Here is a 144,179-nt window from a genome sequence, read left to right as displayed (position 1 = left end):
AGTTTCTTCCTTTTATATACCATGATTAGACAAAGGTTATGACAGGTAGCATTATGAACATATCAGAATCTAGAACAGATTTTCTCAATGGATGTCTCATTCCCCACTTGGGATGCCCTGCATATCAGATTTTTACATTACTATGCATAACATTAGCAAAATTACAGTTATGAAGTAGCAACAAAATGATTTCATGGTTGGAGTCACCACAGCATGAGGAACTGTATTAAAGGTCGCAGCATTAGGAGGGTTGAGAGCCACTGCTCTAAAGCCATTTAGGAGACAAGCCACTGGGGGTGCCTATGAAGGACCATTTGGCCTCTGGGTGTGTCTGTAAGGTAGCACGTAGATTACATGAGATGAAACGGTAGGCTCATCCTGGACGTGGGCCGCACCTGCCATAGGACAGGCAGGTTCCAGACAAAACCTAAAGAAGCAAGCCTGCTGAGCACAGCACAGCCCGCATCATTCTCCGTTTCCTGTGGGCAGATGACTTCAGCTCTGACTCTAGAGCCTCCAGCTGTGAGTGCAAAGTGAGCTCTTTCTCCCTCAGGGAGAATTTGTCATGGTCATGTATCGCAGCAACAAGAAGAGGAACCAGCATAAAGAGCACGTGGAGCCAGGCGAGATGGCGTACACCTTCCGTTGATCCCAGCACTCAGGAGGCAGAGGCGGGCGGATCGCTGTGAGTTCGAGGCCAGCTTGGTCTACAAAGTGAGTCCAGGACACCAAAGGCTACACAGAGAAACCCTGTCTCAAAAAACCAAAAAACAAAAAATAAAAAAATAAAGAGCACGTGGAAACTGTACCGTCTTTGCAACTCTTCTCTAAATATAAAACTATGTCTTGGCCAGTGGGACGGCCATCCAGTAAAGGTCCTTGCCACCAAACCTATTTTTGGAACCCATGTAGTAGGAGATTTGCATGTTCTGAACTTCATACATGCTTTGTGCCGTGCATTTGCATGCACACACACAATGTAAAAAAAAAAAAAAAGTTTTTAAACTATTTTAAAGATTTATTTTCTTCTGTTTTGGGGATCAAACCCATACTACAACCCCAGATCTAAAGGAAAGGTGATTTTTTTTTTTTTTTTTTTTTTGGTTTTTTGAGACAGAGTTTCTCTGTGTATCCCTGGCTGTCCTGGAGATGCTTTGTAGACCAGGCTGGCCTCGAACTCACAGTGATCTGCCTGCTTCTGCCTTCTGAGAACTGGGATCAAAGGCATGTACCACCACACCCGGCCTAGGTAACTTTTTTTGTTTGTTTGTTTGATTATTTTTGTTTTGTTTTGTTGAGACAGGGTTTCTCTGTGCAGTCCTGGCTGTCCTGGAGATGCTTTGTAGTGCAGGCTGGCCTACTAACTCGCAGAGATCTGCCTGCCTCTGCCTCCCAAGTGCTGGAATTAAAGGCCCATGCCACCACTGCCCAGTTCCAAGCCCTATTTATTATGTGTTGTCATTGATGAACACAGTTAACCTCTGGGAATCCTGGGTGGGAGTGGGGGGAAAAATGGGGGTGGGGTGGAGAAAATCAGTAAAGCAGAGCCCGTTAAAGCACAAGATGTTAAATCTATGCATCTGGCCAGTCTGTCATTTCCTGGTGGCTTCCTGTGAGGCTCGGGAAAATACTTTCCTACCCAAAGTTCATTTTAAAAAGTATTTGTTTCTATAGACTGTATAATTAGTTTCATGATTTTTCCTTTTGTGTTACAGGAGACATTTAGATCTTTAAAACACCAGTAGTTTGAAGAGAGCCAGTTATCTCTGAGATGTTTATCTTCTCCCACTAATTTGAAATGCCACTAGGAAAATGTATGAGATCGCTGGATAGATGGCTCAGAGGTTAAGAGCACTGATTGCTCTTCCAGAAATCCTCCAGAATTCAATTCCCAGCAACCACATGGTGGCTCACAACCATCTATAATGTGATCTGATGCCTTCTGGCATGCAGGTGTACATGCAGGCAGAGCACTGTATACAGAATAAATAAATAAAATCTTTAAGAAAAGAAGAAGAAGAAGAAGAAGAAGAAGAAGAAGAAGAAGAAGAAGAAGAAGAGCAGCAGCAGCAGCAGCAGCAGCAGCAGCAGCAGCAGCAGCAGCAGCAGCAGCCGGGTGGTGGTGACGTGTGCCTTTGATCACAGCACTCGGGAGGCAGAGGCAAGCAGATCGCTGTGAGTTCGAGGCCAGCCTGGTCTACAAAGTGAGTCCAGAACAGTCAGGGCTACACAGAGAAAACCCTGTCTCGGGGGGGGGGGGGGGGGGAAGAAAGAAGAAAATATATGAAATCTTTTATGTGTACCAGTCTTGAAATATCATCTGGACTCTGCCCAGTTCCTACTTTACAGTGTCTTATTAGCTGAGCTCTATTTCACAACAAGTTTTTTTCTTTCTTTCTTTCTTTTTTTTTTTTTTTTTTTTTTTTTTTTCTGTTTCGAAAAGCTTTATTTTTACTTGGTCCATGACTTGGGAGGGGCTTCAGGGTGGTTACAAAGCTGCCTAGTGGTTTGAGGCTTCATTTGGGTGGCGGTGGCCCTGAGGCTGCCTGGTGCAGAGCTGAGGCGCGAGCCCCTTGGAAGGCAGAAGGCCTCCTAGTCCTGCTTGAGAGTGAACCGCTCAAAGAGAAGATGCCCGTGGCACGCCGGTCTGCGCTGCTGTGGCCCGGCGGCCTACCGATGTTGGTCAGGTGGTCGCCCAACTTCTTGATGAGCTTCACCTCCTCATCCAGGCAGTGATTTTCCAAGAACTCCCAGAGGTCTGTGCGAGCAGAACCCAGGGAATGGAGGTCCAAGAGGGCCTGGCTCCTCCGGGGCCGAGGCAGCTTCCATTGCCTCCTGGGTTCTGCCCCACTCAACTTGAGATGGCTTCTGCGCATCCTGGAAGAGTGCTCCGCCACTCCCGCGCTTCTCCTCGGCCAATTCGCGGAAAAAGTGTCCTACACGCCCCAGAGCCACGTCATCTCCATCAAAATAGTAGCCCAGAGACAGGTAGGTGTAGGAGGCCCGCAAATGCAAGTTGACCAGGCGGTCCACGGCGGCTTCCACTTGGGTGGCGTAATTGTAACTGAATCTGGGAGGTCATGGCTGATCCACAATATAGAGCTAACGGCAAAGAGAAGGTGCTCGCCAGTCCTAGGAGCCAAGTACAGCAAAGAGATGGTCTCAGAGGCTGTGGCTAGAGACTATCAGGCGGCTGGAAGCTAACAAAGAGGGAGGGAGTGCCCGGGTCTGTGCCATCAAACACTCTTGAAGCATGGGACCTCCAAGGCGCTGCTCTTCCTTTATTTCTTTTCTTTCCTTCCTTTCTGCCTTTTTAAAAATAGGTTTTTCATGACAGGGGTTCTTTGTGCTGTCCTGGAACTCACTTTGTAGAACAGGCTAGCCTCAGACACACAGAGATCCACCTGCCTGTGCCTCCCAGGCTGGGATTAAAAGCATGTGCCACCACAACCCAGCTCATAACAAACTTCTTAATTGTTTGTTGTTTTAAGACAGGGTCTGACTATGCAGCCCTAGCTAGCTTGGAACTCACAGAGACCCACCTCAGCCTCCGAGTGCTCAGAGTAAAGCTGTGGGCCACCACGCTCAGCTCACAAGTTATTTTTAACAACTTTATAGACTTTCCAAACTGGCATCCTCCATATAAACTAAAACAAGCAAACAAACAAACAAAATCAACCTTTTGTTCTTTTGGTCCTTTTTATCTCCTGTGTACTGGGTTTAAAGCCATATACTGCCATGCCCAGCCTAGTAATTAATTATTTAAATGGCTTTTGACTATTTCTTTTATTAAATTTAAAAATCTTTGAAATGTATTTATTTTGGGGAGAGGTGTCACAAGTGTGTCATGGTATATGGGTGGAAGTCAGACAACTTGAACAAGTCAGTGTTTTCCTCCTACCATTGGTTCTGGGAATTGAACTTGGGTCATCTGGCTTGGCAGCAAGTGCCTTTAACCACCCGTCTCATCAGGCTCTGAACATTTCTCATCAATAATGAGGCAGGAGGATCCGAAGGCCAGCCTTGAAGACAGCGAAACCTGACTCTAAAAAACAAAACAAAACAAAAAAAACTGCCAGGCGTACTGGCGCACACCTTTAATCCCAGCACTCCGGAAGCAGAGGCAGGAAGATCACTGTGAGTTCGAGGCCAGCCTGATCTACAAAGCAACTCCAGGACAGCCAAAGATACACAAAGAAACCCTGTCCTGAAAATTAAAAAAAAAAAGAAAAAAAAAAAAAGAAAAAAAAGAAAAGAAAAGAAAAACCAAAACCCAAAACCAATGGGGCATGGTGGTGCATGCCCATAACCCCAGTGCTTGGGGAGGCTACATAGAAAAACTCTGTCTCCAAAAAACAAATAACAACAACAACAACAACAAAACCCAAAACAAAAAAAGAAGGAAGGAAAGAAAGAAAAGCAAAGCCAAAGCCTGAAACAAAACACTTCTGCTCCTGTCCTGGTTAGAGTTTGACAACGTGATACAAGCTGGAGTTATCTGGGAAGAACCTCCACTGAGAACACGCCTTGGTCAGGTGCTGCAGGCAAGTCTGTGGGGGCATTTTCCTGATTAATGATTCATGTGGGAGAGGCCAGGCCACTGCTTAAATAAACCCTTTCCTCCCGAAGTTGTTTTTGTTCAAGCTGTTTGTCAGAACAATAGAAACCTAACAAAGTTGCCCTCTACCACCACACCACTAAATAAACAGTCACAACAGAGAATTCTTTCTGAAGAAAGGAAGAAAAAATTTGAGAGATTTCCCCCATATCTTCACAAATGTTCTTGGGTTTTCTTGTAACTAGGTCTTCCTTTTCTCTATTCTAATTTATATCGACAGTAGTTTCTCATCTAAAACACTATGACCAGCCTGTTCAATAAGTGTTTACATAGAATGCCCCCTTGTCTTTAATAATGTAGCTGTTACAGTGCTAGTAAACCTTCATAGCAGCTCTGACGTACCAAGCGTGTCAAATGGTGAGGCACTATGCACATAGTCTCGCTTAGTTCCAAAGGGAACCACATTCCAATGAGATAGCCAGACATACTGCTACGCATCTATAATTTCAGCATTGAAGAAGCTGAGGCAGGGGGCTGGAGAAACAGCTCAATGGCTAAGAGCCCTGGATGCTCTTCCAGAGGACTCAGGTTCAATTCCCAGCACCCACATGGCAGCTTAAAACTGTCCGTAACTCGAGTTCCAGGGGATTGGATGCCCTCACACAGACATACTTACAGGCAAAACACCAATGCACATAAAATGAAAAATAAAAAAGCTGAGGTAGGAGGATAGGGAGTTCAGGGCTAGCCTGGCTACACACCAAGACTCTGATTTAACAAGAAGCAAAATAATCATCTAGTGAAACTTGGCTATTTGTAAGTAGACAGATTTACAGAGTTGTTTACAGATACATAGCAACAAAGAAAAGCTGTCATGTTACAAGTCAACCTTTGTTGTTGTTATTTTTCCATAGTCCAGGCTGGCTTCAAATTCTCCCAAACGCAGCTACAGCTTCTAGAGTTCTGGAAACACGGGTATATACCATCCCACGTCCCTAAGCTGACTCTGTTGGGGGTGGGGGGTGGGCGAATGTCTTTATCCTGTTAAAAAGGAAAGCTTCTGTACACATTTATTTATCTTATTTTTATTGAGACATAATATTTGTACTTTTTACAAAGTGCATTGTGGTGATTTAATACACATATATAGTATATAATTAAATCAAAGTAATAAGTATTTCTAAGTCTTTAATCACTGCACATCAGTTTATTGGGGGCTTTAAGATAAAAATGTTTTAAAATTTTTATCAAATGTTTACTTATTCATCTTTGATGAAGTATGTTATTTTATTTATATCTTTTGTGAGAATTTTATAAACCAGTACTGTGTTTACCGCACCCTCACAGGAACTTTTTCTATGCTGGCCTGCGGAGGGCTGGAAACATTGACACTCTGGCCTCTAGGGGGCACTCTTTCTCTTTTAATAGCGTGGCCTAAGTACCCAAATTCCTGGAGGAGTGATGAAACCAGAAGGAAAAACAAAAACAAAAACCTTCAAATGTTCTCACAGTGCTTCAGACAGATGACTAAAGAGTGTGGAGAAGATCATACAGCTGGATAATTTGGCTCAATGAATGCAGTGTAGGGATTTGACACTGAAAAAGAATTCTTCCCTACTTTGCTTCCCACTTCATACACAAACAGAAGTGTGCCCCTCCCCATTTTTAAAGTCCTAACCAAGCCAATTTTCTGCTTGCCTGCTCACCCACCCCCTCTCACTCACTCACTCACTCACTCACTCACTCACTCACTCACTCACTCACTCACAGGTTGGTAAGGCTAGTTCCACACAAAAGTGTCCAAGCTCTAGATTCCGTGTCACTATCTGCTTCCCACTCAGACAGTGGACACTAAACATGACAGTTTCCCTCTCTGAGAAGACTGCTATAGTCTGCCATACAGAGATTGTGGTGAAATATTGGTGGACCCTGTGTGTGTGTGTGTGTGTGTGTGTGTGTGTGTGTGTGTGAGAGAGAGAGAGAGAGAGAGAGAGAGAGAGAGAGAGAGAGGCAGAGAGAGAGAGACAGAGAGAGAAGACAGACACACACAGAGAGAGACAGAGGCAGAGACAGAGAGGCAGACAGAGAGAGAGAGACAGAGGGAGGCAGGGAGGGAGGGACGGAAGGAGGGAGGGAGAAAGGGAGAAAGATTCATGCATAAAAAAGCACACTTCCCTGGATAGAGTGAGCAATCTCTAGTGATGAGGTGACTACTTCCTCTAGGACAAAGAACAGAACTCACGGCTTTCTCATTTGCTGCAAATGCAATATATTCCCCAGGCTCTCTGTCCCCATGCTGCAAATCAAACCCACTGTCTGGTTCATGGTATATCTCCCCTGAAGTCCTGGGGGGCAACAGGAACAGACCCCAACAGACCAGTATTCCCGTTCTGTTGTTTTGCTGTGAATAATAAATTTCCTTTTCTGACCCAGACATCTCCCATTGAAATGGAAGGAATGTAAACCCTCTGGCTTCCTTGCTTTCAGATGTGTGCATCTTGTCTTGAAAGTTTGTTAATTTGGGAGGGCACATAGCTAGGCAGTAAGTTCAGCCTCCCACCAAGTAAGCACACAGTGACCTTGATTACTTCTCAGGGGCTGGAGAGCTGTTTTTGTTAAAAGCCACTTTATTTGGGCTTGACTAAGTGTCTGATACTTGCCATTTGACACCAGGAAGCCACTAACTGCATCTTTGAATCATGCCAGCATAATTTTCTGAATGTGCGTACCTGAGGAGCCAGGAAGCTTGCAAGAACACCCACAGACCACTTCCTACTTCTCTGCCAACATGCAGACACCAAGCCTTCATCATCATCCTTGTCTCATAAGTATCCCCAACCCTATCCTGGGGGACTAGGATCTACCTCTCCATGCCTGGCTGTCCGAAATAAACTTCTTTTTCTCATCAGACCTCATTGTCTCAGGGACGGGCATACCATGTGGCCTGTTTTGATGACAGTGACTACTGCTGTCATCCATGAACTAGTAGCATGCTACACTGTGGGCCTTGTAAGTAGGATATAATCAGACTGCAGACCTGATACTTGGATCCATTGGGATGATGTCACCAGAAATGTATGAGCCGGACATGGACGGGAGAGATCCACACACATATTCATTTTATCTAAGGAGCTTTACATGCCAGTTCTTTTGTTTATTTGTTTGTTTTGTTTTGTTTTTTGAGACAGGGTTTCTCTGTGCAGCCTTGCCTGTCCTGGACTCGCTTTGTAGACCAGGCTGGCCTTGAACTCATAGCGATCCACCTGTGTCTGCCTCCTGAGTGCTGGGATTAAAGGCGTGTGCCACCACACCCGGCTCATTTATTATTCTTATGTTCTTGTGTGTGTGTGTGTGTGTGTGTGTGTGTGTGTGTGTGTGTGTGTGTGTTTGAGAGAGTGGGGGGTATGGGGGAAGGAGAGAGAGACAGGCAGATAGACTCTCTCTCTCTCACTGTCTGGAACTTGGCAAGTAAGCTGACTGGTTTGAGAGTCCCAGAGATCTACTTGTCTCTGTCTAAGCCATGAAAAAATTGGGGGCAGACTATATATTCCCAAGGGAAAGTAGCTGATCTGAAAAGGCCATGTACAATATGGATCCAACTGCATAATATTTGGATCTCCAGAGACAGTAAAAAGATTGGGGGCAGCCGGGTATAAGGGTGCACAGCTGTAATCTCAGCATTCAGGATGGCAGAGGCAGGTGGATCTCTGTGAGTTCTAGGCCATCTTAGTCTACAAAGCAATTCCAGGACATCCAAGGCTACACAGAGAAACCCTGTCTCAAAAAACAAAACAAAGCTGGGCAGTGGTGGTGCATATCTTTAATCCCAGCACTTGGGAGGCAGAGGCAGGTGGATCTCTATGAGTTTGAGGCCAGTCTGGTCTACAAAGTAAGTCCAGGACAGCCAAGGATACACAGAGAAACCCTGTCTCGAAAAACCAAACCAAATAAATAAATAAATAAAATTGAGGCTTGGGCAGAGGGAAGGAAACATAGGTATAACATACAAGATGTTTAGGGAAGTACGACTATTTTGCACAATGCTATAATGGTGGGTACATGTATAAATCTGACCTAAGCCATAGACTTCATAGCATCCAGTGATCTGGACGTAAACGTGGGATCCAGGTGATAATGTTACAATGTAGATTTATCAGAGGTAACACATGCCTGTTGTGGGAGTGGGGTGGGAGGCTAGGGGCGCAAATACGTATGGGAACAAAATTTCCTTTGCCTTCATCAGTCTTTTTTTTTCCCCCTGGTTTTTCGACACAGGGTTTCTCTGTGTAGCCTTGGCTGTTCTAGACTTACTTTGTAGACCAGGCTGGCCTCGAACTCACAGCGATCCGCCTGCCTCTGCCTCCCGAGTACTGGGATTAAAGGCGAGTGCCACCGCCGCCACTGCCGCCGCCACCCGGCTATCCTTCCTTTCTTAAATTCTTTTCATCCATATTTTACCCACAGCAACACAGGGCCTGTGCACTTCCATAGCCATCATTAGCTGTGAGCTGGTGCTAGCTGTTCCCTTTAGAGAAGGTGTGAACCTTTTCCCCCCTGTAACCCCCCAACACCAAACAACAGCCATTCATTGAGACTATTTGTCTAGTTGCCATTAATCATCTCATTTTTCACCTCTCCTGACACTAGGCCTCTGTAGTACATTCCAGGCGTTTCAGTCATTTAAATTAAGTTTGTAAATGGTTCTATCTCTCCTGTTGGGAGCCTTTCATTTGGCACTGCTGATGTCATAGGAGGCTCCGGGTGCCCTGGAGAGAGCAGAGCTTCAGATAGAATGGACATGGACGTCACTGGCCCGAGTATGGCTCTTTTTACCTCTTTGATCTCCCATATCTTTATCTGTAAAATGAGGATAATGGTGGGGTAGTTAGGAGGATTAAAGGATAATAATGAATGTGGGGCTGAAGGGAGGCAGGAAGCACTAGGGCAGAGTAACAAACTCCTTTGATAAACCCTATGATCTCAGGGAAAAGGCAGGGTCCCTGCTGTTAGGCTTTGGTGTTGTCAGCTCACAATGCACTTGTATGATACTCTCAAGTGTCTGGATCCATGTAAGAAAAAGATATGGTACTAGATACTAGATACCACTTAGGTACATTTTATTTTCTTTAGTGGTTAGGTCCCAGCAGCAAGAAGCTATCCTGGATTAAACTGGTAAACCAATAGCCTTCTACTGCTTGAGTGATAATCTCATGCAACGGTAAGCCAAAATTCTTTTGTTGTTGTTGTTATTTATTTGTTTTGTTTTCGAGACAGAGTTTCTCTGTGTGTAGTCTTGGCTGTCCTGGACTCGCTTTGTAGACCAGGTTGGCCTCGAACTCACAGCAATTCGGCTGCCTCTGCCTCCCGAGTGCTGGGATTAAAGGCATGCGCCACCACGCCCGGCCCCAAATTTTTACAATAAGAAAAGTTTAAACAACAAAACATGGTGAATTGATATGTCTTCTGCTCTGGAAAATAACGCTTCAAGACAAGTCTCTAGTGCTGCAGAGATGGCTCAGTGGGTAAAGAGCTTGCAGCGGCGTGATAACTTGAATCCAAACTCCGTGCACACACATAAAAAGCCAGGCAGTGGATAGGACCTATGACCCCAGGGGAGAAAGACAGGAAGACCAGTGCAGTCCATTTGCCACTATAACAAGGGAACATAAATGCTCGGTAGCTTAGATGTCTGGCACCAGCGTCACTGAACTAAAATCCACGTGTGACAGGGCTGTACTCCTTATTGAGAGACTGTGAATTCCTTTGCCCTTTCCAGGGTTCTTGCCTTTTTTTTTTTTTTTTTTTTTTTTTTCCCCTTAAACAGGGCTTCGCCTCACTCTGTAGCCCTGCTGGCTCAGAACACTTTGCACAGTCCAAGCAGAACTTCTAGCACCATATTTTATCCCCCAATGAGTTTTTGACATCTTTGTAAAAAGAAAGAAAAATTAGGTGGCCATAGCTGTGTGGTCCATTCCTGGGTCCTCTATTCTATTTCACTGGTGTACAGATCTGCTCCTGTACCATGCTATTTCTGTTACTGTGGCTCCATAATATAATTTGAAATCTCACATTGTGGTCCTCTGAGCATGGCTCTTGCTGATAAGAATTGCCTTAGCTACTCAGAGCCCTTTGTGCTTCCATGTGAGTTTTATGATTTTTTTTCCTGAACTCATTGGAGGTTTGATGGAGATTGCCTTGAATCAGTAGATTTTTTTTTCCAGTGATATAGCCATTTCCCCAATACTAATTCTGCCAATCTATGAGCACAGGAACTTTTTTCACCTTCTAGTTCTTCTTCACTTTCTTCTTTCCAGCCTCTTAAAGTTTTCAATTACAGAGATCCTTTTCTTCCTTGGTTTTATTCCTATTTTTAAAAAAGCTATCATAAGTGGGACTCTCCAAACCCCAATTTATCTTTGCTTAGAAAATTAATAGAAGAGCCACTTATGGGCTTGCTTTGGCAGCACACATACTTAAAAATTGGAATAATACAGAGATTGGCATGGATCCTGTCCAAGAATGCAACAAAAATCCAGGAAGTGTTCCATTTCTTTTTCTTTTTCTTTTTGGTTTTTCAAGACAGGGTTTCTCTGTGTAGCCTTGGCTGTCCTGGACTCACTCTGTAGACCAGGCTGGCCTCAAACTCACAGCGATCCACCTGCCTCTGCCTCCTGAGTGCTGAGATTAAAGGCATGCGCCACCATGCCCGGCTAAGTGTTCCATTTCTTAATTTTTAAATTTGTGTTGGCTCATTTCGCTTTTTGAGACAGGGTTTCTCTGTGTAGCCCTGGCTGTCCTGGAACTCTCTCTCTCTCTGTGTAGACCATGCTGGCTTTGAACTCAGAGATTTATTTGTCTCTGCCTCCCATGTGCTAGGATTAAAGGTGTGTGCCACTACAGCCCTGCTAGTAATAGCTGGTTTTTTGTTTGTTTGTTTAAATATATTTTTAAATTTATTTACCTTTATTTTATATACATTGGGGGTTTTGTCTGTATGTATGTCTATGTGAGCGTGTCAGATCTTGGAGTTACACACAGTTGTGAGCTGCCAGGTGTGAGCTGGAATTTGAACCTAGGTCCTCAGGGAGAGCAGTCAGTGCTTTTAACCACTGAGCCATTTCTCCAGCTCCAGCTACTGGCTTTTGTATATTGCTTTCTTCTCCTTCTTCTTCTTCTTCTTCTTCTTCTTCTTCTTCTTCTTCTTCTTCTTCTTCTTCTTCTTCTTCTTCTTTGTGAGGAGATCAAACACAGAGTCTCATTCTAGGCAGCAATATCTCCTTTTTCTCACCCTTTTGTCCCCTTTCCTACTTTTTAGGGTCCTTGTTGACATTAGGTTCCCCTTCTTATTGACAGACAGTAGACAAACCTAGCTCCATATGCAACGTTAGGGCTTTGCCATATGACGTATGCATCTTTGGGAGCAGTGGCTAGAAGGCAGACAGCTTGAGCCACCAGTCACCCTTAATTTTATTTTATATATGTAATTCAGATTAGATAATTTGGCTGGGCGTGGTGAGGGGGGACAGAGGCAGGTGGATTTCTGTGAGTTCGAGGCCAGCCAGAGCTATACAGAGAAACCCTGTCTTGAAAAACAAAAACAAAAACAAAAACAAAAACAAACAAGCAAACAAAAACTGTGTCTGGAGCCAGGCTGATAAATGAGCTGTGTCCTCAATCATTGGCTATCTTAAAAAATTGGTTCAAACTGTGCTTTTCTTTTTTATTTTTAAACAAAAGATGATGATGATGATGATGATGATGATGAAGAAAACAGGCATTTTGTGGGAGGGATAGAGCAAGAAGTACCAGTTATAATTTAAATGGACAGCACACTGAGCAACAGAGTTGCCGTCACATGTACCTTGCATCATGTGCTCTCGGTAGCGGATTTTTACTTCTCACTCCACGCCTAAAGTTTCTGGACTGTAGGTCACTGTGTGATTTGAAAATGATAAACTGGCCAGGCATAGTAGTACATGCCTGTAAATCCCTCCACATTCGAGGCTAAAACAAAAGGCTCATTAATTCTAGGCTAGTCTAATTACACAGAGGGGTCCTGTTTTGAAAATAAATAAATAAAACTGGTGTAAACTCTTCTAAAGCCAAGAGCTTTGGCTTCGCTTGTTCGCAATCTAAAAGGAAACCAAACCACAGGAAGCCATGTAGTCAGTCTTTTGCCTTAAATACCCCAAACCATCACTTTTCGTTGCTATTTAGGGAGAAGTATAGGACTCACTGTAACATACTCGGCCCTGAGTTCAATCCCAGACTGGGTGGTGGGTGTGGGGCAACCTTGGATTCTGTTTGTTTGGTTGGTTGGTTTTGTTTTGTCTTGTTTTGTTTTTTTTTCTGAGACAGAGTTTCTCTATGTAGCCTTGGCTATCCTGGACTTGCTTTGTAGACCAGGCTGGCCTCAAACTCACAGAGATCCACCTGCCTCTGCCTCTCGAGTGCTGGGATTAAAGGCGACATTGGATTCTGTTTCAGACATTCTTGTCCATTTTTCCCCCCAGATCACTGCTTTTCAGTGCAAATAAGTAGAAATAACACGTAATTTGCCTCCCACAAACTGACATGACAAGTAAGGAGCCGCCAAAGAAAATGCCACAAACCTCCAAACAGTACAATACCAAACTTAAAGAGGCAGTCGTGGAATTAATACAACAGTTAGACATTCAAGGTAACAACAGGCGCTCGGAGCAGTGGGAACAATCCTCACACCATGACGGAGAAGGTAAGGTGTGTTCCCCATTCTTCCAACTGTTTCAAGTTGTGTCAAGGACATAGAATCCCCTTGAGACTAGGGATGTGGCTCAGTGATAGAGCACATGCCCAGCATATACAGAATTCTGGGTTCAATCCACTGCACACAAGGAACAAAAAACAAAAAAAAAACAACCCACTTGGTGACGCAGTGCACCCCTGTACCCAGCACCTTCTCTAGCAGTGCTCTGCAAAGGAGACATTTGCCCAAGCATTAAGACTTCTGTTCACATGATTGTCACGAACACACTTTACAGACAACCAGAAAAAGGTCACAATGCTTCATTCAGACTACGCAAAACTACGTAAGTGTTCAGACGATCAGTTTCAAATTCAAGTCCTTGAATTCAAATAGCAGGCCCTTGGTTGTTTAAAGGCCTCTGGGTAGAGCCAGAGGGAAGGTCAGAGAAGCTCGTGAGTCTGTGGAATTTGGTTGCGGGTGTAGTTCCTTCTCATTCCTCTTGTGCTTGAGGGCGAGTACGGTTTGAAGGTTATTATCATATACTTTATTTCTCTTCTCTGAGCCTAGACAACTTGGCCTACATCAAGTCTCAGCAACGGCTAGAGAACAAGGGACGTTGCATCCTCACGTGACGTGAAGTTAAAGGGAAAGGGATGCGGAAGTTAACTAACACTGTGTGTTTTTACATTGTCTTTGAGTTTATGTGTGTGGGTGTTTTGCCTGCGTGTACGTGTGCATGCCTGGTGCCCGTGCAAGCCTGAAGACGGTGTTGAATCACCTGGAACTAGAGATGGCTGTGAGCTGCCTTTTGCCCAAATCTGTTGAACCACTAAAACGCAAAGCTTACACATGCTGGCCTATCACTAGTGTTTATTCCTGTGTGGAGTGTTGGTTTCTGTCTCTGTGAACACAATGACTTGAAGATCAGGCTCTAGGTTTCGTTGCTGTGAGCTTCTCTTTAAAAGCTCCTATGGCCGAAAAGGTACTTCAAGAACATGTTTTAATTTAAATGGAGGGAGTGCCTTGCTGTTGGCCATATCTGCTAGCCAGCTCACTTTTGTTTTCAGTTCTCTCATTCAATTCTGTGAAGGCTTTGGTTGAAGTTCCACTAATAAATTTCCAGCCTCCCTGCAACAGAGCAGTAATTCTCGCCAACAAAAGACTTTACAGATGACGTTTTCAACAGCTGCAGGTGTGACTCACTCAAGTTCATTATTTGGATTGTTTTGTTTTGTTTTTGTTTTTCAATACAGGGTTTCTCTGTGTAGCCTTGGCTGTCCTGGACTTGCTTTGTAGACCAGGCTGGCCTCAAACTCACAGCGATCCGCCTGCCTCTGCCTCCCAAGTGCTGGGATTAAAGGTGTGTGCCACCACCACCACCCAGCTTAAGATTTATTTATTTATACAAAGATATATTCATATTATTTATACAGTGCTCTGCCTGCATGTACACCTGCATGCCAGAAGAGGGCATCAGATCACATTATAGATGGTTGTGAGCCACCATGTGGTTGCTGGGAATTGAACTCAGGACTTCTAGAGGAGCAGTCAGTACCCTTATCCTCTGAGCCATCTCTCCAGCCCCAGAAAAAAATGTAAATAAGCAGAAACTGTATTTCAATTTTTTTTTTTTTTTTTTTTTGGCTTTTTGTTTGTTTGTTTTTCAAGACAGGGTTTCTTTGTGGAATAGCCCTGGCTGTGCTGAAACTCATTCTGTAGATCAGGCTGGCTTTGAACTCAGAGATCTGCCTACCTCTGCCTCCTGTGCACCACCACCTCAAATTTTTAATGTATATAGAGTTTATATTTATGTATTTATTTTCGGTTTTTAGACACAGGGTTTCTCTGTGTAGCCTTGGCTGTCCTCGAACTCACAGTGATCCACTTGTCTCTGACTCCCAAGTGCTGGGATTAAAGGCATGTGCCACCACCTCCCAGTTTGTATATAGAGTTTAATCTCTCTCTCTCTCTCTCTCTCTCTCTCTCTCTCTCTCTCTCTCTCTCTCCCTCCCTCCCTCCCTCTCTCTCTCTCTCTCTCTCTCTCTCTCTCTCTCTCACACACACACACACACACACACTGAATTATTTTTCAAAGAAAATATACACTGAGCTAGGTAAGGTAGCCCCTCATCTATGATTCTATGATCCCAGCACTCTAGAGGTGGAGTCAGGAGGATTAGGGGGTTTGAAGCCAAATTAGACTACATAGCAAAATCAAAGGCTGGGGGATGTAGTTTAGGGATAGAATGTTTGCGTAGCGCATGCAAGGCTCTGGGTTTGACTTATAGCACTGTTAAGTTTTACAATGATATACTGTTGCAAATATTTCTTTTGTTTTTCACTCCCTCCCCCAAGACAGGGTTTCTGTGGGTAGCCTTGGCTGTCCTGGACTCATTTTGTAGACCAGGCTGGCCTGGAACTCACAGATCTGCCTGCCTCTGCCTCCCAAGTGCTGGGATTACAGGTGGGTGCTATTGCACCTGGCTAATCTTCCTTCCTTCCTTCCTTTTTTTTTTTTTTTTCCCCAAGACAGGGTTTCTCAATGTTATCTTGGCTGTCCTGGACTCACTTTGTAGACCAGGCTGGCCTCAAACACCTGCCTCTGCCTCCCAAATGCTGGGATTAAAGGTGTGTGCCACCACACCCGGCTCTGGCTAATATCTCTAAACCTTTTCAAAATGGTCTCTCCAAAGTACTTCCTTCAGAACATATATACACTTAAAAGTGAGTGGCAGAAGAGAATTACTCCCTAGCTCATGGCTAAAAATTTACCTTGAGAAAGTGGGAGAAAAAGAGAGGCAGGGGAGAGAGAGGCTATGCACATTTATTATCTGTTGTGTAGCATACTGTCTACTGGTTAGAAAAGGTAAAGAAATTTAGATTACTTGGGTTTTTTTTTTGTCAGAGAAAAAAATGCAAAATCCATTTTGAAACTCAAGTACTCTTTTTAGTAATAAAAGCTAGTACTTATGTAACACTTATTATACAGAGATTTTTCATATACTGCTGTCTCTCTGTATCCATGGAAGATTGGCTCTAGGGCCTCCATGGATACAAGATCTGTAGATGCTTAACTCACTTATAGAAAATGATATTTAAAATAGCACTAAAGTGGCATAGTGGTTCATTCCTGTAACTTCAGCACTCAGGAGGCTGGCACAGGAGGACCCCCAGGACCCCCCTGAAATAAACACAAGGGCTGGAGCTGATGCACAATAGTCTTTTCTGGCACACAGATTCTGGGTTCATGCCCAGCATCACAATTTTTTTTTTAATGTGTAGCATTTGTATATACTCTTAAGTGTATGTTACCATGTACTTTAAATCATCTCTAGATTGCTTGTAATGCTTAAAACAACACAGATAGTTGCTCTAGGTGATAATGAGAAGAAAAATGTCTTTATGTTTGGTACAGAAACATTTTTTTTCTTAAATATTTTCAACAGAGGGGTAGAACCTGTAGACACGGAAGACCAGCTGCATATATGAATTCCAGCTGCAGAGCACCCGTGATCACGCCATACTTTTACAGATGGCGCTCTGAAAGTGATCTTTGTACTTTTCCTAGGAATCCATAGCTGCTGATGGCAAAAATAGAGTCAAAGCCCAAACAGTGTATATGTTTTTCTTTTGTTGTTTGCTTGCCTTTTTATTTTATAGTTAAAAAAAAAAAAGATTCCTCTCTCATACAATACATCCAAGCCACAGTTTCCCCTCCCTCCATTCCTCCCACTACCCCCACACTCACCTCTCCTCTCCCCCAGATCCACTCCTCCTCCATTTCTCTTCAGAAAATAGCAGGCCTCCCAGGGCTGTGAACCGAACATAGCATAGCAAGATACAGGAAGACACAGCTGGACAGGGCAATCCAGTAGGAGGAAAGGGGTCCCAAGAAGAGACGAAAGAGACACCCCCACTTCCATTGTTAAGAGCCGCACAAGAACACCAAGCTACACAACCATAACGTATGCAAAGGGCCTATGCTTCTTTGTTTTAAGAGGGGTTCTTGCTATGTTTCCCAGGCTAGTTGCAATCCTCCTGCCTCAGCTTCACAACTGTTTGCTTGGAGTACTATGCCCAGGTAGTAGCTTTGTTTCCAATCATGACTGCCTTGAGTATTTTGCCAGAGATAGTTTTCGTGATAATTTTCAGTCTCCCCATGTATCAATGGAAAGGAGTCATTTGTATAAAATTGAGCATACTGATGCAGGCCCGGCATGGTAGCACACGCCTTTAATCCCAGCAGTCAGGGAGGCAGAGGCAGGTCCTCGGCATGGTGGACTGTATTCCTCTGAACTGTGAGCCCAGATAAGACCTTCCGTCTCCTAAGCTGCATCTTGTCCTGAGCCCAGTGACTACAAAAGTAACTATTACAGTACCTGGTTAAACCCTTCAAGTTGTGGAAGGCCCCCTCCTCAAGTGGCCTTATGATGGGCCTGATCAAGGCCTGTGGAGTATGAGCGGGCTAGTGTCCGCAAGTGTGTTTAGAGAATGAAGCAGCATTTCACTTTTATTTTTAGAAGAAAACTATACATTGCCATATGTCCTTCCTGAACTGCAATAAATTGTCTTGTGCACCTTCTGCTCTTTACCCATGCAGAATTTTGCTGAAACTCTTTAGCAGACATGAACGTGGAGTAAATTCAGGAAAAACACGGTGTTAGCAAAATAGGCGCAGAGGAATTCAACGGGTTAGTCAAAGCAAGTCTTTAAATATGATCTGAGTACTAAAGGGAGGTTATACATACTAATCTGACAATAATGAAATATGATTGCAAATGTCATAGCCCTGGACTAGGTTGCATTATCGGTATAAACTGAGCTATGAGAGAATACCTCACTGGAAATATAAGGAACAGTCCCATCATTTAACAAAGTGCCATGTCCTGTATCAGACGCTCCATCAACAGTCGAGATAGAAATGTGGAGAAAGGGGGAAAGTTATATGCGAGCCATAAAATATAAACTGGGCAAACTGTCAAAAGAACCAGTGTCCTGCTTTATCTTGGAAAGCCTAAAGAGTCTGAGAGGCTCCCGATGGATGAGGGGTTACCATCTCACAAGGCCTATCTAAGTCCTGAGGGAGGCATCTGGTTGTGACAGGCAGGCCGCTCAGAGAGGAAGCAACAGCAGCACACTTCTTCAAGCTGAGGGCCAGTAAGCCCTCAGTTTTGGAGTGGGTTCAATCATTAATTAGACACAATTCAACACAAATAACTGAGTCACTAAGTAAACAGTGTTTAAGAAAAGCTATTACTTCCCATAGATAAGCAACTAAAATAGTAGTTATCTTCAAAGTCTTCTAAGTGGGAGCCCACGGGACTAATAATTCTTTGAACACAAAAAAAAATGCTGACAGGACTTATGTAAGTAAAGTACTGCCAACTATTAGCAGAGACAAATTTTGTACACAATAGCATAGACAAACAGAACAGAGAGTAAAGGGGAAAGAGTCACTTTTTTTCTTGATACTCGGAGGAGATTAAAAGCCAAGATTTCCCAAGTAGGAAAATATAATAGTTTTACTTTAGGTAAATGTTACATTATTTTAAGTAACATCTTCTGTTCATCAAAAGCTTGATGTGAACAACTTAAGGGCTCTGATCTTGTAACATTTCCTGTGTGTGTTTCCATGTCTCTAAACAACACAGAGGGTCCTGTATACTGAAATGCTTTAAAATGCAGTTTTCCCTTAATTGTAAGACACACTTAAACTTCAGGCAGCTCACATCAGATTTTGAGTTTGAAGCTGGCTAATTTGGTGCATGAAATAAGGATGCACTGTGGGCCTCTCACCTGCATCATTCAACTCTGAAGTAGCACTGGGAACCATTTTCCAGCTACAAGAAACAAGTTAACTTTGCCCATCCCCAGGAGGCGTTTCTACCATACTAGCTCCCAGTTTCCCTGCCGGCAGGTCTACCCGCTTTTCTAGCAACTTCTTGGGTTGCTTTATGTTCTAGGAAAACAGTTTTTGTTCAGAAAGCTAGTGAAGTTCTAATTTTTTTTCCTTTTCAATATTTTAAAAAATAATTTATTTATTTTATTTGCATTGGTGTTTTGCCTGTATGTTTGTCCATGTGAGGGTGTTGGATCCCCTGGAACTGGAGTTACACACAGTTGTGAGCCGCCATGTGGGTACTGGAAATTGAACCCAGGACCTCTGGAAGAGCAGCCAGTGCTCTTAACCGCTGAGCCATCTTCCTAGCCCCCCTTTTCAATATTTACTCCATTTTTCCTCGGGCTTGTCTTCTGTCTGTATTCATAAGCAGTTCACCACAAGATGGTTTTCGTTTATGTGAGGCTGTGGGGTGCTGTCATCAGTCAGCTGGCGAGTATACTGGAAAGTAGAGCAGTACCTCATGGTGACTGGCTCACATAGGTAGTGAGTCTGTAATAGGACTTCAGCTAGGGGCTGTAAAAGCAGTGCAGCAATGGCTCCTGTAACTGTGCTTCTGGTTAGCGCTTGACTGGACAAACAGCTCTATAGAACCAATGCTGGCCTTGACTGCTTAACAGTTAACTCATTAAAAGAAGTCATTTGGGGCAGAGTGTGGTAGTATACGCTTTTAATTGCAGCACTCGGGAGGCTGTGAGTTCGAGGCCAGCCTGGTCTACAAAGTAAGTCTAGGACAGCCAAGGGTACACAGAGAAATCTTATCTCAAAAAACAAAGCAAACAAACAGAAATTTAAAAAAAAAGAAAAAAAAAAAAAAAAGAAATCATTTGGGTCCTATAAACCACTTAATTAACCATCCTCCCTAAAAGGAAGTTATTTTTCTGTTGGAGCCCTTAACCTATTCTAAGGCTACAACAAAAGGACTGCAAATAATACAGGGCTTTATTGTGGCATAAAGATTAATAACGCTTTCAGATTAGGCATCATTTTAGAGAAATGGTTTTCCACTTTGAACAGCAACGGCAAAAAAACCAAGTGATCAGCCGGGCGTGGTGGCGCATGCCTTTAATCCCAGCACTCGGGAGGCAGAGGCAGGCGGATCGCTGTGAGTTCGGGGCCAGCCTGGTCTACAAAGTGAGTCCAGGATGGCCAAGGCCACACAGAGAAACCCTGTCTCGGAAAAAAAAAAAAAAAAAAAAAAACCAAGTGATCATTTCAATGAAATATGTTATTTTAAAAATGCATTATCTGGGTAAATAGGGATTTAAAAAAAATACATAGGTCAACGATTCATATTATTGTAAGTTTAATTTTCCAACTTGTCCCAAACAAAACAAAAGGCCCCAAAACACTGACTGAGCATTTGTATTAAACAGGTTTCTACAGGGCTCAAGGTTCTGTAGCTGGCACACCTAAAAGTTTGGTGAGCATAGAGTAAAGATCTTTATGTTGTTTCATCCCTGCAGAAAGTGGAGGGGAAGAAAAGGTGCAAGTAAGAAGAGGCTCACGTGTTCATAACAAATCCACTCTCAGTAACTCTCCCTCAATAACGACTCCATTCAGTCACTCATCATTTATGAGGGTTCATCCCTGTCAGGCCAACTGAACTCTGTCAAACCATATCAATCAATTGATACTAGGTTCTAGACATTTTATTAAGTTCATTTGGTCTCTATAGCAATGTCACGATGCACTATCATATCTGTTTGAGGATGAAAAAGCACTTCTACCACCCTCTTCTTACTAATGAGACAAAGGTGAAATGGTTTGCCCAACATCCCAAGGGGAAAAGGTAGGCAATAAACCTGGGCCTGATTCCAAAGTTTGTTTTTATAATCTCTACTCTGCAGCTAGAACAGATAAGCAAAATATTTGCCTCGTGTGCATGAGCAGAGCCATACTTCCAAAGAAAATATTAACACCTACAGTTTGACCAAGAAAAAAAAAATGTTTCCCTATTTTAAAATTTGATTTTACATAAAGCCTTTTGCTTTTGGTTTTGATTTTGGTTTTTGTAGACACAGTTTCTCTGTGTAGCCTTGGCTGTCACGGAACTCACTCTGTAGACTAGGCTGGCCTCCAACGCAGAAGAGATCCGCCTGCCTCTGCCTCCGTGAGTGCTAGGATTACAAATGTGTACCACCACACCTGGTACATAAAGACTTTTAAAAAGACAGAAATATCATCTAGGTATTTAACCAAATACTCAATAACTTTTACAATTTAAACTTAAACATGGTGGGTAACGGAATCAGATCTACATCACCATAAGAGAGTACAATTAATGAAAGGGATTGTGCTCACCACTAAAATGCAGCTGAGATACATCTGAGGTGGTACCTAGTACACACACAAGGTCCTAGATTTGATCCCCAGCACCAGGTAAAAAAAGTTCATTTTAAGGGCAAGGAAGATGGCTCGATCAGTAAAGTGCTTGCTGCACTAACACGAGGACCTGAGTTTGGACGCCATGTACAAAGCCAGTAGTGATGACATGTGCCTGATGCCAGTGCTGGGGAGGCAGAGACAAGAGGATCCTCAGAGCTCACAGGACAGCCAGTCAATGATGCTAATGGTGAGCTGCTGGCAAAAGACCCCATCTCCACCAGCCACTGTAGTGGTGTACACCTTTAATCCCAGCACTCAGGAGGCAGAGGCAGGAGGATCTCTGAGTTCAAAGCCAGCCTGGTCTACAAAGAGGGTCCAGGACAGCCAGGGCTACACAGAGAAACTCTGTCTCTAAAACAAACAAACAAACAAACACCCAACCAACCAAATTAGACTCCATCTCAGAAAATAAGGCCTTCAGCCCAAAGCGCTTGTGAGCCCACATTCACACACACACATACACACACACACACACACACACACACACACACACACACACACACGACACAAGCAAAAAAAAGCCTAATTTGATTGTTTCTTTGTTTTTTCAAGACAGGGTTTCTCTGTGTAGCCTTGGCTGTCCTGGACTCATTCTGTAGACCAGGCTGGCCTCGAACTCACAGAGATCCACCTAACTGCCTCCTGAGTGCTGGGGCTACAGGCGTGCATCACCACGCCCGGCCACAAAAGGCTAATTTGAAGCGAATAATCTTAATAAGTTTGTGAATATACTTACTTATCTCTCTTATTTTTTTTTTTCTGTTGTTGTTGTTTGTTTTGGTTTTTTGAGACAAAGTTTCTCTGTGTGGTCTTGGCTGTCCTAGACCCGCTTTGTAGACCAGATTGGCCTCAAACTCACAGCAATTCACCTGCCTCTGCCTCCTGAGTGCTGGGATTAAGGGCATGTGCCACTACGCAAAGGCACTCTCCTAGTTTTTTGAGCCCATACCTAAATTCCTGTCAATCAAATGCAGCTCATCCTCTTTTTCCTGTCTTAAATGTTGGTGGGTGGGCTCTCTTTCTCTCCCCTCTCCTCTTTCTCATCTCCCTCTCTCTCTGTGTAAACAAGTTCTTTAAAGCAGGAAGACATATTTATCCTGGATATATCCTATAATGGTTTCCATATGTTTTTTTCTTTTCTAATGTCAAAATGTGGTGATAGTTAGGTATTTATCTTTTAATCGAGAATGATGTCATTTCCCTTGGTGTTTATTGACACAAAACTTCCTTTTGTCCAAGAAACTCTTTCAGTATTATGAATATGGCTTTAATTAACTGATGCACTGGCCACTTGTTGGTTTTGTCACAAGGAAGGTCTGTGCTTTACTGTGTGGACTGCTTTGTGAGGAGACCATAGTGGGACATATAAATGACCACTGGCAATGTGTTCTACATACTGTGTTTTCTTCTCCATTTTCGAATGCACTGAGATCGCTGTTCAGAAAACTGGGTGAGAATAGTAGGTCTCAAGGTATAAAGTAATTTGGATTCACAGTCGGGCGTGGTGGTGCACGCCTTACAGCACTTGGGAGGTCTACAGAATGAGCTCTAGGATAGCCAAGATTACACAGAGAAACCCTGTTTCAACAAAACAACAAAATAGTAAGAATTCGGATTCACAATCCATTTTAATGAAGAAAAGGCCATACTGCGGCAGGGACAGTACAAGTAATTTTTCTTACCTTCACTCATGAGGCTAAATCTTTGGGTATCATTTTGAAATATAAGGAATTGTTCTTTGAATTTACAGAAGTCACTCACTGGTCTCAGTTCCTCTAATTATTTGTTCGTAGATTTGTGGTACATTTTCTGAAATCATATGATTCAAAGTATAGATGAATGGCATAAAATCAGAAGCACGGCATGCAGATGGAAATCAGTTGATCTGGTCTACCTTCCCGTGGTATCAGATAAAACGTAAATTACAGTGGCGGTGTGGCTCTCTGATTCAAAACCTTTACTCTACAACACTGAATCATGCAATTCTTAGTTCCCCATTCACAGAATAGGTTTGAAAAAACAAAACAAGAACGCAACTTTTGTAGTTAACTGTACAAGCATCTGCAGTAGAGTGTATTGGTCAGTTCACAAATAACCCATAGACCTAAAATAATGCAGAGAATGGCAAGGTCTCTGTACACAGGATCTGCCGATTTGTGAGAGCTCTCGCCCAGCCTCAAACACAAGTCAAAACATCTGCTGACATGGGTAAAGTGTAGAAAACTGCCCAAATAACGCTAAAAGAAGCACAGGCGCTCTCCAGATTATTCCGAGACTTCTTTGGCTCCTGCAACTTCCAGCTTGCAGCAAGCCACAGCCCCCAGCCCTTCGGGGCTCCGGTGTGGGTCAAGGTCACCCTCGCCGCGGCCCTCACGCATCCCGTCAGCTGAGCGCAGGGGCCCGGGCGTCCCCTCCTGAACTTTGCACCCCGCGTGACGAGCGCGGACAGCCGAGCGCCTCCGGCACCCGCGCGGGTCCCAGCCGACTCCGCCGTCCCCTCGCGCGGCCCTCTCTCCCTCCCTCCTCTCCCTCCCTCCCGCCCGCCCCGCGCTCCGTGCTCCGCGGGAGGAGCCGCCGTGACGCGTCAGGGAGGAAACGCCGGCGCCTGGCCGCGCCGCCGGGAAGGAGTAGCCGCCAGAGCGCTGGGCTCCGCGCCCCGGCGCCCGGACGCCGCGCAGCCCGGTAGGTGCGGGGCGGGAGCGCGGGGCCGCGCCGCCGCGGGGTCGGGGCCGGAGCCCGCCGTGGTCGTGCGCACGCGCGCCTTTGTGTCCCCGAGACGAGCCCAGCACCGCGGCGTGGAGCTCCAGCGCGTGGGTGGACGCGGTGAACTCGTGCCGCCCCCCCAAACCCCGAGCTGGGCAGTGGGCGGGGAAGACCGGGGAGCCCACCTGAAGTGGGGTGTGGGGTACCTGCGCGAACCCGCGGGGGCGGACGGGGCCGGAGCTGGCGGGATAAGTGGCCCACGGGACTAGAACGTTCGCACCGCCACTCTTTTCGCAAGTTCTCAGACTTGAACCTTCCGGTCGGTCTGTTTTCTGTCGATTCTCACTGTTTAAAGCACCGACTAGTGCCACCTAAAAAGCGTCCTGAGATTTTCGGTTCTTGTCATTCTTAGTGATGGTTCTTTGAACCGATGGAAAAAGAGAAGGGATTCGTCTCTTGAAACAAAAGTCTTTGACTTAGTTTTGCACCGAATGCCGAACATCATGTTGAACTGTAGTTCTGCAGGTAGAGACTATGCAGGGTGCAGTTGAATTTCAGGAATAAATACAGAACACTCAAGTTTCAGAATCTTTTGTCAGGGTCAAAAAGACAAAACAAAAACCCCAAACCGCCTGTTAAGTATTTTGATTCTTTTCCTCCTCACCAGATTGAGTGTTTACCCAACAGGCCTGGAAAGTGCCTGCTTTATTGACCAAACACAGCTCTTACTATGAACTGGGTTGTTCCTAAGTGCTTTATAAATATTACCTCAAATTCTTAACGCAAAGTATTAAATTTTAGAGGTTGTAGCCGTGAAGAGGCCACACATACTCTAGTTCCCCGAATGTCAAAGATAGAACTGGAAACATTAAAGGAAGTTTCAAACATTTTAGGAACGGGTGTGACTTCTGCCCCGTAGGCTACCACTCCCTTAAAACAAGTTATTACCCCTCACTCCCTGTGGTATGCTGGGCTTGGAGAAATGGGACCTGTTGGTAGCAGGTCTCAGGCCAGATCCCTGTAGCTCAGAAAGGTGGCCTCTCTCATTCGCTGTCCTTCAGCCAAGCCTGACAACTCAGACATCACAAGTTCCTCTTCTTTAAACTGCCACTGTGCTGAGCCTAGTTTTGTTTTTAAAAGGAGCTTTGTTTCAGATCTGTTTGACAGTTCATGTGACGTGGCTCAGATGGGAGCATCAGATTAAACTGGAAATGAACGGTGAAACGGAATGCATTTTTGTTTGTACACGTTCACATAAACAGTGTTTGGTAATTTTCTGCGGTTCATCGTTGGTAACACTGAGTTGGTAGATGTCCATTTTTTGTAACTTGCTGCTTATATATAGAAAGGGCCCCCCTCCCCCCAATAAAATGATCTTTTAAAATGAGTATTTGGGCCTGGTGTTGCGATGGTAAAGACCCAGAATGGTAATTAAGTAATATCGACATAGTTTTTTGTCACTGTGGAAATTATAAATGTAATATCAAAATCTTTTTTTTTTTTTTTTTGAGACAGGGTTTCTCTGTGTAGCCTTGGCTGTCCTAGACTCCCTTTGTAGCCCAGGCTGCCCTCAAACTCACAGCCATCTCCCTGCCTCTGCCTCACGAGTGCTGGAGCTAAAGATGTGCCTCACCACCCTCAAAATCTTTTTTTTTTTTTTTTTTAAACTCACACTCCCTGTCTCTGTCTTTTCCTTCTCATATATTTTTGTATCCTGGGAGGTAACTAAGTGAGTTGATAAGCCTGACTTCTAGGACTATGACGTGTGGAAGCAGGGAACCTCCCCCTCCTCCGATATAACTTATGGAGGTACCACAGATGTTGGCGGGGCTCACGTATTAATTCAGCCTAACACCCAACAATTGCATCTGTCTTCAGAGACAAACATGAGGTGAGGAGCCATCTTAAAAACACTCCCTTTTGTATGAGGGAAGACACCAAAGCAGGAGGCTGTAGGTTTGCTTAAGCACTGTTTGCAGAGCTAATGGGAGGCCGAGCTCAAATGGGGTAGGTGTGCGTAGACGGACAGAGCGTGGCACGTGCAGGCCTGTAATAAATATTTGTGGAATGAGTGGCTTCAGAGAGGTTGCTCTTTCAAAACACGCTTCCCAAAATACCACTGTAACTGACTTGTGCTGAAGAGAGGCCTAATCCATGCCTCTCTTGCTTCAAACAGTATCGGATACAGGATCTTTACTATAAAAAGGACAAAGATGCCCTTTGGACTTTGGACTTATCACCTCTAGTTTTTAAAAAAGAAGTTAGCGTAGTGGTTGTTTTTCTTTTCCTTTCTTTTTTTTTTTTTTTTTTTTTTTTTTTTTCTTCTGGTTTTGAGGTTTAGGTTGGACAAATGGTGTTAGTGCTTGTGCTGACAGCTTTCTTACATCTGTCTCTAAACTACTTGGATTTATGAGGGAGAGTTCAAATACAATAAAAGGTATTACTCATTTTTCTTCTGAAATGTCTGACATGCCACTTTTTTTTTTTTAGCTAATTACTTTAGAATAAAGTGTGTTCTTAAAAAAGCAAATCTTTTTTTAGGTTCTAAAAAAGCAAAAAATAAAATAAAATCTTAAAAAAAAAAAAAACCCACCTCAAACTTCATTTATTTATATAATTTAAGCATGGCCCTCTGCATCCTGAAGTATGTGGTCCCCAGATGGATCACCTTCAGTTAAAGGGAAAAGAGTGGCCATTACCTGGTGGAAGACTTGAGAGGGGCCATTGAATGAAAGGCACCATGGCCTTCCCCACCCTGGACAGTAGGTAGAGAGAAAATCGTAGTGAAGCCGATCTGAGTAGGTTGCCTGTCAGGCCTCTGTGTGGGGGAGGAATAAAATGCTTTTCAAACTTGCCTTGTAGAAACCACCCTTTTCAGTCTTCATGTGTTTTTTCTTTTAAAACTTCATGCAAATTATGGACTAAACTGCTGATTCATGAAAGTCAAATTATGTAACATGTTATTCCTGACAGAAACAGCTCCTACACTCTTTGAAGTGAAGACGTTTCTCTAGTTTTCTTTACCTGCTCCATTCCTGTTGTTGGAAGCTTTGATCTTGATTCACCCTTCCCCAACATCTCATGGAGAAAAGCCGTAAGCCGAAGAGGTGCCAAGAGGCCCCAAGAGGCCCCATCTTGCAGTTGACATCAACATACTTTTAACTTAGCACCAGCTTTGAGTTAATTGCTGTTGTCAAGAAGATGTGCAGTCATATGGTGAAGGCCTACCCAAAGCATCAAGCTGTGTGAGGCCAAGGTCAAGGGCTTCAGAGAGAATTAGGCCAGTGTAGAGCAAGCCTTGCCTTCCTGCAGTCTCTCAAATTCTCCCTGTTTTCCTAGAGTCTTGTTAATGTGCCCACGTTTACCTCTGTGTATCCACAATTCTATTTAAAATCAAACCATATATAGCTCAGTTGGTAGAGTGCTTGCCTGGTATTCTGGAGGCCAGGGTATGATCTCCGTTATCATCAGTCAAACAAAAAGTAATAAGACTAGCAGGGCATGGTAGACCACCCCTACCAAGCCAGCACCCAGGAGACTGAGGCATTTGAATCCTCAATTTGAAGGCATCCTGGACTACATAGCTAGGCCCTTCTCAGAACCAAACAAAACAAACTTAGTGTTGCTCCCCTCCTGCAAGATTATGGGTGAGTTTTAAGAGGCCGTTGTAGGGCCGGGCGTGGTGGTGCACGCCTTTAATCCCAGCACTCGGGAGACAGAGGCAGGCGGATTGCTGTGAGTTCGAGGCCAGCCTGATCTACAAAGTGAGTCCAGGATGGCCAAGGCTACACAGAGAAACCCTGTCTCGAAAAACCAAAAAAAAAAAAAAAAAAAAAGAGGCCGTTGTATGAACGCAGTTGTGGCAGGCTGAGAGACCGATCTTTTGTAGGGTGGGAAATAGGTGTATGGGTGAAAGAAGAGATAGATTCCTGTGTAGTGCAGCTTGGTTTCCACCATGGGGACAAACACTGGGAAGACCTAAATAAAGGGGACTGACACCTGGGAAGGGTACCAGCACGGTAAGTTTCCATGGGAAGAGTCCCTGTAAGCTCTCATGTACAGAAGTATTCTTACAGGCAGCTCTTTCTTTGGGCCAGGAAGTGAGAGCTTTGCAGATCATTTTAAAAGTAGAGAACTGATTTAGTGGCTTGAAACATAAGAGCAAGGGTGATTCTGAGTTAAATAGTGGCCTGGATTTTGTTCCTTTTTCTTTTTCTTATTTCTTTCTTTCTTTTCTTTTCTTTCTTTTCTTTCTTTTTTTTTTTGAGAATGTCATCATACTGAGATGTTGTTCTTTGCACTTGATTTTTCTCTGTGATTTGCTAGTGTTATTTTTAGGAAATAACAGTACTTACGTAGCATGTAGTAATAAGCGTGATTCAGGATAACTGCTTCATATATACACATGTGTTGAGTATGTTTGTGTGTGCCAGTACATGTATATGTGTATATACATGTCTGTGCGGGTGTGTGTACTTGTGCATGAGGCTGGATGTCAGTCTCAGGCATTATTCCTCAGGAGATCTCCACCTTGTTTTCAAGACAGGGTCTTTCTGACTGTGAACTTGCTGGTTTGGCTCAGTCAGCCAGTCAGTGAGCCTTGTGGAACTCGCCTGTCCCTAGGGCTGAAATTGCAAATGCATGCCACCATTCCTTGCTTTTTATGTAGATTCTGTCATCAAACTCAGGTACTTTTCCTCACATGGCAAGCTCTCCCAACTGAGCTATCTCTAAGCGCCCACTCCCGCCCCCTGCCCCTCCCCCCCCCACACCAGTTTTCTGGTATGTTTGCCAAGCAAGTTAATATCAAGCCTTGTGTTCTCCAGGTAAAATGTATTTCATAATACTCATCTAATTTTAAAAATGGGGTTCTGAGGATGGGGAGATTGGTAGGTAAGAGTACTTGCTGCACTGTCCTGATTTTGAATCCCAAACACCCATGTCAAAATGCGGGCGTGGATGCACATTCCTGTCCCTCCAGCATTGAACCATGGAGGCAGCCAGATCCTGAGACTGAATGATCAGCTAACTTAGCCAGCTAGCTTCCAGGTCAGTGAGAGACTGTCTCAAGGCAATAAGGCAGAGGTGAGAGAGTAAGACAGAGCCCGGGCCCTGGCCTCTATGTGAATGTGCACAAACACATACTCACATATGTGCAACTCACACACACACACACACACAGACTCACCTTTGGGATTGGATTAGCTAGTCTTCAGACTCTAACCCCCTCCAGCTTAAGTGCATAAATAGTGCACTCATGTATGAGAGCTGAGATGTATAACCAGCTTGGGGACCTTGTGAGATGTCCCCCATCCACATAAGCATGTCCTCTGGTGTGGCCACTTTTATCATCTTATTATCCCTCTCCCATGATGTTCCCTGAGCCTTTGGTGTTGAAGTTACATCGTAGATGATGTACTGGTTAGGACTGGGCTCATGGTCATTTATTCTCTGCGTTTTGGCCAGATGAAGATCTGTGTAGTAGTCTACATTTGCTGAGGGGGAAAAGAAGCTCCCTTGGTGAAGGTGAGGGCTACATTTATCTGTAGTTATAAGTACTTAGAAAATAGACTCTATAGTGCCTTAGGAAAATAGCCACGCTAGGTTATTGAAAAGCCACAGGGAAAGACACTATTTTATAAGCTTACTTAAAAATATGTATAATATATGTGTGTTTGTGTGTGCACACACACACAGATGTACACAGCCACAGGTGGTTGTCTAGGTGTACGGTACTAGACATGAATTCTCATCTATTGGGTGAGAGCCATGAGTCCAATTAGACAGCTGTTGCTTGTCTTCAACATACAGGTCTCACTCCTGCGTCACTGGGGATGTCTTGCTGGGTAGGCCATTGTCATGGTTTGCAGGATTCACAGATGGGTAGGATTGCCTTTCTCCCTTAACAGCTTGCATGGTTCCATCTAATCGTGTAAGAGGTAGTCCTTAAGGGAGGAGGCTTTCTTCAAGTCCTGTGTCTAAAGATTGTGGTGTCTTCAGCAATGGAGACTTACCTTTAAGTTCTGGGAGGCAGCAGAGGATAATGGCAACACCCTACTTTGTTTTTTAGGGGTCTCTTAGACATGGTGACCACCAGTTTGATGGTAGGTTTCTTTTAGTTTTTTGTTTGTTTAATTATGTGTATATGTGTGGTGTGTGACCATGAGTCCTAGAGCCTGGGGAGGCTAGAAGCATCAGATCTCCCTGGGGCTGGAGTTACAAACACTTGTGAGCCATCCATCCAGTGGGAGTGCTGCAACCGAAGTCAGGTCCTTTGCAAGAACAGTACACCTGGTCTCGGGCACTAAGCCATCTCTCCAGGGCTGACACTGGAGGGTTTTTTGTTTGGTTGGTTTGTTTGGTTTTTTTCAAGACAGGGTTTCTCTGTGTAGCCTTGGTTGTCCTGGACTCACTATGTAGACCAGCCTGGCCTCGAACTCACAGAGATCTGCCTGCCTCTGCCTCCCGGAGTGTTGGGATTACAGGCGTGACACTGGAATTTTTGTTAGATAGTATATAACTTTTTGAGGGAAGGGGAATTGTTACCTGGTGTTGATAACTCCATTTAATATCTCTGTCTCTGTGTGTGTGTGTGTGTGTGTGTCTATTTTATGTATTTTTAAGTAAACTTATAAAATAGTATCTTTCCCTGTGGCATTTCAGGCATCCTTAGTGTTATTTCTCTTTTCTCTCCCTCTGTGTTAACCCCCTTCCCTGGCCCCAGCTAGGCCTCTTGCCTTCTTCCCCTTCAGAGCACCTGTGTCCTACTAAACCACTCTCTAGACTTTCTTCTCCCCACCCTGCCTCCGTCCCCAGGCTCGCGTTCTTCCTGGCTGGCTTCTGCTGCTAGTCTGGGTTCTATTCTCACACCTAAAGACTCGAGCTAGCATCCACAGATAGGAGAGAAATGCGGCATTTGTCTTTCTGGCACTGACTTGCTTCTCTCTGTGTGATTTTTTTTTTTCCTGGTTCCATCTATTTACCTGACTATCTCCTCCCTCCCTCCCTCCCTCCCTCCCTCCCCCTCTCTCTCTCTCTCTCTCTCTCTCTCTCTCTCTCTCTCTCTCTCTCACTCTCTCAAAAGAATCCCATTGTGCACATGCACCACATCCTCATTATCCACTTGTCAGTGAAGTATATCTGCTTCCATTTCCTAGCTGTTGTGAATAGAACAGCAGTGAACATGGCTGAGCAAGTGTTTCTGTAGGAGAATATAAAGTTCTCGAGAGATAATTCTTTTAGGCTTCTATATTTATGGGCATGTGTGTATATATTTTCTGAGCTGTGGCTTTGTTTTGTTGGAGAGTCTAGCTCTGCAGCCCAGGCTGTTCTGAAAAACCACTATAAAGCCAAGACTAGGCTCGAATTTCAGGCTGACCCTCTACCTCAACCTCCCCAGTGCTGGGGTTATAAGCTTGAACCACCATTCCAGGCACTCAGTGCCATTTTAGAAGCATTTAAATAGGCTTGCCTTGCTTGACAGAGAGAGAGTCCTGCTTATATAGCCAGTGGACGTCAAGGATTTCATACACCTTTATTTGCCTGTGTTTCCTGGCCAGCTGCCATGCCCCAAACCTGGCTGACATTCTTGGAAATTTATACCACCGCTAATAAAGAGAACGAATGAGAGTGTGTGGACAGATTGAGAAATCCACCCAAAGTGACATAAAACACATGTCCTCTTATTGGCCATGAGTGTGTGTTGTCAGCATGTGGAAAACACGTGATAATTAAGAAAAGCGACTGATGGAGGAATTACAGATAATTTACTGTTATCACTAAGAGATGGTGGGTTTGGACCAATGAAAAACTGGCTGCTCTGAAGTTGTTAGAAAGGAAAGTGGTTGAACTTGAGCTGTTTGAAACGTTCCCCTAAATCTAAGCACAGTACTGGTCTGACAGCATGGCCATCAGTGGTGGGAATATGTTACCCTGGCATCCTTATGATCCTGTTTTAATAAGTTGCCGTGGGGGTGGGTGACACCTAGTAAAAGTTCATGCACACATCTCTGTCTTTGCATACTGACACCCCCAGTTTTTCCAGACAGCATCTGTGTTGACATCTCTTCACTTCCTTTTCGTTTTCATTTCACCAGTTTGTGTACAGAAGTGTCCCACACCTACCCCCTCCAGCTCCACGCGTCTTCCTCTTTGCTGAGCTCCATCTCTCTGCCTTTCTGTTTCTCATTCCTTTCTCTTCTCTCTAGACTTTGCATCAATCTCTCCATTCTTCTTATTTTCCCAGTGGGTCTTCACTTTGATCCTGAGCAAAAAAGATACTAATTACGGTGGCCTGTTTGAGAGAAGGCCTTTAATAAGGAAAAGGAAAGCTTTTACTTTGCAAGGAAAAGTAGATATTATGAAGAACGAGTGGTTTCAAGCTCCAAAGCCCTATGGAATACCCAGTAATTCCTTTCAAAATACCCACAGAAGTTTCCACCTACCTCCCCATCACTAAATAAGCAGTTTTGCCGTAAGCACTGATATGAACTAAAAAATTTAAGCTATTTATACATTTTTCTTTTATTCATGTTACTGCAACAACATTGCTTTGACAAAAAACAAAACAAAACCAAAGAAAGCTGGGTGTGGTGGTGCACACCCTTAATCCCAACACTCAGGGAGGCAGAGGCAGGCAAATCAATGGGAGTTCGAGGCCAGCCTGGTCTACAAAGCGAATCCAAAGCAGTCAAAGCTACACAGAGAAACCCTGTCTCGAAAAATACAAAACAAAACAAAACTTTAGTTTGTGTGAGGTTTTTTTGTTTGTTTTTAAAAATGCCAGGCATATAAATGGGTCAAATAGGGTGTTTGGTCTAAAAGATAATTCTATGATAAGACACAGTTTCTGTTAGACAGTACATCCAAAGTTCAAGTATCTGGCTTAAAAACAACTTTTTGTTGGTGGTGGCTTTCCAATAAACTGAAGATTAAGGTTATCCCAGACCAAAGGGTATTGAGCTTTGAGACATGGTATATCAGGTTTCTGAGCTCTTACCTCCAGATTTCCATCAGTAGGTAGGTACACAGGGGTGAGATCTTGGATCCACCTGGATGCTCTGGGGTCAGAGATGCACAGTGCTGCCCGAGCATCGTCAGGGCCAGGTCTCTGCTGGACACTTGCACGAGAGTGTAGGTGGCGACTCGGGCTGCCTAGTAAGGTAGCTCCTCCCAAGGCACTCCTCCCAAGGCAAAGCCACTTCAACTGCACAAAAGCCAAAGACTTACTCTTTATAAACAGTAATAAATTTTAAAAAGATGTTTTTATTCAGCCTTTCAACATCAGGCTACTAAAATTGAAACATAAACCACTATTATTTGTTTATTTGGACTGGGATATTATTAAAAAACATTGAGAACTAAGACTACAGTATTGTGGTTAATTTATCATTATTGCCTAATAATGTTTACTATTAGGCCTACAATTATTATCATGGCAGTATTTTCCAACCTGCTAGCAATCAATCAAGACATAGACACCTGTTATATTTTCAAATAGCCGTAGTTAACCTGGGGCAGGGCAGATATTAATCCCCTAAACTTCCCATAGTGGGGCAGGTATCCCATACATGCCCCAATCCCATGCCATCTGCTTCTAATAATTTCTATTAAGCTACCTCCCATCCATAATCCCAAATACTTGCTATTGCTAATTATCATCATCTGAGCTAAATCTCCATCCACACCAGCCATGTGCTTCTCCTCCACCTATCTCATGGCGCAGCCTTCATCTTCTTCCCCTCTCCTCTGGTCTCATCTCCCAAGATTCTCCCTGTTTTTCCAAGCCCTGGAACCTTAGCCATGCCTATCCCATTTGCCCTGCCCAGGTGTGATGATCTTTTCTTGGTCAAACAGTTTAGGCTCTTAGGCAAGGTATAGGTGGGGCACAGAAACAGCAAGCAGTACTTAGCATCAAAATACATCAGACCAACCTCCAATACTACAGTAGACCAGCCTGGCCTCTAACTCACAGACATACCCCTGCCTCTGCCTCCTTGAGTGCTGGGTGTACAGGCATGCAGGTATGCACCACCACACCCAGTTTAATGGGTTCTTTCTTTTTAAAACAAAAACATTTATTTGTTTGTTTTGTGTGTGTGTGTGTGTGTGTGTGTGTGTGTGTGTGTGTGTGTGTGTGTATGTGTATTTCAGAGGACAATTAGCAGGAGCCAGCTCTTTCTTTTTACCTTGTGGGACCTGGACCCATCTCACAAGCCCTGGTGGGGTGGATGGACTGACTGCCTTCGTTCCTTTGTTTCCTTTCCTTTCTTTCTTTCTTTCCTCTGTTCTGTGTTCTATACATGTATGTAGCCTTGCACAGTGGGTAGTTTATTGCTCTCTTTTCTGATTGGTCTATTTTATCTGTTTCCCACCAGTATTTGGTTTGATTTATTGTTTAAAAGGGAATTTTTTAATTAATGAAAGATAAGATACTCCAATGTTTTATCAGAGGGCTTTTAAACTTTTTTATTTTTATTTATTGATTTATTTTTCTTGAGACAGGGTTTTTCTGTGTAGCCTTGGCTGTCCTGGACTCACTTTGTAGACCAGGCTGGCCTCGAACTTAAAAGTGATCCACCTGCCTCTGCCTCCCAAGTGTTAGGATTACAGTCATGCGCCACCACACCCAGCTTTATCAGAGAGCTTTTAGTATTTCTATGTGTGCTGCCTTTTCCTCTTCGGATTTTGTCTTAGAATTCAATTATTTCTGGCTTCTACTATTATTACCTTTGTTTCTTTGTATTCCTCCTTTTTTCTTTTTATATGTGTAGTTTTAAAATAAATATATTAGTCTTAATTGTGTCTAAAGGTGTGCGCGCGCACGCACACACACACACACACACACACACACACACACACACACACACACACACACACGCACCTGTGCACTGACATGTAACTACATAGAAAAGAAGGTATTGCATCTCCTGGAACTGAAATTACAGGTGGTCATGACCCACCTGACGTCAGCACTGGGAACCAAACTCCAGTCCTCCGCGTGGATAAAGTGCTCTTAACTACTGAACCATCTCTTCAGTTTCTTGGGGATGGTTTTTGGAGTCAGAATCTTACTATGTGTTTCCATCTGTCTGTCTGTCTGTCCATCTGTCCATCTGTCAGTCCATCTTTCCATCTTATTTCATATAGATCTTACTGAAGTCGCTATTTTTTTTTTTTTAAACACATGTACAGTCTTGTTTCAAAGGTGTAGTAGTATTTTGGCAGCACCGTGCCATGTCTGTCAGTTCCTTCTGGGGTGCTGTGACGGATACACAGCACAGAAACAATGTGAAAGAAGAAAAGGTTCTTGTGATTCCTAGTGTCAGAGATTCTGGACCACCATAGCAGAGGTGTGCTAGGAGCGTGTGTTGGACCTCTTCAGATCCTGGCAGGCCAGAGGAGGATACAGCCTTCAAAGGCCATCCCACTGTGAGCGACTTCACCAGCCAGGCCCTGTGACTCACAGGCTACACAGACTTCAGCAGAGCCCGTCAGGTTGGGGACCAGGCCTCACAGTGGCTTCGTTTCCCGTTCATGCTATCTAGTCCTACAAATGCAGTGTGTTGTGAAGTCTCCCATTCTGATGCTGCTAATCAGACCGACTGCTGAGTTTACCGTTAAAGCATCAAGAGAAATATTTACTTGGACTCTGCACTCTTCTGCTGACTGTGTACTTACTTGTTTCCTAATGTGGCTGTTAAATACACCTGCATAATTAGTGAAAGAATACCTTATCTCTCCCCATGATAGCTGATGTTACTGTCGTGTGTACAGTTTACCTACTTATTATGTAAGTTTGGTGCTTTAGGAAAATAAAGGTGCTTATTTACATAACCCTTCTTCCTTTTTGAATGGTATACACTACACCAACCTTCTTCTTTCTTTCTTGTTTTTTTTTTTTTTTCTTCAAGACAGGGTTTCTCTGTGTAGCCTTGGCTGTCCTGGACTCACTCTGAAGACCAGACTGGCCTCGAACTCACAGAGATCTGCCTGCCTCTGCCTCCCGAGTGCTGGGATTACAGGTGTGTGCTGCAGCACCCGGATGATTTTTTTTTTTTGTAGGTTTATTGCTTATGGTGTCTGTATTTCACCTTTCAGAGAGCAAAAAGGGAGGAAATTAGTGTTTGCTGGGGGCAGAGCAAGATAGCCACAATAGAGCTGGCCAGATGGCTCAGTGCCTTAAGAGCACTGGCTGATCTTTCAGAGGACTGGGGTTTGATTCCCATCACCTGTCAGCTCACACCACCCATAATGACAATTCCAGGGGATCCAACTCCCTTTGGCCTCCACTAGGCACCAGGCGTGCAAACGATGCACTGACATACATGTGACACACTGCCCCTGCACAGTTAAACAACTTAAAGTCACAGTAACTATGGGTTGGATACTTTAAAAAAAAAACTTATTTATTTATTTATTTGGTATACAGTGTTCTGCCTGCATGTACACATGCACACCCACACATCGGAAGAGGGCACCAGATCTCATTATAGATGGGTGTGAGCCACCATGTGGTTGCTGGGAATTGAACTCAGGACCTTTGGAAGAGCAGCCAGTGCTCTTAACCTTTGAGCCGTCTCTCCAGCCCTGGCTTAGATACTTTTATTTATAGATAGACACATTGAACATAGAAAGGCCTCAAAGGTTGCTGCCGGTATCAGCATGCGGCCACAACCTCTCTCTGCAGGTCCCCTTGTGCCTACTGACAAGGGCTAGAAACTGGCTCTCTCAGTTGGCACAGGCAGAATTAACCTACAAATACCCCAAGACAACCAAATGCTGATGAGGCAGTTGAATGGGTTTGAAAATGGGCTCTGTATTTTTTGCTTTATTATTCTGAGAAAGTTTTAATGTTTCAGTTTAGAAGCTGGTGCCTGGTTTCAAGAACTCTGACTGAAGATGCATTAAATAGATTATAATTTCTGTCTCATAGAAAAGGACTCAAAAGTCTATATTTAAAAGCTGGTTGACTGAAACCTTGAACCAACAGAATTTGAATGTTATTTGCCAAGCTTCCAGACCATAATTGTATCCAATGTCCATTAAACTTGAAAACAACAATGGACACTGTTGTGTTATGAAAGCACTCAGGGACCAGCATCGCTTACACTAGTCCTCACTTGGCCTCTGCACGGGCAGGGCGGGGCGGGGCGGATAGTGGCAGATACTGAGATGAGTCTCTAAGAAGGAAAATCGGCAAAAATTTTAGGCCTAAAATCTCTTGTGCTTTGATTTATTTTCTGCCTAATAAGATTGCGTTCCTGGGTAAAGAGGGTGCTGTGGTCTTAACTGTGTTTCCCATAGAAAACTCAAGGCGTGGTGGTGCATGCCTTTAGTCTCAGCACTCGGGAGGCAGATCTCTGTGAGTACAAGACCAGCCTGTCTTGAAAAACAACAACAAACCAATACCAAACAACAACAACAAAAAGTGTATGGTGTTGGGAGGTGGGATGTTTTGTTTGTTTGTTTGTTTGTTTGTTGAGACAGGGTTTCTCTGTGTAGCCTTGGCTGTCCTGGACTCACTTTGTAGACCAGGCTGGTCTCGAACTCACAGAGATCCATCAACCTCTTCTTCCTAAGTCTGGGATTGTAGGCATGTGCCACCATTGCCTTGTGAGAAGTGGGATCTCTTAAAGAGAAGTTTAGATTGAAAGGACTCTGTCCTTTTGTGTTTTATGCTGTGGGTTGGTGCTTTTCTATCCTCCTCACCCTTGGCACTCTCTGCTGTATAGTAACATAGCACAGAGCCCTTGCCAGGCCAGAAATGGGCACCTTGGTCTTAGACTTTCGCCTCCAACTGTGTTCAATTTTTATTCTTTAAGACAGGCTTGGTTTCAGATATTCTGTTACGCTGGCACACATCAGCTGGTAGAGATGAGGAGAAAGATGCAGAGAAGACGTGAACACTTGGAAAAGCTTGGGAAGAAGTTCCAGTAAGCAGAGAGGATGGCTGTGCTATGCCCATGCTGGAAAAATGGTTTCCTTTAGATATAGTTCACAATGCCACTTGAGTTTACCCTCTCAAACCACAATTCAGAGAGCCACCTGTGGTGGTGCTTGTCTGTAATCGCAACACTTGGGAAGCTGAGGCAGGAGAATCGAATCAGTAGTTGAAGGTTAGTCTCTGTCACATAAGCAAGTTAGACCTTGTGCTACCAGAGACCTTTTCTCAAACAACCAAAAATAAAACCGGAAAAAGCCCAAGCCAGTGTCCTGTTCAGCAAGCCAAGTAGTCATCACCTCTGCGCAGGTCCAGGACTTCACCCCCTGGGGGGAACCGTGGACCTACTGTTCTTAGCCCCCTTGTCCCACTTTACAGATTGGCCTGTTCTGGGCATTTCACAAAGAGTTAAACCACACAATCTGCAGTGTTCTGTTACTGACCTTCACCTAGCACAATGTGTTCAAGGTCATCCGTGTTGTATTGGAAAAATGTGGTACTTAATTTTTATTGCTAAAAAATATTCTGTTTTGTAGATGTACTAACCATGCTTGGCTTATTCTGTCATCCACTGAGGAACATTTGGGTGGTTGCCATTTTTTGACTCTTAGGAATAATGTTGCTGTGAATATTTATGAATAAGTCCTGTCTGGCCATATGTTTTCACTTGCCGCAGACGTACACCTAAGAGCAGACTTGCTGGGCCATATGTAGTTCTCATTTAACTTTCTTGAGGAATTCACAAACTGTTTTCTAGAATATCTGCTTGACTATAATTTTCTTGTTAGTGTATAATGAAGCAATTCTTTATTTAAATTTCATTTATTATCAGTGTGTGTGTGTGTGTGTGTGTGTGTGATGGTGTGCACACTGTGCATGTGAAGGTTAAAGGACAACTTTGTGGGGTCACTTCTCTTTACCTTGACGTGCATCCCAGGGATGGAACTCAGAGTGTCAGGCTTGTGTGGCAAACAGTTACCTGCTGAACTGTCTTGCAGGCCACAAGCTTCTGAATTTCATCACATACTGTCAACCACTTGTTACACAAACTCCTGTTTTAGTGGATGTGAAGTGGTTTTTTTGGTTTTGATTTTCAGGACCCTAATAACTGAATGCTGTTTTATTTATATACATAAAATATGTCAAATATGGAATTTATTTAAACTATTTATTTATTAAGTATTATAAATATATTTATAAAATATAAATACATATTACATATAAATTATTAACATTTTCATATTCTGCTTTTGCCAGCTACAAGATTTCTTTCTTTCTTTCTCTCTTTTGGTTTTTTGAGACAGTGTTTCTCTGTGTAACAGCTCTGGCTGGCCTGGAACATGATCTGTGCACCAGACTGGCCTTGAACTAACAGAGATAGATCCACCTGCCTCTGCCTCCCAAGTGCTGAGATCAAAGGCATGCGCCACCAGCACCCGGCCTGCAAGTTTTCTTTGGAGAAATAACCTATCTTTATTTGATTTGATTGCATTTGACAAAAATGCATTTGACAAAAATGCAAAACAACAAATCTTTGTTTATTTGAAAAATTGCATTATTTGTCTTTTCACTGTTCGTTTGGGCCTCACCTAATTGTTTTAAAAAGCATCAATGGAGACATTTATATCTGGACTTTTCTTTGTGTAAACTTTCCTGGTTCCCAGTTCGGTCTCTTTCCTTGCTATGTCTTCTCCTCCTCCTCCTCCTCCTCCTCCTCCTCCTCCTCCTCCTCCTCCTCCTCCTCCTCTTCTTCTTCTTCTTCTTCAAGGATTTATTTATTTATTTATTTATTTATTTATTTATTTATTATACAGTGCTCTGCCTCCATGTATACCTGCACACTAGAAGAGGACATCAGATCACATTATAGATGCTTGTGAGCCACCATATGGTTGCTGGGAATTGAACTCAGGACCTTTGGAAGAGCAGGTGGTGCTCCTAACCTCTGAGACCTCTCTACAGCCCCCATCTTCTCTCTTCTTCCTGGCTTAGTTTTGCTAGTTAGTTCTGTTGACTTGTGTGTTTCTTTCGTGTTTTCTGATTATTTGCTGTGCAGTTTGTTCATGGCAACCTCTTAAAGTTCTGGTTGCTTCTGGTAGTGATGTCCCCTTTTCCAAGCCTGCTTTAGTGATGGCTCTTTTCTTTTCTTTCTGATTAGTGTAGCCAGAGGGCACCACCAACAACAACTTTAAAAAAAATCTATTTATTACATATACAGTGTTCTGCCTATACACATGCACACCAGAAGAGGACACCAGATCTCATTATAGATGGTTGGAAGCCACCATGTGGTCGCTGGGAATTGATCTCAGGACCTTTTGAAGAATAGCCAGTGCTCTAAACCTCTAAGCCATCTCTCTAGCTGAACTTCTTTTTTTTCCGAGACAGGGTTTCTCTGTGTAGCCTTGGCTGTCCTAGACTTGCTTTGTAGACCAGGCTGGACTTGAACTGGCTGTCCTAGACTTGTTTTGTAGACCAGGCTGGCCTCAAACTTACAGCGATCCGCCTGCCTCTGTCTCCCGAGTGCTGGGATTAAAAACATGTACTACGACACCCAGCTAACAACTTTTAAATTTTTTAAAATTAATTTATTCAGATTACAACTAAATTGTTATGCCATCACTTGTATCCTCCCATTCCTCCCTCCCTCCCGCTTTCACCCTATTCCGCTCCCTTAGGTCTGTGACTGAGGGGGACCTTCTCCCCCACTATATGGTCATAGGCTGTCAAGTCTCATCTTGGTAGCCTGCTTGTTCTCAGCTTTTAGCTTAATGTTTTTACCTTGATGTTACTGACTTTTATCCTTACATCTCACTAGTTCTTTCCATTTACTTTTGGTTTAGTTTACTCTTGTGTCTCCAGGTCCTTTTTCTTTTTCCTGAGACAGAAGGAAAAGGTCTGAGGGAGGAGCTGGCTTCTGACACACATCCTCGTCAGTAGTGTGGTTACTACATTGTGACATTGTTTGATTTGCAACCGTGAGAATTCTATGAACTAGGTATCTTTGAATATCTGGTGGTAGAAAAGCTGTGTGGGACCTGGCTCTTAGAGACCGCACAAGTAATCAACACTGAGTATAGGAATTTCCTTTCCTTGGCCAAACTGCCTCAACATTTCAGTGTCACTGATCATGCACTTATAAAATATATTTTTAGCCGGGCGTGGTGGCACACGCCTTTAATCCTAGCAATCGGGAGGCAGAGGTTGGCCGATCTCTGTGAATTTGAGGCCAGCCTGGTCTGCAAAAGAGAGTCCAGGACAGCTAGGACTGTTACACAGAGAAACCCTGTCTCGAAAGACCTATATAATTTGACTTTTTCTTGTATGACACAAAACATAGCTTTTATTAAAAAAAAAATAATAAGGCGGTGTTTTGAAATGATAAAACATCCACATTTTTGTTTTTAAAGCTGTGCATGCATTTCACATGGTCTTTCAGTTACTGTGTTTTATCATGTAACGACAATCATTTAGAAGGCCATTTGTCCTGATGAAGGATGTGGAGTCACCATATAGAGAAGACTTTCTATAGCTGGAAACGTCATATTGTTACAGTGGGTGGGACAATAACTCAGGAGAAAGTATGGATAACAAACGGCATCTACAGGAAGGACTGCAGTTGTGGGGAGCAGAGTGTGGAGCATGGAGGAGGAGGAGGCTGTAGAAAGCTTGATCGGTCCTGGCAAAGAGGCTGTTACTCAAAAATGCGTTCCCAAGCAGTCCAAATCTGTTTCCATCTCTGGAAGGAAAATGTCCGAAGGAGAAGCTGGCTGTTGACACACATCCTCGTCAGTAGTGTGGTTACTACAGTAACGGAATTGCATCTCTCCACTTAAGATCGTGTGGCGATACACTTGGCAACATCGGCCGTCCAAAAGGAGTGAGTGTGATTATAACTTTTACGAACTGACCTATGAAAGAGATGATGCTGTGAAAATGCTTGGCATAGTGAAAAAGAGCACAATGGGCCCTAAATCTTGGTGGCTACAAACCTGCCTGCTCTTGCGTCACCTGGAGCGCATAGACGGCCTGGGTCCTAGTTTAAAGCTGCCACTGACTTGAGTAGCCTTTAGCAAGTGAGAATTGCTTTTCTTTGACTGGAAATAACTCAAGGTTTTTCCACCCTTCAAATTCTGTGGTTCTTCTATAAAATTCATTAAAAAAAAAACTTGAAAGATTATTTTTTTAATAAAGATGGAAGTTTTCAGTTGTTGTTTTCAGCGTTTGCAGTTCCAACTAGGCTAGGCTACATGAATAAGAATCTTGATAGCATTATTTAAAGCCAAGCACTGGTTTATTTGAAAACAAAGGCTTTCTTTGCAGTGTCATTTAGCTTGGCATGGCCATGAATCCAAGAATTATTCTACACCAACCAGAGAACAGTAATGCGGTTGTACTTAAATCCAGAGTTCCACAGAGCCATTCACCAGAAATGAATTGAGGGTAGCGGTCACTTCTAAATCTGCAAAAGTTCTGAAATGTACTCTTAGGACTTGTTGCAGAAACCGTACTAAATCGGAGTTTGAGAGTGTAGTTTGGATCGCTGAAGCCGACAGAGAAACTGCTCTTGTTGTATTTGTTTGGGGTAGGGCGGTCCATGTAATATTAAAGAGCCATGACGACCTACATTTTAGAGTTTTTACCGTTTTGAAAGATGCATTGTGACAGAGAATGTGTGTTTGATGGCCTTTACTTTTCAATGGGTGGAATCTTACATAGGTAGCACGATTTATTTAAAAATTGCTGAAGTTGTCAGAACAACCATTTCTTTTCTATTTAAGTCAGGTGTGGTGGCACATGCATGTAATCCCAGCACTTGAGAGGCTGAGGCAGGAGAATTGCCAGTTTGAAGGGCAGAATGAGTTTCTTGGTGAGTTTGAGCTGCATAGAAAGATCCTGTCTGAAAGAAAGAATAAGAACACACTTAGCACGTTGAAGATTTCCTGGGCATACCAGAAGGCAAGCCATCTAGGTGCATTTGGTCATAGTTCTACATGTGCTGCTCAAAGAGCTCAGGCTTTTCTATTTTGTAGTTGTTTTTGCAGTGGTTTTGCAATTGATTATAGAGTCTTTTTTTTTTTTTTAATCATTTTTTGAGACAGGGTCTCTCTTTGTAGCCTTGGCTGTCCTAGACCACTTTGTAGACCAGGCTGGCCTCGAACTCACAGTGAGCCACCTACCTCTGCCTCCCGAGTGCTGGGATTAAAGGTGTGTGCCACCACACTCGGCCCGATTATAGAGTCTTATTCAGACTAGTCAAGTGTCTACTGCTGCATTATCATCGTAGTCCTCCCCCCCTCTGTTTTCAGTGCTCCTCCCCCCCTCAGACAGGGTTTCCCTGTATAGCCTTGGCTCTCTTGGACTCACTTTGTAGATCAGGCTGGTCTTGAACTCACAGAAATATTTTTTTATTTTTAATTTTGAAGCAAGGTCACCTATAGCCCAAGCTGGCCTCAAACTCAGTAGTAGCTGACTATGACTCCTGAATATGAAGTCCTGATTCTCCTGCCGCCATTTGGGAAGTACTGAGATTGAGATTATCCAGCACCAGCTGGGGGTGGTGGCATACACCTGTAATCCCAGCACTCTGGGAGGCAGAGGCAGGCCAATCTCAGTGAGTTCAAAGCCAGCCTGGTCTACAGAGTCAGGACAGCCAAGGCTACACACAGAGGAACCTTGTCTTAAAAAAAGGGGGGGGGAGGTGGGGGTGGGGAGATTATGCAGCATCACATGCTGCTTCGTCTTCTGTGTTAAAAAGGACAGGAAAAATGGAAAACAGGTTGCAAAACATGAACTTAAGTAGTGAGTGGTGGTTATGAGTCATTAGCACTTATTTCACAAGCGTGCACAGACTTAAGAAGAACCTACCAGCATGCAGCTCTCTTAAAAGGCCAGCTTTCTGATCCTTAAAGAAAAAGATGGCTCAGCCAGGCGTGGTGGCGCAGGCCTGTAATCCCAGCACTTGTGAGGCAGAGGCAGGCGGATCGCTGTGAGTTCAAGGCCAGCCTGGTTCTTCAGAGCAAGTTCCAGGACAGCCAAGATAACATAGAGAAACCCTGTCTCAAAAAACAAGAAACAAACAAATAAAAAGGAAAAGAAAAGAAAAAGATGGCTCCCAGCACTTGGGAGGCAGATCTCTGTGAATTCGAGGCCAGTCTGGTCTACAAAGCAAGTCCAGGACAGCCAAGGGTACACAGAGAAACCCTGTCTTGAAAAACCACAAAAAAAAAAAAAAAAAAAAAGAAAGAAAGAAAATAAGAAAAAGATGGCACATACTGCTGTCCAAAGAAACGGTTCCCAGACTTGTTTTGTTGTTGTTGTTGTTGTTATGGTTTACTTTCTGTTTCATGTCTATTGTGTATCTGTGTCTGCATGTGAAGAGGGTGTTGGATCTTGGTAGCTGGAGTGACAGGTGGTTGTGGGTCCTCTGATCAACCAGCTGTGTACCAAACTGAAGTTCTCTGAAAAAGCAGTCAGTGCCCTTAACCACGGTGCCATCAATCCAGTCCCAAGACTTCATATGGCTACAAAAAGCTGAAGACCTCAAGTCTTATATATAAGATGACATGGCATCTCCATACATCATTTTATACACTTAATTTACTTATTTATTACTGGCCATGTCTCAGGTATTGCAGACTAGCCTAAACTGACTGTCTTGCCAAGGATCACATTGACTTTAAGCTTCTTTTATCTTTACTTTCCAAGTGCTGGGATTACATGCTTGTACTACCACACCTGGCTTTATGAAATGCCAGGGATTGAACCAGTGCCCTTGTTTTTGCTAGACAAGTGCCTTGAGAAAGACCCACAGCCCCTCTCACATACTTTAAATCAGCTCTACACTGTTTATTTATATTATCTAATGCATTCACACATGAAATAGTTAATGCTACATTACTTAGGGATTGATGACAAGTATGTAAAGTCAGTACAGGCTTAGTACAATCATTTGGTTCATCCATGATAGGTTGAATTGTAGTCTGCAAATGAGATATTAAAATGACCAAAGATACAGGCTCCAACAGGGCGCGTCTATGTGTCGCTTCGTTTGAATGGATTCAGCACAGTGCTTGGAAGTGTTTTCAGAACTTCCTCAGGTGCCTATGGAGGGAAGGGTTATGCACATGTGTGCTGGAGGCAAAGCCTCAGCCTGTATGATAAGCATGCACACTTCCTCTGACCTGGTTTTGATGCTTCTGTCTATAATCAAAGAATGCATCTTTGGGGGCTGTCTTTGAGGGCTCAGTGAGTGAAGGCACTTGGCCACCAATCCTGATAACCTGAGCTTGATCCCTGGAAGAGATAGTTGAAGGAAGGAACCAATTATTGAAAATTGTCCTCTGACCTCCACTTACACGAGGTACTCATGAGTGTACACACACACACACACACACACACACGTACACACATGCGTGCATGTACCCCAAATAAATACAATGTAATGCAGCTTTTTTTTTTAAAGAGCGAGTCTTAGGACGGTGCCACTTAAAAGAACCTTTATCTAAACATCAGTGTAGTCATATGTAAACCCAAAACATGTTCTTTTACGATGAATGAGCTGTAAGATGATGACACAGCCGCGTGAATGTCACTGGCAGGAGGTGCCATGTATGAACGTGGCAGCTTAGATCATGATTTATAATCTACTTTTAGCATTTTTGAGAGATTGTCCTTAGCGGTAATTAGGAGAGGGGGGTCTGCATTTGCCAAGGTTGTAGTTACACGATGGCCCACCCATCTCCCATTAAGTTTACGCACCTATAGAACAGAAACAGTGATATGACATGCTACACAGGGTTGTTAAGTTTAAGGTTAAGAATACCTGGAAAGCACTTGGCACAGTGCTATGACATGGTAAGTATTCAGTAAATCCCAATATCCTTGGTTTTGTGTGTGTGTGTGTTTCTTAGTGTGTATGTGGGTTTAGCTGTGTTGTGGGTACCATTTTACATGCTTGTGAAAGCCAGAAGACACCTTGGGCGTTGTTCCTCAGAACCACCCACCTTTTGTGTATGTGGGCAAGAGGTGTTTTCAGATGTGATTGTATGTATGAATGCGTATGCATGTGCAGGAACAAGTAGAAGACAGAGGCTAACCTTGGCCACTGTTCCCACAGGAGTAGTGGAATATTCCCATACCCATCTTTATTTGAGGCAAGGTCTCTCACTAGGTCTTGATGATTGGGTGAGGCTGTGTGTCCAGCTAGCCCCAGAGATCCTGTGTGTCCACTCCCAATGCTGGACTTACAAGCACATGTCACTTTGACTAGACATGAGCAAACAGGTAGCGGCCACCTTTTTATTACTTAATCTTATTTTATTTATTTAGGAAGTATCTTGGAACTCAGCAGGAAGGCTGGGATAGGCTCTACCCGTTTCCTCCCCAGTGCTGAGGTTACAAGTGTGCACCACAATGCTGACCTCTGAATTATTTTAAACTAGGTTCTAGAAATTAAACTCAGGACCCCTTGCTTTCTAGGTAAGCAACTTACTGAAAATTATCCTCCTAGACTTCTCTCTGTCTCTGTCTCTTTCTCTCTCTCTGTCTCTCTGTCTTTGTCTCTCTCTGTGTCTCTGTCTCTGTCTGTCTCTGTGTCTCTCTCTGTCTCTGTGTCTCTCTGTGTCTGTCTCTGTTTCTCTATCTCTGTCTCTGTCTGTCTGTCTCTCTCTCTCTCTCTCTCTCTCTCTCTCTCTGTGTGTGTGTGTGTGTGTGTGTGTGTGTATGTATGTTTCCATGCTGGGTATTGAATGAAGGGCCCTCTTAGTGTTCATCAAACCCTGTCTCTCTGAGCCTTATCTCCAGACTCCCATGTTCTTTGATTGTCACAGCACAGCACATGGAGTACAGTAAAGTTCCAGTGGAGACTAATCTTCTTAAAGCCCTACAGTAATTGCATGCCTACCTTTGTTCAAGTTGAAAGTCTTCACTGTACCTCACCTATTTAAGCTATTCTGAGCAGACCTTCTGCAAAGTCCATCTGTGCTATTAGGCCAGTTTACTTCATAGGTAGAATAAGCAGGGAGTGGAGGTTGTTTACAATAGGCTCTGACTTTCCACACATAGGCTGGAGGATCAAAAATGTGGACTTTAACATTGCATTTTGGTGCAATAAATGTAAGCATTGTATCTACGAGGTACTTATTGAGTGCCAACTGCAGACAGCACTACATCAGTGAATGGGGCTCTGATCACAATGAAAATCAGCCTACCTCTCTCTCACAGGACTTTTCATCTAATTGTGCGCACGCGTGTGTGCGGACTCTTGCCTATACATATTTGGTCAAATGTGTGGGACACACCTGTGTGAAGAAGCACTGTTGACATCAGTGTCTCCCCCTTGGTCAAGCTCCACCCTATTTAGACATGGCCTCTTGCTGCACCTGGAGCTCAGCAGCTGAACCCTGAGCTCACTATTTGACCCAGCAACAGCAAATGCCTTAGGCACGGAGCCATTTCCCTAGCCTGGTTTTCCCCTTATTTTGAGGGCAGATAAACAGTTATAATTCGGGATTAAAAGTGCCAGGAAGTGCCCAAGGAGCCCATAGCAAGACTACTTACCCCAAACTGTGGGACCAAGGTAGCTTCTCAGGGCTTTTTGTTTTGTTTTGTTTGGTTTTGTTTTGTTTTGATATTTAGTTTGCTACCAGTTGTCAGGAAGGAAGCACAGTTCAGGTTGAAGGACCCGCATGTGCAAAAGTCTAATGAGAGGGGAGCCTGGGATCTTCAAGAAAGCCAAAGGCAAGGCTAACACAGAGACCCTGTCTTGAAAAACAAAAACAAAAACAAAAGCCAAAGGACTGCCCTTCTCTCTCTCCCTCTCTTATTTTTAAAACAGTGTTTTCAGTTATAAGCATGTGCTGGTGGAGTCGAGGGTTATAGGCAGTTGTGAGCTGCGCCATGTGGGTGTTGGGAACCAGACTCAGGTCCTCTTCAAGAGTGCTACAAGCAACTGGCTGTTGAGCCATCTATCTATGCTAGGCGCCAGCTACAGGAAGTATCTCAGGGTATTTCTCCTGTGAGGGACACATTTGTTTTCACATCACCCACATTGGTTCATTCTTTACTTTCATGCAAAGTTTATGTGACAAAAATTCAAAAGAAGGAAATGAACTTGGGTTGGTTCATCAATTGTTCCATTTTATTTCTAGCTATGTGATGTGTTTTATATTTAAAATTTAAATGTATTCAATTTTCATGCACATAAAATTCAGGAATAAGTGATCATGGGATGATCGCTGAAGTTTGCTGGCAGCCTCCGCCTTGCGCTTCCTGGGCCTCATTGCTGATGAAGCAGACTCCTTCGTCTCTTTCCCTCACTTCATCTTTAACCCTGACTGCAGCTTGAACTTGAGCCTCCTTGCTCTACCGTTAGCATACATACCTTTTGTCTTTCTGTCTTGAGCCTTTACCCATCTACCCTTCACCTGCAATGTCTGTCTTTCCTCTCACCACCTATCAAATATGAGTGTTTGAAAGTGCTGTTCAGATACTTTCTATGATGTCTATACCTTTCTTCCCATACATTTTACTCCTCCAGTTCTCTATACTGTAGCCTTCTGATAAAATAGGATAGTCTTTGCAGTGTTTTAAAAAATACAGATCACAGCCTGGTGCATTGGTGCATGCCTGTAATCCCAGCACTCAGGAGGCAGGCAGATCTCTGTGAGTTTGAGGCCAGCCTGGTACAAAAAAACAAAACAAAACAACACAACCACCACCACAACAAAAACCAACCAACCAAAAACAAAGACATTCTTTGTATGAGCAGCTTCCATTTTTTTAGTGCATAGCAGAGCACCTGTTTTAGAAAGCCCAGGGCTAGATTTGGGAGGAACAAGAGCTGAAGTGACAACATGTTTGTTATTCAAGAATGGTGTGGTGTGTGACTGTCCTCATGTTCTTTCTCATGTCTATTTCAATATAAAGCTATAATATCCCTTCATGTTTTAAACCTTTAGCCACTTAGAAACATTTTTAATCTGTTCAGATTCTTTATTAAGTGAACATGGGGCAGGCATGGTGACATAGGCTTGAAATCTCAATATTGGAGAGACTGGGGAGGCATGGGAAGTTCTAGGCCAGTCTGGGCTGTGTAGGAAGACCCTGTCTCAGCAGAGAAACAAAGCAAGCCAGCAGTCTGCTCTCAGCACAGCACACAGATAGGACATAACAGTGTACTTGCAGCAGGTCACACAGCACATAGACAGGACACAACAGTGTTCTTGCAACACATTACACAGCACACAAACAGGACACAACAGTGTGCTTTGCAGCACAGCACACAGCACACAAACAGGACACAACAGTGTGCTTGCAGCACAGCACACAGACAGGACACAACAGTGTGCTTGCAGCACAGCACACAGCACACAGACAGGACACAAGCCTCGGTGTTGGTCAGGTCTGGCCTCTGTTCCTAAATTGGGATTTACTTATTAAGGACATGAGTTTGAGCCAATTACCTGATGTTTCACTTTCCCCATCTGTCAGAATACATGAGGCTTTCCTCAGAGAACCCAAGGGAGATATGACTCCCACAGTCCTCAGCACCTGCCTTGGCTCTTCATTATATGCAAAATATCAAATGCAGTGCCTTTTTTCTGACTTTTATTCTGCTGAGTCAAAGCTAGTACGTGTAAAGTAAGGCATGGTGGCTCACACCTGTAATCCCAGCACCTGGGAGACTAAAGCAGGAGGATTGCTGTGAGTTCAAAGCCAGCCAGAACTAAAAAGTGGGACTTTGTCTCAAAGTATAATTTTTTAAAAAAAAGAACCAACCAAACAAAATCTACCAGTAAAAAGAGTTACATGATCTTGTAAGTCTTAGAAATTTTAATTTGGAAATAGTTTTCATAAATTTGAAAAATACTGCCACTGAACTAATGTTTGCTTATGCTGAGAGATTTCTAGAGAATTGGTTCTTGTTTGTTCTGAATTAGCAACCTACAGAAAAACAATCCTGAGTTACTAAAAGGAAATTCTGAATTTCTGGATAATTTGTTTGCTAAGTTGCGGGGACTTTAGGTGTCATTAGGGGAATTTATTATGAACGTGTCGTGATTTGATGGATTCTTCCTGCTTATGGTAATGTGTTGTCGATATGCCTGTTCATACCGGGCTAATGCGTGTTCCCTACCATTACAGTAGCACCATGACAGGACCCAGGGACCTGCTGCTCACTCTCTGGCAGGAGAGGGACCCATAGGAGCAGCCCAGTGGCACTCTGACTTGTATTTACTCCCATCAGCACCAATACTGAGATCAATAAGCTCTGACATGCAGAAGGAGCGTGCTCATCAATTTTAATTTTGAAAATTGCCCATGGACTATTGTCATCAATTTGTCTGGATCGCTTTTACAAAGACAGTAGACTCATCAATTTGAAACATGTCATGTCAGTGTTGGCCATCAGGGACTTCTGAGTCTCCACTAAATTATTTCTTGAGAAACTCCCTAGGAATTCTAATTTTCTTTACTGAAGAAGATATGAGTGGCATAAGATATGGGTTCATTTTCTATTCTTCAAAAAGTAATTCTATTGTATGCCTTTGCAGAACACTACGTTTGGTCGCCATATGGCAAGATAAACAAAAATGGCCTTGTTTCATCATAGAAGAATTATGAATTTCTTGCATTTGGAACACTAATATTCTAAACTAGTGGTAAATTTTATGTAAGTCTATTGTTATGTGGCTCTTTTTTATTTTTTTATTATTATTATTATTATTATTATTATTATTATTATTATTATTATTATTATTATTATTATTTTGGTTTTTTGAGACAGGGTTTCTCTGTGTAGCCTTGGCTGCCCTAGTCTTGCTTTGTAGACCAGGCTGGCCTCGAACTCACAGTGATCTGCCTGCTACTGCCTCCTGAGTGCTAGGATTAAAGGCGTGTGCCACCATACCCGACCTTTTTTTTTTTTTTTTTTTTTTTTTTTTTAGTTTTTAATTGTGTGTGTGTGAGTGAGTGTGCATGTGTGCATGTGTACATGTGTGTATGTGCCAAAGGAGGCGGAAGAGGGAGTTGGATTCTTTGGAACCAGAATTACAGGCTATTACCAAGCAACATGACTTGGTTGCTGGGAGCTGAACTCTAGTCTTCTGGAAGAGGAGGAAGTGCTCGTAATCCAAGAGCCCTCTCTCCTGTGGCTTCTTCTATTCATACGTATTTTATGCAATTAAAGCCCCCACTTACACTTTTTAAGGGGAAAGTTTAATATATAGCAGACTTAGATTTGTATTGTTTAAAATGTGTTTTTGGTTTTTGTTTTGTTTCTAGACAGGGTCTTACCATTGTAGCTCTGACTAGCCTGGAACTCACTTTGTAGGCCAGGCTAGCCCTGAACTCAGAGATTTACTTGTCTCTGCTTCTTGAATGCTGGAGTTAAAGGGGCATACCAAAACACCCAGTTGTTTTAAAGATGTTTTCAAGTCACTTTTTAAAAACTCTTATAAACAAAATGGCAAAGGACATTCACAGCAAATATATACGGTAAAACGCTGCTCATCTACCCACAGTTTGACATAATATGACCAGTATATTAGAATCCCATGTACCTGTGTCCGGTTTAAGGTTCCAGCATAAGCAACTGGCCTAGCAGTTTTACTATTGTGTTTATCAAGGCATAAGAATCAGAAGTCAGGAGAGCTTACTGGTAAAAAAACAAAACAAACAAACAAAAAAAACCAAAACCCAGCAGTAATGCAGCTGTATATAAAGAAAAGAGCCAGGCAGTGGTGGCACACGCCTTTAATCCCAGCACTCCGGGAGGCAAAGACAGGTGGATCGCTGTGAGTTCGAGGCCAGCCTGGTCTACAAAGCGAGTCCAGGACAGCCAGAGCTATACAGAGAAACCCTGTCTCAAAGAAACAAAAAAAGAAAAGAAAAGAAAAAACGAAAAGAATGCCAAGATTGGTAGTATACAAGTTTCATATACATGTGCATGTACACACACACACACACACACACACACACACACACATACACACACACTGTCAACCTTGCAATTGCTACTTGTTTCCAGTGCTTTCTTTTGTATATGTGTGAAGATGTTTTGCAAGTAAACCTTAGGTCCATTTCTAATATAATACCATCCTTTCTGAAAAAACTAGTTTATTACAGTAGTTTGTATAATGGTTGTGCATCTGAATTTCTGCGCTCTTTTCCTGCATCATTTATTTTCTCCCCTATCTGGGCCACACATCAGTTTGTCTAAGTGTTAGTGATACAATAACATACCTGAAAGACCTTAGAGTTGAGTGCGCAGAGGACTGTGTGAACAAGCAGTTCGCAGACACTTGGCTTTGTGATACATTGTTCACAGTAACTTAGTCTTAAGAAATGAGAGAAAACACTCTGCTCCTGGTGTATTAAAAATAACACCATTCTTTTAATTTTAAAAATTACTAAATAAATTTAAGTACTTTACATGTTGACTTTCAAGAACATAATATTTTCTGTGCCTATATTTTCTGAATATAAAAGAAAAAGAAAATTTCTTGTTTGGATTTCATGGGGAAAAAAGAACTGCTTTTCTCATTACTTTAAATACTCTTTTTTTTTTTTTTCAAGACAGGGTTTCTCTGTGTAGCCTTGGCTGTCCTGGACTCACTTTGTAGACCAGGATGGCCTCAAACTCACAAAGATCCCCCTGTTTCTGCCTCCTGAGTACTGGGATTAAAGGCCTGCACCACCACTGTCCAGTGCCTTGAATACTTTTTTGTTCATTGGTTTGGTTTTTTGAGACAGGGTTTTACTATGTAGCCCTACCTGACCTCAAACTCTCTATGTAGACTAGGCTAGCTTTAAACTAACAGGAATGCCCCTGTCTCTACTTCCTGAGTGCTGAGATTAAAGGCACGCACCACTATACCTGGCTCTTAAATAATTTTTAAAAAATGTATAATGAGTTAACTGTTCTGGAAACTTCTTACTCAGAAAGTATTTAGCAGTCTTTGATCATATCATGTGATTACTTTACGAAACCATAAGTATGTCATGACATTTACAATTGCACCAAATAATGCATGAGATGTGATGGTTCCTTGAATTTATCTATATGAATACACTTAATAAAAGGATATTTGTTTGTTTGCTATAGGTGCTTGTAGTGACAATTTTGGAATTTTGATTTCTCTAAAAACATAGAAATATTATAAGAAAGTGGTTTTGTTTTAATCCTAGGTGTGGGGCTATGCAGCTGCTTCAGACTGTCCGCAGCAGCTGACTGTGATTTGCTTCGTGCTCTAGCAGAGGTGTGGTTTTGCCAGCTGCAGGTAGTTTCTGCGATTGTATGAGGTTTGGAATTCTGGGAACTCTTTGGAGGGCAAATAAATGCTAGAGCCCCAATAGTGGGGCATGGTTGTTGGCCGTTCAGGGAGGTTGGTTGCAGTTTGGTAGTAGCTGTGGTCAGAGAAGAACCAAAGGAAAGAAATTAGTTTCAGGGATTTTCCTCTTTTCTCTCTCCTCTCTATCCTTGTTTCTTCCTATCTAGTATTAGGGGGTGAAACCTGGGAGTGGGAGGAGATAAGGGGTGTGAAAAAAAAGACCCCCAAAAGTAGCCAAGGCTGCTACAGGATCTTGCTGTGTAGTACAGGTTATTGGCTCCTGCCTCTGCCTCACAGGTACGGGAATCACAAGTGTGTGCCATCAGCACTTGCCTACAGGTGGCTATTTTCAACACTGATTGGCTTCACTCTAAAATAAAAGAATATGTATACCATGAATAATCTTTGATTACTAAGTATCATTTATTGTGAGGTTCTATGAAGGACTACCAAGTGTCCAGTAGAGTTGGCCATAAGGAGAATACTACGCCATGTACCAGCAAGGTGAAGGTTGATGACGCTGGGTCAAAGAATGCGTGATGGAGATGGAAGAGAAGTCTGCTGGGTTGGACTCTGTCTTGACTGAATATATCTTGCAGAGTACACAGTATGGTGCCCACCCACCTAAGATTACAGGACATTTTCTGGAACTCGGGCCCTTGGGTGCTAGAAATTACTCAGTCTGGAGCAAGCCAGGATAATTAGTCGCATTATGCTGGAGACGCTGCAGTAGGCTCTGAGGATGCAAAGGAAATAGACGCTCAAAGGTTATTAATGACAATGTAGGTGCCCTATTTGTTTTCTGTTGCCATGAAAAACGCTCTTAACTAAAGAGCAACTTGGGGCAGGAAGGATTTATTTTGTCCTATACTTCTGGGTCACATGGAGGGAGGTCAGAATAAGAACTCAAAGCAGGAATTTGGAGGCAAGGATCGACCGTGGAAGGTTGCTGTTTATTTTTTATTTTTTAGATTTTTTTATTAATTTATTCATATTACATCTCGACTGTTAGCCCTTCCCCTGTTTCCTCCCATTCTTCCCTCCCTCCCATTTCTCCCCTTCTTCCCTCCCCTATGTCCGTGACCTAGGGAGACCTCCTCCCCCTATATATGCTCTCAGAATATCAAGTCTCTTCTTGGTAACTAGCTATCCTTCCTCTGAGTGCCACCAGGTCTCCCCATCTGGGGGACATGGTCAGAAAAGGGGCACCAGAGTTCCTGTGAGAGTCAGATCTCACTCTTCACTCAACGGTTGAGAGTATCATGTTCGTCGGCTAGGTCTTGGTAGGGGTTCGAAGCTTACTGCCTATATTCTCCTTGGCTGGTGCCTTAGTTTGAGGAGGACCCCAGGATCCAGATCTGCCTGTCATAAAGTTCTTCTTGTAGGTTTCCAGGACCCTGTGGGTCCTACAATTTCCTCTTTCTTCCATGCTACTCTTGCCTAAAGTCTCAATCGGATATCCTCTCCTCTGACCCACTTTCTTGGTAAGTAAAGATTTTCATGGTACGTATCCCTTGGACTAGTGTTTTGATATAAGTGAGTATATACCGTTTGTCTCTTTTTGCTTCTGGGTGTACTCACTCATTATTGCCTTGCTCTCTAGCTCATGTTCAGCTAGTTTTCTTACAGCGGCCAGCCCCGCCCCCCCAAGGATGACGTCACCCACAGTAGTCTGTGTCCTCCCACATCCATGACCAGTCTCTCACAGCTGTGACCACAAGTCAGTTTGATTTAGGCACTTCTTTCACTTAGGTTCCCTCTTCCCAGGGGATTCTGTATTGTGCCAAGTTGCCCATTAAAATAAATAAATAAATAACCAGCACAGCAGGGTGGAAGTAACTTAGGGACCACTGGGAACCTCTGTGTGGAAGATGGTCAGGATGAAGGCTTTGGGAGAGGGTGAGACTGGAAATGAAACGGGGTGGGGAGAGTGGTTCAGGCGGAAACGCTGGGCTTAAAGTGTCTTTTAGAGATGCCCTGTGGTCTTCTCCAGAAAGCAAAGAGGAAGTAGCTTAGGGTGCCTGCTGAGAGCAGGTGTCTATGCCACAGCCGTGTTGTTGGGGCTCAAGCATGGTGGCCTCTGTGAACCTGGGGTGTTGCTGGGGGACGGAGATAGTGGTAGAAGGGGGTGTGAAGACTGTGAAAAGCTTTTCGAGGTGATCAAATGAGATCTCATTAGGTGAAAAAGATCTGAAAATTACGAGACATTGAATGTTTAGCTGACACGTACAGGTTGCTTCCTTTGGCTTAGATGCCAATTGTATTATTGAATTGTATTTATTAATCACAACCACCACAAACATAGGTACCATCGTTCTAATTTATACCCACAATCCTGAAGCACAAATTGGTTAAAATTCACCTAAGAATACGTAGTCCCTAAGAGCTGGACGCCAGAAGTCCATGGCTCCTAGAATTCTGTAGGCTCCTTTCTTCTGTATTTATTTGTTTATTTATTTATTTTGGTTTTTCAAGGCAGTGTTTCTCTGTGTAACAGCCCTGGCTATCCTGGACTCACTCTGTAGACCAGACTGGCCTCAAACTCACCGAGATCTGCCTCCCTCTGCCTTCCGAGTGCTGGGATTAAAGGCTGGCGCCACCACACCTGCCTCTTTCCTGTGTATTTAATACATTTATTTCCATGTGACCTTATGTTGCACTCACTGTCACCTCTTATAGCATTATTATGCTCAAGTGGAAGGACGTTGACCATGAAGAACCATTATCCAAGCTCACATGGGCAGTCAGGAATATGATTAGGCAAGTGCAAAGTGAGAACTATTAGGGAGACACACTGCATAAAGCTCCAGACTTTCCTTCACAGTGCATGCTTTCTCTGCTTGCCGAGAAAGGGGGGGAGGGATGGAGGGAGCAAGGGAGGGATGGAGGGATAAGAGGGAAAAGAAAGTACAGTTTCTCCCTGTCTCTCTGTGTAGCCTTGCCTGTCCTGGACCCACTTTGTAGACCAGACTGTCCTTGAACTCACAGAGATCCGCCTGCCTCTGCCTCCCAAGTGCTGGGATTAAAGGCGTGTGCAACCACACCTGGCCAGTTTTCCTCTCTTTCTCATAAGCCAACCTTCTAGCCACCCATTTGTATTTGGAACACAAATCCACTCTCCCCCCCCCTCTAAACATGGCTATTGCTCCTAAAGTCCTAACAAGTCCCAAGGTTACTTAGTTATTTTTATAGTACTGGGACCTCACACATACTCTGTGTGTGTGCATCCGCAGCCCATTTTTCACTTGGAGAAACAGAATGCTTTGCAGATTTTCCTATCATCTTTTCACAGGGGCCGTGTGAATCCTGTCCCTATTGCCCCATTTTAGTATGTGTGCTGCTGGAGCAAGCGCTTCTTTCACTTCTGAGCACTTTACTCTCAGACTCAGAGGGAGTCTGAACTCAGGTACAAGCTAGCTGAATTCTCTCCAATAACTAGGGGATGGTACATGCCACTTTCCCCAGTGTCTAGCGTTTGTCTACCTCTGTCTTTACAGGCCTTTTCCTCTGTGTTTCTCTGTCTTCTCCTTTTCTGTCCCTTGTAAGGACACTTGTCACTATTTAGAGCTCACTTAGATCACCTGTGACAGTCTCATTTTTAGATCCTTTTGAAGGACACCGTCCATCCTGTTAAGTCACTTGTATTTTGAGTGGATTTTGATGCCTGTGTGGTCTTATAATTTCATGTTATTAGTCATTTGGAAAGTATTAGTTCATTAATGTTTTTTTCAGATCTTTTTAATGTTAATACATTTCACTGAAAAACATTTTTAAAACCACTGAGTTAATATCACTGAATGTATCAATAAACTTCACTTGGTGGGGTGTGAGGAGCATGGTGGCAGAAACAGATTTTCAAAACACTTAAGTTTTGCTTGAAAGCTTGAGTATTATATGTCATCTCCAACAAACACATTAAGTTATTTTTCTTGATGTGACAGCCTCCATTTGTTCATTTTCAAGAAAATATTTGCCCAATACTCAAGTTGGCAAAGTTGACTCATCTGCCAGTCTTCCTTTCAAGTAAATATGGGGTTTATGCTTAGATCAGTTAGTTCAGCGTGCCCACAGCCACACGTAAGGGTTTCCTATAGTCATTAGTCTTTAGCGTTTAGCAGAAGGGTTTTAAGCACAGGCCCTATTTTGTCAAACAGAAAATTAAGATCAAGGTTAAAAATTAATAATTAACACCACTCTATCAGCAACATTCTGTTTTTCTTTTTAAAGATAGTGGTGCTAAGGATTGAAATCAGGGCCTTATATACAGCAGGCAAGTGCTCAACCAGCGAGCTTTAGGCCCACAATCTACCTTCTAAAAAAGATTATTTAACTTTGTGTGTGTGTGTGTGTGTGTGTGTGTGTGTGTGCGCGCGCGCGCGCGCGTGCATGTGCATGTGCATGTGCATGCTTGCTTACGTGCATATGAGTTCAGGTGGCCCAGGAGGCCATGAGATGGAGCTGGGTCCCCTAGAGCTGGAGATGAAGTTTGTGGCAAGCTACCTGATCCAAGTGGTGGGTACTGAACTTGGCTGGTCCTCCCGAAGAGCAGACATATGTGCTCTGAGATGCTGAGCCTTCTCTCTGGCCCTAACTTCCTTCCCTTTTCCTGCAAGTGTGTGTCCAGGAGGAGTGTAGTGACTGCCAACACAGTGTACTACTGTGCACTGCCTTGACTCTGGCCAGGGAACCAGGAGTTCTTACCAGTACAATTGTAAAACATTGAAAAAGGTAAATAACATTAGAATTACTGAAAAGTAGTTTGACTTTACAGACTCCCTGAGAGGTCTTAGGGCCTTCCAGAATTATGTGATTACATTTTGAACATTGGTAATGTTATACTGTTCAGTTTAGAACTACGTCATATGCTTATTTTTTTTAACAATTTTATTTTTATTTTTTCTGTTTTTTTGAGACAGGGTTTCTCTGTGTAGCCTTAGCTGTCCTGGACTCACTTTGTAGACCAGGCTGGCCTTGAACTCACAGAGGTCCACCTGCCTCTGCCTCCCTGAGTGCTAAGATTACAGTTGTGTGCCACCACACCCGGCCAGTTATGTGTATTTTTATGTCAGTAATAGGGCTGCTTTCTTAGAAATAAAGTTCATGACTCAGATCTGGTGGCTAATGATTGCAATCCTAGCATGGGATGCTGAGGCAGGAAGATTGCTGAGAGAATGAGTCAGTCCTGTTGCAACTACAAGGTAGACCCTGGGTATTGTTTTGTTTTGCTTAAAGGAAAAATAAATAAGATATATGCATATTTCTAAAAATTAAAAAAAGATTGATACAAGTCACTTATAAAGTGCATAGCACTAGTCCCCATCTCACCGTTTTTCTGAGTGAAGTGTTTTAGTAAAACGGACTTTTCATTGTAGAAAACCTCAAACTTAGAAGTAGCCTGAAGTGTGTAATTAACCTCCATGAACTTGTCGCAGTTTCAACGTGATCTAAATATAGCTGCTTTTGATTTCAGCTAATTACCCTTCCTACTCCCTGCTCCCTGGATTAGTTTGAAACTAATCCAGACATTAGTTGTTGCTCACCCATATTTATGCAGCATTTCTATAGTCTAGACTCTTAAAGAAATAATACCACATTTAGAAAATCATTTATTCTCTATGTCACCAGATAGATATCCAGTCATGTTCAAATTTCTCCAACTGCCTCATATTTTTTCAGTTTTTTAAAAAAGATTTATTTATTCGTTATGGATACAGTGTTTTGCCTGATGTATACCTGCATGACAGAAGAGGGCACCAGGTCTCATTATAGATGGTTGTGAGCCACCATGTGGTTGCTGGGAATTGAACTCAGGACCCTTGGAAGAGCAGACATTGCTCTTAACCTCTGAGCCGTCTCTCACTTTTTTTAGGCTGATCAATATCCACATAAGACCAGACAACTCAAGCAATAGCTCATTTTAAGTCTTTTACTTATTCACTGTCTTTATTTTCTTCTTACAATTTGCATAATGAAGAAAGGAGGTCATTTGTCCTGGAGAACTTTCCACAGACTGTTTCTACTCATATCCCGATGCCATTTAGCTTTTGTTTGTGACCTTTCTTCCTATAAAGTGGAAGATAAATGTAGGGATGTAATGAGATTTGTATTTAAATATTTTTGAAAGAGTCTTTATAACTGATGTTTTATCTAATTAAGAACCAAAGATGTTCAGTCAGCTGGCTTTTTAGGATGCAAGTAGCCATTGGTAGTCACTGTGTATCACTCAGTAGTTCATAAATTAAGTCATTAGAAAAGGTTTTTGTGGGAACTGGAAAGATGGCTCAGTGGTTAAGAGCACAGCCTGCTCTTCCAAAGGACCTGCATTCAATTCCCAGAATCCATATGGCAGCTCACAACTCTCTGTAATGTAACTCTAAGATCTGACACCCTCACACCAACGCACATAAATTAAAATTAAATAAAATACTTTAAAAAGTAGAAAAAAGAAAAGGTTTTTGGTTCTGTGTCTTGTTTGTCCATTTTTTATTTTTGTCCTTTTCGGATACCTGTGATTGGGCTTAAGGGCCTCCCTTTGCTGAGTGATGCTTTACCACTGAACTCTACCCAGCCTGCCTCTCTCCTTTATTCATTAGCTGCAAATCTTTTATGAAGACAAAGTTTCTCCTGCTGTCCCTTTCTTCCTGTAGCTTCTTTGGGGTGCACCTTCTTATTGGGAAGTCAGAATGGAAGCTTGATTCTATTCTTTATTACCAATTTCCAAAATAACTGTTTAGTTCCTTAGTACCATCCAAAATTAATTTCTTAGTTATTTTCTAAATGTCTTAGCATCTTTGTAAACTTCTGCATTTATTCATTTGTTTGTCAGAAACAGGGACTTCTATGGCCTTGGAATACCTTAACTACTAACCTTCCAGTGTGTGTGTGTGTGTGTGTGTGTGTGTGTGTGTGTGTGTGTGTGTGTCTGTCCAGCTAAAATGCCTGGTTGTAAGACATCAAGGTAGTTATAGATTTTATAGGACAAATAGTTCTCAAGTATGATAACGCTACCATCACCAATGTGATTACTTAAATAGAACTTATTAAATGCACATCTTATTTTATTTTTTGACAGTCTTGCTATCTTGTCCTGGTTGCAACTCACTATGTAGACCAGCCTGGCCTTTTACATCATGGCAATCCTCCTGCCTCTGCCTCCTGAGTTTCAGAAATTATAGGCATACACTGCCATATGCAACCTATTTTTACACCATTTAAAACAACCCCCTTTTCAAGTATGTTGAAACATACTCCATGAGAATTCTGAGCACTCGTGAGAAAACTCCAGGAAAACAAAGAAAGAGTCTCATGACCTCAGGTTCTTCGAAAAACACAGAATTGTTCTTGGATCCTGCTTGCCTGCCCCTCCCAGGTGCAGCTGATAGGAGTGAGTTTATTTCAGATAATTCATTACAACTGACTAGAGCAGTGGTTCTTAGTCTTTCTAATGCTCTGACCCTTTAATACAGTTCCTCATGTTAGGTTGGCCCCAATCATAGAATTATTTTTGTTGCTACTTCATAACTGACATTTTTCTACTGTTATGAATCATAATGTAAACATCTATGTTTTCCAGTGGTTTGTAGGAACCCCTGTGAACGAGTAATTAGACCCCAAAGGGGTTGCAACCCATAGGCTGGAAACTGCTGGCCTAAAGGTATTTGTTTATATACCTCTATGGAAAACTTTTGCGGGGGGCACATGCTATTTGTCTGCTACATTTGACTTGTCCTTGTGATTGCACAATTTACTCAGGTGACTCCTCTTAACCATAAATTGTCTAATGCTCTGAATAAAGCTGGGTATTGCATGAGACTTTATTCCTTCTCATGTATCACCTCCATTCTCCCAGGTCCCTACTGCTTCTGGAGTAGTAAACAAAGTTATCTTTAAGGTTTTGTTGTTGTTGTTGTTGTTGTTTTGGTTTCTCTGTGTAGCCTTGGCTGTCCTGGACTAGCTTTGTTGCTTTGTAGACGAGGCTGGCCTCGAACTCACAGCGATCCACTTGTCTCTGCCTCCCAAGTGCTGGGATTAAAGGTGTGGGCCACCATGCCTGGAAGATTTTTTTAATATAATCATTTTTAATCCTTTCTTCTTTCAGCTCCCAGTAGATTTTCCTTATATCAAACTAGTAAATTTATATATTTATTTCAGTTTTGAACCTATCCATTTTATTTTATTTTTTTAAGATTTATTTATTTTCCTTGTCTGTGAAGGTGCAGGGATAAAGAGGGAGCAGAAAGTAAGGGAATGGTCAACCAGTGACTGGTCCAACTTGAGACCCATGCCATGAGTGAGAGCTCACTCCTGACACTACTTAGGATACTCTGCTATACTTGCACACAGGAGGTTAGCAGAACTGTCATCAGAAAGGCTTCACCCAGCAGATGATGGAAACAGATGTAGAGACCCCCAGCCAAACATTAGGTGGAGCTTGGGGAATCTTGTGGAAGAGGAAGAGGAAGGATTGAAAGATCCAAAGAGGCCAGAAGTGGTGGCACATGCCTTTAATCCCAGCACTCGGGAGGCAGAGGCAGGCGAATCATTGCGAGTTCAAGGCCAACCTGGTCTACACCAAGCAAGTCCAGAACCCTGTCTCCAAAAAAAAAAAAAAAGAACAAGAAAAAGAAAACAAACAAACAAATAAATAAAATCTGGATATATAGCACTTTAAAAGGATGAGTAATCCCTTAACCATGAATTAAGAAGTACTGGCCATATAAGATAAATCATTTTAGACAAACTGCAACCCAGGGGTCTGTCCTAGATTCTAGTGTCATCTAAAATTATTCAGATTAACAGAAAAGAACTGATTGCTGAGAGTTGGGGCGGGGGCAGATTCAGTTGGATGTCAAATTTAACGATTTGTGTTTTCTCCTAATAGGAACATCTAATTGTTTATCAAATTTTATTTTCTCTGGACCACTGCTAAATGGAGCTAGGATATAATTACAGTACTTCAATAATTCAATTTCTAGAATTCAGTGTTTTCATCACGGTAACAGTAAAATTTATGTAAATCGGCATCTCTTTAAACAAAGCAGTGTTCCTGTATTGTTCTGTAGAGAAATTTTATTGGAAGTCAAATCAGGAGAATTGTATTTTCTTTTTCTTTTTTCTTTCTTTTCTTTTCTTTTTTTTTGGCGGGGAGGGGTGCGTTTTCGAGACAGGGTTTTCTCTGTGTAGCCTTGACCATCCTAGACTTGCTTTGTAGACCAGGCTGGCTTTGAATTCACAGCGATCCACCTGCCTCTGCCTCCCAAGTGCTGGGATTAAAGGCGTGCGCCACCACTGCCCAGTGAGAATTGTATTTTCAGAACTCTTTCTTTATAATATTTTCTGTGTCTTTTTATTGAGCTACTATTACAGCCAGATTAAAAACTTGGAATCTGGAACCAGTGCCTGGGCTGGGATCCCAACCACACGAAGACATTTGGGCAAGTTACTCAATATTTTGGAGTTTCTTTGCCTGTAGAATGGGCCTAGTCATTGAACTTGGCTCATGGGGTTACTGTGTGGATCAAATTAGCATCTACAGCGTGAATGGAGGGCCTGCACATACCCACTGTGTGAATGCTTGCCACTATTTTTATTATGATGGTTATAGTTAAAACCACCAGCAATTCCTGTCAAGAATACAAATAATTACACTATTGTTTAGAAATAAATAGTATCTATTTTGCTAGGAAATTATGATGTGTCTTAACATGCTGGAGTCCCAGGAAAACATATTCAGGTGAACGCTAAGATCTATAATGGAGAAGTCACTTTATATTAATCTTATTGTCTCCAGCAAATATCTCATTGCATGCTGTCTGTAAGAGTACGTTAAGGACTGTGGGGATGGCAGGATGAATCACAGGTGGTTGTTGATGACTATGGTGGAACTTTTGGGCCCGCCAGCAGTATAAATAACGATACAGGGGCTTTTTAGTATTTTAAAGCTGAGGCCTTTTAGCTGGGGCTGCTTGCTAGCCAGCTGTCTAGCCTAATGCTTATCCTGACTGCTGCTAGCCAGGAGCTCTGCCTCTCTGCTCCACTCTCTCCAGCCTTTGCTTGCTTCTCCCGGAGTCTGATTCTCTCTGTGGGTGTCTCACTCTCTGTCTCTCTGAAATTCCACCCTCTACTTCCTGCCCAGCTATTATTCATCAGCTCTTTATTACAACCAATAGGCAAGTGAGGAAAGACAAATATTTACAAAATGTAAGACCTGTTTTGGGCCGAACAAATAACAATACCAGGTGGGCGGTGATAGTGCACACCTTTAATCCCAGTGCGCTGGAGGCAGAGGCAGGTGGATCCCTGTGAGTTCCAGGCCAGCCTGGTCTACAAAGTGAGTTCCAGGCCAGCCTGGTCTACAAAGTGAGTTCCAGGACAGGCAGGGCTACACAGAGAAACCCTGTCTCAAAACAAACAACCAACACTCCCCCTCAAAAAAAAGCAAGCAAGCAAGCAAAGAAATAACAATACCAAGATCTCCCTAGACACCTTCATACAATGTACCCCATTGGGGTGACAATTGTCTAAGAAAGGACAAATAATCACAGATCACTAAAATGGATGTAGTTGAAATGTTGCTGGGAATGAAGAAATTTCCTGAAGGCTTTGTACTTGAATTATAGCTTGAAGGTTGAGCAAGACTTATCTGCAGAGAAATGACTAACTATTTGGTATAAAAAGGAAAGGGGTGTTTGGTTTTGCTTGGAACTTGCTGTTCATGCAAGCAGAGTAGAGTTACCTCATGGTAAGAATACAGAAGGCACGAGGCTGATACTAGGTATTATTTTTTCAGCCCTCAGTGGGATGGTGTTAAGGTCTCTCTCTCTCTCTCTCTTTTTTTTTTTTTTTTTTTTTGAGATGAAGTCTTGTAGCGTTGCCATGCAATAACTGCTGGGTTAAGTAACCCTCTTACCTTTCAGCCTCCCAGATAGCTGGGACTCTAGGGACACAACTGTGTGTTGGCATGTAGGCAGCCTGGCCCCTAGGTTGCTTACCAACCTCAGACATTACCTGCCTGCCACTAGGTGTGCGCCACGGGCCCAGAACAGAAGGATAAACCAACCATCCATTGTTTCTTGCACTCTCTTACTCTTGCACTTTCTCTAAGGACCCCCCCCCACTCACACACCACCCCCCCAACCCCCCAACCCCGTCTCTGTCTCTGTCTCTACCTTCATGGCCCACTCAAGTCCCGTCACCTCTCCATTTCCCTTCTCCAAATAATTTTCTCCATATTCAGTCTGTTGCATGTCATCTCATTTGTAATATTTAGCACCCTGTTCGTGGATAACTAGGTAGATTTCAGTTCTTGCTATAGTAAATAGAGTAGTAAACACGGGGGTGCAGATAACTCTGTGGCAGAGTATGGAATTCTCTGGGCATGTGCAGGGGTGAAAGAGCTGGGTTATGCGGTAGTTCTGTTTTTAAGTTTTCGAACATCCTTCAAACTTATTTCCACAATGGCTACATAATTTTATATTCCTACCAGCATTCCTCCTCTAAATCCCAGACAATCCTTCTTCTGCATTCATGTGCTAAATCTAGATTCCACAGATAAAACATGAATTTTCTACCCCTGTTACCCTCCCTTGCTCTTCTCTATGCCCTTTCTTTAGCTCCCTAGTCCCCCTCTGCTTTTGTGTTATATGTTTATTGTAGATTCCAGGCCTGCACAGATGGCTCAGCAGGTAAAAGCATTTGCCTCCAGCCTGAGGGTCTGAGTTCTATCCCCAGGACTCATATGGTGGGAAAAGAGAACTGATTCCTGAAAGTTGTCCTCGGACCTCCACACACATGGCACATACACATACTCACGAAATTAAAAAAATAAATGTAAGAGAAATTTTGCATGTGGAAGAATTCTCTCTTATTTTCATGGCTTTTAAGGGGTTGGGATTATGTACTTTGTTTCATTGCATTCAATTCACTTGGATCACAGCACATTACTTCAGAACCATTTCTCTCCTTCCAGCCTCTGTGCCATTGAGCATACATTTTACTTAGGAATCTGCTATAAAGCCCATGATAGATTATTAGTTTTCTTGTTTGTTTGTTTGTTTTTGGGTTTTCGAGACAGGGTTTCTCTGTATATCCTTGGCTGTCTTGAGCTTACTCTGTAGACCAGGCGGGCCTCGAACTTACAGAGATCGACCTGCCTCTGCCTCCCAAGTGCTGGGATTAAAGGTGTGTGCCACCACCACCCGGCGATAGATTATTAGTTTTAAACAGTTGTTTTTTTACGGAGATTTCAATTTTGTTTTGTTTTGTTTTTGTTTTTGTATTTTTGTCCTCTGAGTCAGGGTTTCTGTGTGTAGCCTTGGCTGTCCTGGACTCACTTTGTGGACCAGGCTGGCCTCGAACTCACAGCGATCCACCTGCTTCTGCCTCCTGAGTGCTGTGATTAAAGGCATGCACCACCACACCCGGCAATATTTCAATTTATTTATTTTATTTTATTTTTTTATTTTTTTTTTTGTGAGGCAAGGTTTCTCTGTCCTGGACTAACTTTGTAGACCAGGCTCACCTCGAACTTACAATGATCCGCCTGCCTCTGCCTCCCGAGTGCTTGGATTAAAGGTGTGAGCCACCACTCTTTAATTCTCCGTTCTTAAATTTGAACTCCTTTTTTTTCGTGTATTTCATTTTAGAAACTGTCTCCTATCTTTGTGCCTGCTAATCCAAGTAGCTGCTGTTTTGTACTGTACAGAAATTTTTATCTCTTTTACTTTTATAAACTGGTTTGATGTCTTATTCCGTCGATTCTAACGTGTATGCCAGGAAGGCTCCACTTCAGGAATTGGCTTTTCTCGGCATCATAAGTTGGGCTTTTGTCTCTTTTGCATGTCTTATAATACTCAGTGGTGTGGGTTGGATGATAGATACTGTCAATTTGTTTTATTGGGTGCTGGCTATTTATATCTTCATGTAATTATGCTCGATTTAATGGGATATGGAGTCCAACAATGGAAAGCACCTTGTTCTTCCAGACCATCCTACTGTGATTTGTTTTTGAAAAACAAGAACCAAACAGCCTTTCGGTTAGGGCTAATCCCTCCCTAGAACTAAGATGAGATTGTTATGGGGGCTCTGCCCGCCTGAGCTGGGAAGTTTCAGGGTGGGCTCTCTGTGAGGGCCCAGTGTGATGTCGTCTGTAGTGCTCTGTTGCAGGTGCTTCCTTCGTTCCAGCCCTCTCAGGCTCCTCACATACTCTATCATCAATACTGTGAAGTTCTCCTGGGGTCCTCCAGGCAGTTAGCTGGCTCTCAGGCTTTGTCGTGTGGACTCTATCACATTCTCCCTGATTTATTTCTCATCTCTTGGAGAGTGCTTGAATTTCCCTCCATTTACCTTTATTGTGCTATGGCCTGCGAGGTCTCAGTGCACAGTAAGCTGGAATAAACCCTGCTTGTTTTTCTTCTCTGAAGGATTCTGTGCCTTCATGGCTTGATAATAGTATCTTGTATTTTATATATATATATATATATATATATAAAATATAACTTTTTTCATTCTGGTCATTTTCTTCTTCCTGTTGGTTCATGTGGGTGTGGCAACCTGGTCTTTGTTACCCTACATTAGCTAGACTCAGAAGCCCCTAAAGCGCTACTCTTAATGGCCACCTTGCATTTTGACAAGAGGAAGAGAATTTATGTCTGATAGCCTCTGGTACACTCACACTATAAACCGACAGTGATTATTGTTAGGTTTGCCTGATTAATATTTCTTAAATCTCCAGAACGTTATAACAGTTTGTTGTTAGTAGTGATTTGTCGATTATTTGGGCCAGGCTTGTGAGCCCATGCCAGTGACAGTTTCAAAGCACAGGGGGGCCTTGATAGGTCACGGAAGTTTTCACTCTTGCTTGCTAGTGGTTCTTCTTCTGTTGTCCCTGGGTGAGACTCTAGTTAAAGAAATGTACACCAATCATGGTAGCGTGTAGTGCTTCCTAGAACCGGTACTGTAAACTGAGGGTTCATCTCTGGAATCTGAAAACCTCCCTGGTCTAACTTTGAGACTTGTTGTGTGATTTGTATCTTAGCCTTGAGAATTTATTTGAAATTGGAAAGGGAAGCCATCAGTATTTCACTTGCAAGGAGCAATAAAAAAGGTCAGAAGTTACATGAAGGGAAAGCAAGAGCTTAAAGAATGTTGAAAATAATCATAGACCGGCCTATGCTTTTTAAGCATTTGTGATGGGTAATGGGGAGAAAGAGTAGATAATTTTTTTTTTTTCTAGTTGTCGTGGCGCATGCCTTTAATCCCAACACTTAGAAGGTAGAGGCAGGTGGATATTTCTAGACCAGCCTATTCTATGTAGTGAATTCCAGGATGGCCAGCGCTATATAGAGAGACCATGTCTCAAGAAAAGAAAAGAAAAGAAAACAAGCTATTTCTCTTTTGTGCTCTGGCTATTGAACCCAAGGCCTTGCTCTCCACCATTGAGCTACATGCTTAACTCTTGCTTTTTATTTTTATTTTAATTTTTTATGCTTTTTATTTTTTATTGTCTCCATGAATCTCAAGGATTCAGTCTTCAAAACAAGTCTGATATAATAACTACTTATTTTCCCGTTCTTATATGAACCAGGCACATGATGCTGTGTGATATGTAGTGTCTGTTAGCATATAAGCGGCTGCATGAGCCTGCCTCCAGGTTGCTTAGCAACCTCTGACATCATCACCTGCCCACCACTAGGTGTGCTAGAGGCCCAGGATATAAAAAGGACAAGCCCCGCCCCCCCAACCTCTCTCACTCTCCCACCCTCTCACCTCTCTTGCACTTTCCCTAAGGGCCCCACCCCCACCCCCACCCCTGCCCCTCTCCCTCCCTCTCCTCTCGTGGCTCACTCTGAGCCTAACTCCTCTCCCCTTCCCTTCTCCAAATAAATCTCTCCATATTCATAGCTGATGCATGCCATCACATTTTAAGTGATGACAGTGTTTCAATATCATAATACTTCAGTAATGAAAATTGGAGAATCTGTTGCTGGTTACTTGAAAATCAAAACTGTCGTTGGATATGGGATTTTAACTAGGCTTCTTGAGATGTTGAAAGTCAGATTTTCTGCCTTCATTTTCTGGTTTCTGGATAAATTTGCTAAATAGCTTATATTTTAGTTTTGGAGATAAATGTTTGAATAATAGAGAACAGTATAGCTGCTGTGGCCTACAAAGTGTGTCCAGGACAGCCAAGGCTATACAGAGAAACCCTGTCTCAAAATAAGTTATAGTGTCAGGACAAAGAAGATCCTCTGAGCTGAGAGGCAGTGGTAGGACTGTTAGCTACAATGCTGTAGGTATTGTAAAGAAACCAGTTAGACTGACGTCATACAAGAGAGAAGCTGGGGGTTTGCCAAAAAGGAGATTAGAGTCAGAATTAATATCTGGCGTCCTTTTAGTTTGTACTTTCTACAAAGAGGCAATGAAACTGTGAAAAAGCTATTGAAGAGACTGAAACAGGGAAAGTTAAGGATCTAGGGACCTCGGTGAAGAAGACAGGACAAAAGTTTGGTCTTGGGCAAGAATATCAGCCTTGGGCTGGAGAAACAGTCAGTGGTTAAGAGCACTGGTTGCTCTTCCAGAGGTCTGGAGTTCAACTCCCAGCAACCACATGGTGACTCATAACCATGTATAGTGAGATCTGGCGCCCTCTTTTGGCATACAGGTGTACATACAGGTAGAACCCTGTATAACCAACCAATCTTTAAAACCAATCTTTAAAAACCAATCAATCTTTAAAAAGAGTATCATCCTTAAGCCGGGCTTGGTGGCGCACGCCTTTAATCCCAGCACTCGGGAGGCAGAGGCAGGCGGATCGCTGTGAGTTCGAGGCTAGCCTGGGCTACAAATAGAGTCCGGGATGGTCAAGGCTACACAGAGAGACCCTGTCTCAAAAAAAAAAAAAAGAGTATCATCCTTTATTACCACACACAGGAAATTTGGGAAACTGTCTGAATGAAGTGATACCATGCCATAGATCTCAGAGGCTTTGTTTATTTCTGTTTTTGTTGTTGTTGTTTTGGTTTTTGTTTTGATTTTTCGAGACAGGGTTTCTCTGTGTAGTTTTGGCTGTTCTGCACTCACTTTGTAGACCAGTCTGGCCTCAAACTCACAGTGCTGGGATTAGAGGCGTGCACCACCATACCCAGCATTTTGTTCTGTTTTTAAACCTTGCCTATTTTTTATGAACACCACTTGGCTATCCCTTCTATTTCTTCTTCTTTGGGCTGAGCAGGAGGAACTTGGGAAGGTCATTTAGAGATTATGAGGCCACCTTCATTGGATTGATATGCAAATTGAGGACTTGTATTTTGTAACTTCCCTGCAGGATGGACACTGTGGCTGGCCTCTGGGCATTCATTTCTGAAGTTCTTGTAGTGGAGGTTACTGTGTGTCCGTGTTTCTACAATATGGTAAAGTGAGCCCTGTGTTTCCCAGCTATCAGTCAATGAGTCGATTCATGTCATTTTCAAACTTAGATGCTTTCATAGTTTAAAATATTCAACTACTCTTGCTTTCTTTTATCCACAAATCGAATCACAAACAGTGAAGTAATACATTATGGGCACCCATGCTGTCAGAAAAAGGAAAAAAAGAATGCTGGATGGATTTAGTTCAGCGTAGTTCAGTGTCAGAGCTCAAGTCTCGCTTGCATGAGGCCCTAGGTTCAGACCCCAGTACTGAAAAATAAATGGACTTACAGATCTTAATTGCTTTTACTTTGCTGTTCTAGAATTGAGAACATAAAAGTGAAGGGATGTTCGTTCCGTTCCAGTGAGACCAGCAGAAGAGACTGGTTTCATAGAGAGAAGAAGGTGGAAGAAAGAGAGGCAGAGAAGAGGGCTTATATCTGTCAAGTTGTTTTCGTATTATAGTAGGGACAGGGAAGCCAGACACAGAAAAGTTATCGTTTGGTTAACAGTAGATTACTGAGGGTTGCTTTTTTGTTTGTTTGTTTTTTTGTTTTTTAAAGTAACAACTAAAGGTTTAAATGATATAAGAATTGTTGGCCTATTCAGGACATTTCTGTGTTTTCCATTCTCCTGTCTGAAAAGGTGAGGTGATTTTAGTCCCATCAGACTTCAGTGAGTACAATTTGATTTTTAGTTCAGATTGCTGGTGCCTAGTACCAAGAAAGGCCTCCGACAGTTTTTATTTAACTCTGCCAAACTTGGCCTGGGTGTGATAGACCTGCTTTCTTAAAATGCGCCGGAGAGAGAGGGCGAATGGTTATAATTTAAGCTGAGGGTGAGTATTCTTACCTGTGGTCAGCACCCATGATTCCTTTCCCTTCCTCCCTTTCTCGCTCCTGCTTTTATGTTCTCATCCTAGCTCCCCTCTCTCCAGGGTCTCAAGTAGCTTAGGGTGACTTTGAATTGGCTGTGTATCTGAGGATAACCTTGAATCTAATCCCTTTGCCTTCACCTCCCGAATCAAGTCCACTTTATCTATCCATCTGTCTATCGGCTGTTTGGCCTTCGAACTCACGGTGAGCCAAACCTGCCTCTCAAATATTGATTGCAGACTGAGTGCTACACCATGCCCTTCTTAACAGTTTTTAAAACGAGACGCAGGGGGCCTGAGATGGAGGTTAGTAGCTGTGTTATTTTCTCTGCCCCGCTGAATAGGATCCTCAGTAACTCTTTGCACGTGGAACACCGAATTCGTGTGTAACTCCTACCCTGCCGGGATAGCAGAAGTGAGCCTTGTCAAAGATCTCACCTCAGCTGGACACGGGGAGAGAGTCCTTGACTTTCCACCCCAAGCCTCTTTCCTCCCTTCCCTCCTGTGTGCCTGCCTTCCCCACTGCCCCACATCTCCAGGTCAACCCCCACTCAAGGGGAGGGAGGGGAGGGGAAGAAGAGTCTGGCTTTATTTACTCAGGGCCTCTAGGGATGCGGTCTGCGGAAACTTTGGTCAGGCGCCAGGTGACTGGCGGGGGCAGGACACGGATGGGGTGGGGTGTCCGCCGGCAGGCGCCCTGGGGGCAGGTGGAGAGGCCCTCTCGGCTTGGATGGCGCAGCAGTGTGGCGCTGCCAGCTTTCCACGCGCCAAGAGAGCTAGGTCCCCCAAGGTAAGCGGGCAGGCCGCAGAGCGAGCGCGGTGGGAACGGAGGGCTGGGGATCACAGGTGTGCCCCGGCTGCCCAGCGGGACTTGCGCGCGCGCGAGTGGGGCGGGGCGCGGCTCGTGGGCGGGCCCTCGCGGGACTGCTCGCCGGCCACTCGCCGGCCCCTGCAGGAGCTGGGGTGCTGGCCACCGCACTTGCTCCGCAGAGGGAGGAGGCTTGAGTGGTTCCGCAAACGCACCCTGTACAAGCCCCCAGAAATCTCAGGTAGCGTACCGTTTTTATTTTCCTTAAAATACACGGGTGGTGCTCGCTTCTGGACGTTGACTAAGTGTTGTCGGCCAGAACCGAAAGGTGCGACTAGTCAGGGACTGTTAAGAGGGTTCCAGAAGGGGGTATGGCTTGGGGATTAGCGCGCAGGCTTCTGAGTTGAAATATCTGAGCTCTGGTGTACTTATTAACCAAAAAAAAAAAAAAAAAAAAAAAAAAAACATAAGCGGTTTGCTCAGCTTCTGTGTGCCACGGCTTTCACGTATATAAAGTGATGGTGATGGTACTGTAATCTTACGGGATTGTTGCAAAGATTGGGTTAATACCTAGTGCCTGGCAACGAATGTTGGTTATTTTCGCTCTGCATTCTGATGAGCATGAATCTCTAAGGTTGTCTGTTGTCTGAAATGCTCGAGGAGATTCCTGTGAGACAGTTTGTGAACTGTGTCCTAAAGGTTCTTCTCTCTAGTACTAAGGGGTACTCTGGTTGATCATCAGGTTGTTTCAAATCAGTCCCTCTCTAAACATTGCAAACACCTCCCTTTTTCTTCTGTTGGTGCTTGGGATGGAAACACCCACCCATCTCTGGCACATATGCTGCCCATGAACTAAAAGTACACTCTGTAACTCGTCAACCTTAGCTTTGGAGGCTATTCTAAAAGATGGATGAAGGAAGATACTTTTTAGGGCGAGTGTAACCCATTTGTTTAAAAGCAATTCTGATTCTTTTATCTTCTTTTAAAAAGTTATTTATTTATTATGTATACAGTGTCCTGCCTGCATGCCAGGAGAGGGCACCAGATCTCATTTTAGATGGTTGTGAGCTACCATGTGGTTGCTGGGAATTGAACTTAGGACCTTTGAAAGAGCAGCCAGTGTGCCCTTAACCTCTAAGCCATCTTTTCAGCCCCTAAAAGTAGTTCTTAAGACTTGGTGCAAAGCTCATGCTGTTTGAGGTGAGTGCTTATTTTGTTCGGTGCCATTGCAGAAGTGCATAAAGCAGAGCACCCCAGAGTAGGTAAGCAGACAGCTTCTTGAGCCGTAGCTTGCCACATGGAAACAGGAGTGTAAGAGCCCGGAAGCCAGAGGTGGTTACAGGTCTGAGCAGTTTGGAGCCATAGACAGGAGGGTTGCTGAAAGTTCAAGGCCAGGCTGTGTTTCACAAGTTACTTCAAGGCTAGACCTTGTCTGAAAAAAAAAAAAAATGGCAAAAGGGAAAAAAAATCTGAAAAGTTAGTCTTGCTGGTCTTTACAGATGATGTATTTCAAGACCCAGAAGCGATAGATGGCAGAGCTTAGAACTCGGCTCTGCTGATCAGCAAATTTTAAAACCAAAGGAAGATGGGAGTTAACTGTTGTTGTTTTGGACGGTTTTACGGTGCTGTGAGTTTTCTTCCCTCAGCAGCATCCTGGTTGGTAGTTTAATTGCATGATTCATAGTCATTCTTCACCACCTTTGATTTAAATCACAAGTCTGGAAGTTGCTGCATCAATTATTGCTTTGAGAACAAGATGATTGTCTTAAGCTTTATACAAACATGTTCCAACAGGGTTTTGCTTTTGTTTTTCCAAAATGCAGCTCGGTTCTCTGTGTAGAAGGTGGAACCAACGTAAATAAGTTGACCTCATCACCAGTTCGTTATCAGTGGTGAAGTTTTCTTGATCCGGCAGGATATGGTCAGGAAGTGAGACCCAGAAGGCCAGTCCTGAAATGCGAAGAGGGGTTATGTGGCAATGCAGCTGGCAACTTCAAAAGCCTTCCAGAGTAAAATTACTTTTGAGATACTGGTGTGTAAGTTGCTGACTTCCCGGCTCTGTGCATTGCTTACTCCCTCACCTCTGGGTATTTGCTCAGATGTTTCCTTCTTATTTAAAATTGCACACAGCCCCACACTTCCTATAATATATACTTACCTGTTTGTATAATTACTTATCTGCTGTCTGCCACTGGAGCGTAGCTTCCATGTGCCTAAGTGTGTTGTATTCCTGCTGAGTCCCAAGTGCCTGGAAACAGCACTTGGTCTGAGTAGATATTGGATGTGTCGCTTTGAACAGAAATTTCCAGCACAACTGTTAGTTACTTAAGGTAGTACAGCAGCACTTTGCCTTGCTTGCCTCTCCACTCTGCTTTCAGTGTTCTTATAGTCCAGGGATAAAACTTCAAGATAATGTTTAATTCCCCCATACCCTGTGCTCTACAGGCAAATAGCTAAGGTTGTTTTACCAGGTCCCCCCCCCCAACAAGCCACTCCCTCTGTTGTTAAGCCCTCTGCGTTCTGTTCCATCTAATAGATCTACAGCCTGCAGTTCCCTTTTTGAAGTCTCTCAGACTTCACTCAGCAGAGTGAGAAGCCATGCAGGCATTCATTTTCCTCCTACATGGTGAGCTCAGCCTGTATCTCCTACAGATAAAAAAACAGCGATCCCAACTTAGGCTTTTAAAATATAAGGTAAGGTTTTGGTGGCAGTGCTTTGTAAAATCTCAAGATGAGTAATGATTGCTTTATTATAGTTCTGTTTTCATTAATGACTTGGCTGCTTTCCTTAGTGTGAGCAGGCATTCAAGCAAACTGACCTGAAGACCTCTGCTGCCCTTTTGGCTTAAAGTGTTTATCCTCCCTCAGTGGGGGGGAGACAGACGGACAGACAGACAGAGACAGTGACAGAGACAGAGACACACACACACACACACACACACACACACACACACACACTCCCTCCCCCCACAGCACCCCAGACACTGGATGAGTTAGTTCACTTGGTTTGCCCTTTCTGAGAGTTCTGATGCCAGCTTTCTCAGAAACGGACCACAATCGTCCTTGACTCCAGATTCTCTTGAGCGCTCCTCTTTTCTTCCAGACAGGACATGAAGGATGCATACAGAGTTTCGATGGTTTTTACTTCTGTACATTTTTTCCAGTTATTTTTAAAAGACACACGAGGCCCACATACTTACTTTGTAAGTTATGTGAACTCAAGTTCTGAGAGACCTTCCAACCCTTAAAGGGGGCGCTTCACAGCTTGTTTTGAGAGTGGGGATTTAGATGGCAGGAAAATTGAGTGGGAAGTAAAAAGAGATGAAAACATTGAGTCTGTGTTTTTAAGAGAGTGGGTGTAGGTAGAGCAGTATAGTGATGCATAACACAAGGGGCGGGTTTTCCCCCCATATATCAGACAGACTGCGCAGAGCACCATCTTCAGCTTTGGATTTTCTTGTGGAGCATGGTTCCTAAGCTGTGTTTTGTTTTGCTATCTCCAGGCACTCGCAGTGCTGTTCCTCTGCTTTGTTTTCTGAGCTGGAGGGGACTGAACATTCTCTTCTGTTTGGCTCTGACTTCGCACAACATAATTTCTCTCCGTGTCTGTCTCCTCCCCACCCTCAGATATGGTCTCTCTGTAGTCTAGGCTGGCCTTGAGGTTACAGCCCTCCTGTTTCAGCCTCTCTGAGTGCTGAGATTACAGGCACACTGTGCCTGGCTTCATTATTTTTAATCTTAAAAACATGTTCCTACCTCTTAGTTTGTTTTCTTGTACGTGTGAAGAAGATACATCCCGGAAATTTTATTTCATCTGAGGAATGTGGTCACTAGGACATACTTGAGTTTGTTGGTAGTATGGTTTTTGTTTGATATCCGCATTTGGGCTAACTAAGTTTTTTTAAATTATACATTAAAATTGTGTCCATGTAATATTCCAATTGAGTCATTATTTTTATTTTACTTGTGACCCTGTCAGATATAAACTTGATTCCAAAATTTATTCAAAGGCTAAATGTGGCGGTGGTGCAGACCGCAGCACTCAGGAGGCAGAGGCAGAACTCTGTGTGTTTGAGGCCAGCCTGGTGTACAAAGTGAGTCCAGGACAGCCAAGGCTACACAGAGAAACCATGTCTGGGGGGAAAAATTATTCCAGAAGCTGAGATAGGAATATTTGGAGTTTAAGACTACCCTGGTTTTGTCTGTCATTCTTTTTAAAGAAACACTTCAAACATTTCTGCCAATTTTTATGTTTTTCTGTTGCATCCCAAACTGGGCTGGTTTTGTTTGTTTGATTTTTGTTGTTGTTATTTCTTTGTCTTTGATGGAGTATGTATTAGCCTAACTTTGTTCTTGAGTTTGAATATGTAGGCAGACATAGATCTGATTTTTTTTTCACCATTCCTAGAATGAAGCTTGCAGTTACTAATGTAAAAAGAGTTACTAGGGAAAACTATATATAAAAGTTTTTATTTTAGACATTTTTAAACTTTCAGTTAAAAGTTTATGTATTCCTTTTGGTAGTGGTATAGTTACAGGTCAGGAACTGACTCATGTAGTATAATTTCACTAAGTCACATCTGTAATCCCAGCACTTGGGAGACAGAGGCAGGCAGATTGCTGTCAGTTGGAGGCCAGCCTAGTTTACAAAGTGAGTCTAGGACAGCCAAGGCTACACAGAGAACCCTATCTAGAAAAACAAAAAACAAAAAACAAACAAACAAACAAAAAACCAAACAAACCAAACCACCCAAAGCATTATGACTTAAATATGTAACTGGCTATAATTTAGTGTACTTTGGGGAATATCTTCAAATGTGATAACCAATAAAGTTTACTTCCAGGAGAAAATTTTGAAAGCAAATACTTATTTTGGTGTAAACTTTTATTTATTGTACCACTTAAGTATCTGTGTTTACCCAAATTTCCTTTGTCTTTGAGCTGCCTTTGTTACGGGTGTTAACAAACAATAGAGTTGAGGCACAGACCAAAGTAAATCTGTATTTCAAGGCAGAGTTTATTAAGATACCTTAGCCTAGTGGTGTGCATAAGGAAGGAATGATGACGTAAAGAGGGAAAAGTAATGAGTTGGAAGACTGAGTAAGCAGTTAGGAGGCTCTGGTCACTACATCTTTTTTCTAATTATTATTAATTCATTCATATTACATCTGAATAGTTATCCCATCCCTTGTATCCTTCCATTCTTCCCTCCCTCCCATTTTCCCCTTACTCCCCTCCCCTATGACTGTTCCTGAGGGGGACCTCCTCCCCCTGTATATGCTCATAGGGTATCAAGTCTCTTCTTGGTAGCCTGCTATCCTTCCTCTGAGTGCCACCAGGCCTCCCCATCCAGGGGACATGGTCAAATATGGGGCACCAGAGTTCGTGTAAAAGTCAATCCCCACTCTCCACTCAACTGTGAAGAAACATCCTGTCCATTGGCTAGATCTGGGTAGGGGTTCGAAGTTTACTGCACATATTGTCCTTGGCTGGTGCCATAGTTTGAGCAGGACCCCTCGGCCCAGATCCGCCCATCATAATGTTGTTCTTATAGGTTCCTATCACCCTGTGGATCCTTCTATTTCCCCATTCTCCCATGCTTCTCTCACCTAGAGTCCCAATAGGATGTCCTCCCCTCTGACCCACTTTCCTGCTGAGGGAAGACTTTCATGGGACATGCCCCTTGGGCTAGTGTCCAGATATAAGTGAATATATACCATTTTGGTCACTACATCTTACCAGCCCACTTAAGCATCTAAAATTTAGCCACCAGCTACAGTGGGAGGTGGGGTGGAGGCTGGATTAGACTGGAAGCCGGTTGAAGGTAATTGTTGAGTTTGTGTGGTTTGTGTAGGAGGGAGGAGGAGCAATCCTCCTGCCTGAGATCTTGCAGTCTGCAGCCACAAACCAGCTTTACTTTCCGCCTCACCCTCTGCCCATGGTCGTTGCCCTTCAGGTGTGAAGTTCCCTGTGTGTTCACATCAGCCTGCAAGATGGGCTCAGAATGAGCATCTGAACGGAAGCAGTTGGGCAAACAGTACAGCCCCATTGTGGTTGGGACCCCAAGATAGAATGACCTTGGGAGGTGAGACGGACAGGGCCCTGCCTTGCCCTCTCTGTTACATCTGTCCTGTGGGTTCTGAGTCAAGTGGTGGGTGTGTTCCATGGAGAACTTAGGCTACGTTGCCTCCTTACCTAGCAATTCTAATTCTAGAAGGGAGTACAAGGGGCTCTCAGTGGCCACTGTGCCTCTCTCTTCACTCTTTTTCCCTCCCTACCTATCCTTAATAAAATAGCCAGTTTCAGGGAGTAGGCAGCCTCTCATGGCTTCTTCCCCTGAGGCTCTTGGACCCTAATCAAATGGATAAATGCATACTTTCATTGTGTTAGTTCCAGCTATATGCCACTTTTCATTAGCACAAATCAAGAACAGTAAAGGTGCCTCTAAGGAAAGAAAACAAATTTAGGGAATATTGGGAAAGGCTCTGATAAGAGAACAGGGAAAAATCAAAGAGGGGGTGGGAGCAGGCATTGAAGGAAGGATGTGTTAGCAAGGAAAACAGGAAAGGTTGTAACTGATTCATCGTGGAGCTCCCGGAAAGGGAAAAGGAGAAGGTTACTATGTGTCTTTCATCAGGATCCTGTTAGGTTTTAAAATCTGTTCCCTGCAGACCTAATTTGCCAATGGGACAAAGACTTGCTTTGTTTCTGTGGAAATATTTCAGATAGGAAGTAGCCAATTGGTTTGCAGTTAGAAACCCTTAGAAAGATGCTTTCAGTTCAATTTTATTTTATTGGTTTTTCGAGACAGGGTTTCTCTGTGTAGCCTTGTGTGGCTGTCCTGGACTCGCATTGTAGACCAACCAGGCTGGCCTCCAATTCACAGGGATCCACCTGCCTCTGCCTCTCGAGTGCTGGGATTAAAGGTGTGCACCACCACAGCCAGCTCAGTTCAATTTTAAAAGCTGCTCATCTTGTTTCCTACTTAGAAACGATCTTCTCCTCTGCCCCTAATTTTCTAGGTGAATTAGGGTATGCTTTTATTATTCAGACTTCTCATTCTCCCTGTGTCCAATTTTAGCTTCCTACTCAAATTAGAGGTAGGTGGGTATCCCGTCTGTCCATAACTGTAACCGGCCCCCATTACTACCCTCTCCCAGCATAGTGCTTCACTTAATCAGTTGATAAAACCATCATAACCACCCAAAGGGATTAATTTACATTAGGGTTTCTCACTTGATGTAATGTGTGGATATGGACAGGTTATAATGCTGCATTCTTTTATACTTTCATACTTTTCTTTTTTAAAAAAAGATTTATTTATTATGTATACAGTGCTCTGACTTAATGTACACCTACACACCAGAAGAGGGCATCAGATCTCTTATTATAGATGGCTGTGAGCCACCATGTGGTTGCTGGGAATTGAGCTCAGGACCTTTGGAAGAGCAAACAGTGCTCTTAACCTCTGAGCCATCTCTCAGCCCTACTTTTCTACTTTTAAAGTTCTGTACTCCACCTCTGTCTCTGCACCCTGCTGCCCTTGCAGCCACTGATATTTTTATTGTCCTGTAGCTCTGCTTTGAACTCTTACTTTCAGTCAGATGGGATCGCACAGGATGGAGCCGTTTCAGACTTGTATCTCCTAGTGATGGGTGTTTAAGGCCACCCCCACCCCCATCCCATGTCTTCCTTTGGCTTAACAGCTCATTTCTTTTTAGCATTAAAAATATTCCGTTGTTTGTATGTATCACCATTTATTAATCCAGTCACCCACTGAAGGCTATCTTGATTGCCTCTAAGTTTGGGCAGTTACAAATAAAGCTATTCTGACATCCATTTACAGGTTTATTTTGTGTGTGTGTGTGTGTGTGTGTGTGTGTAAAATTTTAGCTTTTAGGTTTTGTTTGTTTGTTTTGAATGAGACAGTTTATTAATTTAGCATCCTTTGCTCTCATCTTCATGTTGGCAGCTGCCACCTGCGTGGTGATTCTGTCCTGATCCCTCTGTCCCTGAGGTGTTAGCCTGTGGCCTCCATCTTGGTCCTTTGCTACCATTTTCAGGTCCTGGATGGCCACACTGTAGGAGCTTCTACTTGTGTCCTTTTTCTTGGTAATGGAGCCAACTCTAGCCTGCCCTGAAGGTATAGGTGCTGTACAGTGAAAACAACTCTGTATAGAGGCAGTTTTCATGATAAGGAGAAAGCTCTTTATGCTTGGCCAGCTTGGCTTTGCTGCCCATTTAGGGACTTTCTGCTTCCAGGACTTTCTGGGAAAGGCTGCCAGAGTCCTGACAAATGACTACTGGATTGTGTCTTTTACAGTAATTCTAGGCATTGTGTGGCCTCCATGCTGCCAGCTAGGGAAATAGGCTTATCATCATTATCATCATCATCATCATCAGATTTATTTGTATAGTGGTGTCTATGCACAAGTGTGTACAACCCCCAGGGAGGCCCAAAGAGGATTTCAGATATCCTGACACTGAAGTTATATGCAGATGAGCGGCCCAGCCTAGGTGCTAGAAATTGTGCTCAGGTCTTCAACAAGAGCAGCAGATGCTCCAAACCCCATGTTTTAGTTTTGTAAGACTCCCATTAGAGTGTCTTCTGAAGTGAGTGGGAGTTCCTGTTGCTCCTTCCTCAGAGCGTCTGGTGGTCTAAGTTTTCTGGGTATTGGCCATTGGTATCACTTACCTCTGCTCCCTTCTGCTTCTCTCTCTTCTTCCTCCCCTCCCCTGTAGTGGGGATCTAATGCAGGTCCTTGCATGAGCTAGGGAGCATCATATCCCAGCTGTATCCCTGGAATATTATTTTATTTTGCATCTTTGCAATGATATGTTATGAAGAATATCCTTTCATATGCTTATTTTCCAGCTGCATAGTTTATATTTTCTTTTAAATTATCTCTGTCTGTCTCTATGTTCGGTTGTTTGTTTGCTTTGTATCATCTTGGGTCTTTAGCTGCTTTGGGCATCCTTGTTCACAAATAGCAGTTTCCAGTTCTGTCACACTGCAGACATTCGTAGCTTTTCCAGCCTTAATCCTTGCCGTAAAATGACTCTCTTCACTTTATCATTTAAGAATGGATACTGACAATTCATGAGTGTGTCTGCCTTCAGATACGGTATGGTTTGCTAGGCAGTATTGCACCAGTCTTTAGGATCCCTGAAGAAATACAGGCTTTAAAGGCAGACCTCTACCAGTGATTGAATCCCCTACTTCCTCCTCTAACTCCTCCTCCCTGGCTAGCAGGAAGTCCAGCCCTGCTCAGCTGTAAGCTGCTTTATTGGCATACCAGGGACAACTGGGGAGTAGTGTTCACACAACAATGAGACAAAAATAAGAATTTAAACTATACAATAACCTTATGCCTGCAGTGTATTTTGATCATATCTGTATCATTTCCCCCTCCTTTAACTTTCCCCAGACTCTTCTGAACACATCCCCCTCAGTACTTCATGGGTTTGGTTTGTTTTTAATAACGCACTGAGTACAATTAGTGCCACCTAATACACACGTGAATGTGTGGCTGTCCACTGGAGTATCAACAGTCCATCAGGTACATCCTGCCAAAGAAAAATGACCATCTTCCAGCAGCCATTAGCAGCCAATAGCTCCTCAGGTGGGGTGGGTGGGGCCTCATGAGCTCCACCCCCATCCATACTGAAGTGTTCACTGGCTCCATTTTGTTCAGGTCTTTGGTGTGTAACTAGAGTGGCTATGAGCTCCTGAGTCCATAGCAACGCCGTGTCCAGAAGACAGCATTTCATAGCACTCTTTGCCACCCTCCAGCTCCAACATCCATTCATTCTTTCTGCTCCTTCCTTTGTGATGCTTGTTGAGTCTTCAGGTGGAGATTGGTCTGATGTCCTATTTAGGGTTGGTCATTCAACTGTCAGTTATTATCAGCATTTTGACCAACTGTGAGACTCTGCTTTAACTGCTGACCTCTGAACGCAGAAGGTTCTCTGACCCGGGGCTGAGAGCAGCACACCTCGGTGTACATAAACATAGTTTAGGAAGTATTTGAATTTAGAAAGTATTTGCCTACTTAGCAAAACAGCAGTATTACCTCCTCTACACTGTGACCTAAGCCATGGGCCTTTGACCAGTTTTACAGTTCTGGGCATGAATTTCTGAGAGACATGCTCTCTGGGTCTTGTCTGTTTTATAACCAGCCCTTGATTGCCCCATGATAAGGCCCGCACTCAGCCTGTTTTGTACCAAACTCTTGGTTAGGTGTTTATGTGGCTTGTTTTCAGAGGGGAGAGACAGGGGTGCAATGGTGCTTCCTCATCTCTGACCCTTCCAGGAGGCAGAATCAGAAGCAGGCATTTTCTGCAAGGTTTGTTTTCTGGAACTTGGTTGCCTTCCAGATACCTGGGATGCTTCTAAACTCTGAAATCTTCACAGATGAAATAAAAGAAGATGATGAGTGTGCAGGGACACAAGAATTTGAGAGATGTGGTGGGTGTTCTGTACTCTTGGGTCAGCGTACTGTGACCCATAGCTGTGTGATTACAGCCTAGCTTTCTTCTTCGTCTGTAAAATGGGCATAATGATGTTTGCCTCAGGTTGCTGTGTGTACTTAGGACAGCCCCTGTGTTAGTGCTCAGTAAACACCAGTTTCTGTGTGTGTGTGTGTGTGTGTGTGTGTGTGTGTGTGTGTGTGTGTGTGTGTCCGCCTATGCAGGTGGAGTCTAGAGCCTGAAGCTGGGAGTCTTCTTCAGTTGTTTTCCACTTTGTTTATTGAGGCAAGGTCTCTCACTTGAACCAGAGCTCATTGAACCTGCCTGTCCAACTAGCCTGCTTGCTCTGGGACTGGATCCAGGATTCGATCCGTGTTTTTGGAAACACTGGTATTACAGTCAAACTGCTACTCCTTCCTTCATTCGAATAGTGCTGGGCACCCACACTCAGTCTCACAACAAGTGTGTTGTCCGCAGATTGCTTCCTAGCCCCCAACACTAGTTTCACAACCTCAGCACTGACATTGGAGCAGACCTTTTTTTGTTTTTGTTTTTTTGCTATAGGGTAATCCTGTGCGTCATTCCTGGCCCCTCCAAGTATAGACCACTAAAAATACCTTCAGCGGTTGCCAAATTGCTCCCCGGTGAGAGCTGTTAGAGACTACTTACTAGCTGTTGTGTTGCCCTGCCGCATTAGCTGTCCCTTTTCAGACCTGGCTGGCCTGTGACAGGTCTTCTTTTTCTCACCTACTTTTTTCCATCTTGTTGGCCACAGCTGTGTTGACGATGAGTGGATAGTAAGCTTAGTTTTTCCACTGTGAATTGGAATCTTAATGACTTAGTCTCAATGGAGTCATGCCTCATACGCCACAGTAGGCCAGCTGCCCCCAAGAACAACTGCACAGATGGTCTTCAGCCTGCTGGCAGAGTGAAGGGGCATCCCTTTCATGGTGTTTTCGTCGTCGTTACTATTATTATTTTAAAAGCTAATACCATCGAACTCCAAAACGTAACCATTTTTACTCCCACACGACCAGAATGACTTTCCCTGTTCTTTCCCAAAAGTTTTCCCGTTTGCTTTTTAAAGAAATTTTTGTTTTGGTCAGTCCACTTTTCATTCCACTCTGTTTGTGTCATCAGAGAATGTTTCTTCAGAATTTTAATTGCTGGGCTTTTATGGAATAAGAATTAAATTCATGGTGAAACTAATGTTACTTGTTCCTACTTCTCCTTTTGACTACTTAAAGGTAGGTTCATGGAAGACAGGCACAGTGGCATACTCCTATGGGCCCAGCTACTTAAGAGGCTGAGGTAGGTGCGGTTACTTGTGGCCAGGAGTTCAAGGCCAGCCTGGGCAGCAAAACCCTGTGTCACACGCACACTTTACAGGTCTCCTCCATTGGTCCTGTAGGAAGGACTCTGTAGAGTGCATGTGCATATTGTAGAGACACTAAGGTAGATGGATAAAAAAGAAACCAACACCAGACCATCTTGGTTTAAATCCTGTTACCAGTGGAATCTGCCACTTATCCCTGCACACAAAGTTGAGCCATCCAGATCTGCCCAGAGTCAGTTATGCCTTTACTATTCCGAGTGGAAGGCTGCTTGTACATACACAGTGGTTTGATTTGGTGACTCAACTAGTGCCCTGTTAATTTCCTGTTCCTGTTATCAGCCTCTTGAATGTCCACAAAGAGCTGTCTGATCTCTTCCCAGGCCAAGTACCAAGCCGGGAACCACATGGACAGTAGCTGTTGGTAAATGCCAAGGGTCCATAGCTTCCACTCTTCTCTTAATGCTTGTCTGAGAGACCTCAAACCATCCTTACCTCCTGCACCATTTCCCGCTCTGGAGTGTCACAAGACAGAGGCTCAGGGGAGAGCTCAGCTTTCATCATTACAGCACCGTTTTATAGAGTAGGTGTCAGTAAAAACTGGCAGTTCTTCTGGGTTTCTCAGTAAGTGGGTCAGAGCAGCCCATCTAGACACGAAGTGTTGGTGGTTTTGCTTGTGTCTCACTTCTCAGAGCAGTGAAGCCCTAGGGAACATCTGTCTAGTAGATTCCCCCAGCTTCTATGACATTTCCTCCCATCCTCTGTGTCTGGGGCTTCCTGTTTGCTTTTCCTTGTTCACTGGGGCCAATTAAGCTAATGTCATCGATGTGGTGGCCTGTAGAGTCAACATGATTACGGTCTCCCTAGAGCAGTGGTTCTCAACCTTCCGAGTGCCGTGACCCTTTGATATAGTTCTTTGTGTTGTGGTGATGCCCAACCATAAAATTATTTTCATTGCTACATCATACCTGGGATTTTGCTACTGTTAGAAATCTCAATGTAAATATCTGATAGGTGACTCCTGTGAAAGGGTCATTCAACCCCCAGAGGGGTTGAAACTCTCAGGTTGAGAACCACTGCTCTAGAGTCTGGACTATATTATGACCACAATGCAAATGCAACTCTCTGGTATGACAGTGAATGGTAGGTACTGCTCTTTCTGTCTTGTGATAGCAAACTGCATCTTGCTGTCTCTGCTGATGCTCTTAGAAAAACACCATTTATCAGGTCATGAGCCGTATACTTGCTCTCAGGGACTAGCCCAACAGTCACCATCCCAGCGTGCCTCATCTGGGCTTGCATCTGGAATTGGTAGCACCACCTGCTTAGATTCTGGCAATCCATAGTCATGTCTCAAGATTCGTTGTGCTCTGGCCCAGCTAAGCAGGCAGTTGTAAATGGAGATGTGATAGGATTCAACACTCCTGAGTCGTCAGCTTTTTGGTAGTGATGCTGGTTTCTGAACTCACAAGGGAGAGTGGGCGGAGTAAGGATGGAGTGGTTGGTCCTAAGGGTTGTAAGCCAGGAACCAAATGGGCTGTAGCTGCTGACAAACTGAAGGCTCAGCAACTCTTACTCCTCTCTTGATGCTTCTCAGAGCTTTGGACAAGGCTCTTTCTCCTGTAATAGCCTTTCTGGTAGGATGAGGATCCAGTGTGTGTGTGTGTGTGTGTGTGTGTGTGTATACATATATATCTATATATACATATATTATGTATTTATATATTTCTAGTAAAATTCTAGAACAAGGGAAACAGACACAAGAGGAATCTATGGTTCCATGGACCCACCAAGATTCAACATTATCTTTTACACCATCTTTAGGAGCTCCACTCTGACTAGAACACAGTGTCAGTTCAGAGATGGTGTCCAATAACCTTTGGAAGGGTTTCCTGTTTCCCTTTCTAGAGTGGATATCCACTCTGAGGTGGCTGCAGGTCACTCTTGGGAAAGGCCCTGAAGAAAAATCAGCAGCATGTGTTCATGACCTTTTCATGGGTCACAGTGATTCTACATTGCATTCAGTATGTTCTCAGTTTGTCTTAAACTTCTTTGTAAGCTCAATTGGGCGATGTGATAATACAGAACAGTGCGAACATGAGTCAGGGGAAATTGGTATCTCCTTGGGAAACAACTTGAAAGGGTCACATGGAGGATGGGATGGGGAGGCATTGGAAGTTCGCATGTCCTTAGAGGAGCAGTTCAGGTAGCTTTGTTGAACTGGGAAGTTCACGTGAGTGGAAGTGGAGGCCATCGTCCTGAGCCTCGCTCACCTTGCCCAGAGGCTTGCATATATCATCCAGAGTCTGCTTCCCAACACGTGCCCTTACATTAGCATCTGTGACTACATGGGAGCATGTTTAATTGTCCTTCACCACTCACCATTAGTTTCTGGCCTTCATTCTTAGTCCTGTCTGCTGGCAGCTATAAGAAATTAAAGACTCTATGAAGCAGCTGCATTCAACTAGTCATTTGCTTTGTGCACACCTTCAGGGATAGCTGGAAATAACCTCAGCCCTTGTTAGGATCTCTGAAGTCAGCACTTTCATTAGCCACTTGATTTTTTTTGTTTCTTTGTTTGGTTTTTTTTTGTTTGTTTGGTTGATTTTGTTTTTCAAGATAGGGTTTCTCTGTGTAGCCTTGGATGGCCTAGACTCACTTTGTAGACCAGGATGGCCTTGAACTCACAGAGATCCGCCTGCCTCTGCCTCCCGAGTGCTGGGATTACAGGTGTGTGGCATCATGCTTGGCTTCAGCCACTTGAATTTTTAACATTGCCATCTATTTGCACTTATCCTGTGACACCTTGCATGCCACTGTGCGATCCTCTCCCTCCACAGAAGGGTTATTACCAATATGTGTCCTGTTGTTTTAAGCCCTTTTTTCCCCCTTTTACTAAAAGTAGATTCTTTTATCATTTAATCTATTGCAGTTTCCCCTCGCTCTACTCCTTTCAGTTTCTCTCCACCTCCTCCCCCATCCGGATCTACTCCTTTCTGTCTATCATTAGAGAGAAAAAAAAAGAGGTTTCTAAGAGATAACAGACAAACCTAACTAAATAACTAACTAAATAAAATATACTAAGATAAAAACAGAAACCATCATAATGAAGTTGGACAGGGCAGATCAACAGAAGGAACGGCGCCCAAGAGAGATCACAAGAGTCAGAGACCCGTGAGTTCTCACCTTCATAAGTCCCAGGAATAATAAATTGAACTATAATTATGCACAGATGACCTGGTGCATACCCATATAGGCCCCCTGTGCCTCCTGCTTTCGTCTCTGTGAGTTCATTTGAGTTAGAAGGCCTTGTTCTCCTGGTGTCCTGCGTTCCCTCTGGTTCCCTTACTCCTCTGGCCACTTTTCTGTGGGGCTCCCTGAGCTCTGAAAGGAGAGATTTGATGGAAACATCCTATTTAGAGCTTTGTGTTCCAAGGTCTCTCTCTCTTTCTCACCCCATATCTGACTTACATCCCTGCATTAATTCCTACCTGCTGCCGGAGGAAGCCTCTCTGATGATGGCTGAACAAGGCTGTGGATGTATCAGAGTATCATTAGAAGTCACCTTATAGATCCTTTGCTTTTTGTTTTTGTTTTTTTGTTTGTTTGTTTGACCAGTAGTGTTTGGTTTTACCATAGATCTCTGGGCTATCTAGTCACTGGTTGGTCACCCAAGCAGTGTGGGTTCTATCTCACAGATAGAGTCAGAGCAGCCATTGGTTGGTTACTCCTACACACACTAGCTTTGTGCCACCATTGCTGTAGCATATTTTGCCAGCAGGACAGATTACAGATCAAAGGTTTTTGTGACTGGGTTGGTGTGTATTTATGTTTTTCTTTTGGTAGACCACAGAGTGTTTTTCCATAACAAAGACGTGGGTATGCAGGTTTTGTAGAGGTACCAGCTGGGCCTCTCCAAGTTGTATGAGTTGTTTGGGTGTTGTCTTCAGCGTGGGTGGGGCCTTGCTGTGGGTTTGCGGAGAGCAACCTATTGTCCTGGCGACAACCTGGGTTGTTTGGGGATTTCCATGGGACCTGTTGGATGTAACCCAGTACCAGTACTGGAAGCTTCACCTGGTGACAAGAGAGTGCCGGTTGGAACTCCACTTTCCTCATTATTTGTAGACTATTAGGATCACCTTCATATATTTTAGGAAGTTTCCATTACACAAGGCTTTTATATTATCCCTCAAATGCCCCTCAATACTAGCTGTCCCTCCCTGTATTCCCCCCATCAATAACATCTCCCCTCCCCCTCCCAAACTTCCTGTTCCCGTCTGCCCCACCCCCACCACCTCATCAAGATTATTTTTTTCTAGTTCCATGTATTCGCCTGCAAGTTTAACAGAGACATTATTTTTAACAGCTGAGTAATACTCCATTGTGTAAATGTACCACATTTTCTTTATTCATTCTTTGGTTGAGACACATCTGAGGTTCTTTTCCAATTTCTGGCTATTATGAAAGAGCAGCACTGAACATGGCTGAGTAAGTGTCTTTTTGGTAAGATGAAGCATCTTTTGGGTATATGCCCAAGAGTGGTGTAGTTGGGCTTGAAGTAGATGGATTTCTTTCTAACGAATTGCCATATCGATTTCTGTAGTGACTGTACCAGTTTGCACTCCCACCAGCATTGGATGTGTGCTCCCTTGCCCTTCATCCTCCCCAGCATGAGATGTCACTTGTGTTATTGATCTTAGCTATTCTGACAAGTGTGAGATGGAATCTCAGAGTAGTTTTGATAAACATTTCCCTGTGGCCAAGGATATTGAACATTTTTATATCTTTTTGTTTTGTTTTTTGTTTTTTTGTTTTGTTTTGTTTGTTTTTCGAGACGGGTTCTCTCTGTGTAGCCTTGGCTGTCCTGGACTCACTTTGTAGACCAGGCTGGCTTCAAACTCACAGCGATCCACGTGCTTCTGCCTCACAAGTGCTGGGATTAAAGGTGTGTGCCACCATGCCCGGCCTTGAACATTTTTAAAAGCATTTCTCTTTCATTTGAATTTCGTTTGTTGAGAGTTCTTATTTAGATATGTACCCCATTTTAAAATTGGATTATTCTCACATACACCTTTCCTTGTTATGTAAACCTTGCTCTACCTACTTAAAGTTGATTGGCTAATAAAAAATGCTGAAGCTTGGGATTTGGCAGAGGAGAGAGGGGAGTTGTTAAGGTTTGCAGGCTTAGGGTTGGGGACCGTGAGGGAGGTAGAGAACACAGGTGCAGGAGGAGGAAGAAGGAAGAAGTCGAGGCGGGTTAATGAGCGTGAAGAGAAGCACATGGCTGCATCGGTGTGGATGGAGGGAAGCAGTGCCGATGGCAAACATTAGCAATTTGGGGATCATGAAGGGAAATAGTGCAGATAGGGATGATTGAAGTAGGTGGCCTGGGATGGGGGCCGGGAAGCGATGAGGATAGTTTAGAAGGTTAATATCTGCTCAGTCCCAGACAACACGAGGCTGTTCTAAAATACACCAGGTGTCTGTGTCTTTATTGATTGTGATGGATTAGATAATACTGCCATAATAATTATAGGCCAGTTTAATAATAGACATTATTAGAATTTTTGTATTTTCTACAACACTTCTCCCATCTGTAGGTTGCTGCTCTGTCCAAAATGGTGGTGTCCTTTGCCTTACAGAAGCTTTTCAGTTTCACGAGGTACCACTTGTTTCTTGTTGATCTTAGTCTGTGCTAAAGACAAACCAGGAAGTTGTCTCCTGTGCTAAGGAGTTCAAAGCTGTTCCCCACTTTCTCTTCTATCTGGTTCAGGGTGTCTGGTTTCATGTTGTGGTCTTTTTGATCCATTTGGACCTGAGGTGGTTTTGGTTGTGGTTTTGATTTTTAGTTTTTTTGAGACAGGGTTTCTCTGTGTAGCCCTGGCTGTCCTGAAACTTACTCTGTAGATCAGGCTGTCTTTGAATTTACAGAAATCCACCTGCCTCTGCCTCCCAAGTGTTGAGATTAAAGGTGTGCGCTGCCACCGCCTGGCTCGGCGTAGAGTGTTGTGCATGCTGTAAACATGGATCTATTTGCATTCTTCTACATGCAGAAATCCAGTTTGACCAGCGCCATTTGGTAAAGATGCTGTCTTGTTTTCCAGTGTGTATTTCTGGCTTCTTCATTAAATTTAAAAAAAAAAATCAGGTATTTGGATTTATGTTTGGGTCTTTAGTTCTATTCCGTTGATCAACATGTCTGCTTTTATGCCAGTACCATGCTGTCTTTATTAACTTGAAAATCTGGAATGGTAAGATGACCAGCAGTTCTTTTGTTGTACAGGATTCTTTTAACTGTTCTGGGTTTGTGTATGTGTGTGTGTTTCTCCATATGAAGCTGAGAATTGTTCTTTGAAGATCTGGGAAAATTTGTGTTGGTATTTTGAAATGGATTGCATTGAATCTGTAGATTGCTTTTGGTAAGATGGCTATTTTTACTATGTTAATTCTACCGTCCATGAGCGTGGGAGAGCTTTTTATCTTCTGATGTCTTTTCAACTTCCTTCTTCAAAGATGTGAAGTTTTTATTATACAAGTCTGTTTACTTGTATGGTTAGAGTTATCTCAAGATAGTTTATATTATTTGAGACTATGGTAAAAGGAGTTGCTCTTATTTCTTCCTCAGTCTGTTTGTCATTTGCGTACAGGAGGCTACTGATTTGTGTGTGTGTGTGTGTGTGTGTGTGTGTGTGTGTGTGTAACTTGATTTTGTATTCAGCTATTTTGCTGAAAGGGTTTATAAGCTTTAGGAGTTCCCTGGTGGAATTTTTTAGGGTCACTTATGTATAGTATCATATCATAGCAAATAAGGATATTTTGATTTCTTCCTTTTCATTTTTTTATCCCCTTGATCTCCTTCAGATGTCTTATTGCTTTATTTAAGACTTCCATTACTGTACTGAGTAGTCTGGCTTGGAGACCGGACAACCTTGTCTTGTTCCTGATTTTAGTGGAATTTTTTGAGTTTCTCCTTGTTTAATTTGATGCTGGCTATCAGCTTGCTGTCAATTGCCTTTATTATATTGAGGCATGCCCCCTGTATCCCTAATCTCTCCAGTTCTTTTATCATGAAGAGGGGTTTAATTTTGTCAAAGGCCTTTTCTGCATCTAATGGTCATGTGGTTTGTTTTGTTTTTTTTCCTTTCAGTTTATTTACATAGTAGATTACATTTACTCATTTTCATTTGTTGAACCATCTCTACATATCTGGGATGAAGTCTCTGTGTGTGTCTGTGTGCGTGCGTATGTGTTTGTGTCTGTGTGCATGCGTGTGTGTGTGTGTGTGTGTGTGTGTGTCTGTGTGCGTGCGTGTGTGTGTGTGTGTGTGTGTGTGCGTGCGTGCGTGCGTGCGTGTGTGTGTGTCTGTCTGTGTGTGCGTTCGCGCGCACACCCCAAATGAGGGCATCAGATACTGTGGCGCTGCAGATAAAGGAAGTAGGAAGTTAGTTGTCAGCCTCCTGACATTGGTTCTAGAATTATGGTTCTCAAGCTCTCTCTCTCTTTTTTAAGATTTACTTATTTATTATGGATGGTTGTGAGCCAACATGTGGTTGCTGGGAATTGAACTCATGACCTTTGGAAGAACAGTCAGTGCTCTTAACCTCTGAGCCATCTCTCCAGCCCCCTCAAGCTCTCTTGATTGGCTGCTAATCTATTCCTGCTTGTTTCCCCCCATTTTGTTTGTTTGTTTTGAGACAGGGTTTCTCTGTATAGCCTTGGTACTCTTGGGTCTTCCTTTGTAGACCAAGCTGGCTTGGAACTCATTATCAGTCTACCTGCCTTTGGTTTTTGGTTTTTGGTTGGGTTTCCCCCCCTCCCCCCGAGACAGGGTATCTCTGTGTTAGCCATGGCTGTCCTAGACTCACTTTGTAAACCAGGCTGGCCTCGAACTCGTATCAATCTGCCTGCCTCTGCCTCCCTGGGATTAAAGGTGTGCACCGCCACACCCGGCTAATGCTGTTTTTTAAATTGGTTTTCTAACCATGTTTTTTCGTGTTGGTTAAGGTTCCATGATGGAGTATGAACATTACCTCAGGAGGTTCCCTGTTTCGGATTAGCTAATGGTAACTGCTGAGAACTTGGAAACTTCAGACTGAATTTCTGCATCCTTCAAGACAGTCAATGCAGTGAGTGAGGTTGTACCATGGACTACAAGGAGAGCTGCCCAAGTGTAAGCATTCCCAGCTCTGACGAACACAGAGAGAAAAAGAAGAGGTTCACGGTAAGTGAGGCAGAGAGCTTCCGGAGTAAGTATGGCGAATGTCCCCACCTCACCTGTGTGGTGGTCTTTCCTCACCAGGAGCCACCGCCTCTCCTCTCCACACCTCTAGGTATTACCTCTTTTGAATGAGCTACCCTCACAAAGCCTTCTAAAGGCTAAGTGGTGGCAGCGCACACCTCTAATCCCAGCAGAGGAAGGTAGGTCTCTGTGAGTTCAGGGCCAGCCAGGTCTACACAGTGAAACCCCATCATCATCATCATCGAGGAAGAAAACAGCTTTCTTTGGCTACTATAACAGTAATTCTTTTTAGTGCAGCTTTTTGCCTATTTACCTGTACCTTTGGAGGATTTCCTGAAACTCACCAGCCCTCCTGCAGATGGGTGTGCATAGACATTGAGTCTCTGCACCGTTAGCTTTGTACAAACCTTCAAATGTTGTAGATTTCTGAAGTCCCCAACCCATGTTAACAGCTACTGTCCTGAAATTCCCATAGTGCCTTAGGACATTTATTATTTTCCACCTCATTTTTAAGATGTTTCTCTGTCTTACCTCTTTCTTCACCTTAAAGGTAAAGGTTTTTCTGGTTTTGTTTTAGTGCCACAATATTTGCTGGAGGACTTTATAAACAGTAGATACAAGGACTATGGCTGGTAGTGTTATTGGTGACCATTACTGGAAAACAAACACTTTAAAACCTGTTTACTTGCATGTGTATCCATTCATGTGGTGCATGCACACTCATGTGCCCATAGAGGACAAAAGTAGTTGAGTGTCCTCAGATGTCCTTTGTCACTCTATGCCTATTCCTTTAAGGCAGGGCCTTTCCTTGAACCTGTACTGATGTTTTCTATGTTACTAAAAGCCAAAAAGTCGACAGCAAACCCCTATCTATCTGTGCCTGCCCTCAGCTTGAATTACAGATGTGTGCAGAACACACAGCCTCTTGCATAGTTCTAGGATTCAAACCCTGTGTTCATGATTGCACAGGCAGTCTTTTTAAAGTTTTTTCCCATTTTATTTGTATGTTTTTATATTGATATTTCGTGTGCATGTCTGTACCAACTGGGTTTAGTTCTCTCAGAAGCCAGAAAACGATCCCCTAGAACTAGTTACAGATAGTTATGAGTTGTCATGTGAGTGCTAGGAACTAAATCTGGGTCCTTTAGAAGAACCCCTAGTGTTGAGCTGTCTCTCCAGCCCTACAGTAGGTCATCTTAACCTCTGAGCTGTGCGTCAGCTCAGAGCAGGCATGTCCCTATTACTAAAGTGAAACAGACAATTGTGGTTTGTTCTAGTATTCCAGTTAGTGTACGTAGGATTTCCTGCCCTTCTCTTGGAAAGTGTTCTCTGGTCTGTTCTTTCCTGGAGGTTCCTGACTACTGTGTATCCTGAAGGAAATTGTTTGACTTCAGCTCTGTTGATCACTTAATTTCATCCAAGTAAACATTCCCAGGCTGTGTTACTCCATCATGTTGCTTGAGCACACAGTCTTACTGGGGCTGACATTTTAGTTTATGGAGGAAGGATGTCCACTTTCAGAGTGTGTCTCTCTGGCTCCCCTTCCCCTTTTTTTTCTTTGTCTTTTTTTGAGACAGGGTCTCTCTGTGTACCCTTGGCTGTCCCAAACTCACTCTGTAGACCAGGCTGGCCTTGAACTCACAGTGACCCATCCACCTGCCTCTGTCTTTTTAAGTGCTGGGATTAAAGGCATACGCCACCACGCCCGGCCTTCTGGCTTCCTTCTTGTCGTCCCTATGTATCTTTGATGTTCCAGCTATTGGCTGCTCATTCTAGCAAATACCAGTCTCTTGCTGATGTGGCACAGCTTGGACTTCTAACCTATGTTTTAGCTGGCCTCGGCCATTGCTGAGGTATGCCTGGGTTCTCGTAGGGCACACTGCCAACGCGCAGTGCCTTTGTTCTCAGTATTGTCTATCAGCCTGCTTTTGTACCATCACTGATCTGTAATGGGTAGGTTACTGGATCCTTGTCAGTTGAACCTGGTGACACGTGACACTCAGCTCAAATCCATGTTCACAGGGGAGATAAGAGGAGATGAAATGTTAAGCTTAGCACCCCAACCACTATATTCTGTCTTACTAACTTGCAGAGGTAATGCCAAATGGTAGCTCTTGGTCTCAGGGTTCTAGATGTAGAACCAAGAAACAGTTCCTTGCCTCTGTTTGCCCTTCCTAAGCGCGCGCGCGCACACACACACACACACACACACACACACACACACACCTCCCTGCATTGGTACAGAGGTGGTACAATGTATATCTGGTTATTTATCTCTCCTTATCCTCTAGGCTGCAGGTGTGTGTGTGTGTGTGTGTGGTTTTTTTCAATGATTTATTTATTTAGTCATTTATTTATTAAGTATAGTGTTTTGCCTGCATGTATGCCTCCAGGCCAGAAGAAGGTACCAGATCTCATTACAGATGGTTGTGAGCCACCATGTGATTGCTGGGAATTGCGCTCATGACCAAGAGCAGACAGTACTCTTAACCTCTGAGTTATCTCTTCAGCCCAAGAGTGTGTGTTTTAACAAGATCTTAAACAGTACAGGCTTGTTAATCCATCTGTATAAGCGTATTTTTAATCACCTTGAAGGTTAGCAAGGACCATTATATCTTGGATAAAATAGTGGAGTGTATGTGTCTTTTGCCCTGTTCTTTGGGCTGGTCTGTCCTACAGAAACTCCACCCCCCCACCACCACCAAATTTGGCATGTGTTCCTACAATGTGGACAGGGCATTAATTTAGATGTCCTTTGCTCTTTTCAAGGAGAGAAAGAGTCGGGGAGGCCTTTACCAGGTCCATGCTTTGCCTTATTTCTTCAGAGACCCTGTGCATCTTACTCATAAACTTCCTTCAGATGCCCATATTTTGTTTATTTACTTACTTGTTGTTGTTGCTGTTGTTTTCTAGAGACAGGGTTTCTCTGTGTACCCTTGACTGTCCTGGGCTTGCTTTGTAGACCTGGTTGGCCTTGAACTCACAGTAGTCGGCCTACCTCTGCCTCCCTGAGTGCTGGAATTAAAGGTATGCACTACCATACTCAGTGCTTGTTTACTTATTTGAGGCTGTGGTGTGTGTGTGTGCGCGCGCGCGTGCTTAAAATAAAAACTAGCACCTTCACACCTCACCCTACCTCTTCTACTCTCTGTCCCAGTTACCTTACTTAATTTTTAAATAGCCTTTATCACCACCTAATGTATTTTGTCTTTTTTAAAATATATTTTATTAATTTATTCATATTACATCTCAATTATTATCCCATTCCTTGTATCCTCCCATTCCTCCCTCCCTCCCATTTTCCCCTTACTCCCTTCCCCTATGACTATGACTGAGGGAGATTTTCTCCTCCTGTATATGCTCATAGGGTATCAAGTCTCTTCTTGGTAACCTGCTATCCTTCCTCTGAGTGCCACAAGGTCTCCCCATCCAGAGGACGTGGTCAAATATGGGGCACCAGAGTTCGTGTGAAAGTCAGACCCCACTCTCCACTCAACTGTGAAGAATGTCCTATCCATTGGCTAGATCTGGGTAGGGGTTCGAAGTTTACTACATGTATTGTCCTTGGCTGGTGCCATAGTTTGAGCAGGACCCCTGGGCTCAGATCTGCCTGTCATAATGTTCTTCTTGTAGGTTTCTAGGACCCTCTGTATCCTTCTATTTCCCCCATTCTCCCACGCTTCTCTCACCTAGAACACCTATAGTGTTCTGCCAGCATGAAGCGCCTACATGCCAGAAGAAGGCACATGATCTCATAGATGGCTATGAGCCACCATGTGGTGCTGGGAATTGGACTCAGGACCTCTGGAAGATCAGGCAGTGCCCTTAATCTCTGAGCAATCTCTCCAGTCCCCTCAAACTTTTTCTCTCTCTCATAACTCATTATAGTGTGTGGAGTCGTATTCTGAGACTGTCTTTGGGCTGAATTATAGAAGTTAATTCCATGCCTGCAGATGATACAATGACAGTTCTGATATATAGGCGAGAGGAAGAGATACCAGTTTTTAGTTGAAGTTTTATGTTTTTTTATTTAAGTAAATCTACTTTTTGAATGACATTTTCTCATATCTAGTAGTGGTTATAATTCTGCTTATTTCATAGGATTGTTGATTATAATTAAATCAGGTTGTATATGAAGATATTAGACACATTTGTAAGGGGAGGGGAGTAAGGGGAAAATGGGAGGGAGGGAGGAATGGGAGGATACAAGGGATGGGATAACCATTGAGATGTAATATGAATAAATTAATAAAATTTAAAAAAAAGAAAAAAGAAAAATACTGTGTAAAAGATGATCTGAGAAGAAAAGAAGTAGTAGATGAGTGTTTACTGTGGGCCAGGCATCACTTTCAAAAATACTTTATAATTTCAAGGCCATAGTTAACTGATGTAAGAAAATGTAATAGGTTAACCCTATAACGAGGCAAGGGGCAAGGTGTTGGATTCTGTAGCTCTGATAGCGAGCACAGGTGTATACCCATGGTTATTCTCTGAAAATAACAAAACATTTCAATGATTTCATGTTGTGTTTTACCGGAGCCACAAAGTCAAATATGCTCTTGAGTTGCTTGTGATGACCTAAGAAGGCTAAAAAAAAACCCCACCCAAACCTATCGGCTTATACTTGCCACTACTTTGTGTGTGTTTTTCTTAAAAGCTTGTAACAAAGTTGTTTACATAAAATTTTAAATGCAAATGTTAAGTTACCCAAAAATAGAGAATAGTTAACATTGCTAGAGCAAAAAAAAGTTTGAAAAGATGAACTGTGTTCCATTTGTATGCTTTTTTTAAAATCTTGGAGATCATGTGAAGAGTTATAAGCTCTATGAATCTTAAGACAGCTTTCACATATGGCTTCTTTGCATTGACAGTTTGTTAAATTGTGTCATTTTTCATTTCCACAGGTTTATAAGGTCCTGGTGTCTGTGGGCAGAAGCGAGTGGTTTGTCTTCAGGAGATATGCAGAATTTGACAAACTTTACAATTCTGTAAGTGACCACATCTTTTTTTTCTGAGACAGTTTCTCTGAGTAACAGCTCTGGCTGTCCTGTAACTTGCTCTGTAGTCCAGGCTGGTCTCGAACTCACAGAGATCCACCTGCCTCTGCCTCCCAAGTGCTGGGATTAAAGGCGTGCGCCACCACTGCCCAGCCGTCCACATCATTTCTGTCTAAAGCAAAACCATACAGTAAGGACACTTGCTCTGTGTCATTCTTGGAAGTTATCAGTTCCAGGTTTTGAATACTAACAACCGAAACAAAGGTTGCCTGCCGACAGTCCACTAGAGTTTAAGATCTAAGTGACCATTAGCTGTCTAAGTAACTGAAGCCATTTTTATTCATAATCCAGCTATTACAGGGTTCACAATCTAGTACCTGTGGTTGCACGTAGTTTTTAACATATGCAGTGAGATATACCAAGGTCATTGAAAGGCATCAGCAGATCCTGCCAGCTGCTGATGGTGGAAGATGCTGTCTTACAAGTCTTCTGGTGTTCCAGCTGTAGAAGCCTGGGTCAGAACAACTCTTGAGTCCCAAGCCTTGTTTCCTTTACGGAAAACAAACAAGTAAACAGAAATTAGTTGTCCCCCGACTGCCCCCCCCCCCCCCCCCCCGGTCCCCCAGTGCACTTAATGAGTAGATTACTAGGCATCTCTAGAAAAAGTCTGTTTATATTTGGAAAGGTAATTTTTCATGTCTTAACTCTGTCTCCTGATTTTAAAATATGTAAATCTTGGGGCTGGGAGGATAGCCCTTGCTGCCCTTGCAAGAAGGTCCTCCTAGGGTGGCTCACGGCTGCCTGGAGCTTCTGTGCTGGGTGTTCAGTGTCCTCTCTGGCCTTCAGGGGCACCTGCTCACATGGTTCACAAATAGACTCTCTCTCTCTCTCTCTCTCTCTCGCTCTCTCTCTCTCTCTCTCTCTCTCTCTCTCTGTCTCTCTCTCACACACACACACACACACATCCACATGAATGCAATTTGAAAAAATATGTAAATATGTAGGCTATCATTTGTAAGATTTTTCAAAAATACATTTAGGAAGTTAAGGCTATCTCAGCTAAGAGACAAGCTGTCTCCCAAGTGGATTGGAATGAATCATAGTATCTCACAGGTTTTTTTTAAGTCATTAAAGTTAGACTTCTGACTCATCTTATTTAGCGTTTCATTGTATCTGTCCTAAATAGTACTTAGATGGTACACTAATTGAAATTGAAGTTACAAAATAGTAGATTAAATTTAAGCTATTGCCTGTAATATTACTGTTCAGGGATATTTTAACTGTTTTCTTCTGTTCTTTATGTTTCATTAAAGCTTGTATAACTGGGCTGGGAGTGATGGTGCTCATTCCTTTAATCCCAGCACTTGGGAGGCAGAGGCAAGCGTATGGCTGTGAGTTCAAGGCCAGCCAGGTCTACAAAATCCAGGACAGTCAAGGCTGTACAGAGAAACCCTGTTTTTAAATACAAAACAAAACACACAAAAAAAAAAAACCCAAAAAAGCTTGTATAACTGAATTTCTTTCTTTTTTTTTCTTTTTTTCTTTTTTCTTTTTCTTTTTTTATCGAAAAATAAAATCATTCATATTACATCTCAATTGCTATCCCATCCAGTGCATCCTCCTCATTCGTCCCTCCCTCCCGCATAACTGAATTTCTTATACATTGTGTTACATACTGCTTAACAAAGGATCTCAGGGTAGTGGCCGTAAGTGAAATTACCATCCTAGAGGGAAACGGGAGCCAAGAACAGTGGGATCTGGGTGAGAGTTGACTTGTTGCCTCTCCTTTCTTCCCTGTAAGTCCATGTTCCTCTCAACTTCTTTCCCATCTCTTTATTTGATCATTTTGTCTTTCTTACCAATGTCTTTTATATAAATGTTTCAAATTAATGTCTCTTGTCACCACAAAAACCAGCATCAATCATACTATTTAAAACTACAGAAATCAAGCTGAGTGTGGCCTCGATTTCCCTATGTTTGAACATGCAAATTTCTTTCTTCTTTTTAGAGTAAAAAGATAAGACAAAAAGTAAAATTTCCAATTTGTGAATATTTTTATTGTCAGCTCAAATGTGTTTTATGGAATGTGGTTTATATTCTTAACGTTTATTAATGCAAATTGTCTAATAGACAGTAGTAATCATGTTAGTACAAACAAGAAAAAAATAAAATATTGCCAAGTATGAAGAGCACGCCTGTAATCCTAGCACTCTAGTAGGCAGAGGCAGGAGGATCGCTGTGAGTTCAAGGCCAGCCTGGTCTATAGAGTGAGTCCAGGACAGCCAAGGCTACACAGAGAAACCCTGTCTTGAAAAACAAAAACAAAAGGAAGGAAGGAAGGAAAAGAAAAGAATAAAATACCATCACTGACAGTTACTGCTGCAAGGCCATTTGTTTCATGTTATGAACAAGCCCATTGTAATTTTGGCACAAATCCTGACATGCCATTTCATCTGTAAATATTTTAATATAATTTCGTGTGTGTGTGTGTGTGTGATTTTTTTAAATATAATTTTATCTAAAAATAAAGATTGTTGAAAACACAGTAACACCATCACATCTAAAGATAAGGACAGTGATGCATTGATATTTAATGTCCATGTGACCAGCTGAGAAGTGTCTTTACAGTTTGTGTGTTTGTTGTGAGGTATAGGTTTTATTTATCCCGCTCAGTCTGGAGTCTGCTGCCTGCCTGTCTGCCTGCAGCGTGTAGTGATCAATACACTCTTTGATTCTTTGTTTTCTATTCATTGCCAGTTAGTTCTGTAGTTTGTGTATACATTTCTACTGCAAGCTTACAACTTGCCTGTCCCCTTGTTTAATTTCTTTTTATAATATGTGCGCAGGGTAGATAGCAAATGGTTCTTCAACAAAAGTCAGTTTTTCCCCTCAAACAAATCTGATAAGCAAATGTATTATATATTAATAAAGAGGAAGCTGGAGTTGAGATCATTGAAAGCAAAAATAATTTCCTCTCCTCTGAAAATTGTTATTAATCTGTTGCTATAGACCATAAAGAGGTAAAAGTTGAATAGTACCTGCCAAACCCAGATAGCATTTTTTAAAAGATTTATTTATTTATTTATTTTGTATACAGTGTTCTGCCTGCACACCAGAACAGGACACCAGATCTCATTATAGATGGTGGTGGGCCACCATGTGGTTGCTGGGAATTGAACTCGGGACCGCTGGAAGAGCAGATGGTGCTCTTAACCACCGAGCCATCTCTCCAGCCCCCAGATATAATTTTTCAATCTACGTGCTTAGTAGATGAGATCTTCTTTAACAAGCACAACAAAATATGAAAGATGCTCAATTAGCTTACATCCATTTTACAGAAAAAAACAAGCAAAAAAACCCCGAGGAATAGAATGTTGAGTAACTATCCAAGGTCACGTACACACTAAACATTTTACTGGGATAATATAGGATGGTTAGTCAGTTTGTGGCATTTTTTCCATACATAGTAGATCGAATATTGTATCATCGTACTGCAATAACTTCTCTTTAAGATGACAGTGTATTGTGCAGACACAAATAATTTTAGAAGTAAGCTCATGGAATGCTGTTTTTAAAATTCAGTTGAAGAAGCAGTTTCCTGCTATGGCTTTGAAGATTCCTGCCAAAAGAATATTTGGTGATAATTTTGACCCAGGTAAGCAAAAGCTTCATTATCTAACTTTTGATTTCTGGTGGAAGTTTGAGGAAGTAGGTCACATATTCACTGAAAGATATCATTGTTAAGAATTTGGTTTTTTCCAGTAGAATCTTGCTGTGTAGCCTAGGCGGGCCTCAAACGTGATCCTCCTGCCTCAGCCTCAGGCATGCACTGCAGCTATATTTTCCATGGCGTGGGGTCTATGATACAGAGTCTGCCTCACTACTGAGACGATAGATACATAGCAATATACTAAGGATAGATAGAAAATGATTGTTCAATAAAGGCAACTTTTAGTGTCAAGATACTTAACTCCTAAGTATCTTGGCTGTTCTTCCAGAGGACCCGGGTTCAGTTCTTGGCACTCACATGGCAGCTCATACCTGTCTGTAAGCCGAATTCAGGGCTTCTGTCACTCTCACACAGATATACATACAGGCAAGCTACCAATGAACAAATAACAATTAAGCTATACATTTAAAAAAAGAATCAAGAACATTAATTGCTCTGGGCATTTAAACTCTATCTCACCTCTAACAGTGAGGCTGTAGTTTTCTTCTTTAGCTTCTACAAAGCCCTCGTCCCAGTTCTGGCTACTTGAACAGATCATGAATACCTGAGCATGTATTCATCCTCCTTCAGTACCAAATGCCAACTTAGAGATAGCTTCTTAACCACATTTTTCTGCCTTGTGCTTATATAGTCTCCCATAAATGTTTCATAATAGTTCTTGAGGCTGACAGAAATGTGACTGCTGGCGTACATCTCTCTTACAGATTTCATTAAACAAAGAAGAGCTGGCCTGAATGAGTTCATTCAGAACTTAGTCAGATACCCAGAGCTTTACAACCAGTAAGTGCTCTCCTTTTTCTCTAAAGAGACAGTAAAACCAAACCCAAGAGTATTGATGAAACCTGAAGAAGAGTTTGGTGAAATGTTACTGTTTGTGACCTCTTCCTAGAACACGGTCTCCTAGTGTTCTTTATCACTTTTCCTCATACTCAGACTTTCCCTGCCTTTGCACTTGTGTAATGTCTTAGCCAGGGGTCTGTTGTTGTGAGAGAACATCATGGCCACGAGCCACTTGAAGAGGAAAGGGTTTATTTCATCCTGTAGCTCTCAGATCACGCTTGTCCCTGAGGGACGGCAGGACAGGAACTGAGACAGAAGCTGTGGAGGAATACCGCTCACTGGCTTGCTCCTCATCATGCCTTCCTAACCTGCTTTCTTCTATGCCAGCAGCGCCTGCCCAGGGTGGCACCACCCTAGTGAGCTGGGCCCACTTAATACTAATCAAGAAAATATACTACAGACTTATCTATAGGCAGATTTGGGATTCTCAATTATTTCAGGTTGATAAAAGTACCAGCCAAGACATAGAAGTTTTATGGATTACTGTTTAAATAAATTTACATTATATAGCTATAATATCTTGCTAATTGTTTGGTATTATATTTATCACTTGGAAAAGGACCTCAGTATCTGCAACATCCATTACAGTTGAGCCATGTGAGTGCTATTGGTATGTTCTGGAAGCATAGGCAGTTTCAATCTGACACCCTTCAACCTGAGGCGCTCTCACCTCTTCTCCCTCTTCTGAGATGCTCTCTGAGCCTTCAGGAGCCAGGTGATGATCTGATGATTCACTTGTGGCTGAGCACTCCCCTGGCACTTGTTCTCCGCACTTTGATCACTTGTGACAACAGATTGTTTTTTCTTATATACATATGCACTTCATAAGTAAGTGTCCTCTGTTCAGTATAGAAGAGATTTCCAGAACCCTATGAACAAGTAATCAAGATTTTTTAAGCTTAACTTTTAGCTGACATTTTATTTTTAATAAAGGGAGACACTTTGTATTTCCTAGCTCTTGTCTTTTGTTAGCAGAACTTAATTTTAATATCAAGTTATCTTAAAATGCTATAGATAAAGGAGTGAGAAGCCAAAAAGCAAGTGTAACATGATCACTTACTGTGTGCTTATTACTACTCTCAGGGAAACACACTTTGAAGTAGCCTTATTATTTTACATTCATTAATTTATTTATTTTGGTTTTTTGAGACAGGGTCTCTCTGTATTATTAGCCTTGGCTGTCCTGGACTCGCTTTGTAGACCAGGCTGCCTCGAGCTCACAGCAATCCACCTACCTCTGCCTCCCAAGTGCTGGGATTAAAGGCATATGCCACCACGCCCAGCGTGAGGTGGCCTTATTAACCTTGATGGAGCATGCATGTTATCCCCATATCTGGGAGGCGGGCGGATGAGATGTTCAAGACCAGCTTGGGCTATATCAGACCCTGTCATAACTTCTTGACCCCAAATATATTTATTTTTGACAGGAAAAAGTATTTTTTTAAGAAATAACCTAATGAAAGTTTTTTGTTCTTTGACATTTGCATGGAAGGGCGAAGGTGATTGAACGTATCGGCCGTAAACCAATGGATCCCAAAGCTAAGCAGTGATTAGAGCAATACTGAGCTGTACTTAGGAGTTTTAGGAGATACTCAATTTTTCTGGCTGTTACAAGTATTATCAGCCTTCCCACCTCTTATGTGCACATGTACAAACATTCTTGAAGTGTCTGTGGGACACTCAGTTGACCCCGGGGCATAGTACCATGTGGCTTTCCACAACGGTTGTAGTTTGTGGCTCTGTGACAGGCACATGCAATGCCACTGCTCATCTTAACGCCACTTAGTAGTTTCAGTCATTCTGGTGAGCAAGCAGTGACACCCTGTTGTGAGTTTAATTAACGATAATGTTGATCAAGTTATCCCATGGTAGCAATGAAATTATGTCGCTAACAACAGCTGGGAGAATCTTCAGACGTTCATAAGAACTAGAAGGGTAAAAACTGCTAAGGCATTAACACAGTTTATAATTCAGGCTAAGTAGTTTTTGTTGCTCTGGGGACAGGGTTTCTCTGTGTAGCCCTAGCTGTCCTAGGCACACAATCTGCAGACTGGCCTCCAGCTCATAGACCCTCCTGTGTCTGCTTCCTAAGTGCTGGGATTAAAGGCTTGACCATGTTGCTTGGCCCCAAACTAAATGATTCTGGTTTCAAAAATCTGGGGATTGATCAGATGGCACTGGCTAAAGGCACTTGTTCTGCAAACCAGACCCCCAGAGTTCCACCTCCAGAACCCACAGCGGCTCACACTCCTTCCACCTCCACATGCACAAAGAACACATCTTAAAACGTTAACTCTTGTCTTTCAAGTCACAGTGCAGCCATGCTGCTGAGCACAGGGCCTGCGCGTGTAATGCTGTCTGCAGTGTGTGAAAGATGGCTAGTGACAAGTCGGAAGCTGTTGATTAGCTCTTGGTGCACCTGTGTGACAAGGAGCATATGTCTGTCAGACATGATGGGGAGAGCTTTTAACAGGCAGGTGCTAACAAGGAAATTTGAAGTAGGCACCCTAAGATAAAAATGTAAATTTAGCATAACCTAAATTGTGCAGAGAATAAGGCCAACATTAAATACTGAAAGTTTGAGGACCCTCCCCATATTTATTTATTTATTTTTAGATACTTAAAAGTATGCAATTTGGTGGTTTTCAGTATATTCACATTGCTGAACCTCCGTCATTCATGTCTGCTGCTGTCACTTTAAAGTCCGGTCTAACATTTCCATGTCCCTGCGAGGACAGTTCTTGACAGTGTTACTCTGCTTTCTATCTAAAGGTCTGTCTGAACTAAGCATTTGAGTGAAGTCATACAACATGTGTCTTTTTTTTTTTCTTCCTTTGTTCATTCAGTATAATGTTTTATGGTTCATCCCTGTTGTAGTAGGTATAAATACTTTATTTCTTCTTACCGCTGAGTCCTGTTCAAATACATGGCTTAGCACATTATGTATATCTGTTTATTAGTTAATGGATATTTGTGGCATTTCTCCTTTTGTGCTATTACAAATAATGCTGCTATGAATGCTGCTATGGGGGAATACATATTCTTATGTTTTGTGCATGTAAATCTAAGACTGGATCATTAAGTAATGATGTTTAACATTTGTAAATTGCCTCCTTTTTTAAAAGTAATTTTTACATTTTGTCTAATTTTTTAAAAAGTATTATTTGTATTGAGTTATTAAGACAATTCAAGGACTGCTTTAATTTTAGTCCCCTCACCCCATCAGCTTATGTCTTGGTACTCGTTTCATCTTTACTGTGGAGATCTGCTCTATTGTATATCCCTATATCTTTGGAAAGTCTCATCTTGCATCTGTGGGTATTTTGTGAATACACAGAGGAAGGGCCAGCTATGTATGCTGCTGACCACGTTGCCAGAGTACCACGGGCCGTGCTCTGCACTGAGATGTTCCAGGGCTGTGGGTTCTTGTCATCGCCGGCAGCCAACAGTGCTCTCTATAGGCAGTACCCATGGCTGGCTTACTCCTCCTGGTGGCGGGCAGCCTACCCCCCCTCTACACCCCCCCCCCCCCGCCTCCAATTTATTGTGAGAGAAGGCCGAAAGAACCTCCCGGTTTTTAAATGGGCATACGCTGTCATGTTCCCCACCCAATGGTTTATATTTAGAAAGGGAATGTCTGGATCTAGAAAAAATGTATTGACAGTTTCTCCGAAGTGTTGCCAGACTCTTTCCAGGAAAGTTGCCTGGTTCTCCATTTGCAGCAGCAGCACATGAGCGTGGCCCTTCCTACTCTGGCTTCATTCTTTCCTTCTGACATTTGCTACTTCGTGATTGAAGTGCCCCTCAGCTTCAGTTTCCTCTCGCATTTCCTCTTCTGTGAACTGTCTCTTTATTTATACCTTTGCCTGCTCCTCTGTTGGGTCCCCTCTTTTGAAAAGCTTTATCCCTGGTGTAATAATGATTAATACAGTTTGGGCTTTTCTTGCTACAAATGCTAGTGTGGTGTTCTTTGTTTCCGTTTTCCTTTAAAAGAAAGACGAGCTGCGCATGCTGTCAGAGTAATAAGTTCGTCTCTGTTTTCAGCCCAGATGTCAGAACATTCCTTCAAATGGACAGCCCCAGACATCAGTCAGATCCGTCTGAAGATGAGGATGAAAGAAGCACTCCGAAGGTAGCAGGAGGCGCTGTGCTTACCCGGGTAGCAACCTCAGGCATGCAGTCTTGTGTGAGAGCAGCATTGACTCAGAACCAAGTCGTCTTGTCTGTGTAGGCTTCCTGCACGGCAGAACGCCTGAAACAGTCACACCGTTTACTGACTACTCCCCAACCTACCCGCCTTCCTTCCTTCCTTCCTTCCTTTCATTCTTTCTTCTTTCTTTTTATGTGTATGTGTGTGGTGTTTTATGGTTCATATGTGTAGGGGCCTGATGATGGGAGTCTTCTAGAGTGTGTTTGCATTTCACTCAATGATACAGGATCTCATAATCAACCCATGCCTCACCAGCATAGCTAGTCTTGCCAGGCAGCTCGCTCTGGGGGTTCCTGTCTCCACTCTTGAGGCTGGAATCACAGGCAGGCCACCACGCCCACCTAGCGGTTATCAGCTTCTGTGTATCCAAGCTCTGCTCCTCCTGTTTGTGCGGCAGGTGCTTTAACCACCGAGCCGGTTCGCAGCCCTGAGCGCTGTCTCTTACAAAATATGGAGAAATTATAATTTATACTAAAGAGTATAATGCAAATTGTTCTAAGTAAAATAAGCTTATTTTGGAAGTTATTTTTTAATATTCATCTCTGTGTGCTGTTAAGAAAATGTAAAAAATGTCAATCACAGTATTGTATAACTAGAAGTAAAAACAGTATGTACTCTTGGCAAGTAGTTGATCAGCGTATGTCAAATATGAAAATTACCCACCTAGGAATATATAGAGATGAGATAATCTTTTTACTCCCCCGCCCCCGCAAAAAAAAACAATGTTTTTTTTTTTCAACGTGGTCGGGCTTGTCCTATCTTAAAGTAAGCTTTGACGTACTATTATGTGAAATCAATATATAAATTTTTAATCATCTTCACATTGAAGTATAGTTTCTCTAAAAGATATACAAAGGTGAAATTATATGTGTGTGTGTGTGTGTGTGTGTGTGTGTGTGTGTGTGTGTGTGTGTGTAATCTGTTGGGAAGGGCATTGATATTTAAAAATCACCTGTCTCCTAGCATTTTCTTTGTTACCCAACTGTAGGCTTATACTCTTAATTGAAGACAAGCTATTCAGACGGTACTTTAAGGAGTAAGACCCATGCAAATATAGCTTTAGACACTTTGGCTGCTAACTTGCTACATATGTAAAATATATTGGTTTAGGTTGCTGAAGAATATGTTTATTAAGAATTTCTTCATTGATTTACTTATATGTGTGGGCACATGTATGAGCATGGGTATGGAGGTCAGAGAACAGCTTGTGGGAGTTGGTTCTCTCTCTCCACCCAGTGAGTCCCCTGGGGATCAGCCTCAGCTCACTAGGCTTGGTGGCAGGCACCCCTGCCCACTCCACTTCTCTGCCCCACCAGTGCAAGTATAAGAACCATTAAATAACCAAATGAAGTTCATGGCTAAACGAGTTCTTGTAGGGCTCCTAGGACTAAACCGCTCTATTTATTTATTTTAGGTAAGGTGGCTTTAAGAAAACTTGGGGTGGGGTCCATGCTGTGGCACGTACAACTTGGGTAGTGCATTCTTTCTTTCTGCTACATGGGTACTGGGGATCAAAGGTAAATTATTAGGCCTTACTCATGGAGCCACTTCATGAACCCTAAAAACCATTATTTTATTTATTCAAACACTTAACTTAATTCTGTTCTATTATATATATTCTATTATATATAGAATAAAATTAAATATATATTATATAATTATATAAATATATAATATATATTAGAATATATGTGTGTATATATTTGTGTGTGTGTGTGTTTTGCCTGCATGTGTGTCTATGCACCACGTGTACCTGCAGAGTCCGAAAGAGGGTATCAGACCCCCTGGAACTGAAGTTAAAAGTGGTTGTGAGCCACCCAGTCAGTGGTGGGAATAAACCCAGGTCCTCTGGAAAAACAGTTGGTGGCCCTAACCATTGAGCCATCTCTGTAGTGCCTTCTTCCCCTTATTTTAAAGAGAAAAATTAAGTCAAGGGAAGCCAAGAAACTTAGAAGTTCTGTTAGTTGTCCATAAATTTTACCTTACCATCAATACAGTGATCGCTCATCATCTCTCAGCATAGTAGATACAGTGAAATACTGGGTAGTTTACCTTTGCCTAATTTTCACCATTTCAGGGACATGCTCCCTAGTTAGGGAAGTCATTAACAAGTAGTAAATATTAGCTATGTATTAATGTAAATCAGGAGATAAATTATCACGTGGTTTAAGCCACACTTATTTGTCTCTTTGCATCTATGTAAGAAAAGTCCTTTCAAAGGAAGCTTGCTAGTAAAAAGAATGTAGGCTAGAAGAATCGGCGTATAGATTTATAACTTGGAGTTACATTGTTAGATACTGTTATTTAATCCTAAGACTTTAATCTCATGTTAAGTTAACCCACAGCAGATCTCATTCCAAGAACTAGCATATTTACAGTTTGAATAGTCTTGACTTACACTATTGTGATTTGTGTATTTCTCTCTTCTGGAAATTGAAAAGTTTATTGTATACATTTTTTCATGTCAAGGTATTAAACAGAAAATAAGTTAGAGTTGTGACTTTAAAGTTGGCTGTAATATTTTTAAATTCCTTTAGAATTTTTGAACATTGAGAGTGTTTGCAATTTATCATTTTTATAAAGTACTGTGTCTCCTAGAGACTATAAATCTGAAACAGATTTCAGTAAAAATATGATAAGCTTACTTGGAATGCAATTATATTCTTGTTAAAGGTGTGTATACCAGACACACATACAAGTCATTTAGTTTCCTGGATATATAAAGAGTTTCAAAGTGGGTTTATGGGAATCAGATTTCACTTGGCTTTTGTTAAAGTGCTTACTGTGGGATGGATTTGAAACTCAGAAGCAGAAAACATGCCCGCAGGCCCTGGTGTGGTCACTTGTACCTCTAGGGAAAACAAATGCCTCCTATGACAGGGTCACTAGATTCAACTTACGAATTTTGAGTTGAGTTTCAAGCTATTATTGAACTAGAATCTTTTGAAGTTAAATTGCATTGTAGTGTAACAAGTAAGGATTCACTGCTGAGTTGACCCTGGCTTCAGTGTACTGTGTCTACATTTTTGGAACCACTGTACTGCTGGGGATCAGAAAAAATCCTGTTGTATTTGCCTTAGAGGTAATTGTACCAGAGCTTGAGAGAGAGAGAGATCAATCTGTCAGTGGATGAGCCTGAGTTTGGACTCCCGATACCCAGAGAAAGGCTGAATACGGCAGCATAGCTTCTGCACTTGGGGTGGAGGCAGACAGATCCCCAGGCTCACTGGAAAGCCAGCCTGACTGATAAGCCAGGCTGTGGGCTCAGCGAGATTGTCTATTAAAGATAAGGTAGAAAGCGACCGAGGATGCTACGGTCTCCACACTGCACTCAAGGATATCTATTTGTAGTCATCACTGCCATCATCCTGGCTAAAAAAAAAAAAATTGTTAATATTTGAAAAGCAAACAGCCATGGTAGCCAGTTTTTAATGTAGAACTGATTGCTCATATTAAAGTGCTTTTTCGGTGCTTATCTCTCCTAAGCAGCTTTGCCTGTTGACTTCTGAGTGTCATTTCTGGCTCATCTTTCCCCTTGCAACTGCTCTTAAAAGTTATCATAATAAAAGTGACTGCTCATATTGATTATATTTCAAGAATTAGGACTTGAGGCTTCTCAACATAAATGTTGTCTTTGTACAGTTAATGTAGTTTTGTATCAAAGCATCCATCAATTGCTGATCTTTGGACACTAATGAGAAAACTGTTTCTTCCCCTCACTGAACAGCCACATTCTACCTCACAGAACATCAACTTGGGACCAACTGGAAATCCTCAGTAGGTTTAATTTATCTCTTTTTTTTTTTTTTTTTTTTTTTTTTTTTTTTGAGAATGTGCACTTATGTGAAGTTGGTCAATAGTTATCAATAGTTAGAATTAATATGATATACTGCTGTCATGTGCTTCATTGCTCTAGCAGAGCCCAAGGAAAAGGCTAGACTTTGTTTTAACACTGTTCACCCCTGTGTGTGTGTGTGGTGTGTGTGTGTGTGTGTGTGTGTGTACACACACACGCCATGGAGCATGTATGGAAGTCAGAAAACAACTTGTGGGAGTTGATTCTTTCTACCATGTGGGTTCTGGGGATAGAATCCACGCTGTCAGCCTTGGCAACAAGCACCTTTAACCATTGAGCCAACTTGCTGACTCAAAAATGGCTGTTTGTAAAAATCTGCAAGTTATTCATTGCATTCTGTTTGTTTTGTTTTTGTGTAAGGAAGATCAGTTGACTCTTCCTTAAGGGACAGGCATCCTGCACTGTGTTTGTGGTGGGGAGGAGAGGAGGAAAAGCCTCCCTCAGACCTGAATGATGCTCTTCGCAGTGTTGTGCCCTGGTTGTTATCTAGCTTGTTCCAGAGGCGTCATGGTGGATATTAACATGTTAAGGGGTATTAAATTTTGTTTTCTACTTGTCCCACATTTGCTTATGATTTTGAGAATAGTCTGTTACATGTTGGTTAAAAGCAAGGGTGTCCGTCGTAGGCTTTGTTCCCTGTTACATCCAACAATTCCTTATAAACAAGCCTAGAACATTCGGTATAGAGGACTCAGGACTCCTGCCTAACAATTTGAGGGGGACGGTATAGACAGATGGGAGAAATGACTCGGGGATTCAGGGAAGATGTCTAGTGGAGACTAAGGTGGGGGAGCCAAGAGAATGGTGCCTTGAAGTCGAAAGAAGAAAAATGTGTCGAGGGGAAAGTATTTTAACTCTGTTAATGTGGCCAGTAGGGCAAATAAGATGAAGCTCAAAAATTGACCATCGCATTTGACAAATCACTGGTGAACTTCATGAGCTGAAGCCCTGCAGAGGAAAGAGCTGGGGGAGGGGAGCTGTCAGCAGTGTCAGCAGGTAGAGGCTCAGCCCCTCACTGTGGGATCATTAGGCCCAGGACCGCGGGAGGCTGGGCTTGTAACTAGTAGAGGAAGTTGAGTTCTGAGCATGTGTTTCTGTCATTCCTAGCTCTGAGCAGAGTGGCACCAAGAAATGGAAATGTGGTTTCAGTTAGGGATCACCGCAGCAGTTATGTGGGGGCTCGTCCTGTTTGCTCCTGGAGAGATTTGCATGTATTTCCATGGTCACATTTGCTTCCTTCTGTTTAAAACATTATGTCGCTGAAGGGCAAAATAGCCCAAAGAACAGCTTCTTGTAGAAGAAATACACCTATGTGTAGTTAAGTATTTTAATATATCTTGCTTATTTTATTTTTAATTATCCGTTTCAGTTAACATATAAAATAATGGCTTTTTATGACATTTTCATATATGTATCATTATCCTTTGTTTATCCTTGTCCCTGGAGCATACACACTGTGCCCCCTCTATCTCCTCAGTGGTCTCTTTCCTCTCTGCCAAATAGTTGCCCTGCTGTTTTCATGTTGTTTGTATGTGTGTGTGTGTATGCTGTATGCATGTATTGTTAAACCTTGACAACATATGAAGGAAACGTTTTGTTATTTCCTCTATTTATTTTTAATCTTTTCCCTAGTTCTTTCTATATCCTGCTTCCTCCTTCAGAGTCTTCCTGCTTTTGCATCCTCTGTGTGTGAGAGAGGATATATGTATTTAAATCTAGATTATACATATGAGAGAAAACGTGTGCTATTTGCCCTTCTGAGTCTGGCTTGTTTGCTTAATGCATTTTTGTTCATCGTTACCTATTTTAATATTTAACCTAGACCTTGTGTTAGATGACATGTGTATGAACAGACTTTAAACCTTTTATACTTTATTTAGTTACTTATTGTGTGTGTGTGTGTATGTGTGCACACCATGGCATGTGTATGGAAGTCAAAGGACAGCCTGTAGGAGTCACTTCTTTGCTTGTACCATGTGGGTTCCCAAGGACCAAGCACCTTCTTCACCTGCTGGGTTCATCGAATCAGCCTTTTGTCTGTTTTGTGGGCTGGTTGGTTTTGTTAATTAGTGGACATTTCAAACCTCAATGTGACCCCTCCCCCAGTATAGCTTAGGAATTCAGGCTGTGTGGGAGGAAACACTCCTCGCTGCTTAAAACTCAGCACCCTCCTTGCTACCGTGTGCATTTGCCTACATACAGAACTGTCTGCTAGGCGGTTTGGTCCTCGCTTTCCTTCCTTGCTATCCGAGAGAACAGTCGGGAGAACTCCTTCAGTTGAATGTGCACTATGGGACTTAGATGTGAAACACTGGAGACTTCTCTCTGCCAGAAGCTTTCTTGGCATTTCATTGGGTGCTGGGACCTACTACCTTGGTTTTCAGAATTACTCAGTACCGAACAGTGCTTGAACTTATGTAGTTAAGTGTATTCACCAGTGCAGTGCTTGGGTGTGTGATGGATAAAATTGGCTCAGAAAGGAACTTCTTTGAGAGAGATATCTCTCTGTATCTGTATATTATAAAACATATAAATAAAGGCTTGTCTCTCCTTTTTCCTCTTAGACTATTACTGAAGTATTAAACAGAGCTTAAACAGGGCTTATTTTGAGGGCTTATATGTGATGTACCAGTAATAAAATCTTGCCTGTGGATTTTGTCCCCCACATTAATTTGTTAATGAGGTACAAGGAAATGTTTAAAAGCTCTTATCTTAGTTTCTAGAAGACTCACTTTTTTTTGCCATTGTTAATTTCTTTCAGTGCTAAACCAACTGACTTCGATTTCTTAAAAGTTATTGGAAAGGGCAGCTTTGGCAAGGTAAGAGTGTTTAATGCCCCCTTCTGTGACTAAGCACTTACAGAGCATCTGCTTTGCATGTGTGTGAAGACCTGGCTTAATCTAAGAGCATTAGAGTCATCCCAGAACTTGACAGTGGCTAGCAAAGCCCAGAAGGGTTGCCAGGAAGTGTCAAAACTCAGTGTATCTGAATCTTCTGCAGGGCTTTCTTTCTTTCTTTCTTTCCTTCTTTTTTCCCAGTTTTAAAATTTGTAGTAAAATTATAAGTATGTATGTATTTAACTATATTTTCTTGTACTTGTAGCTTTTGATATCTTTAAGTTTTCTCAGTTGTTTTGAGAGCAGAAACTGACCCTACTTAACTAATCCTATTTGTGTTTGCTTATCAGATAAGTAGTGATCACTTGGAATATGCTGGGCATTGTGCTAATAATACAAGCAGCAGAGTTAGAAATGGATCCTGCTGTCAGTAATTATAGTTTATCAGGTTATAGATGGTCTGCCATTAAAAACAGATGTCAAGAAGTTAGTGTCAGTCAACCCTGGATAAATTGTCTCTCTTCTCCCCCGCCCCCCACCCCCACCCTTACTCACTTTCCACTGAAAACAGCAGCAAACCATTAGCTGGATATGCTGGTGCATGCTTAGAATCCCACCTACTGGGGAGCTGAGGGGGCAAGAGTGAGTTCGAAGCCAGCCTAGACAACATAGCATGGTGTGCTGTCACAAAACAAAAATAGTGGGTTTTGTTGGTTTTGTTGGTTTGTTTGTTTGTTTGTTTTTTAAGCTCTGCGTACACCTAGCCTCCACAGACATTGGTTCTTGTATGTAATATGAAATATAGCGCAGCTGTTCACCTTTTCCCGTGTGGGTATGTGGCTGATATTACAGTTTATTGAAACTACACCCCGCCCCAACACACACTGACCTCTGTCACATATTTGGCATTCATGCATGAACAAACCCGGGTTTAGACATTATGGTTGTTAATCATTGATGCTGAATATTTTTATGACCTGTGACCCATTGAGCAGGAACACATATGCACTTAGGAAAGGCATATGCAGGCATGCTCAAAGCATCATTATTCACAAATTATTTTATCAAGAGAGCATATATACTATAGAATGTTGTGTGTAACAGAATAGAGCGTGAAATCTATTCCACATGTTATGATATAGACATATAATTTAGAGTGAAGGAAATGAAAAAGGGAATTTATCTGTATAGTTGTAATTATATAATTTTTAAAAGTCGAACTTACTAGTTATTTCCAGTAAAAATAATGGGTGTGATACCCTTGAGGAGGACTCAGGTGAATTCAGGACTGATGGGACACGAGGTGCTTCGGGAGATCTGACATGTTCTGTTTGCCCATGTACTGCTGTATAGGCATGATCACTTTATAAAAGCAGTTCAATATGTGCAAGCTAAGGCAGGCGTGGGGGCACCTTGTATCAATGTGGCACATTGGTCACAACGAGCCAGCGTTGATGTCAGTACTAACAGGCATCGTTTACTTGGATTTTGCAGCTTTGACCTTCTCTTTTCCTACCCAGCTGCCACTTTGCACTTTGGTTTCATGTCTACCTGGTTCATCTTGCCTGTCAGTTCTTCAGACTTCCTTGTTTTTGCCAACCTTGACAGTTTTGAAGTCTGCTGTAGTAAGCCCTTCTGTTGGGCAGCTCTGGTGTTTTTCCTCATGTTTAGACTGAAGTTGTGCGTTTGCACCAGACAGTGGAGGTTTTAGAAGTTAAGCACACCCACAACTCATTGGTGTGTTAGGTTGTCTTACAGTGCCTCAGGACATGTCGTTTACTGGTTACACAGCCTAATGTATGCTCATCTCAAATAGCTTACATTATAGTCACGTTGATGCAAATGTGTTTGAATAAATGCATAGGTGAGCAGTTCTCATCACTTAGGGGACATCACAAAGTGGACTCATGCAAACTTAAGTATTACAGCCTACTACATGTCTGTGCCATGCCATATATGCCATTGTATGTATGTCAGTCGTTGACTAAACATTGTTAATGTATAGCATGACCTAGAATATGTTCCCCTTTTCTGGCATAACATCCTCTGTTTTCTAATATTTACAGTCAAGCCAGACCATTATAAAAGTACAGTGGTCTGTGTTGCTTTTTTCTCAGAACTCTTGTGGATTCAGAGCCTGTAAGAGAAGCCCACATAAAATAATAGTGCATTTTGTTCACTGAAAAAAAATTGTTTCCCTCCCTTTTATGTAGTGATGAAGTTTATATCGTCAATGTTTTCTTTTTATTCACTTATTTACTTGTGGGTATCAGTGTGTATGGAAGTCAGAAAGCAGGTTGTGGGAGTCAGTTCTCTCCTGCCACGTGGATCCCGGGAATTGAACCTGTCATCAGGCGCGGGGGGAGCAATCACCTTTACCAAACACTGAGCCATCTCGACAGCTCCACTGCAGTGTTTCCTAAACAAACTCTGCAGGGCTCAAGGTCGACACATACAGAAAGTTCTTGTGTAGTGTTTACTTTGGTGACCAATTTAGTAAGAATCTCATTCCCAATATGTTAAGTAAAATAAATTATCTCTAGAAAGTGAGTCCAGGACAGCCAGGGCTGTTAACACAGAGAAAAAAACAAAAACAAACAAACAAACAAACCCTGCCTTCAAAATCCAAAAAGGAAAAATCTAAGGAAAAGGAGAATTACAGAAGTAAATTCACTCTTTAAAACAAAATCCCTTGTGGATTTGCATTTTAGAAACTTGGAAACTTAAAAGACTTTTAATTTTACAAACTCTCCAATCGTTTGCAAATCTTCCTAACAGGTTCTTCTTGCAAAACGGAAACTGGACGGAAAATGTTATGCTGTCAAAGTGTTACAGAAAAAAGTAGTTCTCAACAGGAAAGAGGTAAACCAAAGTAGCTCTTGTTTCTCTGGAGCCTATTTTCTTTTTTAGCAGTTGTTTTCTGGTATATAATACAAATTGATATTTTGTATTTTTTTTCCAGCAAAAGCATATTATGGCTGAACGCAATGTGCTCTTGAAGAATGTGAAACACCCATTTTTGGTTGGATTGCACTATTCTTTCCAAACAACCGAAAAGCTTTATTTTGTTCTGGATTTTGTTAATGGAGGGGAGGTGAGTTTTATAATTAGGTGCCTAACACAGACTGTCCCTAGAGAAAAACGAGTAACGTGAAATCCAGAAGGTTCTTCTGTAAACATTGAGCTGACAGCGCTGTTTGCAGAGTGAAAACAGCCTTCTGCAGACCATGCAGGACATAGGGGACGTTTAGGCATCATGGACGATTTTGTCAATGCTGTACTGCAAGAGTGAGAACTGAAATGTTAGCGTAGAACGTGATGTGTGATGCAGATACCAATTGTTTTAACCATTGCCTGTGAGTGTTAGCCCAACACGTTGTTTTCTAAAATGAGCAAACTGTAACTAACTGAGGTGAAGCCTGTGTGGGTGGCGCTTCATGTTGAATCCCCTTCCTGAAGGTACATGTGTGTCAGCATGTATAAGAGTCTGACAATCCTTGGAGAAAGGATTTTTTTTTTTAAAGAAAAATCATTTTAATCACAGATCCCCCTTTTTTGTTTGTGACAGTTAACCATGGTCCCCAAAACTCTTAATTCAGAAGACTACTGATACCCTTTCTGGAAGTTCTACTAATACAGTAACCGATACAGTGATAATATGTGTAAAGTGTTACTTACGTGTCCAGGGTTCCGGCTCTCCGGCTCGCTGTGTGTGACCGACGGTCACATCCAGCTGATGGCGTGATGCAGTCAGCTACATGGTGAGCTCAGGCAGCCTGCTAACAGGGTTCCGCCACGCAGCCATTCCCGTTCTTCTACTGCCCAACCCCCCACTTTTGTAATTTGTTTGACCTTTGACCCACAAGTTTATTTAACTAGTAGATTTTATAATATCTTTACAAATCATTCATCTATCCCTCCATCTCAGCAAAGAGGAAAAACTCAATGTTACTGTTCTTCAGTTAGCTATAGAATGAAGGGGACCAAAAATAGAAAATGAAGCCACATGTGGTAACAAACTCCTTTGATCCCAGCATTGGGGAGGCGTTTTTCTTTTTTCTTTCTTTCTTTCTTTCTTTGGCTTTCTTGGGCTCTTTTGAGACAGGGTTTCTCTGTATAGCCTTGGCTTGGCTGTTCTGGACTCACTTTTGTAGGCCAGGCTGGCCTTGAACTCACAGTGATTCACCTGCCTCTGCCTCCTGAGTACTGGGACTAAAAACGTGCGCCACCACACCGGGTGGGGAGGCATTTTTCTTTTCAGTGCTTTCTCATGTTTTTATTTGTTGTTTGTTTTGAGACAGGGCCTTGCTATATATGTAGTGCCTTTCTAACTTGGCACTCTCTATGTATGCTTAAGCTGTCCTGAAACTTATGGCAATCTCTCTGCCTCAGCCTCCTGAGGGCTGGGGTCAAAGGCATGTACCACCATACCATCCTTTTGTTTGGTTTTGTTTTATCTTGTTTTGTTTTTTTGAGACAGGGTTTCTCTGTGTAGCCTTGGCTGCTGTAGATTCACTTTGTAGACCAGGCTGGCCTCGCACTCACAGCAATCCACCTGCCTCTGCCTCCTGAGTGCTGGGATTAAAGGCGTACACCTTCACCACCCAGCCATACCTTCCGTGTTTGTTTGTTTTTTATTGTCTCACTAGAAAGCCTAGGCTGTAGGCCTCAGCCTTCCCTCCTCAGCCGCCCAATGCTGGATGATAGTCGTGTGCCACTGTGCCCAGCTCCTGTGTTCTTGGTGTAATTTGCTCCCTGATAGTCATACTTCAAACCTCCACATGGGACATGGAGTTTCTGTACTACCTAATCTCTTCATTAGAGCCAAGTGGAGTGTCAAGAATAAGTTACGGGTTACTGGGCAATTCAGCCTTTCTGAGCTGGCTTCCTCTTCAACTTCCTACCTTAACACTGTTGGGGAGGGGCTGGGCGTGGTGGCACACGCCTTTAATCCCAGCACTCGGGAGGCAGAGGCAGGCAGATCCCTGTGAGTTCGAGGCCAGCCTGGTCTACAAAGTGAGTCTCCAAAACCAAAGCCAAGCCAGACCAAACCAAAAACAAACAAACAAACAAAAAAAACAAGACCACTGTTGGGGAGATTGATTAATACAAGTGCTTTTGATTTATAAGCCATACAAGAAGGGTCAGGTAATTACAGATAATTACATAGCAGCGTTTTCTAAAGTGGTTGTCTGGAACCGTGTGGATACTGTTGCAGCGAGGACCAAGTGGAGTGTGTGGGAGGCGAGAGAAGTCAGTGAGGGCAGCAAAGGTGCATGTTTGAAGACAGATTAGTACAAGAGTTGGATGAGCAATAGGTAACACGGTTGCCGATGAGAGATGTGGACAGGACAGCCCTCTGCTTTTGGGAACTTTCATCTTATGTTCAAAATACCAAAAACAGCATTCTTGTGTAAGGCCACATGTGACTGATACTAACAGCTTTCCCATCAATTCACAGTTATTTTTTCACTTACAACGAGAAAGGTCGTTTCCTGAGCACAGAGCGAGGTTTTATGCTGCTGAGATTGCCAGTGCTTTGGGTTACCTGCACTCCATCAAAATAGTGTACAGGTGAATCACTCATATACGTTGCATGCAAAATACCTGTTAAGTATTTAATTTCAGGCAACATTCAGATTTTTGTCTTCTTTTAATTTGATACAGAGACTTGAAACCAGAAAATATTCTTTTGGATTCGATGGTAAGTGTTTTTTAAATCTAAAAAAAAAAATCTTTTTAAAACCTTACAGTTTTTACTTTGTTGTTGTTATGCATGTTAGGAAACTATCTTAAATGTTCCATGTTGTAAGATTGCATTTCTGTTACGTTTTTGAAATGACATTTTGCTTTGAGGAATCCTGTTAGTGTTTATAAGAGGACAGGTTGAAAAAAGGAGAGCCCACAAAGATAAAGGCCTAGCATGGAGGAGCCCTTTATGGTGAAGCTGTTCTCTCTCTTGACTGTGGTGAGAGCTACAATACATAGAGATTGCATAGACTACACATGCACACACAGGGTCATACATACTCAAAACAGTGACACGAAACAAGGTCAATATTGTAATTAGCAATTTTGTACTCTGTCTGTTTCTTGCTTGACATTTGAACAAAGTTTTGGCTTTGTTCACGGAGGCACACATATACGTACATGCAAAATAAAAAGTCGTTACAGTTAGGAGCTTGTTAATTCGTGTCTGTGCATTGCTTTATCTTGCTGCCTTGTATTTGGCAGGGACACGTTGTCCTAACAGACTTTGGACTTTGCAAAGAAGGAATCGCTATTTCTGATACCACCACAACCTTCTGTGGGACACCAGAGGTAAGAAATACATTTGACCACTGATATAATTTATAATGGATAAATACAAGTCACACTGCATATGCAGAAGAGCTGAAATAGAACTTGTTAGAGCTTCCAGCTTTCTATAAAGTTAAAAGTGTATGGGAGCATTTTTCCCTGTGGTTGTGAAATGCCATAGGATCTTTTTGAATGATCTGACAAAGATAACATGTTTATATGTTAATATAAGTATATATGTTTATATGTTTAATATCAAGTATTAAAAGTTTGCCTTGCAAACCAACCACTGGGCAAAATGTCCTCATTCCTGCCACGAACAGAATCTGCCTAAAAATGGGCAACTTAGATGCAGGCAGAGTCGATGGTCGCACTTTGCCAAGTCAGGGTAAGCAAGTCCTCAATAGTTCCTGCCCTGCAAACAAGTCTGGCAGAGATATTAGGCCAGAAAGCTGAAGATGAGGCTCCAACGTTATAAAGTGTATTGGGTGACTGGTCAGGCAGTAAACTGTCTTAAGTCAAGTTGTACATTTTGGAAGCTGCTAACCCACACTGCAGGTTCACTCAGAAATTTAAGTTTTACTCCTTCTCATGTCTCTGAGGGGCATTGAAGACAAGATAGTATAGTTTTACAACCAAGCTTAGTTGATTAGGGGACAAGATCATCTTAGATTAAGTTAAAGAAGTTAAGCTATTAGAGTTGAGATAGGATAGATACTGAATTCATTTGGAAATTTAGACCCAACAAGACAGGAAAGATACTTCAAAAGGGATGAGTGCAGATGGCCAAGTCACTATGAATGTAATATATATATAACTCATTATTCTCATGATTGTCACATGGTTCTCCCTGCTGTATGTAGTTTGTTTTATACATGTGTAATAAAATAAAAGTATTTTTTAAAAGTTTGCCTTGAACATCTTTAAACATTTAATTACATTTCTAATCTAAAAATCCAAGGAAGAAAAAGTGTCCTAAAATTTATTGTGGAGATAGTTGCCCTATACCGTAAATATGCTTACCGCATTGGATTGTACACTTTAAAGAGTATTGAACAGTATACACATACCTTACTAAAGCTGTGGTTTAAACTGAGCTGGGTGTGGTGGCACATGCGTTTGATCCCAGCACTTGGGAGACAGAGGCAGGCAGCTATCCAAGTCCCAGCCAGGGCTACACAAAGAAATTCTGTCTCCAAACTCCCCCCCCCCCCAAAGAAAAAGCTGTTTCAGGGCTGGAGATGCAGCTCAGCAGTTAGGAGTACTTGCTGCTCTTGCCAAGCCTGGGGTTTAGTTCTCAGCGCACAGTGTGGCTTACAACCATCCATAACTTCAGTTCCAGGAGATCAAACAATCTCTGCTAGCCTGTGAGGGCTCTGCATGCATGTAGTGCACATACATGTATGGAGGCAAAATATACACACACAAAATTAAGTAAATCTAAAAATAAATTTTAAATAAGCTTAGCAGATATGAGAAAACACATTTCCTATAACTGTGTAGTGATTTTATTGATTTCTTAGTTTTTAATATATAACTGGAATATTTTATAAAGGTAATTTATTTAAAATGAAATTAAGCTATAGAAATTTTTTAAACTTCATAAATGAATATTTCTCAGGACACATCCCATTCTCTAATCATGTTTCCAGAAGAGAATGTCTTTTAGTTTTAATAGTAACCCTTATAGTCTATTTTAAGTTTTTTCCGTGTATATGTGTGGAACTGTGAAACCTCATTAATATGTATAATTAATGTGTGTGAACTGGTGATTAGTGTGTTGTTGGTGGTGGTTTGGTTTAGTTTTTTGAGTCAGGGTTTCTCTGTGTAGCTTTGGCTGTCCTGGACTCACTTTGTAAACCAGGCTGGCCTCGAACTCACAGCGATCCACTTGTTTCTGTTTCCCGAGTGCTGGGATTAAAGGTGTGCATGCACCACCACACCTGGCTGTAATTCTTAGTAATTCTTCATTATAATTCTCACTCTAAAGGAGAAAATGGATAATTACTAAATTAATTAGGAATTCATATATAACCTGGAACATGGTAGCAAGAAGCTCCCCTGAGCTCAAGAATTTACAGTCAGGCCCAGAAACAGTGAGACTACGAACGGGTGAACAGATGAGCTCTTCATTCAAGTGGAAACATTTTAAATAATAACCAGGCTGACCTCCCCATCCTGATCCTCCTAACTTCTTCCCAAGTTCCAGAGTAAAAGGCATGTACTGCCATTCCTCACTAAATTCTAAAGTAATCACTTTGGTGGAGGACTTTATCCTCATTGTGGATCCTGTGCTTCCTGGGCCCCCCCCCCCCATGGGCTTTATCTCTGCATAAGTTGGTGTGTACTTATATTTTGAAGTGTTCCAGTTGATAATCTCCAAAAACCACTGTGACAGAGTAAGAATGTAGAACTCATTGAAAATCTAGATAGTGTCTTACGTCTGAGTAATCGCACCCGGAATCTGTTTGCTTTATCAATTCCTGAGTCACTGAGTTGATGTCATGTTCTCGTTTTTTTTTTCTACAGTACCTTGCACCTGAAGTGATCAGAAAACAGCCCTATGACAACACTGTGGACTGGTGGTGCCTGGGTGCTGTTCTGTATGAAATGCTGTATGGGCTGGTATGTGTCTCTGCTCTTCAATATCCCACTGCGCCATTGGTAACGTAAAAACCAACCATCTCAAAGATGCTGGGATGGCATCAACATAGCAGTACTGGCCCTGTTAGATGACTCCAAGTCCGCGTTAGGAATATACACATAAAAAAAAAATTTGTAGCCAGGTGCGGTGGCCCACATACACCTTTAATCCCAGCATTTGGGGAGGCAGAGGCAGGTAGATTGCTGTGAGTTCGAGGCCAGCCTGGTCCACAAAGCAAGTCCAGGGCTGAGCAGGGAAGCCCTGTCTTGAAAAAAACAAAAACATAAAAGAAAAGAAAAATGTTACTACTTTCAAACACCAATATACTATTTCTGTATTACTTCAGTCTTTTCCTTTCTTCTCACAGTTTGAGAAACAGACATCAACTCATAACATTGAACTTACTTGTTTTGTTTTACTTTGTTTATACCAGATATCGCCTGTCTTAATTTCAAAAAGATGGAAATAAAGAGTTTTCAATTACTAGCATATTACTATCATGTTTTAAAGGATAATGCCTTTAGGGGTTTTGCCTTTCATTCTGTTTTTACAGCATTGAATGAATGTACGCATTTCCAGGGTTTATACCACTGGATGCCACCTGTACAACCTGTTTCCCTTCTCTGGCTTAAAGGACTCGCTGTGCAGTTTAGTTCCAGTTTTCAGCAAGCATGCCTACAGCCAGCCAGAGCTGCTAGTTAAAGAGGCTACCATTCTAACCCAGGGCAACCTATTTAGGCTTTTTGGTTTACATACCCTTATAACACTGAATTTGTTTTTCTTTTAAGTGTGTGCGTGCATATGCATGCCAATTTGGCTAAATGGGGAAGTTAGCAAGCCCTCAAAAGCATTGTGTTTCTGCATCCCAGCACTGGGGTTACAAACATGCCTGGCATTTTACATGGGTTCTGAAGACCTGAGCTCAGATTCTTAGGCTTGTGCAGCAAGTACTTTAGTGGCTGAGCCATCACTTCAGCACCTAAATTTTTCTTTCCTTTGGCCCATTTGAAATATTTGGAATTTCTTTCTAGATACTTGTCATCCCCTAAGTATATAGCGGCCCCATGCAGTGACTTCTGAGGCGGCAGCCAGTGCTGGTGCTAAATATCCTATCAGCTCAGGGGAGAGGGCTGCAAACTGTGGAGCTCAATGAAGTTAAGCGTATTATAGATTCCAAAGAATAATAAGACAGCTGTATTCTTCCTTCTACTGTTAAAAGTTCCTTTTTAGGTTATGGTGGTGACAGTGGGTGCCAGTTAACCACTTAATCCCTTAACCTTATTTAGGCATTGATTGTCATCTAGATATTTCATAATCCTTAGAATTTCTTTGAAGGGGTTTGAAAGTATAAAATAAAGTTATAGTTTAGAAGGGAAAAGGTTGTTTTTGTTTTGTTTTGTTTCTTACAAAAAGAAAAAGAAAACTGACAGGGGTATCAAAGGTCCCTAACCTTTAAATATTATTTTTTATTTTAAAACGTTTAGCTAGATAACTAGCTGTAAGGCATTCTCCCAAAACTGTCTCCTGTACTGAGGAAGAAACAGCATCTTCAGGTCTGTATCTGCTTCTTGGATGGCTTTATCTTCCAATCTTAAGTCATCTGATGTTTGGTCCGTCTGGAATGCCTGTTACCAGTGACTTGTGCCATCATACCTATGTGACTTAGACACTGATCTCTGACTGCGAAGAAACACGAAGAGACAGCACGGCCAAGGCAGCTCTTGCAAAAGAGAGCACTTCATTAGGACTTGTTGACAGTTACAAGGTTTTGCCCACTACTGTCATCGGGAAGAGTGTGGCACTGGAGCAGTAGCTGAGAGATGTATCCTGGTCCACAGGCCAAGGGACAGAAAGAGACACTTGACACACACTTCCTCTAACAAGGCTAGGCCTCCTAGTCCTTCTAATAGCACTACTCCCTGATGACTAAGCATTCAAATATATGAGCTAATGGGGGCTGTTTTTATTCAAACCACCACAGAATGGCATGGCCAGCGACTGCTTTTTTTTTTTAAATACACTATTGTAAGTATGTGGCTTAAAAGCCATCTACAGAGAGCTGCTGGAAAAAACTGACCCTGCTTCACCCAGTGAACCCATGCATTGATAGTGCTTTAGGCTTTAGAAGCTCCCCAAGAGGGCCGTGAGTTTCTGCAGCTCTCCGTACCCCCTGCTCTCTGAAGATCAAGGCCAAGTCCAGCATCTTTTCTTTTTGAACATAGTGTTTCACTGTGAGGTCCTGGCTGACCTGGAATTCACCATGTAGACCTTGCTGGGCTCTCAAAGATCTACCTACCTCTGTCTTTCAAGTGCTGGGATTAGCGGTGTGGGCCACCTCCCTCCATCCAACTTCTTTTAAACCATGTTCAAATAATTTGCTAACCTTTGTTGTGTTGTTTTGCTTTCTTTTATTTTCCCAGCCCCCTTTCTACTGCCGAGATGTTGCTGAAATGTATGATAATATTCTTCATAAGCCTCTAAACCTGAGACCAGGCGTAAGCCTCACAGCCTGGTCCATTCTGGAAGAACTCCTAGAAAAAAACAGGCAAAATCGACTCGGTGCCAAAGAAGACTTTGTATGTATCACAGTTCTGAGTAGCAATTGTTAAACTTATTTAAATTTTGGAGATAAATTCTTAATTGGTATTTAGTGAAATAGTCATTACCGAATTGGGCTGGGAGACATTCTTGTCCCTATTTTCCAGTAGTGTTCATGTACTTTAATTTAGTTCTGTTTTCATTTGATCTTAATTACAGTTTATCTGGTTATCCTGTATCTGGCGTTTTATTGTTTGTTTTTGTTTTTGTTTTTTGAGACAGGGTTTCTCTGTGTAGCCCTGCCTTTCCTGGAACTCACTGTGTAGACCAGGCTGGCCTCAAACTCAGAGATCTACCTGCCTCTGATTCCCAAGGGCTGGGATTAAAGGCGTGTGCCACCCCTACCCGGCTGTATCTGGCTTTTATATTCTGCTACTTCTTGCTTATTTTCATTTGTGACAATTTTTTTTTAACTTTATTTTATATGTATTGATATGAGGATGTCAGATCCCCTGGAACTGGAGTTACAGACAATTGTGAGCTGCTATGTGGTTGCTAGGACTTGAACTCAGGTCCTCTGGAAAAGTAGCCTGTGCTCTTAACCTCCGAGTCATCTTTCAGTCACCACCCCCACCCTCCCTTCTTATGAAGTGTCATATAGTATATTTTTTGACTGCTACCATTTATTTTTTGTCAGTTTAATTTCTTTTAGAAGAAACTTTAACTACATAGCTTAAAATCTAATATTCCTGCCTCACAGGGTACTAGGATCAGAAATGTATGCCATACCCAGAAATTTTATTTTATTTTATTGTTATGTTTTGCTGTTACTGTTTGTTTTGATTTGAGACAAGTCGGTGATGTACAGCCTAACCTCAGACTAGCTGCAAACCAACCACTTGCCTCTGCCTCCCAAATGCTGGGATTTCAGGAATGTGCTGCCACACCCAACCTTAAAAATTTATGTTTTTATTGCTAAATAATACAAACATTTCCCTAAACTTATAACACAAACTACCCGACTCAACCCATGATGCGTATAGGGTTGTCCTCAAACCCTCATCTTGGTAGAGTTGTGGCTTTAGTTACTTCCATGTCTTCATGACACACACATTCCTGAATATCTTCAGTCCCAAGTGCTGGGATAAAAGGCATGAGCCACCACCGCCTGGAAGAGTCTTCAGTTAAAGACTCTTCTGATCGACACAGTGTCAACTTCATCCTGTCACCTGAGTTTCTTAATCCTGGCTCAGGAGATGACTCAGTCGGTAAGTGCTCACTGAGGACCTGCGTGCAGATCCCCAGACCCATGTGAAAAATGTGCAGAGTAAATGCTTCTGTAACCCAGAGCTGGAGAAGTAGCAACAAGGGTCTCGGGAACTCAGCAGCCTGTCTAGTCGAGTCAACACCAGAAAACGGTCTCTAAACCTAAGGGGGAGAGCGAAAGATACCACCAGGCACTTTGGCTGGCTTGCATATCACACACATGCATCACATGCACAACACTCCCTAAAACTAGAAATTTCACATTATATCTCTTTTTTATATACATATTTTTGTTTTAGTTTGGTTTTTTCTTTTTTCAAGACAGGGTTTCTCTGTGTAGCCCTGGCTGTCCTGGACTCTCTTTGTAGACCAAGCTGGCCTGGAACGCACAGAGATCTGCCTGCCTCCCAAGTGCTGGGATAAAAGGCATGTGCCACCACAGCCTGGAAAATCTTTTTTAAAAAATTGAAATCTTACCTGGGCAGTGGTCATGCACGCCTGTAATCCCAGCAGTTGGGAGGCAGAGGCTGGAAAGGTCTCTGTGAGGGCTGCCTGGTCTACAGAGTGAGTTCCAGAACATCAAAAAGTATACAGAGATACCCTGACTTGAAAGCAAAAACGAAAAAACAAACAAAACCTTGAAATATTGATGATAGTCTGTTCCTTTTCACAGGAAGTGTCTTCACTTTCCATTTGCTTATCCTAGCCAGACATCTGAGAGAGAGATTTGCCTTCTCTTTGTTACCACCTTCTGTATTTAACCAGCTATGCGTGTGTGCGTGTGTGTGTGTGTGTGTGTGTGTGTGTGTGTGTGTGTGTGTGTGTGTGTGTGTGTACACACTACAGGACTCTTAGTTTCTCAACCAAAATAACCTTTTCAGGTTGTCTGGAACATTCCCTTTTTGTTTGATTTTTTTGTTGACTGGTTAGTTATTATGTATCCTTTCAACCTTAATATCCTGTATCATTTTCTTTTCGTTTAAGAAATACAAGTTTGCTTTGTACACTGCAAGTAGCAGCAGATACAGCAGTAACAGAAGTGCTTGCCCCACACTGCAGAGATGGCCCAAAGGCTGAGTGCCAACCCCTCTGTAGGAGTGGCAGAGTTTGAGTCCCAGTACACAAACTAGGTGGCTCATAGACGCCTTAACGCCAGCTTTAAGGAATCTGATATCTCTTCTGATCTCTATGGGCACCTGCACACACACAAAATAAACTTAAAAAATATGTGTGTGTGTGTGTGTGTGTGTGCGCGCGCGCGCGCCTGTGATATGCTCTGGGGCAGGCAGGCTCCTTCCCTTGGCTTTCACTTCTGCCGCCTATATAAGTCAGCTGCCTTTTCATGTGTTTTCAGAGTTAGTTGTTTATACGTGTTTAATACTTTATTCTTCTTATAACACTTTAATTTACACACTTTTATGCTCATCTTTTAAAAAATGCATGAATTATTTAGGACAACATTGTTAACCCTGATTTACTGTGGGAAAACTGTGTTTATGAAAAGGACATTACTTATGCATAATCAACTGATTCTAAGTGCCTGTCTTTCCAGAACCTGTGACCAGTAGTGACATAAATATTCCATTCAAAAAAAATTGAGTGGCAAAATGGAAGTAGTTAAACCTTGTAACATTCTTCAACAAGTATTTAATTTTGTCATTACTAAAAAAAAATTTTTTTTTTTTTATATTCTAGCTTGAAATCCAGAATCATCCTTTTTTTGAGTCACTCAGCTGGACTGATCTTGTACAGAAAAAGATTCCACCACCATTTAACCCTAATGTGGTAAGTATGTGTTTTTTCTAAAATAGTGAAACCTAGAACTGAGTTCGTTACGGCTTTGGAAATGGATCACCAAAGCCTCCATGAATGAAAGGGAGTCAGTACCTAAGTATTTGTGCAGCCTGTCGCCAAGACTTGTCTAGCCAAGCAGACTTACCTGTCATCACACACACACACACGCACACATTACACACACACATGAAGAAAACAGAAACTTCAAGGTGACCAGTAAGGCCACAGTTAGATCAAGTGTCTTCCTGCATAGTAATTACGAGTGCTTCTTTGCAGAGATTGAAAGGATGGTCTTCATAGGTAGAACCTATCATTTCTGTGTACACTAAACCAGCATCCAAGAGAAATTAATGACAGTTTTTTCCAGAGTCTGTGTGTATGTGTGTGTGCGTGTGTGTGTACCCGTGTACGTACCAGAGCTTAAAGTTGTTTTAAATGAATCCCAAAAGTTCTATTTTACCAATAAAGACTTAGGAGCCAGATGCTGGAGTGAAAACCTGCTAGCTCAGAGAGGCAGAAAAAGCACCCAGCTGACCTTTCTACTCAGCTCATGTCCTGATGGAAAAGGCCCCAAAAGGCTTACTAGCTCAGCTGACAGCCCAGGAAGAAAAGGCCCCGAGAAAATCAAAGCCAATGTCTTGCTTGCTCAAAACTCTCAAAGGCCAAGGAGCTAAAGAAGCTCATGAGCTAAATAGCTAAAAGCCAAAGAGCCCCTTCTACTTCTACATATAACTGTATTTTTTTCTTTGTTTTTGTTTTTGTTTTTTGGGGTATGGTTTCTCTTGTAGTCCTGGCTATCCTGGACTCACTTTGTAGACCGGGCTGGCCTCGAACTCACAGGAGATCCACCTGCCTTTGCCTCCCGAGTGCTGGGACCATAGGTGTGCACCACCACACCCAGCTACTTTTTGAAAATACTTATTTACTTATTATGTATACAGTGTCCTGCCTGCATGTACACCTGCAAGCCAGAAGAAGGCAACATATCTCATTATAGATGGTTGTGAGCCACCACATGGTTGCTGGGAATTAAATTTAGGGCCTTTGGAAGAGCAGCCAGTGCTCTTCACCTCTGAGCCATCTCTCCAGCCTCCTTGTTCCACCTCTTCACCTAATGTTAACTTTATTAAATCCTGTGTACCGAAAGTTCTTATAGTAAAGGTGTGTGCTGGGGCTGGCTGAACCATACCATAATCAGCTGTTTACAATAAATAGAAAGTTCTTGTATTAATGGTGTGTGCTAGGGTTCAACTACCCCCAAACAAAAGACAGGCTTTGACAATTCACAATCTCAGGGATCACAGTGGGATCAAACCTCCTGCAACATAAAGTATCCTTGCCTACATTAGTTTTTGAGGCAGGCTCTCTCACTGAATCTGAGCTCATGCATTCCAGCCTGGCTGGCTCACCAGGGGGCTTCTGGAAGTACGCATGTACAAACCCTGCTTAGACAGTGACATGGGTCCTGAGATCAGAGCTCAGGGCCTCATGCTTGCTTGCTAAATGTTTTTTATCAATTCAGCTATATCCCCAGCCCTAAGCAAAATCTTTTAATGGGAAATATAAGGTGCCCTATCTTTTTAGAAAATAATGAAAGTGTTGTTAAAGTTTTCATGCTAGCTAGACTTATTAGGTCTGCTAATGGAAGCAGTTTATCTAAAGGTACATTTTTAAGCAAAAAGCTGATCAGACACGTGTTTGACAGAATTAACAGCAGGTAAAGTTTAGAAAGCAATATATAGTAATAAATAGATTGCTAATAATCATCAAAAATTCGGTAATAATATTAGTAGCCACTGATAACTTCTTTTGTATGCATGCATACTTTGTATTTATTTGGCTGTTCTATAATCTTCTCAAACCCACTACTGTTAATGTTCTCATTAGTATATCTGTTTATAGATGACTAGATGGACAGACAATCACAGCCAGATGAAAACTGACAGTGCCAATATTCAATTCTGGGTGTGATTCCAAAGTCACTGTTGTTGTGTGTTTGCATGGTTGTACATGGACATTTGAGAACATTCATTCCTATGAGGGCCAGAGGAACCCTCTGTCGGTGCAGCAGAGTTTGATTCCCAGCACACAGACTGGGTGGCTTATAGACACCTTAACCCCATATACGCACCTTAACCCCAGCTTCAAGGAATCCGATACCTCTTCTGGCCTCTGTGGACAGCTGCATTTTGGCATCATCCATTTTGTTTCGTTTTATGTTTTGAAGCAAAGACTCTGGCTGGCTGAACCTAGGCTGGCTGAACAGTGAGCTCGGGGTCTTACTTAGTGTACGTACCCAGTGCTGGGATGGTATACAAGTGTGACCAGGCCTTTTTTTTTTTTTTTTTTTTTTGAGACAGGGTTTCTCTATATAGCCAGGCTGGTCTCGAATTCACAGCAATGCACCTGCCTCTGCCTCCCAAGTGCTGGTGGGATTAAAGGCGTGCGCCACCGCCACCCAGCCAAGCCAATGTGTTTAAACCTGAACTCTAACTCAGGTTCTCCTGTCTACAGAACAAACACTTGAGCAAGTGAGCCACCCCCAGCCCCACATGCTTTTATTTCTTGTTGTGTGAAACTGAGGGAGATAAGGAAATTACTTTAAGAAGTAGATGTGATTCGGTATACTCAGGCTTGGTTAAAGGTTAGATTCTGTGCATAGTAGCTGTGACATTTCACACCCTCCAACATTTATTTCATGTAGTTCAGACGTGACTCTGGTAAAGAGCATTGGCTCCTCTTGCAGAGGTGCTGAGTTCAGTTCCCAGCAACTACATGGTGGCTCACAGCCATCTATAACTAGTTTCAGGGGATCCAGTGCCCTCTTCTGGTGTGCAGAGGTACATCCAGACAAAACACCCATATACATAAAAGTGTACAATTTGGTGGGGTAGGGTGGCACATGCCTTTGGTCCCACGACTTGGGAGACAGAGGCAGGCAGATCTCTGAGTTGAGGCCAGCCTGGTCTACAAAGTGAGTACAGTATAGCTAGGGATACAGTAAGAAACCCTGTCTCAAAAAACCAAAAATAAAATTTTAAAAATCTGTAAAAGCAAAGCGTGTGTGTGTGTGTGTGTGTGTGCGCGCGCGCGCGCATGTGCACGCACATGCGCACTCAAACACACACACACACACACACACACACACACACTCTGAAGAAATGGTAATGAAACTAAAGAAACTAGTGATGAACAAGACAAAAAACAGTTCAAAACACAATGAGACAGAAAGTCTGCAAAGTACCATTGAATCCGTTCTGTGTTTTTCATCTATTCCTGAGCATGGCCCATGCCTTGAAGGGTGGTTAATATGCCCAGAGAGACTCCAGTGGAGGAAACTGACTTTTTTTCCTTTGCCAGTGGGTATCAAATACAGATAGCTTCTTGGTTAGGCGTGGGAACCCGTGCGCATTTCCCCCTCACCGAGCTGGGACCCCCATCTGCTCGAACCTGTGCAGGCTTTTTGTGTGCTGACATTGTCTCAGTTCATATGTGCATCAGTCCTGTTGTGTGTGGAAGACACTGTTTCCTTGTACTCAGCTGTCACCTCTGACTCTTTAAAATCTGTCTGCCTTCTCTTCCCATATATCCCTGGGCCTCCAGGGCAGGGCATTTAGGACTGAGTGCTCCCAGTCTCTCACTCTGCACATTATCCAGTTGTGGGTTTCCTTGCTAGTTTCTGCCTACTGCAAGAAGGAGCTTCTCTGATGAGGGATGAGAAAGGCACCAGTCTACAGGTACAGCAGTAGGTCATTAGGAGTCATTTTATTGCTATATTCCTTTATCAGAATCACAGTATTAGATATTTCCCCTTGGCTCATGGTCTTTATAGCCTCCGGTTCTTGGACACTATCAGTGTCAGTTATGGCTTCCATCTCATGGAATGGGCCTTACGTTCCATCCATCAGAGCAGTTGGTTGCTCCTACAGCATTTCTGCCACTGTTATAACAGCGTATTTTATAAGCAGATCACTGTTGTGGATTGCAGTGTTTGTAGTTAGAACATACTGATGGTTGTTTTTCTTCTCCAGTACTGTGCAGAGTACCCTTCAGTACTGCGAACATTAGTCAGGGCTCTAGTTAGGCACCAGCTCTGCTTCTCTGTGCCTTCTGTATAGGGCTGGAGTAGATGGAAATTGCTTAACTTTGGTTTTATTGTGGAAATTTTTTTCTTTGTCAATTGATTGAGAGTTTTACTGGGCATAATAGTCTGGGCTGCCATCTGTGGATCTCTTAAGAGTTTGTAGAGCATCCACCCAGGCCCTTTCAGAATCTCCATGGAGAAGTTGTGGAGATGCCTTTATAGGTTACTCTGATTTCTTCCGTTGCAGCTTTAATACCCTTTTGTTGTTTTGTTCAGAATTTATTATGTGATATGTGTACTTGTGTATTTGTTGTTCTGTATACTTTTTATACCTTGATAGGCACCTACTTCAGTCATTTGCTTGGTTGGTTTGGTTTGGTTGTCAAGACAGGCTTGTGTAGTCCTGGCTGTCTTGGAACTCGCTCTGCACAGCAGGCTGGCCGCGAACTCAGAGATCCGCCTGCCTGAGTGTACCACCACCAACCTTCTTAGTACCTCTTTCTTCAAATTGGAGAGATCGTCTTCTATGATTTTGTTTTTGTTTTCAATTCTGTATCTTTGACCTGGGTTTATTCCTCTATCCATATTTTATAGATTTGGTCTTTTCGTAGCATCCCACATTTCCTGCATGTTTTCCACCTCTATTTTCTTTAGAATTAACATTTGTTTGACTGAATTGGCTCTTTTTTGTACCTTGTTTTCAATACCTGAGATTCTCTCTTCCATGTTTTTTGTATTATGTATGGGAATATGGGTGAAGGGTACTTCCAGGAGTAGAAATTACTCAAAGAGCTGCATCACCAAAGCCTGCCCCAGCACAGCTGACAACTCACACCACACCGCACAGTCTGTAGGCAGCTCAGCAGGTTGGAGACTGACCCTTCGTGACTCAGCTGATAGAAACCACTTCCGGGCAGGTTTCTGCCTCTTCCAGGCAGCTTGTCTGGTGTCGGAATCTTCTTTGCAACTTGGCTTCTTTACATGGGGGTTAGGGGGAAGGGTGGCTAGTGAGTTTGATTAATTTCAGGGACTTCCTGAAGCTGTTTTGAGTTCTTTACCTTTCTGCTTAAGGAGTTTTCCTGTAGGGTGGGATATTTCAATTTTGGAGGAAACTGTTATACAACATTTGGTAGGGCTTACCTCTGAGGTTTTTGTTTGACTTCCTAAATTTTTCATTTATACTTTTATTTTGGTTTGGACTTTTTCCTTCCCTCCCTCCCTCCTTCCTTCCTTCCTTCCTTTCCTTCCTTTCTTGTTTTTTCAAGACAGAGTTTCTCTGTGTAGCCTTGGCTCTCCTAGACTTGCTTTGTAGACCAGGCTGGCCTGGAACTCACAGCGACCCACCTGCCTCTGCCTCCCGAGTGCTGGATACAGGCGTGTCCCACCATGCCCAGATGGTTTGGGTTTTCTTCAATCATTCTATTTCTCAGTTAAATTCTACTTTTGTGTCTTGTTGTTTTCATCCAACTGTTTTTTGTAGAGGTGGGTGTCAGGTGGGACAGGGTTTTTCTGTATAGCCTTGGCTGTCCTGAACTCTCTTTGTAGACCAGGCTGACCTCGAACTCACAGAGATCTGCCTGCCTCTGCCTCCTGAGTGCTGGGATTAGAGGCTTGTGTCACCACAGCTGGCTCTGACCTTTTTTCTTTTTTAAACTGTATTTTTATAGGCTTTATTTAGGGATTAATTCTTAAGCCCTTTAAGGTCCTTAAAGGATTTCCCTTCCTATAGAGCAGAAGTAACCTGGAGGCTGAACATGGTGTTTACTATCATATCTCCCGGGTTTGTGTCTCAATTCCTATCTGTAGGAAAAAATGTTCTTCCTAGCTGAGGGGAAAGGTTCACTGTCATCACCTTGAATGAGACACGCTTTTGTCTTACTATTGCATTCCTGTCAGCTGCCCTCAGGCCTTTACAGCTAAGGATGTTCTCACCAAGTGCCTCATGACCATCTCTGTAGAGCAAAGATCAACCCTTCGCTCTCTCTGTGTGTGTGTGTGTGTGTGTGTGTGTGTGTGTGTGTACACACACATATGCAGCTCTTCTGTGCTGGCCTTCCTTGTCATCATTACTCTCCCTACTTAACAGTAAGAAATTATAACTTGTTAAAACAGACAAATCTCCCCATGATGATAATAGTGGGGCAGCAAGGACAGAGTAATAAAGTAGGGGAAACCCAGACTTCCCAGGGAACACCGTGCAAAGACATTTTAATGAACCAAGTTAATGAAAGAAAACCTAAGGTGAATGATTCTGTACTTTCAATGTTTTAGGCCGGACCAGATGATATCAGAAACTTTGACACAGTCTTCACTGAAGAAACGGTTCCTTACTCTGTGTGCGTGTCTTCTGACTACTCCATAGTGAATGCCAGTGTTCTGGAGGCAGACGATGCCTTTGTTGGATTTTCTTATGCTCCTCCTTCAGAAGACTTATTTTTGTGAACAGTTTGACACTCAGAAACCATTGGGCAAACTCAAGCCTGCAGAGGAGACAAACAAACACCTATTTGTGTGAATATATTCAATGATGTATAACAGTGCCTCATTTTTACATGTAATGTTGAAAACTATGAAATAATGTATTTTCTGCTGTATGTAAGAAATAGGGCATTTCAAAGAGCTAAGTTTTGAACTGAAATTTGTATTCTTGTTTATTAAGTTTATTTTTAAAGGAAAATTTAAAGCTATTATTCTTAGCATTAACCTATTTTTAAAGGTAACTTTTTGCTATTGACTGTTTTTCCTGTTAAGTTTACACTAACACATCCAAGATAGACTGTTTTAGTGCTCTGTTAGAGTTAAGATTTATTAGTATCTTTATAATTCTATGACTTTATCATAGCAGAACTATGCAAATGGTACATGATGGTTTATGATGAAACCTTACCTTCCCATAAGTCACTATTTGAAATTTGTTTCTTGGTAGAATTCAGAGGCAAAGACAGGTTAAAGGTTAAGGCCTGTAGTGGACAGTAAAAACTAGTTACTTGAAACCCCTTTAAGAAAAAGCAGAAAGAAATCATTTGCTTTGAAATACTCAGTTCTCACTCATGCATCATTTTTCCTCCAGAGGAAAAGAAAGTATTTAATGGATAGAAATTTTAGAATTCCCAAGGATCTGAGAAGTAATAAAAAGCTACCAAATATTTTTTTAGGTGGTGCCAAAAGTAAATGTCTCTGTCATATATTTATATTACAAATGTTTTCTATTTATGTTCCTTTTGACCCTTTGAAGGTTTAGTATACCGTTAAGTAGGTCTAAACCTTGGTATCTGTTTTTGCAAATAGCTATTTCAAAACTGCCTTCCTAACTGGTCATGTTTTTTTAAGATGGCAGAAAAAAGCCGCTTTTCTATAATGTTTACCTAGTTGTGAATTGAAAAATAAAATAGCAAATCTTGGTCAAGGTAAAGTATGTCACCTACTGCAGTGTAACAAAAGGTAACAGTAACTTAGCAGATAGACATTCCTTCGGTGTGCCAGGGATCAGGCATATTGAAGGCCTCATGAATGCTATTAAGAGTGTTCCTTATCTCTGAAGTGCACATCTGCCTCTTGGTATCTTTATGTGTCTTAGAAATAGTTCGGAAAATTGGCCATTAAATCACAAAATGTCAATTAACACCTATATTTGTAATGGTAAAGAATATTAGGCATAAAAGAACTACTTTAAACAGAGGTGCTTGCTGGCTGTGGTGGCACACACCATTAATCCCAGCACTTGGGAAGTAGAGGCAGGGGGATCGCTGTGAGTTTGAGGCCAGCCTGGTCTACAAAGTGAGTCTAGGACAGCCAAGGCTACGCGAAGAGAAACCCTGTCTCGGAGGGAAAAAAAAAAAAAAGGAGGTACTTAAACTGGGTGGTAGTGGTACATGCCTTTAATCCCAGCACTCTGGAGGCAGAGCAGGCAGATCTCTGTGAGGCCAGCCTGGTCTACAGAGTGAGTTCCAGGACAGCCAGGGCTATAGAGTAAAACCCAATATCAAAAAACAAAAACAAAAAAGAAAGAAAGAGGGGCTGGAGAGATGGCTCAGTGGTTAAAGAGCCCCACCTGCTCTTCCAAAGGTCCTGAGTTCAATTCCCAGCAACCACATGGTGGCTCACAACCATCTATAATGTAACCTGGTGCCCTCCTCTGGCCTGCAGGTAAACAAGCAGACAGCACTGTATACATAATAATAAAATAAATCTTTAAAAAAAAAAAAAAAAAAAAAAAAGAAAGAAAGAAAGAAAAAAGGACAGGGGTTGTTGTGCTTAACTTGGATTCCAGTTCCTGGAGGGCAGGTTCTCAGATCCTGTAAGGAATTAGTGTCATGTCTTAGCTGCTCTAAGGACGAACTTCCTTCATGTGTTACCTTGACAAATCAGAAATATTTCTCGTCAATACCCTTTGGCTTAAATACGCTGCACATAATGGAGATGGGCGGTGCTTCGGCTTGACACGTGGTATTTATATGCAGTACACTGGACCTTCCTTACAGGTGAGATATTGCATCATCTATACTGTACATAATTTGCTCTGGGGCACTTCTGTAAGGTCTACTTTAATACAGAGATTTTTGTTGATTATAAATCTAGACAAAAATTGTACATGTATGATTTTTACTCAGATAATCCCTTAATTAAATTGAAAATTTTAAGTGCAATATTGTATTTTTAAGAAGAAATTTTAGATTTTTGATGCTTCTTGGATCACAAGAAATACAGGTCTATGTAGTACAATAAAATTAGCAAAAGATTAATGATCAACATCTAATTTTCTGTTAATCTGAAATTAAAATTAGTAACGGTTACAGTAGTTACAGTGAGTTACTTTTGTGTGAGAAAATGTATAAGACTTGGTCAAAATATGTGGGTAGAATGAATCACTGGGTTATTTTATACTGACATGTATACAGGTCAGGGAACAGAGTTCTTTCAATTTTCCAAGTTTATCTGTTCTCCCATACTGTAAGTCTTTTATTAAATATATTTCTTTGGAACAATCTGTGTCATGCGAACTACCAAAGTAACCGCAGAGGTCTGGATGAGGACCAGTTGCCACTGGGAGTTCGGCTCCCATTTGTGTGTTTGGTGTGGCTTTGGAACTGTCTCAGTGTGGCCAGCCTCACTTAAAACTCAGCATCCTCTCATCTTAGCCTCCACCGCTGGGGATTATGGCTTGTTAATTATAATTTGATGAAGTAATTTATTTTTATAGCCATTGGCCTCTAAAAATAATTTTTACTTAACCTGTTTTGTTACAGATCATTCTCAGGGGAGTTAAGGTTTTTTGTTCAGGGAAAGCGGCCTTCATAGTTGGGGTCCCCCTGCTGGAGCCTGGCCATGTGGGAGAGGCTGTTTCCTGAGGGGCAATTTTTACTTTGCTTTCCCAAAGTCCCTCTTCTCATGTTCACCTGGGGCTTAGATTGCACACGCGAGTTTTGTGGGAACACAAGCATTGAGAGCTCAGCAGCGTGAAAGCAAAAGAAATAGGAAAGTGAGTGGTAGAGTCCAAAATGTGTTAAGAATATTGGGGTGCAAGGGGCTGGAGAGATGGCTCCAAAGTTAAAAAACACTGCTGTTCTTACAGAGGACCTGGGTCTGATTCCTAGCAGCCACCTGATGGCACGCGATAGCCTATAGCTCGAGTGCTAGGGGGCTGCAACCACCGTCTGGCTCTGTCACCAAGCATTCATATGGTACACGTACATACATGCAGAGACTTACATATACACCCAAAATAAAAATAAATCCTTGAGTTTTTCCAAAGTATTTTGGTTCTTTGCCACTTTTCATATTTATTAAACTATTATTAAGAAAAATTGTTCACAACTTCACTGGAGATTTTAGTATCATGGCAAATTGTGTAACTTCATTTGAAATCTTTAAACACCTATCTTGGTGGATGAGATGGCTCAGCGGGTAAGGACCCTTGCCACCAGAGTTTTATTTTCCGAGACCCATATTCATAAGTTGTCCTCTGACCACTTTGTGTAATTACACAAATGTAATTTTTAAAGGCATTTTTCAACTCAAATGTTCAGTTTTACACAAGTAAATGAATTAAGAAAGGAAAAATGCTGCACTGTCTGCAAATGCAATTTTTCAAAATGTAACCAAAGTTGCAACAGTAGAGAGTAATTTAAATTAATATTACATACATGCAAAAAAAGCCATTCTACAACAGTCGAGTAGTCAAAGAATGCTACAGATAAAAGCTGATTCTTAAATATGTTTAGCTACAGTACAAATGTTAAGGCAGTAAGTTAAATCACTCTTTATCCCTGATGCATTTGGTAATTTTACAAGCTGTATTCAAAAGTGACACCTATATTTTTATCATAAATCCTCTTTTGCAGGGATGTATCTCACAGGTTCCTTGTTTCTCACACCTATCTACTTTGAGCAATAAATAATAAAGATAGTAGGTGTTTCTACTTTCGTTTTGGTTAAGTATTTGTGGGAAAGTTTACAATGGGTTGTCAATGTTTAAATGTTTTTGTTTCAATAGTTAACTCATGGACTTTAGAAGGCTGAAAATACAGTTCTGTCACACCACACAAATAGCCAGCTGAAATGTCTGTTGGGCTTTTTCAGTTCACTTTAGATAGTAAATACATCCTTGCTGTGTTAGGTTTTACTGTGATCCAGTGATAGCATTCTGTCATTCAAAATTTACAGCGTATCTGCTGGCAAGATGGCTTACCAGCAATGTTTGCCCCCAAGCCTAGCGAGCTGAGTTTAATACCCAGGACCTCCATGATGAAAAAGATGACACCTACGCGGCTGTGACATTCACATGTGCTGTGGCATGTACACACACTAAATGTAGTAATACTTTTTTTAATTACAGCATATGATCTGGGCATACCATACCGCTCAGTAGTAGAGTGGTTGCCTGGTATTCCTGAGACGCTGGGCTCAATTCCCCATACGTATGTATACATACATTAGTTTACTTTGCTAATGACAGCGATGTTGATCACTACCACTTACCTCTTAAATTGTGAAGATTTTAAATGTTTTTGTGTGTGTCCATGTGTATATAAACCACATGTACTCAGGTGTCTCCAGAGGCCAGAAGAGGGAGTCGGGCCTCCTGAAAGTGGAGTAGAGGTGCTTGTGAACCACCTGGCGTGGATGGCTGGACGCTGAACTCTGGTCTTCTGGAAGAGCAGCAAATGCTCTCCTCTACCACTGAGCCATTTCTGGTCCTGATTGTTAATGAGAACATTTATCACAAGTACAGAAAAAGAATCTGAGGTACTTTTTTATGGATGGTACAGTGGCTACCATCCTAAGTTTTTAAAATGTATATTTATTCCTTGAGAACTTCATGCATGTATACAGTGTATTTTGGCTTGTTTATACCTCACTCTGGCCCCCCAACCCCAAATTTGTCCTATGACACACACAGTCCTCTCCCAACTTCATGTCTTTTTTTAATCCACTGACTGCAGTCAGTAACAACAAATACATAATCTCTGCATTTTTAAAAAAAGATTTTATTTATTATTTATACAGTATTCTGCCCCCGTGTATACCTGCAGGCCAGAAGAGGGCACCAGATCTCATTATAGATGGTTACAAGCCACCATGTGGTTTCTGGGAATTGAACTCAGGACCTTTGGAAGAACAGACAGTGCTCTTAACCTCTGAGCCATCTCCCCAGCCCAATCGAATCTATTAGTGCCTTTTGGTTGAGGCTGTTATTAATACTCAGTTACTAGTAAAAGCTGTGTATTGCTTTCTGGCATCTTGTTGATTGTGTCATGTTTGGTGTTTTTCTTCTCTTGCTTAGCTGTTACCTAGCACGGTTTGTTTTCCTGAGGCTGCAGAACTGCTTTTTGTTTGTTTGTTTGTTTTGTTTTTTGTTTTTGCTTTGGTCAGGAAGATTTCTTAACATTTTCTGCTGACCTAGCTTAGTGGACATAAGTTTCTTTAGCCTATTTTTATCATGGGAAGTTTTTGTTGTTTTTGTTTTGTTCTGTTTGTTTGAGACAGGGTTTCTCTATCCTGGAATCTCTTTGTAGACCAGGCTGGCCTTGGCCTCACAGAAATCCATCTGCCTCTGCCTCCCCGAGTGCTGGGATTACAGGTGTACACAACCATGCCGGAGCTGGAAGTTTTTATTTTTTTTTCATTTTTCAGTTGTGAGAGATAACTTTGATGAATGTAGGTATCAGCTACTTTTCTGTTTCTGTAATAGAGCACCATGACCAAAGGCAATTTACAGAAGAATTTATTTGGGCTTCCCATTCCAGTGGGAGGGTCTGTGGTGGTGGGAAGCTGCCTGGTCACATTCTCGACTGAACACGGCAGAGAGGGACCTGCAAGGAGAACAAGGCTGTTGACCCTCAGCACTCACACCTTTGACGATCTTCCTCCTACAGCGCTGGGTGTCCTAAACTTTCCACAAACTCACCAGACAGTACCACCACATGGGAATCAAGTGTCTGAATACATGAGCCTTAAAGGGCCTCTAGCGTGGCAGTCATCTTTCAGAAATAACTTTCTTTTTTTCTCCTTTTTTTTTTTTTTTTTTTTTTTGAGACAGGATTTTCCTGTGTAGCCTTGGCTGTCCTGGACTCGCTTTATAGACCAGGCTGGCCTTGGCCTCACAGAGATGCACCTGCCTCTGCCTCCCGAGTGCTGGGATTACAGGCGTGCACCACCATGCCTGGCTTATCTTTCAGAACTTTAAATGCATCTGTCTAGGCCCTTCTGGTTTTGCCCTTCTTGTTTTTGAAGTTCACTTGAATAATGTGTTATTATTCTAGTGGTTCTACCTTTGTTATAGACTTGGTGGTTCTCTTGGTACATTTTATATGCTTGTTCTTTTTGTTTGGTTTGTTTTTGGGGGGTTTGGTTTTTGGTTTTTCAAGACAAGGTCTCTCTGTATCCTTGGCTGTCTTAGACTCACTTTATAGACCAGGCTGGCCTCAAACTCACAGCGATCCACTTGTCTCTGCCTCCCGAGTACTGGGATTAAAGGCATGCACCACCACACCCGGCTGAAGTTTTAATTTTAATATGGCAAGGGGAGTCTATTGTCTAGTATTGGAGTCCTAAATGTCTCCTATATCTGGATTGGCATTTTTCTTTCTAATGCTGAGGTATTTTGTTTTAGGGGTTTTTTGTTTGTTTGTTTGTTTTTATGTTTTTGTGCCTTTAGGTTGAAGTGATTCTTTTGTGCTTAGAACCATGTGTTTGATCTTTCAGGGTGTCACATATACCTTGAGATTCTCACTGATAACCTTTTTATTAGTTTACCTTTGCCCTTGTTAGATTGTTCTAGGTCCTCCGTCTTGTCTCCTAGCTCAGATGTTCTGTCCTCTTCTTGATCTATTCTATTGCTGAGACTTTCCACATAGATTTTTGTTTGAACTAATATGTGTCTTTGTTGTTGTTTCTTTCTTTCTTTGTTTTGAGACCAGGTTTTTCTGTATGGCCTTGGCTGTCCTGGAACTCACTCTGTCGACCAGGCTGGCTTTGAACTCGGAGATCCACCTACCTCTGCCTCCCAAGTGCTGGGATTAAAGGCATGCGCCATCGCACTTGGCACTACTATGTGTTTTATTGCCAGCATTTCAGGTAACTTTTCTCTTTGTTTAATTCATATATATATATATCATTGCCTTATTTCATTCAGATATCTGTGTCTTTGTACATACTTAAAATTATATTTTGATCTAGCTGGGATTTCATCCAACTCATTCACACTGGATGCCAAACTATTTATGTGTATGTGTGCAAGCCTAAGTGAATATTTGAACAAATCCCATGGAACTAGAGTTACAGGTGCCCATCATACGGGCACTACAAACCAACCCTGGGTTATCTGCAAGAGCAGTAAGCACTTTTTTTGTTGTTGTTGTTTATTTATTATGTATACAGTGCTCTGCCTGCATGCACACCTTCAGGCCAGAAGAAGGCACCAGATCTCAATATAGATGGTTGTGAGCTACCATGTGGTTACTGGGAATTGAACTTAGGACCTTTAGAAGAGCAGTCAGTGCTCTTAACCTCTGAGCCATCTCTCCAGCCCCCAGTAAGCACTCTTAACTGATGGCCATCTCTCCAGTCCTTGAGTGGAATATTTTTGATCATCAAGTAGGAATGAAATATCGTAGAGTTGAGTTCAGAACATAATTCCTTAGTCCAGGTACTCAAAGTACATGGTGTAAGTTGGTATTTTTCCCTGAGTGAGATGTTGTTATCTGAGAAAGCAGTCACAGCTGCTTTTTTTTTTTTTTTTTCAATCTTGGTTTTTTGAGACAAGGTCTCTCTGTGTTAGCCTTAGCTGTCCTGGACTAGCTTTGTAGACTAGGCTGACCTTGAACTCAGCCATCCACCAGCCTCTGTCTCCCAAGTGCTGAGATTAAAGGCATGAGCCACCACACCCAGCCACAACTGCTTTTTATTAGTCAAGTAACAGGACTGACCCATTGATTTCAGTAACTGCTGGAGGATAAGCAGCAAGGGCAATATGCAGTAGACCCAGACTTCAGTTACTAAGAGTGAACAAGAAGCAGGGTGGACAAGAACAAAGATTAAGTATTCAGTCCAATTGGGAAAAATCCAGACAAGTAAGATAGCTGGAAAGGAAAAATCAGGGTACTGTTAGATCCATAGAATTTAGAGGCTGTTAAATCCATGGAAAGTTACAATTAAGTAAAAAGAATGGGTAAAGATGAGAGAAAAAAAAGAAAAGAAAAGACGTAGATATAAGAAGGGGAGTATATGTGGCTGATGGTTATAGTAAGTAAACTGGGCATTGCTCAGCTATGTTCATAGCAGTTTTATTCATAAAGCCTGAATCTGGAAACCTAGATATCACTCAACCAAAGAATGCATAAAGAAACGGTGGTACATTTACAACAATTGAATGCTACTCAGCTACTAAAAACATTTGAAGACAAATGGATGGAACTAGAAAAGATGATCCTAAGTGAGGTAACCCAGACCCAGAAAGACACACATGGTATGTACTCATTTACGAGTGGATTTTAGCCGTATAGTGCAGGATAAACACACTAAAATGCACAGACCCAAAGAAGATAAGTAACGAGGACGCAATGGAGGATGCTTGGGGAGATAGAATAGACAGAAAGTAGTGGCTGAAGAGAGAACAAGGTAGGAGAGGGACCAATGAGAGAAATAGGGGTGAAGATCAGACCGGGGTAGAGAGGGCAGAAGGCCTGCAGAGAAAAGAGAAAATGGGGGGGGGGGTCATCTCATTGACAAGTTGGAGACCTAAGTCATGCTAGGCTTCTAAGAGGATATGAGGGGACCCTAGCTGAGACTCCTAGTAGCAGGGACCAGATGCCCTCTAACTAGACAAGACTACAGAGAGGAGAACACCAACCCACCCACAAAAACTTAGACCCCCAAATTTACCCTGCCTACAACATGTGTAGGGATAAAGATAGAGGAGAGATTGAGGGAATGTCCAACCAACTCCTGGCCCAACCTGAGACTCGCCCTGTAGGAGCAAGCCAACCCCTGACATTATCAATGATACTATCGCTATGCTTGTGAACAGGAGCCTAGCAGAGTTGTCCTCTGAGAGGCTCCACCCAGTAGTGCATCAAAACAGATACTGAGACCTATAGCCAAACACTGAACAATGCATCGGGAATCTTGTGGGAAAATGGGGGTAAGGACAAAAGGACCTAGAGATGATAGGAGCTCCAGAGAACAACAGCAGAGCCAACTAACCAGGACCCAGAGGCCCTTGTAGAGACTGAAGTACCAGCCAATGACAATGCATGGACTAGACCTAGGCCCCCCTACACCAATGTAGCCAATGGGCAGCTCAGGCTCCATGTTGGTCCTCTAGTAAGGGGATCAGGTGCTGTCTTTGACATGGACTCTGTTGCCTATTTTGTGACACTTCACCCTGTCAGTACTGCCTTGCCAGGCCACGGGAAGAGGATGCGCTCAATCCTGATGTGACTTGATAAGCTGGAGTGGGTGGGTAGGGGGCTCCCCTTTTCTAAGGAATAGGGGAGAGGGAAAAGGGAGGGAGAGTGAGACTAGGAGGAGAGGAGGCAGGAGGCTACAACCAGGATGTGTCCTAAAACATCTGAGTGGTACAGAAAAGCAAAGCCATTGTGACACTTAAGCAGAAAAGAGGAACTCAAAATGCAGAAGATAAGAAAAGTACTTATGAAATGAATTGGACACACATATGAGATACGAGGTTCTCAGATCCCCCTGGCTCTAGCAAGTTACATATGATGCTGGAGGTTGGGGAGTGGCAAGTGAGCACCATTGGCCTTGGCAGCCTTGGTGTTCCTGGGGTTCTGGCATGTGTGTAAGGAGGGTTGGAAGTCCTTTCCTGGTGGTTCCCACAGACCTCCCCCATGGCCTCTCTTGGTCCTGTATGTTCCTCCTACCTCCATCTTCTTACTAATTCTTTTTGTGGTCTGAGAGGCCTGAAGCATTTTGAGAAGCTGCATTCAGATATGAGAAAACCTACCCCAGTGGGGGAAAGCTGTTTCAGTTCCCTGCCACAGCAGGCTTCATTCCTTGAGGTCTCACCAACTAGAGCTACAGCGCACAGCCACTCCCCAGTCAAAACTGGTTTAGAGTACGATGGGTTTTCAGTGTGTGGTGGGAGATTGGTAGAATCCCAAGCTGTCCTTGACTTGCGTCAAATAATGTGGCAGAGCAGCAAACAGAGGCAGCTTAAGAGTGAACTTGGTGGGGCTGGAGGATGGCTCAGAGGTTAAGAGCACTGTCTGTTCTTCCTACGGGTCCTGAGTTCAATTCCCAGAATCCACATGATGGCTTATAACCATCTACAATGAGTTCTGGTGTCCAGGCACACATTTGGGCAGAATACTGTATAAGTGATAAATAAATAAATCTTTTTTTAAAAGTGAATTTGTTCTTGCTCAGTTTGAGGGCACAGTCTGTCCTGGTGGTGCAGACATGGTACAACTGTTGTGACAACAGAAAGGCAAAGCATTGCTTACATTGGATCTTCACGTCAGGAATCAGATAAATGCTTTCTCCTTTTGTCCAGTGCAGGACGTCAGTCCACAGGGTGGTGCATCCACATTTAGGACGGCTCTTTCCTCCTCAGTTAAACCTCTCTAGCCAGGCATCGTGATGCACGCCTTTAGACCCAGCACGTGGGAGGCAGAGACAGGTGGCTCTCTGAGTTCAAGGCCAGCCTGGTTTAGGACAGCCAGGGCTGTTACACAGAGAAACCTTGTCTCAAAAATAACCTAAAACAACTAACTCTGGAAAAGTTCTCACAGATCCACTCCGATTCATGTTTCCATGGTAACTCCAATAGTCAAGATGAATCATTACCCAAGCCCTTCGGCAGAGGCCATAAGAATACAAATAACATAAAAAATCTTATTTGCTTTTTTTTTTTAACTGTTGTCATTCATACTAGTGATGTT

The 144,179-nt window shown here is 42.6% G+C and overlaps 1 protein-coding gene, 1 non-coding gene and 1 pseudogene across 2 annotated transcripts; 2 read left to right on the top strand and 1 right to left on the bottom strand.

Annotated features, from left to right (window-relative positions):
• Positions 1 to 2,592: 2,592 nt before the first annotated feature.
• Positions 2,593 to 7,373, bottom strand: LOC127206166 (ferritin light chain-like; annotated as a pseudogene).
• Positions 7,374 to 11,008: 3,635 nt separating this feature from the next.
• Positions 11,009 to 11,112, top strand: LOC127207498 (U6 spliceosomal RNA). Its single transcript, XR_007832921.1, has one exon. It is a non-coding gene; the product is annotated as a U6 spliceosomal RNA (small nuclear RNA).
• Positions 11,113 to 24,140: 13,028 nt separating this feature from the next.
• On the top strand, positions 24,141 to 133,272 carry Sgk3 (serum/glucocorticoid regulated kinase family member 3). Its single transcript, XM_051159316.1, has 17 exons — positions 24,141 to 24,252; positions 91,446 to 91,662; positions 96,585 to 96,668; positions 100,260 to 100,332; positions 101,112 to 101,187; positions 105,292 to 105,379; positions 109,185 to 109,234; positions 112,075 to 112,132; positions 114,929 to 115,012; positions 115,113 to 115,244; positions 117,612 to 117,724; positions 117,818 to 117,854; positions 118,385 to 118,471; positions 120,980 to 121,075; positions 123,515 to 123,670; positions 126,594 to 126,683; positions 133,048 to 133,272. Exons 2-17 carry the CDS (start codon positions 91,585 to 91,587, stop codon positions 133,216 to 133,218), a joined length of 1,473 nt encoding a protein of 490 aa, XP_051015273.1. The 5' UTR covers positions 24,141 to 24,252; positions 91,446 to 91,584; the 3' UTR covers positions 133,219 to 133,272.
• Positions 133,273 to 144,179: the final 10,907 nt, after the last annotated feature.

Source organism: Acomys russatus, chromosome 2 (assembly GCF_903995435.1).
Source record: "Acomys russatus chromosome 2, mAcoRus1.1, whole genome shotgun sequence".
NCBI classification, from domain to species: domain Eukaryota; kingdom Metazoa; phylum Chordata; class Mammalia; order Rodentia; family Muridae; genus Acomys; species Acomys russatus.
This window is presented reverse-complemented; position numbering and strand designations above follow the sequence as displayed.

Excerpts from the sequence above, each read along its gene's own strand:
- Sgk3 (XM_051159316.1), top strand. The coding sequence starts at position 91,585 with ATGGACTACAAGGAGAGCTGCCCAAGTGTAAGCATTCCCAGCTCTGAC. Across the intron at positions 105,380-109,184 it reads ATGAAAGAAGCACTCCGAAG|CCACATTCTACCTCACAGAA; the intron begins GTAGCAGGAGGC and ends CTCACTGAACAG. Across the intron at positions 115,013-115,112 it reads TAGTTCTCAACAGGAAAGAG|CAAAAGCATATTATGGCTGA; the intron begins GTAAACCAAAGT and ends TTTTTTTTCCAG.